The 143,241-nt window shown below is 49.0% G+C and overlaps 2 protein-coding genes across 2 annotated transcripts; both read right to left on the reverse strand.

Moving 5' to 3' along the window:
* Positions 1 to 350: 350 nt before the first annotated feature.
* POU2F3 (POU class 2 homeobox 3) lies at positions 351 to 84,508 on the reverse strand. Its single transcript, XM_065944715.1, has 14 exons — positions 84,481 to 84,508; positions 77,346 to 77,414; positions 53,741 to 53,775; positions 21,336 to 21,456; positions 20,590 to 20,594; positions 20,039 to 20,141; positions 16,984 to 17,066; positions 14,117 to 14,299; positions 13,571 to 13,712; positions 11,362 to 11,498; positions 9,209 to 9,370; positions 3,227 to 3,293; positions 1,562 to 1,697; positions 351 to 601 (listed from the first exon to the last, which is right to left on the reverse strand). Exons 1-14 carry the CDS (start codon positions 84,506 to 84,508, stop codon positions 562 to 564), a joined length of 1,311 nt encoding a protein of 436 aa, XP_065800787.1. The 3' UTR covers positions 351 to 561.
* Positions 84,509 to 98,260: 13,752 nt separating this feature from the next.
* OAF (out at first homolog) lies at positions 98,261 to 118,324 on the reverse strand. The gene is made up of 4 exons (XM_065945073.1): positions 117,487 to 118,324; positions 101,752 to 101,886; positions 100,532 to 100,712; positions 98,261 to 99,320 (listed from the first exon to the last, which is right to left on the reverse strand). The coding sequence occupies exons 1-4, from the start codon at positions 117,751 to 117,753 to the stop codon at positions 99,055 to 99,057; spliced, it is 849 nt and encodes a 282-aa protein (XP_065801145.1). The 5' UTR covers positions 117,754 to 118,324; the 3' UTR covers positions 98,261 to 99,054.
* Positions 118,325 to 143,241: the final 24,917 nt, after the last annotated feature.

Consider the following 143,241-nt stretch of genomic DNA (forward strand, 5'->3'; position numbering starts at 1 on the left):
TTATGAATGGATTTAGTTCTAGACAAGGGGGCGGGGCTAAAGAGAAAGTGGGGTGAAATGAAAACTTTGCTGAACAGAAAAAAAATCAACGCTTTGGTGGAGACATCAGATTCAAATCTTTTCACAGATTCTAGAATCAGTTCTCGGACTGTGGCTAAGTTCAGAGTCAAAACCCGTTCTCTCCCCTCTGGTAGTTTGGCACCAGGTGAATGGCTGTGCCCAGAATGAACTGGAGACGAGCTGGAGAATAATAAAAAGTCCTTTTTCAAAGGCCACTGCAGCAGGGAAACTGTCTGAAATATTTAGAGAAGGGTGCAGGCGAGGAAGGTAAAAATGACCAACTCCTAGGAGGGATGTGCGTTTCAAGAGCGCTAGGAATCAGCACACAGTTTAATCACAGTTTGGATCTCTGGAGGCCCTTGCTCTGAAGAAGACAAGAGTTTGGGTTCATCCTCTTCCGCTCTCTCTCCTGAAAGTAATCTGTCCATACAGAGAAGGCATGACTCCCTTCCTTCTGGTGGGGAATACAGGACCAGATGTCAGAGGAGAAACTTTTTGGTCTCAGTGGAGGTAGGTGGGATGACTCCATCGATACCAAGATCTAGAAGGAAGGAAGGAACGAGTCAGTCAGACAGCTTCTAACCATGAGGAAAGACGGAAATGAGCAGTGAGCACTAGCAGGAACATATGGGTTTTTTTTCCTAGGGGTGCTGAAAATGTTCTAGAATCAGATATGGCAACAATTGCACCATCCTGTGAATATACTAAAAAGCACTGACTTGTACACTTTAAATTTGTAATTTTTATGGAATGTGAATTATATCTCAGAATAATTTTTTTAAATGTCCATTAATATGTTTTCCTCTCTTCTTTTTGGTGGGAGTGGTTGAGGAGCTCCAAGCTTTGGGGGTATGCAACAGTTGGTCCTTAAGAGCTGGCTGCCTTGCCAAACAGTTTGGGTTTGGACAAATGGGTTCATTTTTTCAAATAAGCTCAGGTCTTTAATTGCTTGACTTACAAATCTATTGTTTTGTTCTGAACTGGGGAAGAAACCTCTTGAGGCATCCACTCTGGGAACACTTTTTAGAGGAGAATCTTTGAATCAAGGCTCTGGAGGCTGCTTCTGTCATTGCATCCCGAGTGGGAGCACAAGGTTAGGATGGAGCACCGCTCCCCTCTCCCAGGGCGTCAGCTACACAGGGAAGCTCAGGCTCAGGGCTGAACGCCCCCATTGCAGCTGGAACTGGCGTGAAGGGGAGTTCTCCGAAGCCCAGTGAAGGACCTGGCCCTTTCTGACAGGAGTGTTTGGAAATTTCCACCCTCCCAGTGAGGATGGAAATTTTGGCTTTGTTGACATCAGCTCTTTGCCAGGACCGGCTGAGGCTTCTCTTTTAAATCCCACTCCCAAGGGATAGAGTCCAGCCTGGCTCACCACCCCGCCCTCTCCCCGCCTCCCCTGTGACAAGCCTTCTTCCCCAAGGTGTTGACCCCCAGATGCAGCTTCTCACGTGTCCCCTGGCCCTGGCAGAGGTATCTTGGTGCACTCTTTCCTCTGCCTTACCCTGAAGAGTTAAAACTGGAGGAGGAGTTCACGGCCGCTTTGGAGTTATTTTGAGATGCAGTGGGGCTGCTGGCCTGGAGTCCTGAGCCAGGAGAAGATGGCCTGCTGTTGTTCCCAGGGGAACAGGATGACGTTACTGAGCACGAGGAGAGGCAAAAACAAGGGGGAATTAATGAGGCGGGGTCCAGGGACCTCGTGACCTTCAGGCACATATCCCCTTCTCCCTAACTCCACCCCCCCCCCCACCCATCTGCCCACCTCCTATCAGTAGCATCAACGCCCTGCCCCAGAGGGGCCCTCATCGTACACACTTCTCCTTGGCCCAGGAGAGTGGCATGGCTGGTTCCACAAGTCCAAGACTTGCCAAACACAGGAAGGATGGATGCCAAAACCATCCCATTCCAAGGGCACACCCCGGGCTGGGTATATCCAGCCTGGGACCCAGGGGCAGAATGAGAAAGAGAACCAGAAGCTTCAGGAAGGAAGAGAGGAGGAGAGAAGGAAGAATGCTCGGAGAGGAAAAGAGAAGCTGAGAGCACGGGTCAAGATGGCCAGCCTCTCTGGGGTTCCCATCTCCACATGGTACGTGGTCTTCCAGAAGGAGAACGGGAGGAGTCCCGGTCATCCAATAGAGAGCTCTGTGGCCTGTGGCAGCTTGCTTCACTTCCCTGCAATCCCTTTGTGACCTCTGTAACACGGCAAATCTGGATAAAACTGAACTCCTGCATTTGGGTTTCCCAAACAGCATTCCGTGGATAAGGTGACATAGATTTCATCCTTCAAGCTAAGATGCTTTGAAGGGTTGAAGGCAATAGTATTGATAACGACATCAACACAGGGGACCATCAGTTACTGGGACTGTCCTGGGCAAATCCAGACATATGGTCACCCTATCTAATTCTTTGCAATGCTTTGAAATACTTTTTGAAAAATAGAGTTCTATAGAAAATTGGTTTAGAAAACCTTGCCTTCTGTTCAGCTCATTTTTATGTTAAAGGCATTTGTATATAAAGTGGGCTGAGAAGTGCGGCAATTAAAACAAAAACACTTGTTCAAACTTTACCTACTCAGCATTCCCCAAACTTACTTGATCATGGAAGACTTTTCTTCCTAGAAAAAATGTTAACATCTTCTGAAACACATCTTGGGAATGTTGAGGATGAGATGATTGGATGGCATCACCGGCTCGATGGACATGAGTTTGAGCAAGGTTTGGGAGTTGGTGATGGACAGGGAAGCCTGGTGTGCTGCAGTCCATAGGGTCGCAAAGAGTCAGACATGACTGAGCGACTAAACTGAACTGACTTAGGTCAGTATCTTGCAGTTCTGTTATCCCATTATCTAAAAGAATGCTGCTGCTGCTGCTAAGTCACTTCAGTTGTGTCCTACTCTGTGCGACTCCATAGACGGCAGCCCACCAAGGCTCCCCCATCCCTGGGATTCTCCAGGCAAGAACACTGGAGTGGGTTGCCATTTCCTTCTCCAATGCATGAAAGTGAAAAGTGAAAGTGAAGTTGCTTAGTCGTGTCCGACTCTTACTGACCCCATGGACTGCAGCCTGCCAGGCTCCTCCGTCCATGGGATTTTCCAGGCAAGAGTACTGGAGTGGGGTGCCATTGCCTTCTCTGTAAAAGAATGCTAGTAGACCTTATTTTTAGACCTCACCTGTTCCAGGCATGGTGCTGTGGACTGGAGGGACAGAGATGGGGCCCAGAGATCCAGAGGGAGACACCTGAAAGGTGAGAGAAGCTTGTAAATGTTCTCTTCCGCTTCCGTCTCAATCTTCTGGAGCTTTTCCCAGGGTGCTAGGCCCTAGACTCCACAGAGACTAGGGCTCCACTTCCTGGATGGTTTCCTAATCCCAAACCGATGCCCCATGCTCTGTGTCACAGGAAAGGCTCTGGACCACGTACACCACCCAGGTCCAGATCTGCCCTGCTCCTGCCACTCGCTTCGGACCCCAGGCCTGGCCCTCCCCACAGTGCGACCCCTGGCAAGCCTGCCTGGGCACTGCCAGACCAAAGAGGCCTTGCTCAGATGCTCTAACAAGGAGAGGAGCTGCCTCCAGGATACTGCTGTGGCTGACACTGCTGGATGGCTGCTTTATTTCCAGTCCCTTCTTCCTTTTTAAAAGACCCCTGTGGGGACATCCCTTGTGGTCCAGTGGTAAAGAATCCACCTTCCGATGCAGGGGATGCAGGTTTGATCCCTGGTTGGGGAACTGAGATCCCATATGCCACGGGGCAGCTAAGCTTACATGCTGCACCTACTGAGCCCTCACACTGCCTCAAAGATCCCACATGATCAATGAAGATCCTGCATGCTGTAACTAAGACCTAATGCAACCCAATAAATAAACATTAAAAAACGAATAATGGAAATGCTTATTTTTTATTTTTAAGACCCCTGCACTTGCTTGGGCAGGAGAGCTCAGCCCTAACCATCCTGTCCCAGGCTTTGCATCTTGACGCATGAGTGGACCATCTACTCTCCAGAGGTCCCTGGAAGAGATGAACTGTGTGAGGTCTCTGAAGCTTTGCATCTCGCCCTGGAGACCTCACAGCATCATCAGCTCTGGGCTGGGAAGGGACCTAAGATACTGTAGCTTAACCTTCCCAAACAGTCCAGGAATCCCTACCCTCAGTATTACTATCCTAAATAGACATGGGGGCCCGACAGATCTGGGAGTGAGGCCTGGCTTCACCACTATCTGTGTAGCTGGAGCATGTTACTTAACCCCGCTGAAATTTGGTTTTCTCATGCGTAAAACAGCAGTAACACCTCCCTCATATTTTCTTTTAATTAAGGTTTAATGAGATAATGTCCATTAAGCTTCTATCTCAATGCCTGGCAAAGAGTACCCAGCTTGTTAAATGTTAGTTCCCTGCCTTCCTGCAGAAGTTGTCAACTCTTGTGTGTCTTGAGCTGCTGTTTACCTCTTCATTGGAGCTGAACTCAGCATACTTTTCCTCCCCCTTCATCTTCTCAAGCTGTCCTGGGACGCTCGGACCAGCCTCCACCCAGGACCTCACAGGGAGGTTCTGCTCAGGGAGCTGTGACTGGCCACCCCTGCCCTCCCCTCGTTTGGAACATCCCGTGCCGACAGGATGCAGCATGTACTCATTTCCTAATCAGTCAGCAATGGTTCTGCTGCTTTCATTGACCTGCCCTTTCACAAGGAGCCTCTTTAGTAGGCTGGGGGCCCACGAAGGGTGGAGACAGGTGTGGGGCAGCGTGGTGAGAGATGCTATCAATAATCTCCCTCCCTTTTTTCCTCCGCCCCCCGCTTGCTAACACACCCCAAGACATTTGTTGTTGTTTTTAAATAAATAATTATTTCATCACTGCAACCAGCTTCTTCTCTTCTATCTGGAGACAGGCTGTACATGTGCAAGCAGAGATAAGGCTCTCCCTTTAAGTTTTTTACATAAATAGTAGCATTCTGCCCACACTGCTCTGAGTAATTTTGCCTTTTTTGCTTTTTTCTTTTTTTTTTTTTCCTGCTTAACAGTATATCTTGGATATACTGTATTTCACAGTATTTCACACCAGAAGTAGAAGAAACTATGTCCCAGTCCCAAGGACAGTGTTCCAGTGAGACCTGAGGAGAAGACCGGATTAGAGCATTTTCTCTACCCTCTTCCTTCAGGACGCCACAAGTACTGTTGTTGACCAGTCGCTCAGTCGAGTCTGACTCTTTGCGACCCCATGGACTGTAGCGCACCAGGCTTCTCTGTCCTTCACTATCTCCTAGAGTTTGCTCAGATTCATGTCCATTGAGTCAGTGATGCCATCCAACCATCTCATCCTCAGCTACCCGCTTCTCCTCCTGCCTTCAACCTTTCCCAGCATCAGGGTCTTTTCCAATGAGTCTGCTGTTTGCATCAGGTGGTCAAATTATTGGAGCTTCAGCATCAGCCCTTCCAATGAATATTCAGGGTTGTTTTTCTTTAGCATTGGTCGCAAGTATTAGTGTGACTATTTACTTAACATCTTTCTCCCTGACTAGGCTGGAGACTTCATGAGGGGAGTGTGATGCTTGTGTGGTCCCCTGCTGGATCTTCAGCATCTGCTGCAGCATCCAGAACTTGGCGGGTGCTCAGTATCCAATGGACGATGAGAGCACATCATGCTCCTGTATGGCTCTTCCACGCTTCCCACTTCTTTTCTCCACATTGGTGTCCCCAGCTCGGATTGAACTGAGGTGATAGCTACCTCCCAACTATTCTAGACAAAGCCTAGACATTAAAGATTCCAAATCTCGCATGGCATGGTTCGGTTCCCTTCACATGGCCTAAAACGCCCTGCAGGATCTAACCTGCCCACTGCTCCAGCCTCCTCATTCACACACTGTCTCCCTCCCTGTGTTGCATTCCAACCTTCCGTGCTTCCTCTCCCTGCTCACCCCAGCCTCAGGGCCTTTGCACACACTGTTTCCTCTGCAGAGAATGTTCTTCCCAACACTTCCTCTGCCCCGCCATCCTGCTCCCCTTCCCCACCTCCAACTCAGACCTTTACCCAATTCGAGTCTACTTTCTTCTGCCATCAACTTGACCATCATTCCAAAGAGAAGCCCCCGATACCTGGACTAGGTTTGGTCCCTCAAATACCCACACAACTTCTCTGGAGGCTTCATCACAAACTGCATTTTGTTTAATGTCTGTTGTCCTTGCTAGACTCTAAGCAGAGATCACCAATAACGATCGTGTGCACTCCCACATCTCAGTGCCAAATAGATGGTGTGTGCTCAATAAGTATTTAAGAAATGAAGTGAACATCATATTGTCTCCAACTTCAAACTGTCAGTGGCTCCTCATAGCTTCTAGGGTAATTTAGCATCCATGGCCCACCATGATCCAGCTCTCATCAACCTCTCTGTCTGAGGCCTAAACCCTTAGCTCCAACCAGAACAAAAAGCTTGTGGCTCCCCAGATGCATCATGTTGTTTTAGAATTCGATGCCTCTCACAGACTACTCCTTCTACTGGCTATGCTGTTCTTTTTATGAACTCCCAAACTGTTCTCCAAACAAATGAGGGAGTCAGCCCTCCTGCATCCCATTCTGATTTGGGGGTCTTTCATTGGTGTTCCCATGGCAATCCTTCAGGGCTCCTTACAGCTGCTTCACCCACTTCATTGCAATTTCTTGCCTTTTCTGGCTCTACCTTCTCATTTTCTCCCCTTGGTCCTCTTCCTTTGCCCAGCCCTCAAATGCTGGTGTTTCCCAGGGTTGGGATTTTGACTTTCTTTTTTGCTTCTTCTGTACAAATTACACAGGTAAGACCCTTCTGACCCAGAATTCCAACCACCACCTATGTGCTTATGACTCCCCAGCTCACTTCTCTCTCCTGGCTTTTCCTTCTGAACTCCAGACCCATTATTCCAAGTGCCCAGGGACTTTCCTACCTGGGTGACCCATAAACCTTACTGTACATCATAATGATGTAAAGAACTAAAATTGGGACTTCCCTGGAGATCCGGTGGCTAAGACTCTGTGCTCCCGATGCAAGGGACCCAGGGCTTGATATCTGTTTAGGGAACTAGATTCCACATGCTGCAACTAAGACTCAGCACAGCCAGATGAAAAAAACAAAAGGAACTGAAATCATTTTTTCCTACTCCTAAGCCAGCTCCTCCCCTATGTATAATTGTTCCATCATCAGCACCAACTTCTACCCAGTCAGTCCAGCCTGAATGCAGAGAGGCATCCCAGAGTACTCTCTTCCCTTTATGGTTCTCCCTGCTCCCACCCAGTTTTCAAGTTATTAACCAAGACTTAATAAGTCTACCCTCTAATTATCTCTATAAGCTCTCCCATCCCCCTCATTCTTAACCAAATGGCTTTGCTTCAACCCTCATCATATCTTTACTGGATAACTGCAGTCACATCTAACTCATCTCTGAAACCAAACCTGGTGCCTCTCAAGCACCCTCTATGGCTGCAGTCAGAGTGATGGTTCTAAAAAGCGAATTTGATAATGCCAGTGCCCTGCTTCAAATCTGTCAACAATTCTCCAAGCCTTCACGTTCCTCAGCCCTGTCCACAATCCCTTCCATCTGGCCGCTGCTGATCTATGCAGTCTTATCTGTCAACAGTCCTCCACATGGAACCACCTGCTGCTCTGTGCGCGCGCCCTCTTCACCCTGCTTCACACCACTGCACCATGGTTCTCCTACTTTCTCCTCTGGGAACTCTGCACCCTACACACTTACTTGCCTCTTCACTCCTTCGTGTCTTTTTAGACTCAGCTTAGGTATTAATTATCTCCTTGGGGAAGCCTTCCCTAACCACCACCTCCCAAGGCTTGTTTAGCTGCTACTCCTAAATTCTCTGAGAGAAACCATCGTGTTGTTTGTCATTTGTTTATTTGTCTTTCTCCTCTGCTAGGCAGTGAGGTCCTCTGGGACAGGGGACAAATATTATTTATTTGTGTATTCCCAGCACTCAGTACAAAGAACAATACATAGTAGATGGTTGATCAATGTTTGGTGAAAGAATAAACAATAGTATACCTTTATGAAATATGCCAGGACGAGGCTGGATTTCAGCCACCCTTGAGTGCTAAAATCATGGGGACAACACCATTATCCCCACCTCCCTTCATCTTCAATCGTCATCAATCCCAGGGATGGAGAAGATATTTTCTACCCTCCAGGCCTTCCAGTCTACCTGAACTTCAAATTATTCCCAGCCCTGACTTCTCCCCTTACATTCTAGAGTCCTAGATATAACCATCTACTTGGCACTTTCTCTTGGATGCCTAGGATGTTAAGTCTACCTTAATAAAACCAGTTTTAAATTCTCTGCCCGCTCCCCCACCCTTCAAACCTGTTCCTCTACGGTCTTTATGATCTCAGAAAATGGCAACACCTTCCAATCTGTTGCTCAGGTCAGAAACATTAAGGTCATCTTGGCCTCATTTTTCATACTCCCTGCCTGAGCTAACAGCACGTATTGTTGGCTTCACGGTGGAAATACATTTAGAGTCCAACCACATCTCCCCCCACCATGCCTTCCACCCGAGCCCAAGCTTCCCCCCCTCGAAGCCTGATTGTTGTAACTCTCCCAGGTGGTATCCTGCTTTCACACAGGTTAACCTCCGAATGGCAGCCTGGGGCAGCTCTCTAGTGGTATCTTATTTCACTTAAGATGAAGGTCAGGGTCCTTTTGACGGCCTCTGAGCCCTTTCCTTGGTGAGTGGCTTCCTCCTACTTCCCTGTTATTCCTCTGACTTCATCTCCCACTCCTCACCTCCTTCCTTGCTCTGCCCTGGTGACACTGACTTCCTTGTTGCTCCTCAAACATGCCAGGTCTTCTCATTTTCTGGTCCCGCTACCTGGAACAACTCTTTCCTCCAGATATTTATATTTCATTCCCTTTCAACACTTAGATCCCTAATAAAATCTCACTTTATCAGAGAGGCCTTCTCTCACCCCTCTACTGGAACATCAGCTCCTTACAATTACATTCTATCTCCTTATTCTTCTTTACTTTATATTATATGTATTTGATATATAGTATCTCTTTGCTTATTTATTTACTCCATACTCCCCTACCCCCATCTTCCTTAGGATGGGGAAGATTCTTGGCCCTCCAGGCTTCATCCCCCCCAGTGCTTGGCAGGCAGTTTGGCTCTTGGCCACTCACCAGCCGGGAACTGTACATGGATGATTTGATGGGTGTGGCCACAGGGCAGTTGATTCGCTTCTCCTTTTGTCGTCGGTTGCAGAACCAGACCCTCACCACCTCCTTCTCCATGGACAACTGCTCTGCAATCATGGAGATCTCCTCAGAGCTGGGTTTGGGGTTCTACAGAAACCAAAGGGACAGAGTCATCAGGAGAAGGGAACAGGACCAAGAATCGAAGGTGGGGGAGAGATGTTCCAGGAAATAGGATAGAACAATAGATGGAGCAAAAGCTTTAGAATCAGACCTAAGATGGAACAGTGGTTTTAGCCCTCACTCTGTGGCCTCAGGAAACTTTCTGAACCTCTCTGAGCCTCACAGTCTTACCATCTATGAAAGGAGAGTGATAATGACTACTGTATAGGACTACTGTGGAGACTGAAGGAGAAAATGTGTGTCAACTGCAGGGCCTGACACAGGGTGGAGGCTCTTCTCTCACTTCTTCTCCAGGAGAAGTTCTGAATGAAGAAGCTGATGAGCTTGGTGGGGTAGGCTGAGTCCCCAGAACCCATGTTCCGCTCTTTCCTCATAATCTGAGGAAAACTTCTCTCAGCTGGTTTCTTCCTGCCTACCTTAGAATAGGAAACAATAAACTTAAAACATGTGGACCCATCAAGACTATAGAGAAGATAAGCATGTGTGTGTGTGTGTGTGTGTGTGTGTGTGTTAGTCCATAAGTCGTGTCTGACTCTTTGTGGCTCCACGGACTGTAGCCTGCCAGGCTCTTCTATCCATGGAATTTTCCAGGTAGGAGTACTGCAGAGGGTTACCATTTCCTTCTCCATGGGATCTTCCCAACCCAGGGACTGAACCTGCATCTCTAGGTCTCCTGCATTGGCAGGTGGCTTCTTTCCCACTGAGCCATCAGGGAAGCCCATATATTTGTATACACACTCAAATATATATATATATATATATATATATATATATCTCCATCACTCCTTTGTTTTGACCGCTTCCACCCCCAACTCAGTCTTTGATCTTAGCCCCCTTTCTCTCCTTTGTACAGCCTCCCTTACTCTTGCTGCTCTGAGAAACTTCAGCAAAAGGAAAAGCTAACTCTCATGATCCTGCCAGCAGGATGCAGCCATCAAGTCCTCAGTCACATGTATGGGGGAATCTGCTGGGGAGACAGCAGACCTGGAGGCCTGTGGCCTGTAAGGCAGAGCTAGGCCACGGAAACATCCTTGAGGGACCTGAGTGGTGTGGATGGAAGCTCTGGAGGCCGGTCCCTAAGGGACCCTGATTAAAGGCTCTTTAGGCCCCACATGTTTATCCCTCTTCTCTTCCCCAGCTCCCATGGGGCACATAACTGGTATTATTAGCTTCCACATATTGACTCCAGAATACACTTTTGCTGCAAGTTCAAAACAATGTGTGTATGTAATATGATCACAAATATTTAAGTGTATGTGAAGTGAAAGTGTTAGTTGCTCAGCCATGTCCAATTCTTTACAATTCCTTGGACTGTAGCCTGTCAGGCTCCTCTGTCCATGGAATTCTCCAGGCAACAATTCTGGAGTGGGTTGTCATCTCCTTCTCCAGGGGATCTTCCTGACCCAGGGATCGAACCCAGGTCTCCTGCATTGCAGGCAGATTCTTTACCATCTGAGCCACCAGGGAAGCAAGTGTGTGTAGAAGAAAGAAATAGAAGGACATATATAGACGACATTTGGTTGGTGGTGAATTTTTTTCTGACTTCCCTGCATTTTCCAAATTCTTTACAATGAGTATTTATTTTATGTATATTATTTGAAAAATACAAAGTAATACGAGGAAGGTAAAGAATATGTACACAAGGCTTTGCTTCCTTTATCTAACTGGATACAGATACAATCCTCTCCACTAGGATTCTGGATCCCAGTCTAAACCTCTCTGCCCGAGGGATCATGGGTACCAAATAGAGGTCAGAGCCAGCAGGGTCAGTAGGGGAGGAAGTTTCTGGAGCCCAGCCTGTTACTCAAATGCCTGGAGAAGGAACAGGTCTCTGTTTTCTGACCCTTTCCCAGGGCAGGTGTTGGGGGGCTCAGGGGTGGTGCCGAAGGACCTGTGCGTGTGTGCTCACCCTCCTGTGCAAGTCAGCCCACTCGCCCCCACCACAAGGATCTGCTCACATCTTGAAATCTCTTCTCCAGAGTCAGACGGATGTTGGTCTCAATGCTGGTCCGCTTCTTCCTCTTCCTCCCGAACACCTCGCTGAGGGCAGGGTAAGAGTTGGGGGTGCTCATGGAGGGGTCCGATGGGGAGGACTCTGTGCGGAGCGGGAGAGGAGAGGAGGCTCAGAGAGGGGAAGGCAGCCGGTGCAGGCTCTGTCTCCCTGGACTTGAGGTCCTATGACCCTTCCCCAGCAGGTCCACAGCTGCCCCCACCCACCGCTGCAGGGGAGCAGGAAGAGCCCGAGAATCCTGCTTCTCCTCACTGCTCCGGGCAAAGGTCCTCCACGCCTCCCACCGCGGTGCCTCCAGTGTTTGCGGTCATGGTTCAGGGACACCCAGACATCAGCGGCATGTGTGGGTGTGAGTGGGTGAGGGCAGGGCTCCAAGTGGCACTCACAGGTCTGTCTTTTACACGGAGGCCTGGGTGTGAATCCTGAGGGAAATGGGAACTGGGGTTTTGAGCTAAAAGCAATGGCCCTTGGCGGCCAGATGCTGGTGTGAGGCCCCTTCCTTTGCAGCGTGAGTGCTGCAGCTGAGGTGGTGTGAGGGGTCAACTGGGAGGGCCCTCAGAAGCATTCAGGCACAGACAGGGAGTCACGCCAGAAGAGATCTGCAAGGTCCTTTCCCAAAGATCCTAAGACTCTCTGGTCATCTCTCTCAGTTCAGCGCTCCAGTAAAACCTGCCCAAGGGTCTGCCTGGTGGGGACGCTTCCTTACCCCCTCCCTTGCTTCCATGTGGAGGGACTTCCAAGAGGGTCACAGCCTTGGCTGCCCATCTCCCACTCTCCTCTTTCTCCACAGTGACCACTGGGAAGTGAAGTGTTAGTCACTCAGTCCTGCCTGACTCCTTGTGACCCCATGGACTGTAGCCCGCCAGCCTCCTGTGTCCATGGGATTCTCCAGGCAAGAGTACTGGAGTGGGCTGCCATGCCCTCCTCCAGGGGATCTTCCTGGCCCGGGGATCAAACCCGGGTCTCCTGCACTGCAGGCAGATTCTTTACCATCTGAGCCCCCAGGGAAGCCCCATAGGAACCATTAAGTCACACTATCTACAGACTAGAGCCCAGTCCCCCCACTGGCTCTGCCCCTCCCTCTTCACTGAGATCAATGTTCTCTCCCTGGGACGATTTTGTGCTATCCCCACCCTGCCCCTGGGGACATCTGGCACTATCTCATGACATTTTGGATGTTACAACAGGGGGTGGGCATCTAGTGTGTAGAGACCAAGGATGCTGCTAAATAGCCTATAATTCATGGGATAGCCTCCATGAAGAAGTATTATCTGTCCCAAGATACTGCTAGTGCGTGGTTAAGAACCCTGTCCCACGCTGTTCCCTGACACCAAACTCTTCCGTTCATTATTCCAAATGTTTTGCCCTTGGCTTATACCCTGGGCCTCCTGGAATTGCCTCCATGGCCACCACACCTGACTGAATCCTGCTGCAAACCCCACTCCTGCTGAAACGCTTTCCCAACCAGTCTAGCTCTCAGTAACTTGTTGCCCTCTGAAAACCTACTCAAAAATTAGCCAGATAAAGATCTTTGGTTGTGCCTGTTGCCTCCTCCTCCCAGCCATGAGACCCTGGAGAACCCCGTTCCCTATCCCCCTGCTCTAGACCCAGTCCAGACAGTAGTCTGGGTGTGTTGGCCCTGCAGACCCCACCTTTGCCTCTGGTGAGAAGTCCTATGGTAAGGCTAGGCAGGTCTGGAGTAGGGAATAAAATAGGGCAAGTCTTTGTGGCCACAGACCTAAAGCCATGTCCTCCATGGCTTTTTCCATAATGAAGCTGACATCTTCATCTCTATTAGCCTGCCTCCAGTGTCTTATTTTTCTGTTGGTTCCAGACTCAGGAGGAGAGGAAAGGGCCCTGTGAGTAGACCACTGAAAGCCCCAGCATAGACCAGTCACCAGCCCCTTCCTGCAGACCTTCGAAGTCAGGGGTCCCCTACCTCTGGGATCTAATGCCTGATGATCTGAGGTGGAGCTGATAAAATAACAATAGACATAAAGTGCACAATAAATGTAATGCACTTGAATCATCCCCAAACCACTCCCCAACCCTGGGGTGTGGAAAAATTGTCTTCCATGAAAACCAGTCCCAGGAGCCTAAAAGGCTGGGGACCACTGCTCTAAGGCACCATCCATCGTCATGTCCCCAAGGCTTACCTGCATCGTTCAGCCACTTCTCCAGCAGCGGCTTGAGCTTGCACATGTTCTTGAAGCTCAGATTGAGGGCCTCAAATCGTGAGATAGTTGTCTGGCTGAAGTCGTTACCATACAGCTTTCCCATGGCCAGACCCACATCTCCCTGCATGTGGGGGTGGAGAGGGAGGAACTTGATTGACAGGTCCCTTCCCCCATTTGTTGACATCCCCCACCATCCTAGCTCCTGGCCACACCTTTTGAGCTCCCACCCATCACCCTGGCTCCCTTCCAGGTTTCTTCCTCTAAGATGGAGACTTGGTTACTTCTCTCCTTACACTCTGAGTGGTCTGTGCCTTGCCCCTGGCCTGGCTCTCATTCCTCACCCCCTCCACCAGCAGGGTCCCCGGCTTCCCTACCAATGGCAACTGTGCCCCATTGTTAGGGGACACAGGGGCACAATGAGTTTGCCCCAAACACCATGAGCTTGAGTTGCTCTTAAGACTACATTTAGGAAGTCCAGTCTCTACTCAGCCCAAGTTCTTCCACCTCCTCAGTCCCAAACCAAACCTGTGTGAAGCCCAGCTTAATGCGCCTCTGCTTGAAGGTCTTGGCAAACTTCTCCAGCTCCTCCAGGTCACTGGGCTCGTCAGCTCCTCCAGCGCTGGGGAGATGCTTGGGCACCGGGAGATGCTGAGATGCTTCCAAATGGGGTTCTAAAGAAGATCCTGGTAGCCCAGGGCGCCCAACTGCCTAAGAGGAGACACACACCAAGCTCACCCACAAATAGTCAACAGATGAAATGGCATTCTCTGAGCTTTTTGCACAAAAGGCCCACTTAGAGGCTAACAGGTTGGATTCCTATTATTTCAGTGTTGTGGAAGTGAAAATTGGAGTTTCTGTGAAGGAACTGGGCTTTCTGGGTGGCTCATTGGTAAAGAATCCCAATGCAGGAGATGCAGGTTTGATCCTTGGGTCGGGAAGATCCCTTAGAGAAGGAAATGGCAACCCACACCAGTATACTTGCCTGGGAAATCCCACGGACAGAGGAGCCTGGCGGGCTATAGTCCATGAGGTCGCTCAGACATGACTTAGCGACTAAACAACAACAACATGAAGGGACCAGCAGGAGTAGCTGGCGCAGAAACAGCAGGAGTGTGGGACAGGGCGGTGGCCTTTCTGGGTTTTAGTCTATGACTCATGGTTTGACTCTGGGCAGGTAACTTCCTCCTTTCAGTTTTCCACCATAAAAGGAGTTAGCAGGGTTGTCTACAAAGATCCCCAAACAAATCTCAAAATGGGAAAAGGAAAAGGTTGTTTGTCTTGTCTCTTCTTTTCCACAAAGCAAAGTGACTGAGGTGTTAAATAGGCATTAACTGAAGATAACAGAGGGCATGTGAGACTCATTATGTTAATGGAATTTCCATAAAATTCCAAACTCTTGTGACTGCCATTTTATTTTCTAAACCATCATTTTCTTTCATGAGAATATTTTGCTTTCTGCTTTTTTTTTTAAACAAAGATATTCCATTGCTATCCAAGTGCCCCTTGATCGCATTCATGGTTATCAGGAGATATCCTTTCTTTAGTTTATTTTCATAGAACAGACTCTTATACCTGGAATCCAATTTATGCCTATTGGGGTCAGGAGTAAATCCAACTTGTCCATGAAAAGGGAATGGAACCCAGGCTTGGGGTCCTAAGGGGCTTGTGTCCAGGGCAGTGGCTGCTACCCATGTGGGTGACGTGGTCTAAGTCCACTCTTTCATTTCCTTCCCAGTTTACTCTTTTCCAAGACTGGGGTTAACTTTAGTCTTTTCTTCAGACAGGCATTCAGACAGGCAGCCTTGTGATGACCAGAGAAAAGTTAAGGACTCTTTTCCCCGAGGGAGGTTCTTTTAGAGCAGAATGATTTGAAACCACTAGGCTTTGAACCTCTTCAGTGGGGGACTGAGTGGCACAGACCAGACCCTCAGGACAAAGCCTATCTCCTGCACATCCAATCAGCTGCAGAATTGCTTTGAGTCAGCTTCCCCCATTACCCTGTCAGCCCCTCCTTTCTGCCCTTACTTGTTGCTGTTGTTCAGTTACTAAGTCATGTCTGACTCTTTGACCCCATGAACTGCAGTACACCAGGCTTCCCTGTCCTTCACTGTCTCTTGGAGTTTGCTCAAACTCATGTCCATTGAGTCAGTGATGCTGTCTAACCATCGCATCCTCTACCCTTCCTGTTGCCACTGTAAGCAAGTCTCTTTACTGATGCCCCAGAATGATCTTAACAATCTTCCAAACAGTCTTTCTGTTTCTGGTCTCGCCCGGCTCTTGTGTTATAAGTCACGTGAGTTGATCTTCAGAACCCTCTAAGATTTATTCCAGATCTAAGTCTGTGGTGATGAGATTCCGCTAGCAGTAAGGAAGAGGTCTGAGAGTTTAGGACACTGGTGTCCTTGTTTCTATTAGCCACTAGGTGGCACCCTCGGCTCTTCCAGAAGTTCAGTAGACTCTAGCACTGTAAAGCCAGGGGCAATCCATGGGGATCGTAGCACAGAGTAAGGATTAGGATCTCTGCAGTCATTCCCAGCTCTTCTACACGTCGGATTCTGCAGAGCCATCTCATGCAGTGGTGCAGGGGTTAACTGAATGGGGCAGCTAAATGAGGCGAGGGGTGGCAGCTCTGATGTAACTCCAGCTGCTCTGGCCAAGCCACATTCCCTGGTGTGAGGCTGCCTCTGGCCAGAGGAAGCAGTGCCTTTTTTTCTCGCTGGCAAACAGGTGCTGTGTGGCGCCAGGGCAGCTCTGCAAAGGGCCCTCTTGCAGACCTCAGTCCTCCCAACCCAGGCACCTGTCCACTACAGAAGCCAATCTACAAAAGCAGTTATATATACATACATACATACATATATATATATCCCTGCCATGTGGCACATGAAATCTCAGTTTCCTGACCAGGGATCGAACCTGTGCTCCCTGCAGTGGAAGCGCAGGGTTCCCTGGTGGTGGTTCCCTCAAAGAGTGGTTCTTAAGAGAGGCCCAGAGATGAGAAACCCTGTCTTGCTGTTCTCCTGACATCAAGCCTGTGAATCTCTGGTCTCCTCCTTGGGATTTGAGAGCACCAGGAGGGTTGGCAGTCACCTTGGTGTCCCTGGAAAGTTAGCTGAACCCTGCAGAGGACTGATGCAGGGGCCTGATCGGGGAGGGATGGAATGCCTGTGTCCAGAGCAGGCTAGCCCAGGAGGTGGAATCTCTGGCTTCTAATTCTGGCTCCACAAGTGACACTGGGTCACTCATTTCCTCTGACTGTGACTTGAATTTCCCCCTCTATGTCAATGGAGACAATCCCTTGCTATTTCCCCTCCCCAGAGGGAGAAACCAGGGAACTTAATTCCATCAAGAGCTGAGAGGTTCCTAGAGGGGACAGGAGGAGCATGCGTGTTTACCTGGGATGCCAGGCCAGGCCCCGCCTGCGGGAGAAGGAGGGAGCTCTGTTGCTGCGGAAAGGGGAGAAGATTCGGCTGCAGACCTGGGTGAAAGGGGAAGAACAAAGCAACAAATGCATAAAATTCAGGCCAGCTGAAAGACGTGCTTTACCTGATAACCATCCCCATCCCCCACTACTTAATCCCCCCAACTACCCCAGAGCCCCGAGGTAAGGCCCCCACGGGCACTGTCAGGATTGCCACACACAGGTGGTGGCAAATCAGACATGGGGATAAACAGTGTAAACAACAGTCCCCAAACCAGTCCTTCTGCTTGCCTGCCTGCCTGCCTAAAGTGGTACAAAGGCTGAGGAGGGTCAAGGAAACCAGCTCTGGGAAACCCAAGGTGGGAAGGAAATGAAGGGGGTGACCACTCAGAATTCAAGCTGAGGTTGAGGGCTTTCGTTTTGCCTGCAGAAGTAGCTGGAATAGCTATAGAGGCCTAGCCACATCTGCAAAGATGCCAGGTCAAAGGAACGGAGCCATACAGCTCTAAAGGGCAGCAGGCAAGTGCCAGAGGCTCTTGGCAGGACCCAGACATTGTACACTTGGGAGGAAGGGCTAAGAGAGAGAAGGGAAGAGCCTAGGCCAAGCTTCTGGCAACTTCTCGCTGGTGGTATGGACTCTACCTGCTTGTTCGCACTGCCTGAGGTCTGCTTCCTCCTTCTTGCTCCAGGAAAACCGTCCATGGAGCGCTCTGCCTGGTTGGTGCTTGTGACAGTGTCCTCCCTCTGAGAAGAGTCACAGCCAGGAACTGTCACTCCCATTATGGGAATGGAGCCGTCCAACTACCAAAGCACATGACGGGGCAGGTCACCCCATGCATCAGCACAGAGCAGAACCTCGGGGTCTCTGATGTCCCTAAGCTGTTCTGGGTCACTGATGTGTAGCATCTACTGAGGCTGACCACTGTACTCTTCAGAATGAAGAAATGCTACATCAGCTTAGCGACAACAGAGGCCCCGAAGGCTTAAATTTTCCTTATTACAATACACAGGCAAGAAAAATAAAATATCATAGGCAAATCTGCAGCCACATGGATGGACCTAGAGATGGCCATACTGAGTGAATTAAGTCAGATAGAGAAGAAATATTCTGTGACATCCTTAATATATGGAATCTGAAGAGAAATGATTTACCCCAGACAAATGAACTTATTTACAAAGCAGAAAGAGACTCACTGGCTTAGAGAACAAACTTATGGTTGCCGGAGGAATAATGGGGGGACAGCTAGCGAGTTTGGGATAGACATGTGCACACCACTGTATTTAAAATGGATAGCTAACAAGGATCTACTGTGTAGCACAGAGTACTCTGCTCAGGGTTTTGTGGCAGCCTGGATGGGAGGGGAGTTCAGGGGAGAATGGAAACATGTATATGTATGGCTGAGTCCCTTCACTGTTCACTGGAAACTATCATAACATTGTTGATTGGCTATATCCCAACACAATATAAAACATTAAATAATAATAATAAAGTTAAAAATACATAAGCAAGAAAGCTCCTATAAGTAATCCTGTACCGAGAGTCAGAGGTATGAGTACTAATATTGATCTGACATTTACATTGCATTTTGAAACATACAAAGTCCTCTCACATGCATTATTTCAAATAACTCTCAGTAACCTTTTGAGGCAGAGTTTTACTATGATTCCATTTTTAGGGAGAAGAAAAAGGAACCTCAGGTCAGGTAAGGTTCTCAAGGAGACCCAGCTAGTAAGTGACTTTTTTTAACCAATGAGTTTTTCTGATTCTAAACTGTATTGCCCCTCTGTATCACACACTAGCCTCATTGGTTTTATGCCTGAGCCAGTTTCACAATACCATTTTTCAAAAAGAAATAGAATTAACTGTTAACTTTCCTTTCCTATGCCAAGAGTAGGATGTATATTGGTTAGTGAATGCAGATACTCACAGATTCACATATGTCCTCATTCATCATCATCATAACACTCTGAGATGACTTGGAAACTAAGGATACCTATCACTGGAGCAGGTGCTAAGGACAGAAGGCAAGATTGCATTTTTGTTGCATTCTGGATCTCCAAAGCCTCTCTTTGGGATTTGAACAATGGAGGGAAGCTTAGACTTCATCACTTTCAGCTCTAGTTGGTGTAGGTGGGAGAGGGCGGGGCAGTACCATGCAATGCCAAAAAAAAATGGGCTTCTGACAGACTGTTACGGAACTTTCTAGTAGGTCACTGGTGACCTCATAAGACCACCTACCATTCGAGGTTATTTTTAAAGATATCAGAAAAATCCCTCCACAGAACTCTTGGCATATCAAGCTCAAGAAATGTTAGTTATTACTGTGAATATTCTAATCTGCTTGTTCTTGGCCAAGGAGAAGTTCTCTGTGAGGAACTTCCCTGTTGGAGGAAACCCGAGAATGCTCTGCATAGCCTGTGGGTGGCGCTGCCGCCCCACACAAACGGAATTGCAGCTCCCCAAGGGCGGGCGCCTGTTTCCACATCCTGAGTCCTGGGGAGGTTTCCAAGGAACTGGGACTGCGTTTCCCAAAGAATTCCTCCTTCCTCGCTCTGCCCCGGCTCTGCCACCCTTCACCTTTGTTTCAACTGGTCATGAAATTAAGGAAGATGGGAGAGGCAAAAGGAGAAATATTCTCAACCCGAAGGGCAATACCGGGCTCCTTCCTCAGGCCCTGAGCTGGATAAGCCGCTCTTGATACCAGAGGGTGAGCCGGTCACCCACCAACCCTAACGTGGCACTAGCGGTAAAGGACCCGCTTGCCAGTGCAGGAAACATAGGAGACTCGGGTTCGACCCCTGGGTGGGGAAGAGTCCCCTGGAGAAGGAAACTGCATCCCACTCCAGTCTTCTTGCCTGGAGAATCCCATGGATTGTCCACAGTGTTGCCAAGAGTTGGACACGACTGAAGTGACTTAGCACACACACACGCACATGAGTTGGTCACCCACACCCCAAACTTGGTCCCCAGCAGGCAGGAGCAGCCCTTTACCACCCTTGTCTATATAGAAAACCCCCAGGGTTCTCACCTTGCTGCCCAGGCTGGGTCTGAGATAGCAGGAACTGGGAAACAGACTGTAGGTGTCCGGGAACCAGCACGAGCTGCTGGAGTGAGTGGAGGGAGGCCATGTCCTATGCGGGGAGACACAGACATCACCGAATTTACAAGCTGGGAGCATGGGCTCCATCCACCCGCTGCCCGTCTGTCCCAAGGGTATCCCACCGGGAGCTTGCCCTATGCCTCCGTGTGTCCCTGTATTTGGCATACAGCAGCTACCCCGTTAACGCTGCTGTTGATACACTGCCTGCCCTCAGTCAAGCCATGCCTTGCAGCCTGTTGTTACTTAACCTTGCCTCGTTATTTAGCTTCTGTGTGTGTCAGAACTGTCTCCCAGCTGGACTGATAATGCCCTGAGGACACAGACTGTGGGTATTACCCATCTCTCAGAGGTTTACCCTAGAAATGACAAGCAATCCACTTTTTTTTTCTTAATCTCATGCCATTTGATTATATTAAAAGCCATTTTTATCTTGGCCGTTTCCAGGGTCTAAACCATTCCTGGAGGAAGAGGCCCGTTACTTGCTCTTAATAAAAACGCTTTGATGAAACAGAAAGTCCGTTTCCCCTGAGGGTTCCTCCCATTAGACCCCGCAAAGAGAAATACCAGTCCCAATATACAGGGACCTGGGAGTCCTCTGTGATCTAGACCCATGGGAGTCTGTGATCCCCACAGTACTAACCTTAGGTCTGTGCACAAAGAAAAGACTTGGTAAATTCTTGCTGAAAAGAAGTGAAAGAATAAATGCACATTCTATGCTTAAATATTTCCAGGGAAGAGGCGGCTCTTTCTTCCCTGGGGGAATCCATATCAAATCAGGGACTCACCCTGAGGACACCCAGCCTTCTCAGACATTTGTCATTACTGTTTCAGGAGCCTCTTTATTCCTTCTAGCTTGACAAACTCTTGAGGAAGGAGAATGGGCTTAGTTGGGACAGAGGTGCTCTGTAACCATTGCTGTCATCGTGAGGCTCCACTGAATATGGCTGGCAAACCCCAGCCTCACAGCTTCGAGCTCCATCAATTGGCAAGACAGGCTGCTTTTCTCCCAGAGGGGTGGAGACCTCCCTCTTTGCATAAGTAGCCAGGCTTCATCTTTCTGAGGAGTGTCTGGTAACCCTAACCTCACCTCAGACACCCAAGTTTCCCTGCAGGGGATTCTTTGGCCCGATCTGGACCCGCTGAAAATCAGATCCAGGGGTGGAGCGTTTTGCAGGAGGCTTGTCTGAGACTCACTGACCCACTGAGACTTTTAGGGCTCCCCGACTTGAGCTGGCATTTACCCCAGACATTTGATTTCCGGGCATCATGGCAGGTCCTTGACTCAGGTGACATGGTCGATGAGAGAGAGTCTGCTGCAGGGAATCGCTGAGGTCCTCAGTTTTAATCTGTAAGTGGAGGCAGGGAGAAGAAGCATCAGTTCAGGACCCCGCAGGCAGACAGAAGGGGAAACTTGGAGAAGACGGAGGCAGGAGATGTTCAACAAGTCCCGAGAGTCAAAGAACTTGCTCAGCGCCTAATGGGCTGCTTGATTTTCCGGCCTATGTGAGTCCTTTAGGTCAGGGCAGCTGGTAAGGCACAGAGGTTGAGAGGCTCTCGGGGGAAATGTCCTCGAGACGGGGGATCCACTTTTTCCTGAACACCATGGCCTGTGCTGGTATGTACAGCAATATACGTTCTTCCTCACTAAAACTCAAAAAATGAAGAATCTTTGTAGTGACTTCAAACATTTCTTTCGGATTGTTAGATGATATTCTTTTTTCTTGGGGGTGGCATGTTAGAATTTCTTTTTGTAAATGATAGTGCTCCTCAATGGAATTTTTATTGTTTTATTTATTTATTTATTTACGGCTGAGCTGGGTCCCCACTGCTGTGCAGGTTTTTCTCTAGCTGTGGTGAGCAGGGGCTGCTCTCCAGATGCAGTGCACGAGCCTCTCTTGCTGTGGAGCATGGGCTTTAGAGTGCACAGGCTTCAGCAGTTGCAGTCAGTAGTTGTGGTGGGCTTATTTGCTTCACAGCATGTGGGATCTTCCCAGATCAGGGATCAAACCCGTGTCTCCTGCATTGGCAGGTGGATTCTTTACCACTGAGCCACCAGGGAAGCCCCCTAAATGGTATTTTTAAAACTCCCCACTTTATAAAGTTTAAAAAAGAAAGTGGAAAAGGTAATTCTTTACCAATCTCCCTTATATTCTGTTTTTTATTTTCCTGGTCCACAAAATCGCAAAGTCTGGGAACCAGCTTCCCTCCATCCCCCTGTGTTTTCTACACTAACCTGCCCTCGGTGAGCTGAGCTGCTTTAGCAGTCAGCTTCTTTAACCATGCGGCTTGGGTGACAGACTTCGCCTGTCTCCCTGCAGGTGGGGACATGCTCCCTCACAGTCACTGCTGAAGTTGCAGCCTGAGGGGCCTGTGGTGGTTTCCACACTCTCTCCAGCTTCCACCACCCTTCAGTGGCAGCACCAGCCACCCACCTGTGGGTTTTCCAGGTGTCCAAGGGCAGGGCAGGAAGTTCTACTTGTGCCCACCGCTCCTCCCACCCTGAGAACAACTCTTGCAGCCTTTCAAAAAGTCCATTGTGGGGGTGGAGGGTGGGTAGGGAGTAGGCAAGGGACTTTGAATTCATATAATACAGCAGGGAGCTTGGGATACAGACAGAACCTTATAGAAGACATGGTGGGGCGGGGGTGGGTATGGCTCTGCTGGAACCTCTTGTCCGTAGGAATCTTGGCTTAAACCATTTTCTTGGGCTAAGCTGGGAATATCACTGGCATCCTGGAATCTTTCATGTCTGCATTAGTTTAACACAAGTCAAAGGTGCAGACTAACAGCTCTACCTGTGCTCAACTGCTGTGGGAAAATGGTGCTTTGGATCACTAAAGAAAGAACTCCCTTTGGTTGGAGAGTTAGGAAGATCTTGTTGAGTGACACAGACCGAAGCGGGAGCCCATGTCCTAAATATGGTACTTCGTACCTAGTGGGAAGCCAATGTGTGTTAACTGAATCAAAGACACAAACAGAGTTTCTCTCCCCATCCTCCACTGGGATACAGTGAGGAAAACATCGAACAGGGAGCTAGAACCTGCTTCTAGTTCCAACTCTGACCCTAGTTTACAACATAACCTTGAGCAATCATTTCATCTCTGTGAGACTTGGTTTCCCCATTCTACATGATTTTTCTTTTGCTCCTCCAGGTTGCTGCAGTGCTCTTAGATAAAGCAGATCTAAACAGCACCAGGAAGCCCTGCTTATACCAAAAGTGATAAGAAGATGCTCCTTTTAGGGATGGTCTTTACACATCTTTCCTCTCTTTCCTCACCTAAGGAGACTATTCTGGAAACTTGGAAGCAAAGAGGAGGAAGTCAGAGTGTCAGAGAACAGCCTAGTGGGGGCAGAGAGTTAGACACTCAGAAAACTCCATGGGCACTGCCCCCCCAGGAGTGATCTCCAGAACATCCTCCATCCCTACCCCTAATGCCCTTCAGCTCTCCCCACCCACCATACTTGGCATCTCCATCTAAGAAGTTCTGGTGTCCTAGTTCTTCCCCCAGAAGTTAGAATTTTCACATCCTAGATTCCAGGGAAACATTCGTTAGCAGATTTTTGAAAGCTCAAAATAGATGATAAACTACTTATTTCAGATCACCACCAAGCTCAAGCTTTGCTCAGAGGGGAGATTTTAATTAAGCAAAGCCTCCCTTCCCCACACAACTCTTTTGCACTCCCCTCCTTCTCCCAGGCATCCCTCATCCCCAGTGGGGATAGGTGAGACAGGATGGAGGAAGGGAGACTGAGGGAGAACACTAGCACGCTGGTGGAACCGCCGCAGGTAGCTTGGCAGGGCTCCAGCTCGGAGGCAAGTGGCAGGGTTCCTTTATAGACTCATTATGCGCAATGGGGAGATAAGAAGGTGCAGCTATGACAGAGCTTGAAAACATGCGCTTTGCCTCCAACCTGAGTGCTATCTGTTAGAATCAGTGCCAGGTCTTCCTGCAACACTTAATTTCAGAAACCAGTGCCATCATAAAAGAAAATGCACCCTTTCATCTGCTTTCTGGATCAATTGCCCTCCACACTCTTTCAGGGGTGCTGCCGACCTCCCACTCCCGAAAATGAGGTTCCTGATAGCAAAACATCCCCCTGGGTGTTAGCCTGCGGGTGTTCTGACAACTTCGTGTGTTACTCATCGGAGTTTTTGCTCTATCGACACCTTATTCTTTCATTTTTCACCATTTACTAGCCCTTGGGTATGAGTTGCTGATGGTGAACCCCAAAGAAGGCAATCCTGAAGAAACCAGTTTGAAAGATAGCAAAGCAGAAGACTTCCTGTGACAAGTTCTAAAATCTCCACTTTGGTCAGTGAGGCTCAGAAAGAGCTGAACTGGACTAGAAGGAGGAGAAGACACGGCAGCAACTCTGTCTGCTTCCCACGCCTCTGCCGCCCCCCTGCACACTTCTCTGATTACTCTCGGAGAGTTCAGAGGCTAAGAAACTAAGAGATCAAGTCCCTTCCAAATCCAAAAATCCCTCTCACGGCTGTCAAATGGAAAACACTGGAGTCTTTCCAGGCAACTGGGTGTTGGCTGTGGATCGGGACGATGAGATAGAGAGACTTCTGTTAGATCCCATTGACTTATAATGTGAGAACCAGAGGCGAATTGGACGAAAACTCAATTTCCTGCATACTTGTGAAAACCCCACCAAACCCACAGCCTCCCTGAAACTGTGTAGATCATCTGCAGGGTCCCTTTGGAGCGTCTTTTCATGCCAGTAGATTAATTCTCCAGGCCCTGTTGTGATGGACTGATCCCTGGGGACATGAGCCACCACAGAGGGCTCTGCCCGGTCAAGGCCCGCTCAAGGCCATCGATCACTCTGCCCATCTATTAGACACAGTTAGTTGGTTTAGGATCTTCTCAACCCATTGTGCTGAGTTACACTGAGTCTTGGGTAGTGACCAGAGAGGTAAAGAGGTATCATGGGTGATTATCTTTCCTAATCCGAGCAAACTCCCTGACATCACCTGCTTATAGAAAGCAATAAATAGTCTCGTTCTGGGAAGAGAGAGCCCTTTATGATGAACTGGAAACCCTTGAAACATTCCTTACTTAGCTTTACCTCCCAACCAGGAAGTTTGAAGACAAGTGCTTATCTTCCTATCTCATGGAGACCAGGAGTGCTTCAGAGATGGGTGTACAGTTACACGAGAGGACACTGGCCAAACCCTGACAAGGGAATGGTCCTCTGACCCGCCCCTGGCACTCTTTCTACAAAACAGTACCACACACTTCCCGGGGATGGGAGAGAGAACAGACTATAGGTGATGGAAAAGGTGATGCTGTGGTCCACACATACACTTGAACCTCCTTATTAACCATCTGATGGGGCATGGGGGGCTGGAGTACTTAGCCTTAGCCCCCTCCCCGTGACATGTCACATGGCCCTCTCCTGGGGGAAAAACAACCCGACACTAATGAATATATCACTGGCAATGAAAACGATCAAAGCTGCAGTGCCAGTTGCATAACTCGTTTGTGGAAAGTGTTTCATAAACATTTCACAAGAAGGAGAATTTCAAAGCGTGAACATCTCCCAACCTGCCTTCAATTACAGGCAAGATTTTTTTTTTTTTTGCTGGTTATTTCTCCCTCTCCCCACCCACCCGCCCCTTCTATACTTCTCCAGAGCAGTGAGGAAGAGTTTCTGTTTTGTAATTGATCTATAAAAGGGTTGATAAACATTTTGCTAATGAACAATCCTAAAAATACATTCCAAGTGGTGGAATGGGGCAGGCAGGTAACTCAGATGAACAAGGCTGAAAGTCCCCTAAGAGATGCTGGCTGTATTTTTGCCCAAGGGACTCCCCTTTCTCCATGGCTCATGACTGCTTCCCATGAGTCCAAGGCTCCTGCCCCCTTGGGTCCCCGTGGGAAGTGCCTGGGGAGAAGAGGTGGACTGGATGAGGTCTAATCAGGTCTATGACAGGCCAGCCTACATGCACCTTCTTTAAAAAACAGTTTTCTGACTGTTTTCTTTTCAATTAGGTGTGCTGGGTCTTCATTGCGGTGTGAGGGTTTTCTCTGCTGTAGTGAGTGAGGGCTACTCTTTTTTGCAGTGCATGGACTTCCCATTGTGGTAGCTTCTCTTGTAGAGTGGGCTTCCCAAGTACCTTAGTGGTAAAGAATCTGCCTCCAGTGCAGGAGATGTGGGTTCGATCCCTGGGTTGTGAAGATCCCTGGGAGAAGGAAATAGCACCCCACTCCAGTACCCTTGCCTGGAAAATCCCATGGACGGAGGAGCCTGCTAGGCTGCAGTCCATGGGGTTGCTAAGAGTCGGACACGACTGAGCGACTTCACTTTCACTTTTCACTTTCATGCATTGGAGAAGGAAATGGCAACCCACTCCAGTATTCTTGCCTGGAGAATGCCAGGGATGGCAGAGCCTGGTGGGCTGCTGTCTATGGGGTCGCACAGAGTTGGACACGACTGAAGCGACTTAGCAGCAGCAGCAACTAAACAGTAAGAAATCTTGTAGAGCACAGGCTCTAGACGTTCAGGCTTCAAGAGCTGCAGCACATTGGCTTGGTAGTTGTGACCCACTAGCTTAGTTGCTCCAAGGCATGTGGAATCTTCCCAGATCAGGGATGGAACCCCTGTCCCCTGCATTGACAGGTGGATTCTTATCCACAGTACCACCAGAGAAGTTCCTAGATGCACCTTTGCCTATAGCTTTGGAATCTTCTCTGGGACAGCACTGAACTTATAGATGAAAGAGTGATGAAGTGAGGAGACATGGAGTCCTTTAAAAAACATACAATTTCTTAGGAGGGTGGGGCCACTTGGAGTTGTTCCTTCTTGAAAAGAAGCTTTCCATAGAGGCCTCCTTGTTTTTCCTGCTTGTACCTCTGGAAATGCAACATGCTTATCAGTCCTGCTATTTAATGCTTTGGCTTCAGTTCTTAGCACATAGTACTGCTAGTGCTGACACATATCTGAAAAAACCCCATCATTTTAAGCCCATAAAAGTTTTCTTCTCCCTCTGGCATATAGGTCCGTGCATTCAAGTTTAAAACTCTAGGAAGGGGCTGTGCTCTCTGGGAGGTCACATTCTCATGGATTATTTTCAGTTCCTAGGACTTGAACCACTTTAACCACTGTACTGCTTTCTAGCCCTCTGGAGACGCCAGCAGCATCTGCTTCCAGTGAAGAGCTGGATTAATGCTAGCTCTCTTTTTAGACCCTTTTTTTTTTTTTTTTTTTCTGCCTCTCCACTTGACTTGCAGGATCTTAGTTCCCTAACCAGGGACTAAACCTGGGTGGCGGCAGTTAAAGTGCTGAGTCCTAATCACTGGACAGCCAGGGAATTCCTAACCCTGATCTCTTTTGAATCAGTCTTCTAGTTATTCTGGCCGCCTACCTGATTGACAAGAGGCGTGGAGTGCCTCTCTGATTCTTTGACTGGGAAGGAGTGCCACAGAGAACTGTTGATTCACCCCCATAGATGGCTGTTTTGCCCCCAAAATGAGTGAAATGGCCGGAAGTAGGGGTGGGAAGGGCTGAGGCTAGAAAGGCTGAGCATGAAATCAAACTCTGAAAATCTTTTGCCAGTGGCTATTCTTGGGAACTATCTGATGTGTGAATGCTGGTTGTCATCACACTGGGTTCTTCTGCATACACTGGGCTGCCTATATGGAAGGACCTTGTGATTCATTTCAGAGCAGGGGTTGGGGGAAAAAAAGAACACATCCAGGAAACAAGCACAAGGCTCAGAATTAACCAGGAGACCTGACTTTGGGCTCCATGTCTGCCTCTAAAGACGTGCATGATCTTATATTTAGTTATTTCACTCATCTCTCTAGGCCTAGATTATGCATCCATGAAAGGAAGAAAATACACCGGATGGAATCTACTTAAGAAATTTGTCATGTATAAAAGAGAGAGTTGGAGTTGATTTGTGAGCACACAGGTATGTTTATTGAGTCACTAGACCCACTTTACAGATGAAAAGACTGAGGCTTAGAAAAGTTAAGAAACTTGCTAAAAGTTACTTACTGCTGGTAAATCTGGGATTTCAATCCACATCTATCTGATTGCATAGTTCTACATAAACCTGACTACCATATGTGATAAAACTATAGACTCTTCAAGGTAGCTTTGTGCAGATTATTGTCAAGTGTATGGCAGATATTCAACAAGTATTGATTTCTCCCCTTTCCCATCAGAACTCAAAGGAAGTGCAGATACAACCTGGTTCAAATGGTTCATTTTATAGCTCTGACTCTGAGAAATCACCTATCAGGGCAACCCAGCTAGAGATGCAGCCCAGCCAAGTCTGGAGACCAAGTCAGGGCTCCTAAGAACAGGTCTTCTAACTTTCCACCCAGTATTCAGTCCACTCCCCTACACAGTGGCATGACTCTGTCTTCTGTTTCTATCACTCTGGGGCTGTTGCCCATTCTGGCTCCTGAAGTAACTCAGTAGCAACCCTGATCTCATTGCTCTAATAAGATTTAATCTCAATCCTGATTCAGAGTTCTCCATTACTACACAGGGTAAGGTTTAGATGCAGATAAAGCACACATCTACCTGATGTATAATCTGATACACTTGGTTTGGGAACCAGCATTTTTGTATTTCCTTGACTCCAGAGGGGTTGACATTTGCTCTTATCCTCCCTCATCATGAGGAAGAGAGATGGGGCAGGGAAAGAGAAGGCTCAGCCACACCACGATATTCTCACATTAGTGTACATTGTACTCTGGGGTCCAAAGGAGACTAACAAAAGGACGAACAGATGCCCAGCTCATCCTGGACACACAGGCACATATGCACACACACAGCACCAACTCGCAGTCACAAAGTGCTACATAGATTAGTTCCAAGAGCATCAGTTCAAGAAATGGAAAAAGTAATATTTTAAACATACTTTAGGGCTTCCCTGGTGGCTCAGTGGTAAAGAACCAGTGTATGAGACACAGGTTCGATCCTTGGACCAGGAAGATCCCACAAGTCACGGACCAACTAAGTCTGTGTGCCACGATTACTGAGCCTGTGTTCTAGAGCCTGGGAACCACAACTACGTGCCACAGCCAATGAGGCACATGTGCCTAGAGCAAGTGCTCCACAGCAAGAGAAGCCACTGCAATAAAAAGCCCACACACTGCAACTAGAGGCTAGCTCCTACTCACCACAATTAGAGAAAAGTCCATGCGGCAACAAAGACCCAGCACAGCCAAAAATAAATAAATAAAATTATAATAAAAATAAACGTACTTTCAAATGTATCATTATTTATTCTTCATGGTAAGTCAATGAGGAAAATAATCTTTTCAAACCATTTTTACAGATGTAGGAACCAAGACTAGAGAAATGAATAGGCCCATCACAGAGCCAGGAAGAGCAGAGCCTGACTCTCTATTTGGATCTTTGGCCCCCAGACCCTCCCTTCTTTTGCCCATACCACTCTGTAAGGCATCCCATTCTGTTTCCACCCAGAATTTCCCACCTAAAAATGAACTTGTTGACTTCTGCCTCCTCAGTGGGCCACGCTGTTTTCACATGTGGTACACAGTTGGTGTACAGGTTTCCACGAGTGGAGCCTGGGATTTTTAGACGGATGTGGGGATGGCATAGTGATCAAAAGTAAACTTTCAACAAGTCTGAATGGGGTTCTCTTTGGCATCCCCTGGGGAACTGCCTGTGACGTGGAAGCCTGCCTCTGAAAGCCTGAGCACTGGCTTTATATGCGAGTAAAAGGCTTTCCCTGGTAACGTTCATCTTTGAGAATAGTCTTCTAAGTAAGGCTGAGGTCCTGTCTCTTGTATTCTTCTGGTGCCCTGGATAAAGTGATGTCCCTCTGTGGCCCTCTGATCCTGCGTTTGCTCCAGTAGCAGTGGAGCGTATGGTCTTCCAAGTGGCTTTAAACATAGCTTTTTCTGCTCCATAAAGCTCCCCTTCCCAGTTTAGTTCAATAAACATTTAGTATGCACCTATTGTATACCAAGAGTAACTGTGACACAAAAGTGAACAGGGACCTCCCAGATCAGTTAGGAGATGGCAAGTAAAAGTGCAGTCACCTATACAGCCTGGCTAGGAGGGGAATTTGAGGGAGAAGGGATACATGTACATGAATGGCTGAGACCTTTGCTGTCCACCTGAAGTATCACAGCATTGTTGATCAGGGCCACCCCAATATAAATTAAAAAGCTTAAAAAATAGATAAGTAATGAAGTGAAATTAAAAAAAAAATCACACACACACACACAAAATCACCTACAGTGCAATACTGAAGGCAATGGAAAGGCGGTGCTGCGGTGGTCGTGTGGGAAGGTTGTGAGTTGCTTTGTCAGGGCAGAGGACAGATAACCAGAAAAAGAGGGGCGAGATAGGAAGGCTCCAGAGAAGAGAAGTGGGAACCTCTGAGGAGCCTTGAAGAATGAACAGGGGTTCAGCAGAAGGGAAAGCAGGGCATGCCAGGAAGTGGGAGCAGCTTGTCCACAGTCACAGATGATGAAACGACTTCACGTTCAAGAGCAACGAGCAATTCAGTGCTGCCGCAGCGTGGAGTAGGAGAGGCCGGGGCAAGCAGCCAGGGCCTGATGACAGAGGCCCTGTGGATCACGCAAAGAAGCTGAGGCTGGACTCGGGGGCAAAGTGTAACTCGAGCAAAGGGCAGGGACATGCGAGATTTTCATGTAGTTCGGTTATGCTAACAGCTGTACAGGATTTGGATTTGAAGAGACAATACCTGTGAGCAGGGGAATTAATTAAAGAGCTGTTTATCACGACAGTCTAGGTAAAGAGCTGCTGAGGACATGCCTAAGGCCAAAACAGTAAGAACGGAGAGGCAGATATGGAATGGCAAGTTTTTAGGATCGGAAAATATATTTCCGCCCCTAAAGGTTTATCCTCTGTAACAAAGGACTATTTCAGGAATTCTCTGTTGAATGCCTGCAGGACACAAAGAACTAACAGAAAAAATTTTGAAAGAACAGAGTCAATCCAATTGCTAAGAACAGATGCATGGAAGGTATTTGGGGTTCCAGAAGGTACTCACTAAGTCAAATATTTCTGCAATGTCCAAATTTTCAAAGGTAACTATTCATTTTAAATTAGAAAAAAAAGATTTAAAAGATTAAAAAGAGAAAGAACTCCAAATTTCAGTGCTTGAGTTTGGAAGATTTCAGTTCCTAAGGTATTCAAGTTAGTGATAGTTTCCTCTTTTACCTGGTGAAAGAAATGTCTTGAGACATTTAGGGGCACATTCTCTAAATAAACACACATATATGCAGATAGATATGTTTGTTGTGTGTGTGTGTTTTAAATCAATAACTGGGAATCTACTTCTCCTGCCACAACTTGAGTCATCGTCTACCAAGAGGCCACACCTGGATGTGGCCTACAGCCCTCACTTATACCTTTCTAAGAAGTTCTACAGTTTACAAAGCACTTTCAAACATATTAGTTTGGTTGATTTTCAGAATATTCCCATGAGATTGAAAAGGCAAGTGATGCTATTCCTATTTTACTGTTGAGGAAAACAGGTTCATGAAAGGTAAATAATGTATCCATGGCTGGCTAGCAGGAAGGCTCTGATTTGAACTCAGGTTATCTGATTTAAAAGTCACACATCTTTCAAATTTCTAGGATTTTCTGAGGAATCTTCCCAAATAAGTGGATTTTCAGTCCCTGAAATCTATCTCTTACAGATTCAAAGACTTTATTTCAGTTTTGGATAGCTATTTGTTGGTTTCATTTTTTTTTCACCTTCCAGTATTTTAATGGGGATTGCATTAACTATAGATTAATTTGAGGGAAATAGGCAACTTTATTATAGTAGACCTTCTAAATTACAAATTTAGCCTATTATTTGAATATTCTAATTTCTCTCAGCAATGTTTTATAGTTTTCAATAGAAGTATTGCACCTCTAGGATTTGATTTTTCTGATACTGTTGTAAATGTGTTTACAGTTTCATTTTTAACTTGCTTGCTGTGGAATATAGACATACACTTGCTTTTCACGTACTGATCAGATAATCATTAACTTTATTACTTGCACTTATTAATTCTAATAACTTCCTTGTAAGATCTTTTGAATTTTCTATTTACACAATTTGGTCAATAGTTTTCTGTGAATAAAGATAGTTTTACTTTTTTTCCAAACTTTACACTTTTTATTTTTATTTTCTACCTTTACCTTATTGCTCTGGCTTAGACTTCCAAGATAATTGGATAAAAGTCATGGTAGTGGATATTTTTGTCTTCTTCTCAATGTTACATTTCATCATTAAGTATGTTAGAGGTTGGTATTTTTTTAAAAGATATCCTTTATCAGATTAAAAACTTTTTTTTTCAATTTCTAGTTACTGAGCTTTTAAAATTTTAAAACCATGAATGGGTGTTTAATTTTATCAAAAGCTTTCTTCCTTCAGTTTTTTGAGATGACTACATAATTTTTGGCTTCTGTTTGTGGTTAATTATACAACTAACATTTTATTATAAAATCAACTTTGCCTTCCTGGAATAAATCCTACTATATGACTTTCTTCTCTTCCTCTTTCCTATTGGTTTCATTTTTGAACAGAGATCTTGTATCATGTACATCTCTGCTTTCCCCTAGAGTACCTGACAAAGAGCTCACAAAAAGAAAATTCTAAGCCAGTATTACTGATGAACATAGATGCAAAAACCTTCAACAAAATATTAACAAACTGAATCCAACAATACATTAAAAGAATCATACACTGTGACCAAGTGGGATTTATTCCAGGGCTGCAAGGATGGTTCAATATTCACAAATCAAAAAATGTGATATATCACATTTAATTTATTAAAGAGTAAAAAAATCATATGATGATTTCAATACAAGCAGAAAAAGCTTTTGATGAAAGTCAGCATCTATGACAAAAACTCTCCACAAAGTGGGTAGAGAGGGAACATACCTCAACATAATAAAGGCCATATATAACATATCCATAGCTAGCATCATACTTAGTGGTAAAACACTGAAGGCATTTCCTCTAAGATTAGGGAAAAGATGAGGATGCCCGCTTTTATTCAACACAGTCTTGGAAGTCCTAGCCACAGCAACTAGAAAATGAAGAAATAAAAGATACCCAAACCAGAAAGGAAGAAGTAAAACTGTCACTGTTTGCAGATGATATGATACTATACATAGAAAATCCTAAACACATCACCAAAAAACTTCTAGAGTTTATCAATGAATTTGGTGAAGTTGCAGGATACAAAATTAATATACAGAAATCTCTTGCATTTCTAAACACTAACAATGAACTATCAGCAAGAGATATTAAAACAATCCCATTTAAAATCACATCAAAAAGAATAAAATACCTAGGAGTAAATCCAATTAAGGAGGTAAAAGACACGTACTGAAAACTGATGAAAGAAATTGAAGATGACATAAACAGATGGAAGGGTACAACATGTTATGGATTAAAATAATTAATATTGTTAAAATGATCAAGGCAGTCTATAGATTCAATGCAATTCCTATCAAAATACCAATGGCATTATTCACAGAACTAGAAGAGGTAATTTTAAAATTTGTACAGAAGCACAAAAGGCCTTGAAGAGACAAAGTAATGTTGATAAAATAAAGAGCTAAAGGTAGCATGATCCCCCTGACTTCGGACTATACTACAAAAATACAGTAATAAAAAAAAACAAAAAGCAAAACATGGTAATGGCACAGAAACAGACACATAGATCAATGGAATAGAATAGAGAACTCAGAAATAAACTCATGGATTTACTGTCAATCTACAACACTGGAGGCAAGAATATACAATGATGAAAAGGTGGTCTCTTCGATAAGAACTTCTCTGGTGGCTCAGATGGTAAAGAATCTGCCTGCAATGTGGGAGACCCAGGTTTGATCCCTGGGTTTGGCAGATCCCCTGGAGAAGGAAATGGCTACCCACTCCAGTATTCTTGCCTGGAGAATTCCATGGACAGAGGAGCCTGGCAGGCTACAATCCATGGGATCACAAACAGTCAGACACAATTGAGTGACTTACACTTTCAATAAGTGGCACTGGAAAAGCTGGGCAGCTACATGTAAAAGAATGAAATTATAATATTTTTTTCACACCATATACAAAGATAAACTTAAAATGGGTCAAAGACCTAGATGTAAGACCAAAACCCATTAAACTCCTAGAAAAATACATAGGACACTCTTTAACATACATTGTAGCAATATTTTTTTGGATCTGTCTCCTAAGGCAAAATAAAATTTTTAAAATTAAATAAACAAATGAGACCTATTTAAACTTAAAGGAAACCATTGACAAACATAAAGACAACCTACTGAATGGGAGAAAATATTTGCAAATGACATTTGCAAATGACCAATAAGGGGTCAGTATCCAAAATATATAAACAACTCATACAACTTAATGTAAAAAAATCATACAACTCGATTAAAATCTGGGAAGAAGAACTGAATAGACAGTTTTCCAAAGAAAACACACAGATGGCCAACAGACACATGAAAAGTATGCTCGACATTGCTAATCATTAGAGAAATGCAAATCAAAACCGCAGTGAGATACCACTTCATGCCTGTCAGAATGGCTATCATCAAAAAAATCATAAATAACAAATGTCGGTGAAGATGTAGAGAAAAGAAAACCCTTGTGCACTGTTGCTGTAAATGTAAATTGGTACAGCCACTGTGGAAAACAGTATGGAGATTCTTAAGAAAACTGAAAATAATACTACCGTATGATTCTGCAATTCCAGCACTAGGTATATATCCGAAGAAAATGAAAATGCTAATTCAAAAAGATACATGCTCTCCAATGTTCATAGCAGCAATTACTTACAACTGGCAGTATATGGAAGCAACCTAACTGTCCATCAACAGATGAATGGATAAAGAAGAAGTGGAATATGTATACGAATGGACTATTACTCAGCCATAAAAATAATGAAATTTTGCCATTTGCAACAACATGGATGGATCTGGAGGGTGTTATTGAAATAAGTCAGAAAGAGAAAGAAAAATACTGCATATTACCACTTTATATTTAAAATCTAAAAAATATTGAGTTGGCCAAAAAGTTCGTTCCAGTTTTACCATAACTTTTTTTGAAAAACCCAAAAGAGCTTTTTGGCCAACCCAATTAAACAAATGAATGAATATAACAAAACAGAAACAGACTCACAGATAAAGAGAACAAACCAGTGGGGAGAGAGAAGGAGGGGAGGAACAAGACAGGGGTAGAGGACTAAGAAGTACAAACTACTATGTATAAAATAAACAAGCTACAAGGATATATTTCACAGCACCCAGACTATAGCCAGTATTATATAATAAATAATAAATGAAATATAATATAGAAACATTTTGAATCACTATGTTGTCTACCTGAAACTGATATAATATTATAAATAAACTATGCCTCAATTAAAAAGGAAAACCAACACATCTTTCAAAATTCCTAAGATTTCCTGAGAAAGCCTCCTCAAATAAGTGCATTTTCAATCACTAAAATCTATTCTTTGTAGCTCCAAGTCTTTCTTTTAGTTTTGAGTAGATATTGATTGATTTCATTTTTGAATAGAGATCTTGCTAAAAAGTATTATACACATCCCTTCTTTGCCTTAAAGGGTACCTGAAAGGTAATTTAGTCAATGACCCAATCACAATTGTGAACACATTTTTAAAAGCAATCAAGCCCTCAGGGACACTGAAGTGTTTGGCCTCTGTTGGCTGTAGCACTAAAAGGCTCTGAATTGCCTTTTTTTTTTTTTTTTTTGCCACTCTGTTTTTTTCCACTTTTTTTTGCCTCCTTTCTCACAACAAGGTTTATATCCTACTGTTGGTATCCTTGCTTCTAGCAGCATCCCCCATGCCAGTTTAACTTCGCAACTTTTATTTGCTAAGGGCTAGAAAAACCAGATAGTTAAGTTTGTTACAACTGCTTCTAAAATAAGAGTTTAAGGCTCTTCAGAAACCATCTGCTCCAAGTCTTATTGGCTTTCTTCTTACTCTCAGTTGGATTCTAAATAGGTGAGGCTGCGGGCTCTCTGGATAACTGAGGCACTGCAATGGCTCTGAGTAGCTGTTTGACATGGGGTTTGCCTTTTGGTTCAAATTTTACTGAGTACATATCTATCCTGTTACCCTTATTAGCCTGGGACAGGACTCCAGGCAAAATGGTTGGCTGAACCCACACAATTGACAGTGTAAGCTAAATTCTCTAAGGCTGAGGAGCAGTTACCAAATTTATTGCCAAAAGGCAGTGAACTTAAGCCAAGGGACTTTCTGACAGTATATCTGTTTCCCTACTTATAAAATGAAAATCATCTTTGAGTCCTGCCCAGATCTCAAGGATTTAGGGATAAATATCTATAAAACCTGGGCTTCCCAGATGGCGCAGTGGTGGAGAGTCTGCCTGCCAATGCAGGAGATGCAGGAGACTCAGCTTCAATCCCCGGTCATGAAGATCCTCTAGAGAAGGAAATGGCAACCCACTCCAGTATTCTTGCTTGGAGAATCTTGTGGACAGAGGAACCTGGTGGCCTACAGTCCATAGGGTTGCAAAGAGTCGGATACCACTACATGCCTGAGCATGCACACACATCTATAAAACCTATTCTAGGAAGGACTTCCCCTGCTTTCGTCACCAAATCAATATGAAAATGATGATTTTGCACATGTATTACCTGGGATACTTATCTTGTTTGCCTGTCACTATGTGCTTATTGAATAGATAGGGGCTGCTGCTACTAAGTCGCGTCAGTCGTGTCCAACTCTGTGTGACCGCATAGATGGCAGCCCACCAGGCTCCCCCGTCCCTGGGATTCTCCAGGGAAGAATACCGGAGTGGGTTGCCATTTCCTCCTCCAATGCATGAAAGTGAAAAGTGAAAGTGAAGTCGCTCAGTCGTGTCCGACTTGTAGCGACCCCATGGACTGCAACCTACCAGGCTCTTCTGTCCATGGGATTTTCCAGGCAAGAGTACTGGAGTGGGGTGCCATTGCCTTCTCCGAATAGATAGGGAACTGACGCATAAATACTTTCAATAATCCTAGAATTTAGGAAACTAGGTCTCAGAGAAGTCAAAGTATTTCTCAAAAGCCATATAGCTAGAAAGTGGCAGAGCTGGAATTTGAATCTAAGTCTAAGCAGATTTGGGCTTCTCAGGTGACTCAGTGGTAAAGAATCCGCCTGCCAATGCAGGCAGTGCAGAAGATGCGAGTTCAATCCCTGGGTAGGGAAGATCCCCTGGAGGAAGAAATGGTAACCCACTTCAGTATTCTTGCCTGGATAACCCCATGAGGAGAGGAGCCTGGCGGGCTACAGTCCATGGAGTCCCAACGAGCTGGACATGACTAAGAGACCAACCACGCATGCACACGCTGACCAGACGCAGAATCAACTCCCTTCCAGGGTATCATGCTGGCTTAAAAAGTCACGCCAAACTAGGCGCATTTTCTTTCATACAGGGTTTTAGAAATGAGGATTGGATGAATGCTATAATTATTATATGTATACATATTTACATGTCCCTGGAGATCAAGATGGGGTTCATAAGGGCTCAGAGAGTGTTAATTAACAAATCAATGTCATCCAAGGGGAATGTCTCCAATGGCATGCCATGGGACTCTGCTCATGATCCAGTCTTGCTAAGAATGTCATCAGTATACATTAGACTATGAAGAGATACGTACCCTGCATACTTAATACATCTCTGTGTGAGGAACAGGGCTGGCTACTACTACTGTGCACAACACATCGTGGTTAAAAAAATAATCTTGAAATGGTGCAAGGAAGGGAACAAAATAATAAGATAAAACATAAGAGGAAATGTAAAAATCCTTTACTTAAAATATGAAAATTAACTGCACAAGTTGAGGCAATAGTTTATAATTTTTTCAAGAAGACTTGGGAGGTGTTAACTGACACTTAAGACCATGTAAATTGAAAGTGTGATATAATTATCTTTTAAACAATCTGTAGACTACTGTATTGCACAGGGAACTCTACTCAATATGACGTGACAACCTATATGAGAAAAGAATCTGAAAAAGAAAGAGTATATGTATATGCATAACTGAATCACTTTGCTGTACATCTGAAACTAACACAACATTGCAAATCAACTACAGTCCAGTAAAATTTAAAGAAAAAAATTTAAAAAAATTTGTAGGATAGGCTGTACTATTCTAATGCAGTAGAGTGTGGAGTGAGGATCCTCTACTTAACCATGCAAGTTCCACCTGGACAGGCCTGCCTTATCTGGGCTTGTAATGGCTGGAATCAAGGCACAACAAAGATACAGCACCTGCTCAATCAAATTTTGTTGAATGAGTAAATGGATAAATGAATAAATCATCCAAGGTTCTCTGGCCTAGCCAGATGTCATCTGAGTATTAAGTGTTGTACACTTGTGGATACTATACCTAAGGAGGGTGACTGGCAGACCAAAACCTATGCATCTAAACAAATTCACAAAGGAATACACACTGTATAATTTATACCTACCTACATATTTACATATACATGCATTTTCAAAACTCCACAATATTTATAATTTCCATTTGTTCCCATATCCACATATGTGCAGAAAGAAGGTTCTTCTAGACACATACACACCATATTGATAAGAGAAATTCTCTCTGGAAAGAGGGCCGAAGCTGAACAAGGAACAAAAGTCTTTGTGTTTATCTGTATCATTAAATATTTTTACAAGAAAGCATTCATGTACTTTATGTGTGACTGCTTTAAGTAAGGCAACTAGAAACCTACATATGACTTTGCTGGAGGAATTCTGGATGTTTACACGGAAAGGGGAAGATTGAGGGGTGAGTCGTTGTGTTGTGTCAGTCACGTCTCACTCTTTGCAACTCCTTGGACTGTAGCCCACCAGGCTCCTCCATCCATGGGATTCTCCAGGCAAGAGTACTGGAGTGGGTTGCCATTCCCTTCTTCAGGCGATCTTCCTGACCTGGATCAAACCCAGGTCTCCCACACTGCGGGCAGATTCTTTACCATCTGAGCCATGAGGGAGGCCCTGATGTAGGTGGCAGGATGAGGAGTGAGAGCTCTTCTTAAATACTGAAGGGCTGTCAACTGAAGTGGACGGATTCAGGGCCTGGAGCATGTGGAATGATGACCATGGGTGACCATCACAGAGAGTGGATGGGGTCTCAGAGGAAAGAACGTCCTAACATCACAACCTGCTGAATCCTGCAGGGAACTGCATTCTGGAAAGTGAGTCCCGAATTCCTGGGAGAGCTTTGGCCAGAGGGGTGGGGCCAGGGGCCTTCTGTCAGGGATGTTGGCAGAAGAACGTTGCTCCAGGAGGTAGCTTAAGCTGGTTTTGAGGCTTACACTGGCTTTGAGGCTCCTGACAAGTAAATCTTTATTTATTTATTTTTTTTTTGGCAGAGTTCAGAGAGTGTTCTTTTATTTTGTCAAATAAGAGCATTAAAGTAACCAGTATCACCTACACAGGTCATCACTTCATTCCATGCAATTGATATTTTAATACCCCAAAATACAAAATCTCAGACTGTTAAAATTGAATATATTTAACTGTATAAAAATTTACTGTTTTCTTCTTTTAAAATGTCACTGCAGGAACTTCCCTGGTGGTCCAGTGGCTAAGACTCTGCACTCCTAATGTGGAGGGCCTGGTTTCAACCCCTGGTCAGGGAACTAAATCCCACATGCTGCAACTAAGACCCGGAACAGCCAAATAAATAAGTAAATATTTTTTAAAAATGCTACTGCAGATGGTGAAAACTTAGTCGTAAAATGTTGTATTATGAATAAATAAGTGTATCCACAGTCAGGATAGGAGAAAGGAAGAAGAAAGCCTTGGTGCCAGACAGCAGAGATCTGTGGAACCCTTCTGGGAACAGGGGACAAGTGACCTAAGGGACGCTTTTGCCCTAAGGGTCTATGTGTCTCTGACTCAGTCTGGAGTTAGAAACCCAACCCAAATTGTCTCTACATCTGATGAAAAATCCAGTCCCAGTGCTGTCAGGGGTCACTGTGGTTGAGGTTACCCTCAACCACACTTTCTACTGAAATGGCCAGGAGAGGGCAGTCCTAGGAGCAGCTCAGTCCTGTCCTCCATTAAGGGGCATTTGTAAGGGGCCTCCTCTGTCTTGGGATATGTAGCTTGGGACTGAACTTTCAACCTCAAAGGGTTTAGAAAGCCAAGGTGGCCAGAGTCCTCTATACAGACCCCGGATGCCTAGAGGGTAGGCCCTGGCACCCAGCACCCACTGAGCAAACAGCTGAGATACCTCAGCCAACAGCTCCTGGGGCCCAGCCAGTAAAGCAGTGGAGTTGGGAAATATTTACCAGAGTGGACTGCATGGAGCCCACTGTACACGCTATATGCAGACACCCAGCAAGCTCAGCTCCCTGGGAAGAGGGGTGTGTTTCTGAGAATCGCTGGCTGAGAGAAAGACGACAGGGAGCACAACAGCACGAGGAGTGTAAGGTCCTGAAAAGCAGAGATGGGAGTCCTTGGCACCAGGACAGAGGGACGGGTGGATAGGCTCATCACAGCTATCCATCAGTCCATCAGTTCATTTTAGAAACACATACTGAATGTCTGCTCTGTGCTAGGCACTGCTTTACTGTAATCGATACAATGCAGACTCTTTCCTCAAATATTTCCCATCTTCTGGAGGGCTACCTGGAGAAGAAGACATCTGAGCTGAGTTTGAAAAGATAAATGGTAGGGTGATGGGAAAGTGAGGATGAGGGGGTGAGGGGGTTGGAGGAGTGCAGGTAGGGCTCATTCAAAACAGTTGAGGACCTCCCTGGTGGTCCAGTGGTTACGAATCCGCCTGCCAGTGCAGGGGGACACGGGTCTGATCCCTGCTGGGAAGATCCCACGAGCTGAGGAGTGAAGCCGGTGCGCTATAACTATTGAGTCTTGTCTGTGATCTGGAGCCTGGGAGCCGTGACTACGGAGCCCACGTGCCACAGATGCGGAAGCCCGGGCACCCTAGAGCCCGTGCCCCAAAGCAAGAGAAGCCACCATCGCCACGAGAAGCCCGAGCGCCACAGCGAAGAGTAGCCCCTGCTTGCCGCAACTAGAGAAAGCGGTGTGCAGAAACAAAGACTCAGTGTAGCCAAAAATAAAATAAATTTTAAAAAAAACAACAGAGTCTAGATGCTGCCACTTGCTCTGTTCCTCCCTATCTTGAGGACACTTCCTTATTTTAAAGAGGATCATTTCTGGGTGGTACTTAGAAGCCCTTAGGACCTGGGAAGAAGACGGCTTGGAGGTCTCCTGTGAAGTCAGACTCTCCCACTCCTGCTCCCTCAGAGCATCCCACCCTAAGAGTGCTGGACCCTGGCTGAATGCTCGGATTCTGGGCCAAGTCCTAAACCCCAGATCCTGCTACTCCCCACCCTGCTTTACACGAGAAGAATGTCTGTCTCTCGGAGGCTGTGGGCTCGGCCAGGCTGGGGAGTGCCCCAAAGCCAGGAGGCTGTCCTCCTCTGCACTGCCCGGCCAGCATAAGGGGAAACATCAAACTTTCAGAAAGGAAGTTGGTTCTGGTTCACTTCAGAGAGAAAGCGACTCCATGCCTTTGGGCAGCTGCATGGATTCCCGCTGGCCAGAGTGGCATTAACTCTTTCTTTCTGGCCTGGGATCTCGTACCCTGGCAGCCACACGCCCAAGAGTCCCAGCCCCAGACAGGGGGCACAAAAGCCTTCCACCACTGGCCCCAGCGGGAATCAGCATTTATGCCCAGGGACTGGGTGTTCTAATCTTTCTGGGCCTCAGTTTACCAGCTCCCCAACTGGCCTTCAAAACCCACTTCCAAGCTCTCAGATGAGTCCCATCCACTCTGATGGGGTCAAGTTTAAACATTTCCTGGTTAGGATCACACACTTTCTTTGACAAGATGTCATCGGGGAAAGCCAAATTAATACAGAACTTACTTTAAGCAAATCCTATGGATGACGTTTGCTCTAACTCATCATAAAAGGGCATTCTTTATATTCTCTGAAAACACTCAGCGTAATATTGCTTTGAGTAGCAGGGTCTTGGTGGAAACAAAGTAAATTTAGTTGATAAAACTTTAACTTACGTACAACATTTTGGGAACCACCCTCTCAGGTATGGTGAGCCATGCCTGTGTTTACCTGGCACCAACTGAGCCTGGCAAATTTTTCTTATTATTCCTCTAGGAACGGGCTGAGTCAGGCACAAGGGCACAGGTTAGGGCACCCATAAGAAGGCCTGCAGTTGGGGGAATCTGAATGAACCTATCACCTGGAAATTGGTGAACCTCGGGCCTTCAGTGCCTCCCAAGAGCAGAGCAGGGAGCAGGCTGATGTGAAACAGGGCAGCTAGAATCAACTGTGGCGACAGCAACAACAGCCAGTTTATTGAGTGCTTACTATATCCCAGACAGCTTACACTCAAGATCTCATTTAATCCTCCTCCTAACAATACTATGAGGTTGATGCTATTATTCCCCCCCCCCCATTTTACAGAGGGAGAAACTGAGGCTTGGGAAGGGTGAGTGACCCCAGCTCCTGCTGGTAGAGCCAAGATTCAAATCCAGGTCTGTGTGATCCCAGGACTGGATCTCTGACCACTACACTGTCACTTGCAAGCCTAGAACCAGACACCCTGCAGGAGTCCACGTCAGCGAAGCCTGGGGAGAAAATGTTACAAGATGCCAGCGCAGGGGAGGGGCTGCCAAGACAGAGAAACAAAACAGGATGTGAATCCTCCGGAGTTGGGAGCCAAGGGGATTTTAGTGGCCTCGCAGGGAGGAGGGAAGGGAGTCTTGCCGTTGGATCTGGAAACAAGTAGCAGAGGCTGGGGGGTGACGGGGGCGATGGGGCAGCCGATTAGTAGAATGAGCTGGACTTGGAGACAGGGGGCCAGCAATGGACAGAGCGCATATGATCAAGTAAACACTGAATGGAACAAGTCCTGGCTCTGCCACTTAGTTGAAGTCACTTTACCATTTTGAGCCTAAGTTCCCTTGTTCATTGAGAATAATGATGCTTGTTTAATAGCTGTTGAGAGAGTCAAACTGTTGGCTTAATGGCGTAGGGAACTGAACGGGGCCACAGCGCCTGAGCCCTGAGCATATCCTCCGAAGCCGCTCTTGGGCTAGACTAGGAGAGGGAAGTTTGAGGTGGAAGAGTTTATTGTCTGCCACAGCTGTGATTCTGGGAGAAGGAGAATCCTCTGGATACTAGAGCTGCCCCGACAGCCCTCCGACTGGGGGCACAGAGAAACCGGGTCCCACCCCTAGCCCTGTGGGCACACGCACAGGCAAACAGTCCTCTCCTCCCTGCTCCCTTCTCACGCACAGGAGGGGTGCCTCCTCCTCTCGGGGCAGGGGAACCCTCTGGGTGGGAACCCTGCTTCACCCCACCCCTCCCCTGGCAGCCTTCCCCGAGCCTGCAGATAGCATCTCTGCCGTGCAGGCTGGCAAGCCCTGGCCGCGAGAGGTCTGCGGTGTGAGCACCAGGGCTGGGGACCTGAGGAAAAGTACCGAGCAGACTGCAGGTGGAGGGCTCTGGATCTCTGAGTCGCAGGATCTCTCTATCTCAAAAACAGCCTGCCACAGGGTAGGGTCAGACAGGCCTACTGCACATCTGAGCTCCACCTTGGGTAAATTACTTAACTGCTCTGAGTTAAACTTACCCCAGCTGTATAATGGGAATAATCACGCTTACCTCACCTGGCTGTTGTAAGGATTAAGTAATATCAAAGAAGATAGAACTTTAGGTAAAGTGCCTGGCACATTCCATCATCCACGGTTTGAATCCTGATCCAGGAAAGTCTCTTGACCTTTCTGAGACTTTGTTTTCTCATCTGTAAATTGGGAATTCTAAAAGCTATTGCTTTGGGTTGCTGTGAGGTTCCAATGAGATACTGCTTAGGGAAGGCATGGCCTACTGCCTCTCAACTCAGGATGGTATTAATTTCTTATACCATTTGAGCCAAATTCAGTTTCTTTTTCAAGACTCCTGCTCCAAAAAGACTCCTACATGAGAGGGTGATGAACTGGCCCTTCCTTACAAGAATCTAGACCCATCAAAGGCAACTCATTCAAATCTCCAAAGAAAGCCCTCTTTTGGATCCCTGCAGAATTGGGGAGAAGTTCTGGCACTTTCCTTCTCCTCTTGGGTCCTCTCTGCTCTCCACCCCACACATGAGCGGAGAGGAACGTTCGGTCTCCCATTCCCCAGCTAGAGGGACCCATGGGCTTGTGCCATTGCTGCAGCTGGAATGAGCTGGCCCCACACCCAGTGCCCCAGAGGGGCTTCGTGGTGGTGTTGGTGGCTGTAAGGTCAACCAGGGTGTCCCGGGGCCAGGCCTCCTGAGAACTCTGGCCCTCCTGTTCCTACATGCTCCCCACTGTCCTGCTCTAAGGCTCAATCCATCTAAATACCAACGCTGCTGCCAAGGCCACGAACAGGAGACCATTGACATCTGAGCCTCAGGCCAAACAGCAGAGCATGATTGGCAAAGGAGGACAAGTTCCCACCTCTCCAAAAGCGAAGACAATCATCAGTTGCTTCCCATCCATGCTTAAGGTGGGTAAGGGGAAGCTTAGATGGAGAGATCCTGAATCTCAGAAAAAAATTTCCTTCTAGTAGCACCGGCAGCCCATCTAAACTGGTGAAAGCTCGGCAGAGCAGCCACCCAGGGAGAGAAGAGGAAGAGAAAATTATGGGTTCTCATTCATCAGAAATAATAGCAGCTAATGTTTATTGGTCAATGACTGTATGTCAGAGCCTATTCTGTGTCTTAACTGTAATTAACCCTTACAACATGCCTGGAAAGGAGGCCTGATGACAGTTCTCACCTTCAGGTGAGGACTGTGAAACACGGGGAGGTTGACCAATATGGACAATTGGCTCAGCCACTGCGTGGGACCACCTCCTCCCAGACAGGAGCGGTCGCGGAGCAGAAGAAACATGGAGTCTGGAGTTTGGCTGGTCTAGCGTTAAATTCCCTACTTCCGGATGAAGTGATGGTGGGGAAATTCCTTTACCTTCCAGTGCATCGGTTTTCTAATCTATGGCATTGGAATGATCCCAAAGACCTCACAGGAGTGCTCTAAGTAATAAAAGGAACAATAAAAATGAAGCACATTGCAATCAGTACCTGTGCACAGGGAGGGTTTATTATCATTTAATAATAATAAATATTTACTGCTAATAAATATTTCTATTGTTATATTATCTTGACTATGATGGGGGAATCACTTTGGAAAGAGGAGTCATTTTGTCTCAGAATTCTGTCCTCCATCTACTTTGTGACTCAACAGGCCCAGCTTAGCCCCTGCTGAGGCTGCACTGGTTTACATACCCCTTGTTCTGACATTTTAAGGAACTTTTCAGACCTATCTCCCTGTGGAATAGCAAGCGAGTTCTCTGAGGGCAGGTCTGTGTGTGTTATTTGGGGGTGCCTTTTCCCAGTGTTGGGGAGCCTCCATATTTCACTGCCTTGTCTTTTGGTGTGGAAGAATCATAGCCAGAGAAACACCTTACCCTCCACCTGCTGTAGAAGTGCCCTGTGTCCCTGGTGAGTCTAGGTCAGCTGTCCTCACAGGGGGTGACAGTGAACCTGAAAGTCATTCTCTGAAATCTGTGTGGTGGTTTTTCCATCTTAATAACTAGGAGGTTCTATTTGCATTTACCAAGCAGAGGACAGACATTCCAGACGTCCTGTGATACAGAAGACAGTAAGAGCCAGGAAACACTTGTTTGTGTTCTGTACAACTTACATCTGGATTTCAAATACCCACCAGACACTTGTGTCAGTAAATAGCCTGCCTATAATCACACGAGCCTAGAACCCAATTCCAGATTTTTTTTTTCCTTTTGACTGCTCCATGCGGCAGGTGGCATCTTAGTTTCCCAATCAGGGATCAAACCCAACCAGGGATTGAACCCAGGTCCCCTGCATTGGAAGATTGGAAGTGTGAGTCTTAACCACTGGACTGCTAGGGAAGCCCCAATTCCAGTTTTTAGGTGGGTATACCATACTTTTTGCACACTTTTAATATGCATTGCCTTTTTCTGGGATGCCATTTTCTGCATAAATTGAAGAAAGATTATATTTTATTTTGTTTGGAAGTTAATCAAGAGTTTGTTTAACATTTTGGAAAATCATGGCTTTTGAGCTGCCAGCATAGCATACCAATATCAGTCTGTACTTGTGTCTGTCCCATTCATATAAACATCATATTATCTCATCAAACCTTCTGGGGGAGTCTTCACGAGGATTTACTTGCTGAAATATATATTATTTAATTTTTTTTCATTCTCCTTTGAATCATTATTTAAATTAGAGCATCCTACTGATTTTTACATATGTTTTCTATAAGTTTCATTCTAGGATATTAAGGGGGTTTGATAGCACCCTTGTTACAAAGGATATTGGATCTGATAAAGCTGAGAAACACAGGTTTAGAACGAAATGGATATGTGTGACTTGGTCCCTTCTGGGACCTGCCTGTTGGCTAGGAGTGTACTTTAAAGTCTGTTCTCCACCAACTCTATGTGTGCAGGGTGGATGTATTTAATTCTGGAGCAAAGCCTTTGAAAGTCCATTATGGCAACACATCAAAACCACATCCCCCAACCAGTTAATTGAAAATAAGTTCTGGCTTATTGTTCAAATGCAATCCTTTTAAATAAATTGTACCTTTTTAAAGGATATCACCTAAAAGTAATACTGTATTGTTGTCCTTCTTCCCTTGTTTGACAAAGAAATAAGAGATATGTTTTGATGTTCACTATATATATTTTGTCCATCTAAGCTCTCTGATAGAATTAACTACTCTCTTTGTCATTACTCTGTCTTTATAATTTTGTTATTAAATGATTTTTATAGCAATGTTTCCTAGTGTAAAAGTTTCACTTTCTTTTTGGCAATAAAAGCACACGGAGTTAAAAACAAACAATCAATCGTGTCTCCCTTGCGGATCTATCTGTCTGACTCCTGCATCTGTGTTTTTCAATTGCTTTGGTACCTGGGCGGGGGGAAAAGAGGGATGTCATAGGTCAACATGCTAAAACCCAACCTTACTGCTTCTGGTTGAGCAAAATGTAGTTGGCTGGCTCCTCAATCTCTTCTCTTAGTCTGCCCATCCACCATCAACAATCCTGCCTCCACCTGGAAGTACAGGACCGGAAGCTGGATTCTGCCACAGATTAAACAAACCTCAGAGGATCAAGACTTTCACGATCCTTAATTCTCATCCTCCGAGGTCTTCCACAAGGAGGTGTCAGAGTCTCCCTCCAGCTTATTGGGCCCGCTATCCCTAGCTCTGTGCGCCCTTCCTGAGACTCCCTGAATCAGCCCCACTGGCATTAGTATAACGCAGGGGCCCCCCTTGCTCCCTCCCCTCCCCCTGCCTCCCCTCCACCCCCCCACCCCCGCATCCTCCACTATGTTTTTTTCCCAACAGCTGGGAGCTCTTGTGGGCAGGGACCTCGTTCTACCCCTCTCTGACTCCTCCTCACTACTCAGCTGGTGACAGGTTTGTGGGACTAAATGGTCAAACGTAGTCAATTAATTCCCTCCCTCACCCTCTGGTGCTCAGCTTCAGTGGGACTGGCCCTCCTTGGGGCTGCTCCCTGGGTGCCTGGGAGAAGACTCACTATGTCTTCACTGCAGACCTTCACTCCCCAGCTTGAGAGTCTGGTCCTGCCTCTATCATGGACCTCCCCACAGAAGCCTCTCCACCACTCAGAATCTTCAGAGACATTTCCTTAGGCTGAATTTTGTTGATGTTAGAGAAAGCGTCCCATGGAACTGATTAAACACTACAATTGACACATGCCGGGAGCAGTCAGAGCCCGTGGTAGCTCACAGTCAAAAAAACAGTGAAGGAAAACTCCATTTGATTCAAAACCAAATGCTCTATGGGAGCGCAGTGGGGCCCCCACTCTGGACTGGCTGGCACGGGGGTCCTGAGGGAGGCACCAGAGACTGAATGTTGTAGGAGCAGGTGAGTTGAGAAAACTGCCAGACCTGGGGCTGAGACAGAACCCCAGGTCGCTGACTCTCAGCTTTGGGGGCAGGATGCTCAGAGACAAAGACACTTGCCAACCTGCTTCGGACTCTCTTCTGGCTTCAGAGAGCTTTTGTGAAGTCTTCTAGCCAGACAGCATTCCACAGCACAGGTGGACACGCCGTGCTGATAGTTCTGATGGACACCCATGGCCCTGGAATGATGAGGGGCCCAGAAGCCATCAGCAGAGAGCAGCGCCAGGCTGCCCAGGCGTGCTGTGTCACTGCGGGCTCTCTAAGCCCTGTGAGTCAATAATACTTCCTAATGTTCTTCTGAAGTTAGCTGCTGGTCCAAAGAGCAGGAAGTGGAAGTGGAGAAACTCCGTGACTGGAAGGCTGTCCCAAAAGCTCCTGAACTCACCGATGGGGCACTTAGCCCTCCCTCCCTCCTTCCTCTTCTAGGCTAAATCCTCCATCCATGTTCTCACTTTTCTGTCTCCTCTACTGCATCTCCTATCTCTCCCCAGGCCCGCAGCCCACCAAAGTCTCCCTCATCCCCCCAGACCTTCTCTTCACACTGTCTCCATCTTTGGCCAACATCTCCATTTCTTCATCATCCCACTCCTTGGAAGGGAATTCTGTAGTCCTCATCTCCATCATTTCCTAACCCCTCCTCCCGCCCCCCTCCCCCCGCACCCTATAGCAACCTGGCATCTGTTCTCATCACGATGCCATGATGAGACCAGCACTGTTCACCTCACTGCCAGACCATGGCCACTGCTCCGTTGGGGCTCTGCAACATCTCTGTGCACTCTGACACTATCTGTTGACCCCACTTTCATGAAAATCTCTCCTTTGTGGGTGTGGTTCTCCATCCGTCCCTTTCACCAGTCCTTCTTAGTCTCATCTATGGGTACCTGTTCATCAGCCTGTCCCTGACATGTTCCCCCTCTCCAGATCTTCTCTGCATTCTTATCCCAGTCTTCACCCCCTCCCAAGGTGACCTCACTCCTACCCATCACTAGGATTAACACGGTTCAATGGTGACTCCTCAGTATGCATCCTGACCTGTCTGCTGGCTCTAGATCTGAGTTTCTCATCATGTGTTGAGCACCTATAGACCATTATCTGCCCTTCTTCCTCTTCCTATCATCTGGACAAACTGGGTGGACCTCCCGTCTTCTTGATCTCTGATCGCAGCCCCATTAATGTTCAGCACCAAGCCAGAAACAGAAGAATTGTGCCAGACCTTTCCCCTTCCTTCGCTGCCCAATTCCAATTTGTTGCCAAAATCCTCCTGATTGTATATCAGAAACATCTCCCAAATTGGAATCTCTTCATGCTTACTGACACAGGAATAGCAATTGCAAATACCTATATAGTATATATATATATATTTTAGACATTGTCAAAGAGGTACACTCACATACACACACTCACAACAGTCCTGTGAGATAGGTACCAGTATTCTCCCCAGAGAAATACAGAAGTTGAAGAACTTGTACAAGGTCACAGTGCCACGCAGTGCAAAGCCCAGGATTCAAATGCAGGCCATCTGGCTCTATGTCTGTGTGCTTAATCCCTCTCCTTGGCATTGCCCACTTCCTCCTACCTCAACAGCATCCCATTGGCCTCTCTCACATCAGTCCATTCATCTTTCCTCCCTCCTTACCCATCAGTCAGTTCAGTTCAGTTCAGTCCCTCAGTCGTGTCCGACTCTTTGCGACCCCATGAATCGCAGCACGCCAGGCCTCCCTGTCCATCACCAACTCCCAGAGCTTACTCAAACTCATGTCCATCAAGTTGGTGATGCCATCCAACCATCTCATCCTCTGTCGTCCCCTTCTCCTCCTGCCTCCAATCCCTCCCAGCAGCAGGGTCTTTTCCAATGAGTTAACTCTTTGCATGAGGTGGCCAAAGTACTGGAGTTTCAGCTTCAGCATCAGTCCTTCCAATGAACACCCAGGACCAATCTCCTTTAGGATGGACTGGTTGGATCTCCTTGAAGTCCAAGGGACTCTCAAGAGTCCTCTCCAACAGCACAGTTCAAAAGCATCAATTCTTTGGCGCTCAGCTTTCCTCACAGTCCAACTCTCACATCCATACATGACTACTGGAAAAACCATAGCCTTGACTAGACAGACCTTTGTTGGCAAAGTAATGTCTCTGCTTTTTAATATGCTGTCTAGGTTGGTCATAACTTTCCTTCCAAGGAGTAAGCGTCTTTTAATTTCATGGCTGCAGTCACCATCTGCAGTGATTTTTGGAGCCCCCCACAATAAAGTCTGACACTGTTTCCACTGTTTCCCCATCTATTTCCCATGAAGTGATGGGACCAGATGCCATGATCTTAGTTTTCTGAATGTTGAGCTTTAAGCCAACTTTTTCACTCTCCTCTTTCACTTTCATCAAGAGGCTTTTTAGTTCCTCTTCACTTTCTGCCATAAGGGTGGTGTCATCTACATGTCTGAGGTTATTGATATTTCTCCCATACCCTTCTAATACTCTTCCAATAAGTGAAACTAGTTTTGTTTGAAAAAGTCCAGTGGCTCCCTACTGTCCACAGGATAGATCCAGACTTCTTTGCTGGGCATTCAAAGTTCTACACAATCTATTCAGCCTCATCTTCCACCATCACATCCCATGTTGACCTTCACATAGTTTCCTTTTACGTTGTGAGATGTTACTTTCACAGCAACAAGAATAGTCTTGTTGCTCCTCTCTGCCAGTCAAATCCCTTACTTTTCCCTTGTCACCCGCTTTGGACACCATCTCTATGGTGACATCCTTGTGCAATGTCTCAGAGCTCAGAGCTCTTCTGTCTTAACAGAATTCACTACAGAGTCCATTGGCAATTTATCATCTTACAAATGACACCCTCTATCTAGCCCTTAGGAATGATTAAGGATTCAAAGAATGAATGGTTAGCCCCAGATCCAGCCTGCTGGGTCCTTCTGTCTCTGCCCCTTAAATTTCAAAAAGATTCTTTTCTCTGGATCACACGAAATCATAAAGACTGGAAAGATTTCATGTGACATTTTCTCCTCACTCTCTATAGCTTGAGATAAAGAAATGGACACTCTCTTCCCTGTTTCTCTTCAAAGAAAAACATGAAAGGAATGTGGAAGCATAACCAAACAGAAGATGGCATGAGAAAATTGATGGGACCGTAACATACAGACTGCAGGGGCTTTGGTGACCATGTCATGCAAACGTCTTTCTTTTACTCATGAGGACACTGAGGCCCAGAAAGGAGAAGAGGATTGTGTACAGTGACAACAGCACTGGCCCTCAGGACCTCGGACTCCCTGTCCAGGGATCTGGCCTTGTCCTGTTGCCTCCCGGCTCTGAGTGAATCTTTCCAAGGGACTGAGGGGTGGCCCTGCTTCTGGGTCAGCTCGCTATTATCTCCCAAACAGGCTCTGGCTGCTTTCCTGGGATCAGGAAGTTAACAGGCTCAGCACGAAACTTCCTGATGAGCAAACATCCCTTGTTCATGCAACCTCAAGATGGCAGGCAATGTACCCAGAGCCTGGCTGCAATCTCCCATGGCACCAACTGGCTTGGGGTCTTCCAACCGGAGCTTCACCAAAGGCAGCGGCTTAGCCTTTGCTTTCCTGCGTCTGTCAACCCTTCTTGGTATCAGACACAAAGACGACGCCTACACAACACTCTTCCCCTCCCTGCTCCCTCCACCTCCCACTTCCTCCAGGTTAGTCACGGTGAGGTCACGCTCAGCCGCTGGCTCCCAGGCCTCTCCCTAAGGACGGTGTGCATTTTCAGGGAGAGGGGACTCGAAGGACGGCGGAGGAGGGTGCTGCAAGGCATCATGGGAAAAATGAGTTTGGGAGTCAAAGAGATGTGGGTTTGAGCCCTGGCTCTGCCAGTTAACCAATGTGCCTGACCTTTGGCAAATTACTTAATCTCTCAAACCCTTCCCCAAATCAGGTGGGTTTGCCTGGGAAGCGATTTTCTTACCTGTGTGAGAATAGTGAGGATCAAATGAGATAAAGTGCCAGAAGCACCTTGCCCACAGCCTGAGAATCTGCAAATGTTGGCTTCCCTTGTCATGAAGCTCGAGGGTATCACTGTCAATTTAGGGACCTGAGAAATTCTAGTGCCCCCCTGCAGCTCCACAGGTGAGCTGGTGTGAATGTGAGGGTGTGGGTGCTGGTATCTGATGGCATCTGAAAGGCAGAATGAGAGGGAGCCAGGTGGATTCTTAGGGAGGGCGTGGATGTGTGTGTTTGTGCACAGAGGCGAGCGCCAGTCTAAGTGTGTAAAGGAGTGTGACCAGCAGAGCCTCTCTTACTCCAAAATTCCCACCCCTTTAAAGAAAAGGTCTCTTGTGGGACTTCTCTGGTGGTCCAGTGATTAAGAATCCATGTTGCAATGCAGGGGATGTGGGTTCGATCCCTGGTCGGGGAACTAAGATCCCACATAGAGCAACTAACCCTCATGCTACAACTACTGAGCCCACACGTTCTAGAGCCTGTGTAACACAAATAGAGAAACCTGTGCACTGAAAGAAAAAAAAAAGGAAAAAATCTCTTGTGTCTGTGCTTCTCAGTAATGAGAAATGCAAAAACCCTTCCCAGGGAAGGGTGGGATTGCCCTCCTCTCTGCCCTGATGAGGCTCATCCAAAAGAAGCAAACTCCAGTGAGGTCTGCCCCTGACAGAAACCAGGAAACCTTCTCCCAACTGGTGAGGAAACCTTATTCCTAAAGAAGTTCAAAGGATCAGGGGCCTCTCGGTAGGCTGCTGGGCCCAGAGGGGCTGCCCCCAGCCTTGTCCTAAACGCAAGGTTTTCCCCAGCTTCAAAAAGATCACACAGGCAGCCAAACCCACTGGGCCTGTGGAGCAGGCCACCTCCAGGCTGGGCTGGTGCCACCATGTCTTGGTATGGATGGGCTACTCCCTGCACACCTCTTCCAAGGGACTGTGAGAGGTGTACCCTGGGCCGGGATGCTCAGAAAGAACAGGAAACAGGCCACACCCCAACCCACAGAGGGCTCCTTCGGGGTCAGAGAATCCTCAGGCATATCCTCCATCCTCCTGCCCTGGAAGCACACCTGGGCAAAGTATCCCTTAGATGAGAAACTGTCTCATCTTTTTTTAATTTTAATAAATACTTATTTATTTGACTGAGCCGGACTTAGCCGGGGCACACGGGATCTTAGTTGAAGATCTTTAGTTGAAGCATGTGAGATCTTGTTCCCTGACCAGGGATGGAACCTGGGACTTCTGCATTGGGTACTCAGAGTCCTAGGCACTGTATCTTAGGAACCAGGGAAGTCCTTGTCTTATTTTTAAAGATGTTGAGAGAGATGGTTATTCTACAGCCTCCTTCCCTGGGTAGCTCTTCCAGTGTTTGATAAAACTCATTGGTTGCAAGTCCTTCCTCGCAGTTTACCTAGATGTGTCTTTAACTGAAGCCTACCCTTCTGTCTGCTTCCCAGGTGGCTTAGTGGTAAAGAATTCGCCTGCCAATTCAGGAGATGGGGGTTGCAAAAGCTCTTGAAATACCCCTACCAATCCTGAGAGCGATGAGTCTATGAATAAACACCCTTGAAATTCCCTTAATCTTCTTTGTGTCCCCACACTTGACATAGTATGAATGACCCCTAAAATTTATAGAATAAATTTTTCTTCTGAATGTCCTTACCTGCCTGTTGAAATCTAAGCCATTTCGATCATTTCCTGAAAAAGATAAAAAAAAAAAAAAAAAGAAGAAAATATTAATAGCTAGCAGGATTGGAAGAGACTGAAAGTTAAAGGGAAATAGGATATCAGGATGGGCTTCTCTTTATTTTGAAAATGTACACTTGGCCTGCCCTGTGGCCAGACTCTTTCTGTTTATTCTATTTCCTGGGACAGTCTTTGAAAATTTTTCTTCAAGAAGGTGAGTAACTCCCAAAGACAGACTGACTTGTCCAAGGTCATCTAGAATCTAACTGGGATTAGAATTTGCCATATCAGAGTGCTTCTGCCAGATGTCCTCAGACAGAAGTTCTGACACAGGCTTTCTGAAAAAGCAAGGGATGATCAGCCGTGGATCCTAAAGGAACTGCCCGAAGATAAGAAGTCCCTCCACTATCTCAGCCCTCCAGGGTTGATGGCATCTAAATCATGTCAGGTAGATTACTGTCACCCCTGTTTCTACCACCTGCTCCCCCAACTTTCATTCTTTGTTTTATTCACCTTTTTCCCTTTATAGTAAATGTTGGGTTGAAAAATTAAATGTGTGCTTAATAGAAAAAGCTTGTTGATATAGAAAAAGCAGAAAAAATCAATTTGCAAAGAGCTACAATGAATATTTTTGTATGTTTCATGATCTTTTTTATGCTTGCTTTTCCTAATTGATATGTAACACCCTGTACGGATTTTTACTCTGCTTTTCCTAGTGAGTATCATAAATCTTTCTCCTACACCATTAAGGAACATCTTTCTCCTATGCTTGCAAAGATCATTTTTAATGGCTACATAATATTCCATTTATGGACATAACAAAATTTGCTTAAACATATACCTATTGGGAGGGGGGATCGGGATGGGGAATACATGTAAATCCATGGCTGATTCATGTCAATGTATGACAAAAACCACTACAATATTGTAAAGTAATTAGCCTCCAACTAATAAAAATAAATGGGAAAAAAAAACATATACCTATTATTAGAGAAATGCTTCCATTCTTTGCTAAAATTAAGTTTCCTGTTTATATACCTCCTCGGGGCAGGAGCTGCCAAACAATCTTCCTTTGTGCCCCATGGATAACTGGCTCTATAATGTCAAGAAAATGATATTAAATGCCACACACCCAGAGCCTAGCACTGGGCTTAGTACATAACAGAAGTTCAAATTATATTGGTTGGGATTTCCCTGGTCATCCAGTGGTTAAGAATCTGCCTTACCAAGCAGGCAATGTGGGTTCAATCTCTGGTCGGGGATCCCACATGCATGGGATAACTAAGCCTGAGGCACAATAAAGATCCTACATACAGCCAATAATAAATAAATAAAATTAAAAAAATATTTTTAATATTATATTGGTTGAATAAATGAATAAATGAACATGTGAATGAATTCAGACCTTTCAATCAGAAAATTCTGCTTTCTCTCTACATAAAGTGAATTGAGTACAATTGTTCCTCAACAACAGATTTGTCACAAATGCAAAGTGTTCACATCTGGCTTCGGTTTGGTCAGCCCTTAATAAAATGGCAGAATGCAACTTAAATAAGAAAAGAAATTCTCCAGAAAGTAAGAAAGATAATCATTTTGGCATTGGGATGACAAAACTTAGTAGAGGAAAAAAGAAAACCTAAACACAATGACATTATGTAATAATGTATATTCATGTTTATCACATTCTGGTAATCCTCCACATATTTGAAACTTTGTCATTATTATTATATTTGTCATGGTGATCTGTGATCAACAATTCAACAATCTTTGATGTTACTATTATACTATGACTCGCTGAAGGCTCAGATGATGGTTATCACTTTGCACCAACAAAGTTATTTTTAATTAAAAAAAAAATTCTGCTTTCCATTGGTTCCTCAATAGCTTTGGAATGAAGTCCAAATTTCTTAGTAACAAATAATTCCCCATATGATCTGGTTTCTGCCTACCTTCTCTGCTCTGTCTTCCGCCTCTCATGATCTCACCTTCCTCCCTCCCAGGTACCCTGTGCTCCAGTCACATGGAAAGAGCCACACGTCCAAACACGCCACACCTCTCCCATTTCCATGCCTCTGTGCACTGCTCCCTTTTACAAAGTTGGTCCCCCTCCCCTCTCTACCAGCCCTATGGCACATGTCACGGAACTCCTTTTCTTGTCTGCATGCTTGTCTCCCTCTGGTCTGTGAATTCCTTGAAAACCAGAATGATGACACCACTTTAGTCCTCAAAGACCACTGTAGTTCCTAACACTGGTCAGAGGCTCAGGAAGCACCAGATAGATGAATGAATGGGGTCCAGGAGAATCCTTTGGAGCTTTAACTGAAGCCCCCTACCCTCTGCTCTGCTCTAAATGATAGATAAGCTTGGCCCTTGCCTGTATGATTCGTTGTGAGGCGTCTTCAAGAGCAGCTGGGCTGGCAAGATGACAGCAGACATTAAGGGCTATGGGATTCCGAGAAAGAGGAAATAGGTGAGACAGGAAGACATCTTTGATTAGCAGTCTGATTTTGAGATTAAATAAGCTAATCTGAGAGGGGGGCTAAAATGGGAAGGGCCCAAGGACTGAAAATAGTGTGTGTGCAGAGGCTAGACTTAAAGATAAAATTGCTTTTGTATTTAAAAAAAAATTCTTTCATGACATTGTAAATGTAGCCTTGTAAGGGGGTAATTTTAAAATATGATCAAAGAACAAATTCATTCATTCCACAAAATACACTCTATATACCAAGCACTGTTCCAGGCACTTGAAATATCATGCTGGAAAACCAGATGAAGTCCCTGGCCACACAGAGCTTCTTTTCTAGTTGAAGAGACGTAAAAGGAATAAGAAAACAAACACACAATTTCATTTAGAGAGAATTACTACGGAAAGCAATAGTAATGGTCAGGAGAAGAGTGTGCCAGAGGCTGTTCATAACCAGGGTGGTCTGGGGAGATCATTCTAGACAGAGCGATTGAGGCCTGTGTGAGGCAAGAACAGGCTTGCCTGTTGAGGAACAATGATGAGACCAGTAGGGCTGGAGGGAAGGGGATGGGTGTGGCCCAGGGCAAGATGACGTGGCTCTGGAAGGCAGGTCACGCCGAAGACTGGCTTTCATGCCAAGGACGCTGGGAAGTGATCAGAGGGTTTTGAGCAGAGGAGGGACATGAATTGACTTTAGTGCTTAAACCCACAGTGATCAGGGACTCCCCTGGTGGTCCAGTGGTTAAGACTCCGTGCTCCAAATGCGGTGGGCACAGGTTCGATCCCTGGTTGAGGAAGATCCTGTATGTCATGTGGCATGACCAAAAATAAATAAACCTGTGGTAATTAGCTGCAGGGATAAGCAAGGGGGAAGGGAGACCATGCAGTGGGTCAGGTGAGAGAGGGCCGTGCAGAGGACAGGGAGGCAGCCGGGCAGGTGGTTAGAAGGACTTGGATTTTGAATTGATACCTGACACGACTAGATATTTGAAAAATGTATTTACTTTTGGCTGCGCTGGGTTGCTGCTGTGCGCAGGCTCTCTCTAGCTGCGGCGAGCGGGGGCTATTCTAGTGGTGATGTGTGGGCTTTTCACTGCGGGAGCTTCTCTCCTGGCGCATAGGCGCTCGTTGTGGCACGTGGGCTCAGGAGTTGTGGCCCCTGGGCTTGGTTGCTCTGGGGCAGATTCTAAACCATTGGGTCACCAGGAAAGTCCTACCACATATTTTAGAGTATTTTGTGTGTGTGTCTGTTTTCCTCATGAAATTGTAAGCTCCTCTCCTGTGAGAGGCCAGGGTTATTTCTTCTTATTCATTTTTGTACTCTGAGAGCCTTTAACAGCATTTAACACATAGTAGGAGCTGAATGCAGAGAAGGCAATGGCAACCCACTCCAGTACTCTTGCCTGGAAAATCCCATGGGCAGAGGAGCCTGGTGGGCTGCCATCTATGGGGTCACACAGAGTTGGACACGACTGAAGCGACTTAGCGGCAGCAGCAGCAGGAGCTGAATGAATGCATATTTAACTGATCCAAATAACTAAGAAACTGCTACTGAAATGGATCTTCTATCCAAATCTAAGAAATCACAGGTCCCTCGATCTGCAGAAATCTGAACACATTCTATTATATAAGCTCTGGCTTTGGGAGATGGCAGTCACTTTTAGGGAAAAACAAAGCAGGACAGCCAGCCAGAAGGACCAGAGCATTATTTTTAGAGTTGGAAGGATACTGAAGTCCAGCCTCAGAGGGAAGCACCTTGTGGTGATCACACAGCCTCAGAGACTCTGATTTTCGGACTAAAGCTTGGATCTCTCAACTCCTACACTCACACAGTTTTCCCAATAAACTCACTGTGCCCAGAGTCCAACACAGACAAAACCAAGTATTAGGCTATAATCAGTAGTTTAGGCAAATAAGCAGGACAGATGCTGATGAAATTTGGAGGTGATTTAAAGCAGGAAGCAAAATCAATTCAGAAAGATGGATGATGTAATCAGGATTAGAAAATATTTTGGTTGATTCTAATAGGAGGCAAAAACCAAACCAGATAATATGTAACGGGAATAAATCTAAGCCTTATATTTAGATATTAAAAAAGGCAACTGTATACATAAAAGATAGAAGAGGCTGAATTAAGAAATGATTAAGGTAGTGAGTGTTATGTTTAAATTTAATATTATATGTTTTTCTGCCTTTAAGCCTATCTACATATGATCCAGTAATCTAACTCTGGGTATATATCCACAGGAAATGAAAACAGGATATCAAAGAGATAGCTTCACTCCCCTGTTCACTGCAGGGTTATTCACTGTAGTCAAGTTAAGGAAACAATTTCAGTTATAGCCCATCAGTGGATGAATGAGTAAAGAAAGTGCCATACATATATATATATATGTGGCATGGTGGAATATTATTCAGCCCCAAGAAAGAAGTAAATGCTGCCATTTGAAGCTACATGAACTGACCTTGAGAACATTATGCTAAGTGAAATCAGTCAGATGGAGAAAGTCAAGTACATACTGCAAGTTATCACTTATATTTGGAATTTAAAAAAAAATCAAATTCAAACTAAAAAAAAAAAGAGAGTGGAAAGTGGGTTACCAGACACTGGAGGGGTGGGGGAAATTGGGAAAAGTTGCTAGAAGGGTAAAAACTTTCAGCTATTGGAAGAATCAAGTCTGAGGATCTAATGTGTAACATGGTGTTGTTGTTATTTAGTCGCTCAGTTGTGTCTGACTCTTTGTGACCCCTTGGACTGTAGCCCACCAGGACCCTCTGACCATGGGATCTCCCATGCAAGAAAACTGGAGAGGGTTGCCATTTCCTCCTCCAGGGGATCTTCCTGACCCAGGGGTCGAATCCGTGTCTCTTGCATTTGCAGGCAGGTTCTTTACTGTTGAGCCACCAGGAAGTCTATAACATGGTAACTATGGTTGATAACACTGTACTGAACAATTAAAATTTGCTAAGAGAGGAGAATGTAAATGTTCTGTCTCATACATAAAAGGGTAAATATAGAGGTGATGGATGTGCTAATTAACTAGACTGTGGGAATTCTTTCACTATGTATACATGTACTAAATCACATGATATACACTGTAAACATCTTACAATTTTATTTAACAGTAACACTTCAATAAAGCTTTGACAAAAGACTCTGGGTTACAATGTGAAACCTCAAAGAGTTTTTTCAACAAAACCAATAATCAATCTCAAACTAAAACTATAGAAATAATCACAGTGGATAACTATAGTGATTAAAAACTCAAGCGTGCATAATTAAAGATAATTGACCATCAAAATATCTATACTTTATATTTCACATTTTCAAAGAGGCTCAGTCTCCTAAAGAAATATAACACTGGATTGGCCAAAAAGTTCATTACAGGGAAAAACCCAAATGAACTATTTTGGCCAACCCAAAAGGAGTCAGATACAACTGAGAGACTTTCACTTCACTTCACTTCAATATATCTCTCCCATCCCACCAAAAACAAAGAAAATGATTCCCATTTCTGTTTATTGGCAGACATGATTGGAAATAAACAAACTGCAGTTCCTTGTGGGGAGGGGAAGAGAGAGGAAGCTGGTGTTTTTCCTGTGAAAAAGAAACTGGAGAAAAGGAGCATTTCAGTTGACTAAAGCCAATGCTAGAGATGTGGGTTGAATCCCTGGGTGGGGAAGATCCCTTGGAGGAGGAAAAGGCAACCCGCTCCAGTATTCTCGCCTGGAAAGTTCCATGGACAGAGAAGCCTGGTGGGCTATGGTTCATGGACCACAGAGTCAGACATGACTGAGCACACGTGCAGTCCATGAAACCCATATTGGCCGGAGTGTGCTGCACGTGTGTGGTAACCTGTGTACCAGCAGACACGCAGATTTGGAGATCTCTGCTGAGAGCATCAAGCCCAGTTCAGGGTACCATTTTCTAAAAGGGACCCTGATGAACTGGCTGTAGAGCATGAGGACCAAGAGTGGGGCCTAGAAATCACATCGAATGAGGAAAGGCTATCTAGCCTAGAGAAGAGAACACTTGCCCTTAGATCAGACCTTCTTCCTAGGATGGCCACAAGAATTATATGAGAGGTTCATTTTGTTAAGTGTGGTAACAGTACTGTGGTCAAGAAGGAAAATGTCTTTTATGGCTTAGAGACACATACTGCCATATTTAGGATTGAAATGTTTATAATGTATATAGTTTGCAAGAAAATACTTCATTGACAAGAATGGCAGAAACTTGATGGCTGATGACGGTAGGCAATGAGTATATGGGGACTCATCATTTTAGTGTCTACCTTCATGTGTGTTTGAAATAAAAAGTTAAAATATTCCACCACCATCCAGCCCCCTGCCAAATGGATGAAACAAATATGGCAAGACGCTGAGTTATTAAGTCCAGGTAGTAGGTATATGGTTGTTCGTTAACCTGTTTCTTCTCTTTTCTATATATTTGAAGTTTTTCAAAACAAAACTTTTTAAAGTAATTCGATGAGGGAACATTTGAAAGCTCTACTTGGCACAGTGCTGGTACATAGTATGTGCTTAGGTAAATGTCAGAGTACTTTTCTTTCTTCCCCAAATATTGGTTTGGATATGGAGTAGGCTTACCCTGCAGGTCCTAAAACCCAGCTCCACAAAGGTCAGTGGTGGAGGCTGCCAGGAAGCAGGCTCACCTCAGGATAAGGAAGAATTGCGTCAAACGTGGAATTGTCCAGCAGTGAAACCCATGGTTTCATGTCAACAGAACTCAAGCAGAGGCTGAGATGTTATTATTTCGGAGATGTTGTAGAAGTGGTTTTTGAATTGAGGGGCTCAGATGGTAAAGGACCTGCCTGTAGTGTGGGAGAACCAGATTGAATCCCTGGGCTGGGAAGATCTCTTGGAGAAGGGCATGGCAACTCACTCCAGTATTCTTGCCTGGAGAATTCCATGGACAGAGGAGCCTGGCGGACTACAACCCATGGGGTCACAAAGAGTTGGACACGATTGAGTACATACGCATAGTCAGTGACTAAAAAAGGGTAAAAGGCATCTCGAATTGGTGGGGAACACCAGGGTTCTGGATAGAATCTCCTTAGACCAGGATGGAGTAATACTCAATAGAGTCCCAGTGAGAAAGGTCAAGGATCTGTCTATAGGAGGAACACAGGGATCAAGGCAACTTCCATCTCTGTCTCTCCTCCCTGGCATCTGGTGAGCACCAGGTCAGCAGTCCCAGCCACCTGCAAAGACCCCTGTCGGAACCGGAACCGGAGACAGGAGGAGCTGGCTAGCCCTCCACTTTCCCACCTCTGAGCCACAGTCTTGCAGGCCCACTGATTTGCATGCCTTGGCAGCACTGGGGTGTGAGTTTGCCTGGGGAGCAATTCTCTGGGTGAGGGAGGTGGAAGCACAGGAATGGAGAACTGTTCCAGCAGGATTTTTCACCCTTGCCTGGTAAACACACAGGGAGCGTTCTGCAGTGAAGCTGAAACTCTCCCCGTTTCTGGGCTGTTTGTCTTCTCACCAGCTCTGCTCCCAGGTTAACCCAGTAAGACTTCCACTGTCACTTTATGACTACATGGCAACGTGTTGGCACTTCCTGGGATAGCAATGATTAAAATAACCAGCACCTTTGGAGGCCCTCCTGGGGAGGCAGCCACCAGGGCAAACCAAGAGACTTCCCAGTGAGGTCATTCCAACCAGTCAAAACAGTTTTTCCCAGGACCCCACAGACACCATGCCTACCTTTTTTGTTACCTGAGATTCCTCCAAGGAACTGGGCACTGTGGCCTAATGGCCAGAGTTCTGTACAGAACACACACGGTAGACTGAGCTCAAGGGTTACTTCAAAGGCTATTTTCTGCTGGACTTTGGGCAAGTTGCTTGATCTCCATAGCCTTCAATCTCCCTTTCATACTAAAACCAAAAATTCTGTCTGTATTCATGCCACCTTCTTCGTGGGAGCAAAGAAACGCCCTGGCATTTCTCAGTTTCAAAGGAAACTGAGGCTGGCCCCTGAAGCCACCTGAAGAACAGGACACAGGAGGACCTTGATGGGCTGGGGGAAGAATGCTGGCTTATGGGATGGGAGATCGGAGCTGCAGTTCTCCACTGGCTGAATGTTCTCAGTTGTGGATAGCAGGTGCAAAGATGCAGTGAGGGAGACGTGCCCTGGGCAGACATCACTGATGAACCGCTGTATTCAACTTCCTTCTCCTAAACCCAGAGCATAGCGAGCACCACCGATGATCAGAAGCGGCTCTCCTGAAGAAACCCACTTGCTACCCCAGGACGGGAAGATCTTTCAGGGTCCCTCCAGCTCTGACCATCTGTGGATTTTCATGATTTAAAGCTTTTTCTCTAGAATGGCAGAGTAAACACAACTGATGTTGCAAGGGCGCAAGGGCTTCCTTGCGACATGGCCTATGAGTGTCCCAGTGACTTTCTCCACCTGTGCCACTGTACAAAGCCTTGCTCTCCAGGACATTCTCACAGATGCCAGGGGCATGAGGCCGGGTGACCATGCACAGAGGGTGCCCACTCATCCACCTTTGCTTAAAGGGAGGCCCAGCCTCCTCCGGCTTCACTTTATAATTTGTTGTCATTCTTTGATACAAAGAAGGCTCCTCCCCAAGGTCTTCTTATTCTTTAGGAAACAGAATCCTCATTTCCTCTCAGTCTGAGCTATGGGGGGACTCCTAGGTCCCCCCACACTGCGCCTGCACTTTCTGCTGGCCGCACACTGAGGCCCAAAGTGGGCAGCGTGATCAGAGGCTACTCTGAAGGAGCATGTGGGCAGATGTGTCAGGTTCCAGTAAAAAGAGACTAGGGACACGGGTCCCGGCCTGGAATGGGGTCAAAGGGCCGGGTTTCCCAGCCCAGCCTCCACTCATCATCCCTTGACCCTGGAAAACAATAAAAATCCAACTTGAAAGGAAAAACTCTGTTAAGGAAACCCAGGGCTCGGGGCACAGATCAAAGAGGTACCTTGGCTGCTATTTTTCTTTTACACTTTCTTGTGCTGAATGCGATCACGCAGACTCCCGGTACTGCACTCACCACTGACAGGTGAGGAAACTGAGTCCCAGACGGGATGAGTGATGAGCTAAAGGCCACACAGGTAATGCGTGGCAAAGCAGGAACAAAGCCCCAGCTCTGATGCCCAAACTTGCCTTCTGACCACACCTGAGGTGTTCCCTAAAGGTCTCCTCCAGACCAGCACCCCCAGCCCACTCCTCCTCCAGTCCTGAGAGGGGAAGAGGTTTAAGGTTGGTAAGAGACACTGCGTAGATGGAGTGGGGCTCTGGGCTTCACACAGGTACACAGATGTCCTTTGTGTGGCTCAGAAGGGCACGTGTGCGGCAGGAAAGCTTAGACGGAAGATGCTATCTCACATTTGTAGAACAACTCACACTTCCTTCAGCTGCCACAGATACACTCGCACCTCACAACTCATTTTACAGATAAGGAAACTGAGGCTGGGTCACGGAGCCCAACCTGGAGGGATGGAAATCCGATCTCTCAGCTCTGGAGGCAGGGCCCGTGGGCTGGCCATCGAGCATGGGTCTTGGGGACTCACGCTGAGTTTGTTCCTTTCTGGGCAGTACGCTTTCATTTCCCATCTTTAAGAGAGCCTCACCTGCCTGTGAGGTCTACGGGGCCAGGGATTCCAGAACTCCTACTTCACCAGTGAGGAAACTTGAGGCTCAGAGACAGCAAGACCTGTTAATGTCTTCTGCAACCAGACACCATGCCCTTGCTCTCACCGTGTCATGCTTCATCCTCCCCTTCTGGGGCCCCGGTTCCAAGCATTGGAGTGGCCACTTCTGAGAGATGGGTGGTGGGGAGAGACGAGGCTTTGTCCAAAGAAACAACAGAATACAAAGGACAGAGGACTCCCTCTAGGGTAGGGAAAGGCTTCTAAAGAAACAGGGATCTCAATCCCCTGCTGTGACCTTGGGAAAGTCATTCCCCTTTTTCTGACCCCAGCCTCTTTCCCCATAAAATAGGAGAATAGGACTAGACCAGAGAATTTTCAAACATTTTGGCAAGAGAACACTGTTTTCAAATAACAGGGATTAATTAATAGTTGGCATTTATTGAGCATTTACTACACCCCAAGCTTTGTATTAAACATTTTATACACAGGACAGCATTTAATCCTCATCATCACCCTATGAGTAGGTGCTCTTATTATCCCATTTCACAGGTGAGGAAAACTGAGGCTCAGAGAGGCTAATCAACCTGGCCCAAGGTTACTGGTTAGTAATTTGTCAAGTAGAAACTCAAGTCCACATCTGTCTACCAGCCAAGACTGACTACACCACAGTTTATATACTATCTATCTCCAAATGAAAACACATAATGGAGTTGCTGCAGAAACCTGAGAAGGAAGAAAGACCTTTAGATTTCCAGAACTATAAACATGTTCTAGTCTCCTTGAATCTGTAGCATCTCTAAGCACTGGGTGTGGGGAGGAGGGGTCTTGGCACTAGCTCTTTCCCTTCCTTCCAGCCATTTCTGGATTGCCTTATGTCAGTTTATTTTCAGGCCCTTCGTTGGCGCATGCTTCACATTCCCAAGCACAGGTGGCTATGACAGTGTGTGGGCCCTGAGTGAATGAATTCACAGGTAGGTCCATTCAGGAAACAGCCCATATTTCTAACAGAGGGTCCCCCAATTGGCTGTTGGGTCACTGCTCCATCGTGTGGACAATTTGTCTTTCTGATACTGACACTGGCAAATAGCATTCCTGTATTGCATTACTGTATGGCAGGCCCTGCTCTAGGGGCTTCCCTGTTAGCTCAGTTGGTGAAGAATTCATCTTCAATGCAGGAGACCCTGGTTCAATTCCTGGGTCAGGAAGATCTGCTGGAGAAGGGATAGGCTACCCATTCCAGTATTCCTGGGCTTCCCTTGTGGCTCAGCTGGTAAAGAACTGCTTGCAATGTGGAAGACCTGGGTTCGATCCCTGTGTTGCGAAGATCCCCTGGAGAAAGGAAAGGCTACCCACTCCAGTATTCTGGCCCAGAGAATTCCATGGATTGTATAGTCCATAGGGTTGCAAAAAGTCAGACACGACTGAGCAACTTTCACTCACTCAGGCTCTATTCTAAGTGCTTTACAGATGTTGGCTTATTCAATCCTCACGGTAACCCTATGAGACCCACCTCTACTATTACCCCCGTTTTACAGTCTAGGAAACTGAGCTGAGACATTAAGTAACCAGCCCAAGGTCCTATAACTAGTAAGTGGAGAAGCTGGGATTCAAATACAGGCTCTGACTCCAAAGTCACTGCATTTAAGTCCTGCACCTTGGTAAGATGGGGGACAGGGCTGCCCTTCCTAACATATTAGAGGAACTAGGGGTGCAGCAACCCACATCTTACAAATAACAACCTGTGAGCACCTAGGATCAGCATGTGCTCACAGACTTCAGCATCTTAGAGCCAGAAGTGATCTCAGAGACCCTCAAGTTCAGATCCTTCATCCAATGCACAAACTTAGGGCCTGGAGACAGAGGTGATTTTTTGGCACAGGTTCATGGCAGAGATGACTCCAGAATGCCTGTCTCCTCACATCTCCTCAGTCAGACAAGGAGGTGCAGACTGCTTCTCCAGCTTCACTGATACAAAAACTGAGATGACCAGTCTGTTGTCAGCAGAGGGTGGTAGGCCTGAGCCCAGAACTAGAACTCATGAACTCACTCAATGGTCTTTAAGAATCCAAGCATCTTTTAGGACCCTGGGAGGTAAACTGAGTCTGGGGACAGGAGGGGGATAAAGACCTAGCCGTTTCTCCTGGGAGGTCGAGGACACTAATACCCCGCCCAGCCAACCACCCTCAGCCTCCAGTAGCCTGTGGTGAGGGGGCGAGGGGATGGAGACAGGGGTGGGAGAGGCCAGCCCAGAGCAGCCGCCTCCCTTTGATATCTTGGAGCCCTGAGCAGACGTTTCCCAGCCGGCTTAACCCCTTTTGTCCGTGCTTCCCTCCTCAAGAAAACCTTAATCACCCTCATTTGAATTTCAAATAACCTCTCCCCTCTCCCCCTCCTGGCCCCAACAGGCTTTGAGGCAGGGATATGGAAATCTACCCTGCAGTATGGAAATCATTGCTCTATGCAAATCAGGCACCAGGCCCCATCGTCATGGCAACCATTGGGTTTTCTCTCCTTTGGGTGACACCTCTCTGGGCTCCCCAGCTTAGATTTTTTGTTCCTCTCCCCAGTCCAAGTAGGTAGGGTGGGGAAGCCCCCTGCCCACCAAGTAAGTGGGGTAGGCCTCACTGCAGCCACAGCAGGCAAGGGGGGCACCCCACACCAAGGTGCCCAAAGGGTCCCAGACCTGCCAGGCCACCTGCCTTCTTCTCTAGGCAGAAATCTGGACCCTGCGCACCCAAGCAAGGCCCACTGTTGTTTTTTCCCCAGGTTGGCCTAATTTAAGGATGGGCTGGGTGGTGAAAGTTCTGGAGTCTGGAGGACACAGCAATGCTCCTAGAGGGGGTGACAGGAGAAGACAATCCTGGGGGACTTCAGCCATGCATCTCCAGTGGTAGGAGATGGAAAGCAGGGCATATGTAAAATGCCATGCAAATTAACACCTATTATTTTTTGAGTCAACAGCACTACTGCTTTTTTGGGAGATGCCGGCAGCTCTGTTTCCCACGTTCCCGGCTTGGCACAAAGGCCTGCCCTCCCTGAGTCTCCCAGGGCCCTGCTGTTATCCCAGTCGTGCATGCTAAGTCGCTTCAGTCATGTCCGACTCTGTGTGACCCCATGGACTCTAGTCCGCCAGGCTCCTCTGCCCATGGGATTCTCCAGGCAAGAATACTGGAGTGGGTTGCCATTTCTTTCTCCAGGGGATCTTCCCGGAGCAGGGCTGGAACCTGGGTCTCCTGCATTGGCAGGCAGACTCTTTACCGTGTGAGCTGCTAGGGAAACCCTCAAGCCCTAAGACTTAACTCAAATTTGGTTGCTCATTTCTCTGCAGATTCCTTTTCCACTTGCTGAGCACTTTTGCACACCAGGTGTTCACAGTTCTAATTGTTTCTTGAGGAGCAAAGTAGCCCCAAGAGACCAAAAGAATCTACTCACAGCTTGAGAAGTGGGGCTGCAGTTTAGGTGCCTTAATGCAGGGATCCAACCCAGAAGCTACAGTGTTGAGTTGAGCCTCTGGACTTGTGTGTGTGTGTGTGTATGTGTGTGTGTGTGTGTGTGTGTGTGTGTGTGTGTGTGTGTGTTGTGGGGGTGTCATTTCACCCCCGACAGCAAAGGACTGCCTGGACCTACCTCTCCTGCTGGATCTCCTGATCACTGCCCCCACGACACCCACAGTGGGAGCAGGAGGGATGCTCAGAAGCTCATAAGATATAACCATTGCCCATGGGAAGACAAAGGAAATGGACATTCTTGGATACATCCTTATCCTCGAAGGCAGGGCATCTCCAAATGTGGTCCCACAACCAGGCTGGTCTGACTTGTTCATCGAGGTCTGGGACCAGATGCATCCAAACACAGAGAGTCAGAATTTAGAAATGCTCACAGCACCCCGAGCACATGATTAGTGAGCACTCTCTGTGGATGTGGTGTAGACCAGCTTGGGTACTGTTGAATGTGTACAGTGGGTATAAGCTGCATTACCAGTCCTGGATGGTGGGACTGTGGGCTGGTCTGTGACTGAAATAAAATGACTGGTCCTGCAACCCACATCATTTAAGAAGCAGTGCCCTAAGGAATGACCACTGATGAAACCAGGATGATAAAAAGCCAATACACCGACGCCCCTCCACGTGGCCACCTCACTTTACTCCCTCTTAGATTGAAGAGAAAAGGAGGTCTAAGCGCTTCAGGGCTGCTTGGGCAGGAAGGGCAATTGGGCAGGGAGCAGGGTACATCCTTCAAGGGACCCCAGAAAGGAAGAGGGACAGGTGTCAGGCAGGACTGGCCCAGCCACCTGTCATCTGAGCAGCGTGGTCCTGCTCTGTGGGGTTGGATTTGGGATTAGACGATGAGAAAGTGTCTGTGAGCTGGGCAGCACAGGTGTGAGCTGCGGGAGCAACTGTTTTATTTGCTGAGGTTCTCTGCGTGCTGGTGGCAGATACCTCCCGACACCACAGGCTGCTCTCCTGAGGTCTCCAGGACACACGGCCACAGTAGGAAGCCTGGACAGTGAATGAGTACCTCCTAATCTCCCGGCCACAGAAACTGGAAACACAGTGAGACGGAAACCACTTGTGGAAGGCCAGCACAAGAGGCAAGGGGCTTTTACAAGAGGCAAGAAGGTTGTAGGCAAGAGATAAGGGCTTCTAGACACTGAGAATTGCATCCTATAAAGATAGGTGGCCAAGAGAAATGGTGGGGCTAGCTTTTCTAAAGGATGGATGATAAATGGGAAAACAGCTCTAAGAACAACAGATTCTTTCATTTCCCAGGGACGGTTTTGAAACATCTCCAAAGGAAGAGTGAGGCATGAATGAGATTCCCTCTCAGGATCCTGGCCTCCCCAGGAATTTGTCAGCTCCCCCTGGACATCTGCAGGGGCTGTGACATCCTTTTTCTCCTCCAGAGAGGTAAGGGACCGAGTAGGTTCAGACTAAGGCATGGGACCAGAGTCCCTAGGCTTGAGTCCTAGAGCCCACCTGGCCCATTTCCTTCACTTTATTCCTGCAGCCAGCCCTCTCCTTCCCATATTGTGACAAGGAAACTCAGGTCTAGGGCACCAGCAGACTGGTCCCACACTGCTCAGTGACAGAGCTTTATCTCGTCTCCTGAATGTTTTGATAATTACCAACCTAATGATGGATTCTATTTGTACGGTGACAGACACTTTGCAAAGTGCTTTCACACCTACTCTGTCATTTAATCATAAAAGGTGTGTAAGTGAGTGTGTGTGTATTTACCCCCATGCCTCATTAGGAAGAGCTATCAAGAGGAGACTCTTCCACACCTTCCCCCAAGTCTCACCTTACCCCAGGTGCTTCCTAGACCTCGGCTATCCTCTGTGTCATTGAAAGAATAGCTTTATTGCATAAACATTTGGGTCAAAAACCATACACATCTCCAGAGTCTTCTGCCTGTTTCTGCCTGGAACTGCATCTCTTGGTTGCAATGAGCTGTAGTTCTTTATCCTCAGATTTTTTCTTGGGGACGCAGTAGGGTGGAGAGGGTGAAGTACCAGGAATAAACAAATCGAGATGGGTTTCTCGTCCTGAATCAGTTCCTCATTCTTTCTTTGGGCCTTTATGAGAATCACTAACCTCTCCAGGTTCCCCCATATAATTGTGTCCATTGCTTCTTAAAACCATGCAGAAAACTGTCAGATTTAACATAACTAATGAGAACCAGCAGTGGCCATGGGACTGGAAAAAGTCAGTTTTCATTCCAATCCCAAAGAAAGACAATGCCAAAGAATGTTCAAACCATGGCACAATTGCAGTCATCTCACACGCTAGTAAAGTAATGCTCAAAATTCTCCAAGCCAGGCTTCAACAGTATGTGAGTCGGGGAATTCCAGATGTTCAAGCTGGTTTTAGAAAAGTCAGAGGAACCAGAGATCAAATTGCCAACATCTGTTGGATCATCGAAAAAGCAAGAGAGTTCCAGAAAAACATCTACTTCTGCTTTATTGATTATGCCAAAGCCTTTGACTGTGTGGATCACAACAAACTGTGGAAAATTCTGAAAGAGATGGGAATACCAGATCACCTGACCTGCCTCTTGAGAAACCTGTATGTAGGTCAAGAAGCAACAGTTAGAACAGGACATGGAACAAAAGACTGGTTCCAGATTAGGAAAGGAGTACATCAAAGCTACATATTGTCACCCTGCTTATTTAACTTATATGCAGGGTACATCATGCAAAATCCCAGGCTGAATGAAGCATAAGCTGGAATCAAGATTTCCAGGAGAAATATCAATAACCTCAGATATGCAGATGAAATCACCCTTATGCCAGAAAGCAAAGAAGAACTAAAGAGCCTCTTGATGAAAGTGAAAGAGGAGAGTGAAAAAGTTGGCTTAAAACTCAATATTCAGAAAACTAAGATCATGGCATCTGGACCCATCACTTCATGCCAAATAGATGGGGAAACAATGGAAACAGTGAGAGACTTTTAATTTTGGGGGCTCCAAAATCACTGCAGATGGTGAGTGCAGCCATGAAATTAAAAGACGCTTACTCCTTGGCAAGAAAGCTATAATCAACCTAGACAGCACATTAAAAAGCAGAGACATTACTTTGCCAACAAAGGTCTGTCTAGTCAAACTTACAGTTTTTCCAGTATTTACATATGGATGTGAGAGCTGGGCTATAAAGACAGCGGAGCACAAAAGAATTGATGTTTTTGAACTGTGGTGTTCGAGAAGACTCCTGAGAGTCTCTTGGACAGCAAGGAGATTCAACCAGCCTATCCGAAAGGAAATCAATCCTGAATATTCGTTGGAAGGACTGATGCTGAAGCTGAAACTTCAATACTTTGGCCACCTGATGAGAAGAACTGACTCACCACAAAGACCCTGTTGCTGGGAAAGATTTGAAGGCGGGAGGAGAAGGGGTCAACAGAGGATGAGATGGTTGGATGGCATCACTGACTTGATGGACATGAGTTTGAGTAAGCTCCGGGAGCTGGTGATGGACAGGGAGGCCTGGCGTGCTGCAGTCCATGGGGTCACAAGGAGTCGGACAAGACTGAGCGACTGAACGGAACTGAACCGAATGGGAAGTTGCTGAACAGGGAATTCTACTCAGTGCTCTGTGGTGACCTAAACGGGAAGGAAATCCAAAAAGAGGGGAGATATGTATGTGCATAACTGACTCACTTTGCCGAGCAGCAGAAACCAACACAACATTGTAAAGCACCTATGCTCCAATACAAATTAATTATTAAAAAATAAAGTTCCCAGATGCAAGTGAGGAGACACTTTCTGCAAACGGACCCCACACAGCTAACTTGCCTGGCTGGTCGTTCTGGAGAATGTGACACAGTGAGCCGTTTCACCTCACAAATAAGTGACTGCAGCCGAGAAGGGCAGCAGGAAGGCATGACCCATGAAGTCCAGTCCCTGCCCCCTTTACTTCCTGTCCGCCTTCTCCTCCCCGTGGGCTCCCCTCGCGGAGTCCTTCCTCTCCAGATCTCTGAGCAGGACAGAGTGCCGAGGCATTTGCTCCGCTGTCCTCGGGGTCTGCAGTCCCCTCACCCCCCTGATGACAGCTGAGCCTGCAGACTGTGAGGAGCCGGGGCCGGTACGTTGGTAAGGCTGGATGAGAGAAGAGAGGAGACACTTCTCTCTGCGGCCAGATCCTCACCCTCCACACTTCACCAAAAGGAGTGAGTGGACCCCAGCTCTTTCTCTCTCTTTCCCAGCAAGTGCCTTTTGGCTGCAGACAGGGCTTCCGTCTCTTGGAAGAGACTGTTCCCCCACCCCCGGCAGGGGCTTGGCTCCCCTCTGGGCCCTTTGGCTGGAGCCACCCGCCATTGTTTGAGCATCTCTCTGATGGATGCTGCCACTCTCTTGTGTCATCTGTCCCCTGTTCCCCGTGAAGGTCTCTAGTCCTCCCACCACCTTCTTTAGGTGAAGAGGCACTAGAAAGAGAATCGCAACCACTGAGCCCACGAGCCGCTACTACTGAAGTCTGCATGCCCTAGAGCCTGTGCTCTGCAACAAGAGAAGCCATCAAGATCAGAAGCCCACACAACACAACTAGAGAGTAGTTTCCGCTCTCTACAACTAGGGGAAAGTCTGTGCAGCAACGAAGACCCAGCACAGCCAAAAATAAATAAGTAAATAAAATTATTTAAAACAAACAAAAAAAAAGGTCACTAGAAAGACCCAGGTTTAATTACGTCACTTGCTAGATTCAGAATCTTGGGGAAATTGGCTAACCAGCCTCAATTTCCCCATCAGCAAAGTGGGATGGTGCCATCTAGCTGCACAGAACTGTTGTAAAGACCAAATGCTTTATTCAAGGTGCTCTTGGCAGACACAAGTTGCCTCTGTTATCCACTCCACCATGAAGTCCTGGAGAAAAGCTCCTTGAAGACAGGAACGGTTTCTTCATCTTTCTGAATCTAGGGTCTGACACAAGAGGACCTGCCAGCGAAGTCAGAGGAGAGATCGGAGCCTGAACTCAGCAAGGCAGTGGAGGAGTCAGAGGAGAGTGGGCCAAGAGGGATGAAGGAAGGAGGGGATGTAGGGGCCGAGGGAGGCAATGGGGTGGACAGGCAGCTCGGGCCTGAGGAGTCCCACACACAAACGCACCATGTGGGTGTGTGAACCGATGAATGAGATTTTTGAAAAGCAGAGCTGCGTACACATCTCTAAAAATCCAGCCCTTAAAGATTATCCAGCCCCAAACCCTCCTTTGTTGTTGTTATTTAGTCGCTCAGTGGTGTCTGACTCTTTGCAACCCCGTGGACCGTACCCTGCCAGGCTCCACTGTCCACCAGATTTCCTAGGCAAGAATACTGCAGTGGGTTGTCTTTTCCTACTCCAGGGGATCTTCCCAGCCCAGGGATCAACAACCCTCCCCACCTGTGTCCTGATTCTTTACACTGAGAAGCCCCCAAATCCTCCTTAATGGGGAGGAAGATCAACATCCAGGTAGGGAACACTTGCCCAGTAATCTGCAGGGAGTTAACAGCCTGAATCAAGTAGGCCCGAGTTGATACCTGGTTAGAAACTGTGTGATCCTGGGCTAGTTAGTTTTTCATTCTGAGTCACAATTTCCTCATTGATAAAAACGTGGATTGTAAGAATGAAATGAGGTGATGTAGTTACAGCTGGCTCCATGGGCCTGGGTACGGGAAGGAGGCTCCGTAGATGTGACTGGTCTTTATCTTCTTTTTCCCAAGACCACCCCATCTGTCCTCCCCTGTGTTGGAGGCTACATCATGACCAGTGTGGTCAAAAGTCATAGGGTCAGCTGCGTGGGTGCTTGGGGCTGGTCAGTTACAGAGCCAGGGGCTTTTGAAGTGTGGGTAAGCTTATTTTCTTATCAACCACTCAAGGGAGAACAGAAAAAAAAAAAAAATTATGTCAGCTCAAGACTGAAGGAAAAGTAAAAACAGGGATTCAAAGGAGGGATTCAGAAAAGTTTAGAAGCCTAGAAACAGCTTTGGAGAAGGGAACAGCAACCCACTCCAGTATTTCTTGCCTGTGAAAATCCCATGGATAGAGCAGACTAGTGGGCTATAGTCCATAGGGTCACAAAGAGTCAGACACGACTGATAGATAAAACAGCAACAAGAGAAACAGCTTGGTCTTCTGCAGGCTGTGGAAACAGCACTGGACAAGGGATCGGGTGTTTTCTCTGATCCTTCGTGTGGCCACAAAGATACTCTGAATTTACCTCTGTCTGCCCAGACGCAGGAAAGGGAAGGATGAGCAGCCTTGCCAGGTCTCTACCAGCCAGGGAGGTCTGTGTCTGGACCCGAGAATGCTCTCCTTTGCTGGTCTGGCCAGCGTGAATGGGAAATTCACTTCCCTTTCTCAGCTCCCACCGTGTGCCCCTTGGGGATTTCACACAACACCGAGGGTGTTCTCTGGGAGCTGGGGCTTTCTAGGTCACCCTTGTTTATAGTTCCTTTAAAACCCAAAGACAAACTACCCCTTAATTCATGCACTGCCTGGAAGGGGAATCCGCCTTTCAAAAATCCAAAGGAAGCCATTAAACCAGGTTGGTAACCACTGTGACTCACCATGAGCTTTCCTTCATAAAAAATGAGTCAGAACGACTTTCCAGGAAGTTTGGTTACTTTAATTAGCTACCTCTTTTTTTCTTGCCCTTAAAAACATGCAGTAATTTGATAATCACCCAAGTATGGATGCTACCAGCTACCAAGCTGAGCCCCTAAAAGTGAAGGATCTGGGGGTAGAGGTATTCCAGACAACATGGACTAAAGGGTCTCCTTGGAGTGGAGGACCCATACAGATTTCTTCCCTGAGTGGTGGAAGAAAGGAGCAGAATCAATACCTAGGGTTGACCCTCGAGGCCTGAGTGAAGGGGTGAAGGGCACTCTAGCTACCTGCAGCCCCAAAACTCTTAGCAGCAAGGTTCATTATGTCCATTGCATCTTTTATTTATTTATTTTTTTTGGCCAGGCTCATGACATGTGGGATCTTAGTTCCCCCACCAAAGATTGAACCATGCCTCTTGCAGTGGAAATTCAGAGTCCCAACAGCTGGACCACCAGGGAAGACCCCAGAATCACAAAACCTTAAAGATGTCATTTGAGGAAATGATGGCCACAGCTGTCATGACTGTGGTAATGGCTTTAAACATACCAGCTCTCAACCTACTTTCTAAGGATGGACATTAATTGCCCCCTTTAAAAGACATGAACTGGGACTTCCCTGGTGGTCCAGTGGCTAAAACTCCATGTTCCCAATGCAGGGGGCCTGGGTTCAATCCCTGATTAGGGAACTAGATCCCACATGCTGCAACTAATCAGTAATCAACTAGTCAACTAAGTGTAGCCAAATCAAGAGACAAAAATAAATTTTAGAAAAAGGTGAAACTAAATTAACTTATCAGATCACACAACCAGTAAGCAGCAGAGCTGTTTTCTTTACCCTACATCTGTTTGATTCTAAATCCATACTCTTCAAAGGTTATCTGTTCCTGCCTCCTGGGGAAGCAAAGTGGTCTACGGTCGCATTTTGAACTGACAGTCACTGGGATGACAGTTGTATTTGAAAGATCCAGTTTATGTTCAGATTCCTTTTTTTTTTTTTTTTTTTTTTAATGTTCAGATTCTTGAATCTACAACCTAGTCTGTGCAAGCTCCTACACTCCCAGACAGGAGGCCGGAACTGTGGAGAAGGCCGGTAACAAATAAACCTTCCTAATCCCACTCAGTCGTGTCTGACTCTTCGGGACACTATGGGCTGCAGCCCGCCAGGCTCTTCTGTCCACAGAATTATCCTGGCAAGAATACTGGAGTGAGTTTCCATTCCCTTCTCCAAGGGATCTTCCTGACCTGGAATTGAACCTGTGTCTCCCGTAGCTCCTGCATTGGCAGGCGAATTCTTTACTTCCCTGGAGGCTCAGCAGTAAAGAATCTGCCTTCCATGCAGGAGACTTGGGTTCTATCTCTGGATTGGGAAGATCCCCTGGAAAAGGAAATGGGAACCCACTCCAGTAGTCTTGCCTGGGAAATCCTGTGGACAGAGAAGCCTGGCGGGCTATAGTCCATGGGGTCGTAAAAGGGTCGGACATGACTGAGCAACTAAACAACCAGTCCCTACTCAGGATCTGAACTCCCTCCATCTCTTGGCTCACTTTTCAGGGTTTTATTATAAGTCCTTCTCGCTCCCGACACAGGCACCTTGACTTGGTCCCATAACTAATAGCAGAGCTCCAGAGCTAGCCTGCTAAGTGCACTCTTCCACTCATATGGACACTTTCTTAACTGTGTCCTCATATACTTGGGACAATATACCTGGCCCAGATGAACAGAGTTGGCTCCAGCCAGCCTGCTACAGGGGGAGGGTGACCCAGCTTCTCCTGAAACAAGGTTTCTGGACTCTCCTTTTTCTAGGGAAGAGTTCAGAACAGAGACAGGCCTGATACTCTTCAGGAGAACTGCTTTGAAAGCCTTGCTCGAGTTCTGGAGATTAAAGGCAATTTTTTTCACAACTGGGAAGAACAGATGCCCCACTCCATAGATCCTATAGTAACACATACACAGCTAATAAAAAAACTGACAAATGGTTGTAATTGGCCCACTGTCTCTTAACTTAACTGTCCCCAGACACAAAGCAAAATATAAAACCTGTGCCACCACCTGTGCAGACAGTCAGTATCAATACTAAACTGCGGAGGGGGGCAGGCAGGAAAGTTTATGGTAAATATATCCTACAGATCCCTCCACAAGACCCCCAGTTTTCTTTTCCCTGATCCAGAGGCTTTAAGCTTCAAGAATGGAACTAGACTGGGACTTCCCTGGTGGTCTAGTAGTTAGGAATCTGCCTTCCAAAGCAGGGGACGTGGGTTCCATCTCTGGTCTGGAAACTAAGATCCCACATGCCACAAGGCAACTAAGCCAGCCCGCCTACCCTACAGAACCCAAGGGATTCCATGTACCACAACTAAGATCCGGTGCATCCAAATAAATAAATACCAAAGGGAAAAAAAAAAAAGAATGGAATGAGACTGCACCTGAAGACTTGGGAAAAGATTTTAGCTCTGGGGGACATCGATTCTCTTCCACTTCTAATTTTTACGCCTCTAATGATCTAGATGAAAGACTAATTGAGGTCTTGTTGGGATGCTATTAAAGTTATTTGGTGGTGTTACAATTTATACTCATCTTTCTTTAAGTTCTTTTTAATTATATGGAGCTTTCAAAGTAAGGACGTCAGAGTTAAAAGCAGGGAGCTATGAAACTTTCTTCTCAATTCTTTTCTGTTCTTTTTCTCTTATTCACAAAGCAAAATCATCTCCAGGCACTAAGCCTTCCTTTCTGGGTCTATTTACCACCCACATGAATGTAATTTGGAAGACGAACACTTGTACATGGGCCTCTTTGGTTAGATCCTTGAGTAGGATTATTGAGAAATCTGGGGTTAAAAGGCCTTAGTTCCCATCTACCAAAGACAGGTTTTGCCTTCCATCAGCCAGTAGCAGCTGGGAACACAGCCTGCTGTTTCTAGGGGTCTTGGAATGGCAAATGAAGAAGTGAATCTCAGAAGGTTCCTAGGGTTCCAGTGGTTAAGGTGCCAAGCTTCCACAGCAGAGAGTGTGGGTTTGATCCCTGGTACGGGGACTAATAATCCCATATGCTGCATGGTGCGGTCACACACACACACACAAAAAGGTGGAGAGGAGAAGGAGGAGAAGGAGAAGTGAATCGCCTCCCTCACTTGTTTGTTTCTAAGGATCTAAGGCCTTATCCTAGCCTAGTTCCAGAGACTTTGTTCTACTGTAGACCAATGTCTACTGTTCAAAGGCTCCAGGGTCATACCCCCATCTCTAGGGAACCTCTTCATTTCCTGACTCAGCCTTTGGGTCTGATTGGCTGAAAGACCAAACCAGAAAGGATATATGAAATGAATAAGAGATTCATGATTCGATGAATTCCAATAACCCTCTCCCGCCCTTGCTTTTCTGTTTCTGTCCCCAGAAGAGAAGACCCTTACCTGTGTCCACCTGGCTGAGAGCACTTCGAGCATCTGTAGAATCTGCTACGTCCCCACTCATCTTGATATCTGCAGGGAAAACACAACTGATTTTAATAACAGGTCACAATTTTTCTCGCTCTGACATATGTGGCTGTAACTAAACAGTGAAGATGAATGTGTAATTACAACAACCATCAGACTTTCAAATTCCTGATTCCTGAACATACAACTATTAGAATATTCATAAGCTTGGGGGCACATGTACTCTTCTCTCAGGCTAGCTTCCTTTCCCCCCTTTCCTGGGCTACTGTAGGGTCTCTCCCACTTTGTAGCATTCGTTGCCACTACCTTCCATCACCAGGCTCAGCTGGTTAAAAATTTAAACAAGGGGAAGGGTACAACAGAGGGTGGGTGGAGCATGGGGGAGAATGCCTCCCATTCTTCATCCTCATTTCATTTGGGATCTGGAGAATGTAAGTAATTTTTAAAGGAGCGTAAGAAATCCATCTCCCACCCTGCCCCCCACCCCCACCATAATAACTCTAACCTGGGAGGTAAGAGTACCCTTGAACCAAGGCCTGCCCTTCTCATCTTTCTCTCCCAGTCCTGCCTCTGTTCTCTGTCTGATTCTCAGAGGTCAGCCCACTGTCTAGGGAGCAAACCCTAGTATCTGTGTGGCCCTCTTTGGGAATCCTTACCTTCTCTCCTACTCCTTCAACATTTGCAGCTCTTAGTAAGAGAGGGGCGGTGAGCGGGTCAGTGCCTCACAGCGAGAGAAGGCCCACACAAGGCCCCCTGTCTCAGTCCCCAGGTGCTGCTGGTCTGGCCTGTCTGCCCTGCTTCATTTCAATAAATTAAACATTTACCCACAACAGACAGCTGCCACTACCTAAGAGGCCCCTAAGTCTCCTCCAGGGTGCACAGAGAGAAGGAAAGATGTAACTCTGAACTAACTCTCTTTCTCTAGACTCCTCTCCTTATTAAACCACTCAAATACTGAAGCCGTTAAAGACAGAAGAATATTTTATTCAAATTGGGTTGACCCCCCCCCCCACCTTACCCCCACCCTCTTCTCTGGGGCAGCATTTTAACTCTTTCAAATCTGATAAAGTCTGGGTGAGCCAGTTTGCATACCCAGCTCCCCAGCCAATGTCGGGTAAGCAGGCCATCTTCATTTGCATCAGGTAATCAGGCAGTTGGCAGTCTGGATGCCTGAGGTCTGGAGAAGATCAGGATGAGGGAGAAGGGTTGACCTCCCCCCAGGGGAAAAGTGGGAAGAAACTCATTTATTTATTTAGTTTAGGGCAATGACATGTGTGGCTCTGGCAGAGATTTAAATTGTGGTCCCAGGGGTAGCAGTGACCGCAATGCAGAAGGGGTGATTGTCACGCCAAGCAAGACAGAGATGGGGAGTCCCAAGGCTCTCCAGACCTTGGAACACCCCAGCAGCAGGGGAGGGTGTAAGCAACTTTAGGAGCCACTGTAGTTTGAGGAGTATTTTTGAGATCAGCCTAAGTGACCACTCCCAGATAAATACGTGGAGCTCGGTATAGCCCGTCTCAGACATCCACGCTGTCTTGTGTGGTTACAGACCTCGAGGGGAAACCCTGCAACCACACCCGCCACCCCTCTCAAGCATGACACTTGAGAAAGCATTTCGCTAGCCTAACCAAAGTCCTTCCTGCTGCAGTTTGAAACTTTCTGTACAATCTGTCATGCATAAATCTGCAGCGTAACTAGTGTGGGCCACCTGGACACGCCTGCAAAGGATTTCTGCTAGTCCTCACTTTCTGCTCCAGTGGGGAAACGGGCTTTACTTTGTCCTACCAATGAAGTCCCATCCTTGAGCTGGGCATTGCCTACCACAGACAGGCTCAGTCACACTCCCCCATAGGGATTCTCAACAGCGCTGAGAAAAAGCCAGAGATTGATGAGGAAGTGGGTGGAGGGGATGAGTTCTCACCCTCATTGGGCTTTTAAATCTGCTTCAGAAGTCCTGGGAATGCAGAGTACAGATTTTGACAGCAGACAAATTTAATCCCAGTGCCATCCTAACTAGCAGGGGGAACCCTGGCCACACATGTGAACCTGTTTTCTCAGCTGAAAAAAAAAAGAAAAGAAAGGAAAGACTGATACTTCCTAGAGTTATTGTGATGAGCAAGTAAGATATTGAATGAAAACAGCCTGGCACAGCACTTGGCACAAAGAAAGCATGTAATAAATGAATGAACTAACCAGATACTTAGGCTTCGATGGGGGTCCCCTTCTCCCATTACAATAAACAGCTTTGGTTTTCTGTCTCAGCACTATCATAATTTGTCCTTTACGTGGAAAGGCATCTGCATTCTCCAAATTCTGACTTCATTAGAAAAATGCTCATGGGAACAGGAAGAGTTTAAGTAGTAGTAAGGCTGGGATGATAACCAAGTATTCTGAATCAACTTATTTCAAACTTCTGACGTTTAAGAAGGGTAACTTTTTAGCTCAACTGTAATTTTATGCCTGTAACCCAGACTCTCCTCTAAAACCCATTCCCTGCACCATCTTTAAATCTATCGCAAAGCCATCTCTCTGACCTTTTAAATTAGCATTAAAAGGTAGTCCTAATCATATCAAAAAATAACTTTTGAAGGAGTCAAAGGCTCCACACCCTACCAGGACATCTACTTGTTCAATGTACCCATCATGGGAGCAACATCGTGATACTTTGCGATTGGACAGAGATGTGGGTCTGCATGGAGGGGCAGGCTGAGATGATCTGTAAAAGCCCTTAAGTGTCATAGGATGCTAAGATACTGAGAACCTGTTCCTGTTGGGTAGGAGGCTGAGGCTAATGGGCAGAATGAGCTCTTGGGTCTCAGCCTAAAAATGGGCCAACACCGAAACTCCCCGAGACGCCGTAACCCTTTGCCTGTCGGACAACACTTGCCGGAGGTGAGTGGGGGAGGCGTGGGGTGGGGCCAGGCTTCTCTGCTGTTCTTATCTCAGTTGGCACTGAGGAGGCTCCTTGCCATCACTCCCTTCCCTGGGGAGGCTCAGCTGCTCTGTGTAAGAACCCAGATACCAGACAGCCCCTCATCTGCCTCACTGGCGCCGTCATTCTCTGAAGCTGGGGCGAGGTGTTGGCTGCTGGCCTTGCCCTCCTGATGCCTTGGCATGACCCAGCAGCAGCCCCTCCTGACACATCGGTGAACCAGGATGTGTGTGTGTGAACCTGTAGGAGCAGAGTCCAAGGGGCAGCACTTCCCCAGGCTGCGGGCTGAGCGCCCACAGTGTCCTGGACCTCCTGGGCCCAGGCGACGCTGGGAAAGCAAAAGGTCCACTCTCCTCTCTCCTACGGTCCATCTTCAACTCTTCGGAAGGGACTGGAGCTCCTCCCGACTTCTCCCTCCCACACCTACTGCTGGGGGCACATCTCCCAGAGGCAATTCAAGGGGCCTATCAGTCCTACTTCTAAGCTAGCCATGTCTCCAGCTCTTGTGTGGAGGAGACAACTCTCGCCTCCACTTCAAGAGAAAGGCACACCCTCTCATGAGACCTTCCAACCCTGGGGTCCCGAGCCATAACTGGTATCTGTCTGTGAGACTTGAATCTTCTTTCCCAACCCTGATGGGGAACAGCTCACAGTGAGGAAAGGGGCAAAACAAGAGGTGCCCTGGGACTAGCCAAGTGTCCCCCTTAGGCTGAATTCCACTGTCTGCTCTGTCTCTTCTGCCTGAGGTTTTTGACTCTTTTTTTTTTCTGGCTACACTGTGCTTTGTTGCTCCACATCAAATTTCTCTAGTTTCAGAAAGTGGGTACTGCTCTCTAGTTGCTGGGTGTGCAGGCTTCTCATTGTGGAGGCTTCTCTTGTCGAGCAGCACAGGCTTTAAGGCGAGTGGGCTTCAGTGGTTGGGGTGCATGAGCTTAGTTGCCCTCAGGCATGTGGGATCTTCGAGAACCAGGTATCAAATCCCTGTCCCCTGCACTGGCAGGCAGGTTCTTAACTGCACCCCCAGGGAAGCCCTCTGTCTGACTCTCGTCTACCCCTCCACCTGTTTGAGGCCTGGGAGGGAGCAGCCCCTCTTTGGCTGGGGTGCCCTGTGTCTCGTGGCCTCATGCGTGCTCGGGTATTTGTGTCGAAGGAGAGGCAGTCTACAAAATACAAAGTGCTGAGGCCCCAGGCAGACCTGGATCACGGCTGGCACCCAGGTTATCAGAGCGAAAAGACGGGCTGGCACAGGGGCTGACATGCTCGCGAGGGAGCCGCTGAGTGGGGGGCTTCTGGGTGGTCAACACCCTACTTTGCGTGCTCCCACGCCCCCTCCAGACCCCACCCCAAAATGTTGTAGCAAATCAGTGCAGGAGGAATCCCCAAGGGCTCAGACTGGGGATTCACAGGGAGAGTGCTGCTCATAAAGTATCCACAAGATGCAGGATCACTGGGAGGGAAAAAGTAGAGTTCAAAAGAGACCAGATTTCAGGATTTTCCTGGTGGTCCAGGGGTGAAGAATCTGTCTTGCCAGCCTGAATGGGAGGGGAGGAATGGATACATGTGTATGTATGGCTGAACCCCTGCTGTCCACCTGAAACTATCACAACATTTTTATGGTCTATACTCATACATATATATAAGAATCCAGCTTGCAATGCAGGGAGCAGGGGTTTGACCCCTGGGCAGGGTACTAAAATCCCACATGCCATGGAGCAACTAAGTCTGCACATCACAACTAGAGTGTCCACGTTCTGCAATGAAAGACCCTAAGAGCCACAACTAAGGCCCGATGCAGCCAAATAAATATATAAATAACTAAAAAAGAGAGAGAGAGAGAGAGAGACCAAATTTCCACAGAGGATCCTGAACTGAGAGACCCTGGAGAGGGGCCCACGAGGAGACACTCCATAGATGGACCCTCCCTCAGAGAACCCACAGCAGGGCCCTCAATGAAAGACCCTAAAAAGACGATCTTGGAGTAAGAAGCCCACTGAGAAGACCCAGCAAAGGGAACCCTCAAATGCAGACCCAGTCAGAGAGGCTTCACAGAAAGTCCCAAACTGAGCGATCCCTTTGAGGTGCTGTCGAAGGGGAACCAGACACCACAGAGGGGCCAAGAAACCTCACAGGAAGGCTGGACAGCCCCAAGTGGAGACAGGCTGAAGAAGTGGGCTGGGGAGTGGCAGCAAGCAGATGTAGAGAGATGACTCAGGTTGCCCGGGTGGACGCAGACCCCACCTGAGGAGGCAGCGCCCCTCGGTGTCTGCCTGCAGGGGACAGGGCTGCCTGCCGGGCTTCTGATAAGCATCAGCTTGGAGCTTCCTCCCAGGCCAGGCAAGGAGGGCTCGGCCTCCTCACCTCAGCCTCACCCTCTAGGGCTCTCGGCAAGATCCTCTTCACCCTCAGGTGGCCTCCCTGCTGGGTTGCAGGGTCCCCCCTCCCCCTACTTCCCCCAGAGCAGGAGCTTCCAGAAGACAACGAGGTGGAAAACCCCCAGGAAGTCTCTGATCTTCCTGAGGTCTTGCTCCCTATGTGTGCCGAGGCCTTCTTGGTGGGAAGTGAAGGAACGAGAGCCCAGGATGGGCTCCTGGCCACGTCCAGCTCCATATTGGTGCTTCAGGATCTGGAAATGGACTTTCCCCAAACATTGGATGATACCCAGTTGGATGGTTCCTTCCGCCTCACCGAGCCCTTCCTGGCACGTCCTGGTGCCCAGCGATCCACTCAGAGTTAACACCTCACTGTCAGCTGGCTTTCTCTCAGCCGCACCAGGACTATGTCTGGGGAAACTGGGGTCCCTGGGTCTCCTCCGTGCATCCACTGCTGCTTGATTTCAGGACTGACCTCTCCAGGAAGGGTCAAACTCTCCAGCCTGCCCTGCTCCTTGGGTTGGGTCTTGAGAATTGCTTCCTCCATTCTTCCTCCAGAAAGCCAGGTAACAAAATTCCCACCAACGGCCCTGAAGTCCTTAATAAAGGCCATGCATTGGGTGCTGCCCCTTTTGAGAGGCAAAGTCGCTGGATTGAAATGGCCAGACCAGGCTCAGCTTTCTTCACCTGGAGTCCTTCTCTGCTCAGGCCCTCAGACCTCCAGAAGGCCCACTCCAACACCAAGTCCAGCCTCTGGTATTAGGAGCCCCTGTCCTCCCCCGGATGGGGAAGGAGGGATCAGCAGGGTGAATGGAGAGGGCCTTGGCTCACTCCATGCCCACAGACCTTTCATGCAGGGGAAACTGACTCCCAGAAGAGTATTTCTGTGGCCTAGGTTCCCACCCCTGGGGAGAGGAGAGCTTGGAATCTAAATCTATGGGACATAGAACAAAGAATAGGGGAACTGGGTACCCCTGAGTCTCCCCCGCCATGCACCTACTGCTGATGCTATCTCTCATCTATCTCTCAGAGAGATAGAAGGACTTCCCACAGAGCCCTGAGCAGGCTGCTCCTCCGGTAGGGTCCCATGGAGCTCCGGCCCAGCCACTGTACATGGACTCCCCAACCCCGCCGTGCACCAGCCTATAAGGCCACCTAGATCCACACAGCTGGGGAGCAGGTACACCTTCATCCATGGGGTCTGCTCCACCTTCTCTCCCAACATACCTGAGGACAGGTAGACTCCCCTCTGATATTCGCCAGACGTACTTCCCTAAGCCCTAATCAATACACGTGCGCCGAAGCAGCTGCCCTGATTGTGCCTCTGTAAATGCCCAGCTCTGTTCGCTTCTTCTAGGCACCCTTAGACGGCACAAATGTCCATTTGGTCTCCACTTCATATAAATGCCGAGGACACCAAACACCAACATGTGGATACAAGCACTTCCCTCACTTCTGCGCTCCCAGGTCCACACCCCTGGTTGAGCCAGTGAGCCACACTTCTGCAATAAGTGAACATGGCAACTTCCCCGAGCCTAAGACAGCCCAGCACGCCCAGGTCCCACACAGCTGTGGCTCTTGGGGTGCTGCGAGCCTTCAGAAGCCCTGCCACCCCCACGCTATAGCCCCCACCTGCATTCTTCCCCCAAGACCCCCAGGCATTCTAGGCGCCCTCCCGCCCTGGGACCCGCTGGCCACACCGCCCTCTCCTGGCCTCAGGGGAGCAAGACCCCCGAGAGCGGCGCCCCTGTCCTTCGCCCCTTCCCGCACGCAGGGACACCTGTCAGAGCTCGCGCTCTCCGCCCCTCACCTGGGTGCATGGGTTCCAGATTCACCATCCTGCCCCAGGCGGGGCCAAAGCCAGCGCCCCCCCAGGCCCCTCGCGTCTGCCCCAGCCGGGCCCCGGGGGAAGCCAGGGTCTCCTGCCTCCTGCCCCCGGCCGCCACCGCCGCGGGAGCCGCCGCCGGAGCCGTCGCCGCCGCCGTCGCGCGCTCGGCTGCTAGCTCTCGGCCGCCCGGGCAGCACTCGGCGCGGCGGGATTGCCACACTCCCCAGGTGAGCACGCCGCGCGGCGGGCGGCGGCCGCGGGCCACGCCCCCTGGCAGGGTCCCCGCGCCTGGCCCCGGGCCCAGGCAAAGCAGCGATTTGCATTCGGGGAGCCGGGGGCCGGCGGAGGGGGCAGTCCGTGCTGCCGGGGCGGGTCCCGACCCTGCGAAACACCTGTCTGCCCCAGACCGGCCGGCGGCCTCTCCCCACCGCGCCAGACCCGCGGCGACCCAGGCTCCCGGTCCGGCTCGCCGTATTGAGGAACCCCTGGAGGATTAACCAGCGGGGGCCTGAGCTGTCGTCTGGGCAGATGCCCCAGCCCTTCGAGGAGTTCTGGAGTGTCTGGAGAAGCCACAGAGTGTGCTGGAAAGAATCTAGAGTTGGAATTCTACCTCTCAGCCGCTTGCCGGCCGTGTAACAGAGAGTAGGCTCATCACCTCCCTGAACTCAGCTTACTCACCCATAAAATGGGACAGGTGCTAATCTTAACTGCATCTAATGATAGGAACTTAGCAGGTGCCCAAGCTCACCTAAGTCCCCATGCATCCTCATCTCCTCCTGGGACCTGGATGGGGCCCAGCTAATTATCACGTCTTCTAGGTAAAGATTCTGTCTCTTGCCTGCTCTATCAGGTTCCAGGTTGCTGTGAGGCTCTTTGAGAGGATGATGTGAAAGTTATTTACTGAGTGACCAGAGCTGTGGGAGCAGCCACCTCCCTCACGTACAGAGCTGGGTAGTGACTTGTCCAAAGGCAACCCGATACCCTAGTAATGGAAGGAGCCTGGCTGGGTAGGATCCTGGCCAGGGGTAGGTCTCTGGACTCCCACTCCATGCTCTCTCCAGCACCCATCATAGACTCATCTTCTGAGCTTCCCTACTCTTCTGCTCCACTCTTCAGGTCCCAGTAAGAGGTGCCAAGGTCAAGAGACGACCTGCCTATAGGTCTAGGAAGCTGGGTGCCCCCAGCAGAAGCAGTCCTCACCTTACCTTCCAGGCAGGTCTCCCTATCAAGCTGCTTACAGAACAGATCTTGGACTTTTCTGCCTCTATGCATTGTTTGCAGTATTTTTTCCAGTTGGTATATCCACCCACCATCCACTCCCATAATCCCCATCATAACATCCAGCATTTATTGAGCTTTCAGTGTGTGTCAGGCAGTGTGCTAACGAGCACTTTAAAGGCACTTGATCTTGTTTAGTCCTCATAACAACTACACCCTAACACCCTGGACTGTCTTATTTCCATTTTACAGGTGGGGAAAATGAGGTTTAGAGGGTTTAGCTTGCCCAAAGTTACCCAGCCAGTAAGTAACAGGGCTCCTATTTGAAAGCTCTACACTCTATTCCCTCTGTACATAATTCAGATTCCACCTCCTTTCTGAAGTTAGGAGTTACCTGATCTGTTATTAAATTACCATAACATTTCAATGTTCCTAATAGCTCTTGTGGCCAGTTCTGTGGGACTTTTCTTATTCTTCCTCCTGGTTGTTAAATGATTGTCTTCCCCACAGCACCAAACACCATGTAGGGTACATGGCAGGAGTCAGAAAGGGCTCAGTGGGTGCTGCAGTGGCCCTGCAGGGATAGGAAGTGTTTAATAAGCACTTCTTCAGGTCCATACAACCACTCTCCCCCAGTCGCACCTTCCTCTCCTCTCCCCGCCCTTGGCAAGAAGGCAGGAGACTTTCTTCCTGTTTCTTCTGGCAGAGGAAAGAGACCAGTAGCTTTTTGGAGGCCTAGTGAACCCAGGGATGTCCCCTCCCCCATCTGCCTCAGGATACTGCCAGCCTGTCCCTTCCTTCCCTTCTCTTTCCTCTCCGTTTCCTCCCCTCCTCCACTTCAGGTTTGGCCCCAAACCTGAGGCCATTGCTTATCTACAACTGCACTTCACCTACCGTCATCCTAGAAAAATGCCTGCACATAGTTTATATACCTGTGTGTGCTTGTGATTTCCATGTCTCTATTTGCATACTATTTGCATAGCCATATGCACCAGGGGTCTGATTCTCTGACCATCATTATCTGGAGCCTGTGTCTCTTTTCTATGTGCAAAGTTACATTTCTTTCCAGGGCTTTACTTTTCCAGAAGCCAGAGGAACATGTACCTAATGACTTCTAAGGGACTTCCAGCTCTAGCAGCCTAGGATTCTGGGGTCCTGGGGTTGGGAAGGGTGGAACTCCTGGGGATGGGGCCACTGGGGAAGAGATGGGGCCTTATAGGTTCATAGTTGGAAGGACAGCTGTGGGTTCCAGACCATGGGAGGGGAGATTGTGTGCGGGAAGGGAGATTGGGTGGAGGATGGGAGGGTGGGGGAGAGGTGGCATATAGGACCTCATCGTCATTCATTTACTCATTCATTCAATAAATATTGACTGAGCACTTCCTATATGCCAAGGAAGTTCTCCATGCTGGGTATATGCCTTCTTACTTAGCATACTTTTAGGAGAAGCATACAATTTTTAGGTTCCTTTTATAGATAAAGAAACTGAAGTTCAGGGGGATTAATATAGCTAGTAGATGGGAGAGTAGAAATTTAGACTAGGTCTGCCCAACTCCAAAGTTGGTACTTTTAATCCTGCTGTCCAACGTCTGAGCCTCTCTCCTCTTCTCTTCTCTTCTATGATCATATCACTCAAGGTGGCAGGAACATAGAAATAATCATATGGCGGACCTTGAGGAATCTCTCCAATGTCCACAAGTGGGGAAGACTTGCCCAGGCTTTCCAGGTGGCTCAGGGGTAAAAAATCCACTTGCCAAAGCAGGAGACACAGGAGACGCAGATTCAATCCTTTGGTTGGGAAGGTCGCTTGGAGAAGGAAATGGCCACCCACTCCAGTGTTCTTGCCTGGGAAACCCCATGGACAGAGGAGCCTGGTGGGCTACAGTCCCTGGGACCTCAAAGAGGTGGACTTAGCTATGTGACTGGGCACGCATACACACAGGACTTGCCCAAGGTCACACAGCAAGTATAGGAGGAACAGAGACCCTCTATTCTCTCTGTTCCTTCTTCACATGTTCTTCCTGGGCCTTTGAAAGTTGGGTGGGGCGAGGGGCAGTGTTGGACAATTTTTGTTCCTTCCCTTTCTGACTTGCTTGATGATCATTTCCACTAGATGAACTGGAACAGGAGTGCAAAAGACCCCCTTTGTCCCTCCCTCCTTCATGGACACTGTGAGTGCTTCTATGGAACACTCATGAGTCTCCATGAAATCAGTTCTCTGAGTTCTGAGCAGATGGCAGGTGGTAGGCCCCAACCCCTGGGGCCTAATACTCACTCCATTCCTCTGTTTAGTGTGGAAGAGAAAAAGCTGTGGGGAGAGGAGAGAGATAGGGAGTTGCCTGGAGGTTGGAAAGGAACAGAGAAAAGAAAAGGGAAAAGAAGCAAGGACAGGAAATTTCAGTGCCTTTGGACATCAAAAGCACCACATGCAAATCACATGTAAATTTTATGCAAATGACCCACCCTTCCTCCTTTACCCCCCACCCTCTCAACAGCTGGAGGGCTTTTTCAGAAAGCAGCCAAATTTTTGCTCCAAGATCCTGTTGTCCCCAAACTGTGATCAACTTGGATCCCTCCTGGGGTCCTTCTGGTCCTCCTGGGGTGACGTTTGATCCCCTCGGCTGCACCTCTAGGAAGTCACTAGCCCCCCCAGCCCCATTTCTACTTGAGCAAGCTGTCAACTTCTTTTGCTTCAAGGACAGAAGGCTCTGGGAGTTAAGTCTACCCTTCCAGACACATTTCTGGAAACAAGCTTTACCCCTGGAGAAGGTGCTTGGGGAGGGAGGTGGGACCACAGCCCTGTTCCCCACCTCAGCAAAGTGGACTCCTTGGCCGCAGGCCTCCAGCTCACTCTCATTTCCTGTCATGTCAGCTGGATTGAGTTGTCAGGACTGGGAGAAGGGTGGAGAAGCCAGGCAGCCTGGAAGGCCACCAAGTAACAAGTCTCATCTCGTTCTTTCCTTCTGCCAGATGGGCTGTAGGGCCCGGAGTATAGGGGTGGGGGGTGGGGGGTCAGCCCCCTGCCTTGGGTGAACAGAGGGAGCAAGATTCAGCTCAGGCTTCCCACAGGAGCAGATGGAAGGAAGACAGAGGCCAGGAAGAAATCCTGGGTGGGCCTCTTTTAAAATCAGACCTAGAGTCCATCTGATGGCACCATTGCCAGGAGGCGTATTGGCAGAATGGGGATGGAGGGGGTTAGTGTCGGGGTGACAGAGGGAGAGGTGCTCTGGGAACCAGAGTAAAGTAGCTTTCCTGGGAAGTGGACAGGAGAGGCCATGGTGGTCAGGACATAGCTGTTCCCTGCCCCTGATAGCCCCAGTGCTGAACCCCAACCCCAGTGCTGAGCCCCACCCCCTCACCCCCCACCCCACCCCCATCTAGGGGGAGTACACACAAGCTTGTTGCCCGCTTTGCTCTTGACGTTCTCAAATAATAGATCATAATATATGTGTTTAATTTTAAAAGAGCCTAACAACTCTGATCTCCAATGAACTCTTTTGACCTTGGGGCCAGCATCGGTCCAGTGTCTGGCTACTCTAATCACATCTTCTGCAGAGCCATGCCTCAGTGAGCCCTTGCCTCCCTCAGACCAGGTAAGCCTCCCAGTCCCCCTGCAGGCTCAGGGCAAGTCTAAACCCAGGGCGCCCTCTTGTGGTGATGGGAGTGTGATCCTGACTCGAGCCCCCACCCCACCTGCTCTTCCGAGATTCTGGAGTGGTCTCCCCACTGTCTCCTGTGGTGCCTGTCCATGTCTGCGGGACCCACAGGCAAGGGTCCCAGTTCCATACCAGTAGGAGATATTAGTGTTAGTTTCAGGCCGCTGTAGGGTCTTCTAGTCCATGCTTCCCATCAAAGGCCAGACTTTACCATGGAAAGCCCAGTTGGAATCATCCAGTCACTGCCTTGGGCTGTCAGTCCTTTTGCTGGACAGCTCTGCGGTTAAAATGGCCAACCTCCCACACTGCCCTCCGGAGCTGCTGAGCTCCATGCCTGTCCCACACCCACACACAGAGGAGCTCAGCGCGTTTGTTTGTGCATCCCTCTAGAGCTGAGAGTTGAGTACCCCCTGGAGCTATGCATTAGGCTAGGGGCTGGGAATGGAACAGAGACCAGGCATGTCTCTGACCTCAGGAAGTTCATGGCCTGGTGATGCTTGCAGACCATCCTGGGGCAAGTCCCTCATCCTGGGGCCTGAGTCTCAGGGAAATAGAGGGGACTATAGGGCCCACAGGGCTTCCCAGGTGGTGCTAGTGGTAAAGAACCACTCCCCACCCCCTCCGCCCCACCAGCCAAGACAGAAGATGTAAGGGACATGGGTTAGATCCCTGGGTCAGGAAGATCCCCTGAAGGCGGGCATGGCAACCCACTCCAGTGTTCTTGCCTGGAGAATCCCATGGACAGAGGAGCCTGGCGGGCTATGGTTCATAGGGCTGCAAAGAGTCGCACACGACTGAAGTGACTTAGCACACACATGGGGCCCACAGAGGGGCAAGCCTTACCTGAGTCTGCGGGTAGGCATCAGGAAAGTCTTCTCTGAGGCAGGGACATCTAAGCAGAAACCCCCAGCAAAGAGGAAGGAGGAGGAATGGAGTCTAAGCAGTACAAGCAAAAGGAACAGCATATGCCAGGAGGGTGCGTGGCACCCTGGGGGAGCCCACACAGTACAAGCCGGCTGGATCACAGAGTACAAGAGAGGAAAACCGCAAGAGAAGGTGATGATATTTGCACAGGGAGGACCTTGAATCGGGCCTAACTTAGGTGGAAATAACCCACTGGTTGCAGGAGTAGGTGACTTCTGCTGATTGCAACACAGCCTAGGCTTGAATGCTATGGCGCAGGGCGGGAGCAGAGGAGGAGTCTGGCAAGAAGGTTGACTGTGAAGACACAAGGAGAAATAGGGCAGAGGTGGAGCGGGCCTGGGGCCTGGGGTGGTTTTGATTTCTTCTTTAAATGGGAAAGAGCTAAAAACCTTCTCAGGGCAGATGGGCAGGAGGCAGGAAAGAGGGAGATGGAAGGGGAAAAGAGGGGAGTTTTCTAGAGAGGAAGGGGGAGCCTGGGGTTCAGAGCCATGGAGTCAGGGGAGAAGGGACTTGTCTCCACCATCAGGAGAGGCGGGAATCCTCAAAGGCAGGTGTAGAGAGGCTTCTGCTCCTGGAGTGCAGGAGAGGAGGAGGCTGTGAGTACAGGGTCTCTTCACCCCACCCGCTACCCCTGGGAGTCCATACGTTCTCCCAACAGGAGACACAAGGCAGGAACCAGGACCCAGATGGTGAGACCACCATCTCCAGGCATGCAGACGCCACCCCAGAAAAGCTCTGGGTGCTAAGGTAGCCGGTGATCTGCCTTCTCTCCCTAGCTTCACTGGAAGCCCCCCGAGGTCTAGACTTTCTCCCAGTGATCAAATAGGCCTGTGCCATCCATGTTACTTTGGCCCTCTTCCCATGCACTGTCCATTTTTTCGGAGTCTCCATCTGGGACAGCTATTGTCGTCGGATCTATGCGGGAAAACAGTCAGCCTGACTCAGAGGTCCTTTGACAAAGGAGTGCTTACTTACAGAGGTGCCAGTGGCCTCTGGTCTTTCCAGTAGTCATTTATGGTTGTGAGAGTTGCACCTTAAAGAAGGCTGAGTGCCGAAGAATTGCTGCTTTCAAAATGTGGTGCTGGTGAAGACTCTTGAGAATCCCTTGGACAGCAAGGAGATCAAACCAGTCAGTCCTAAAGGAAATCAATCCTGAATATTCATTGGAAGGACTGATGCTGAAGCTCCAAAACTTTGGCCACCTGATGTGAACAGCCGATTCATTGGAAAAAACCCTAATGCTGGGAAAGATTGAAGGCAGATGGTGAGGAGGGTGACAGAGGATGAGATGGTTGAATGGCATCATCAATTCAATGGACATGAACTTGGGCAAACTCTGTGAAATAGTGAGGGACAGGGAGGCCTGGCCTGCTGCAGTCTATGGGCTTGTTAAAGAGTTGGACACGATTTGGCGACTCAACAACAACAGTGGGGTTAAGGGACACTGAGAAGCTAGGGCTGAAGAGGACCAAGGAGGAATGGTGGTCCAGGAGCCCCAGGAGGTCTGGAGCCTTGGAGGGAGAAAGCCAGGGGCCACAGCTATGGTACCGAGGAAGCCAGGGGCAGGGAATCCAAGTCTCAAATCTCTCATCCTGCCCTGTGACCTCTGGTGCTTCTCTTGGCTGAGCCACAGGTGAGGCAGCATAGGTTAGGCTGATCCAGACGTTGGAGTCCTGGGACACACAGCAGGGCAGAGGGAGGTGGAGAATGCAGGGGCCCAGGAACAAACAGGGAACCAGCACGGCCAGTCACCTCTCTATGGTCACTTGTTCATATAGGAGAATAAACTTGTAGAATACTCTGATGCTTTTCATAGTCAAAATACAAACACTTGGTGACGATATAAAGTGATAGTAGGTGTGGTGTTGAATTTTCTGTGTCAGTTTGGCTAGGCTCTGTTGCTAGTTGTTTGGTCTAATATCATAGTAGTAGGTGTTGCTGTGAAGGTATTTTGTAGAAATGATTAATGTCTATTGTACAGTCAGTTGCCTTTCAGTAAAGGAGATGATCCTTGATAATGTGGGTGGGCCTCATCCAATCAGTTGAAAGCCTTAAGAGCAAAGGCTTTGCTCTTGGACAGCGAGAAGATCAAACCAGTCAATGCTAAAGGAAATCATTGAATATTCATTCAATATTCTGCCTCAAGACTCAAGATGGAAATTGAGTCTGAGTTTCCATCTCCTGGCCTGCCCTACAGGTTTCAAACTCAAGGGTGCCACATCAACTTTTGCCTAATCTGCCAGCTGCCAGGACTTGACTGGCCAGATCCCCAATCTCATGAGCTAAAACCAATTAGTGTGTGTGTTTGACCCTTGAACAAGATGGGTTTGAAGAGCCCGAGTACAGTTGTCTGGGGAATTTTTTCAATAGTAAATACTGTAGTACCACACGATCCACAGTTGACTGTGAGGATGCAGAGCTGCAGATACTAAGGAACCATGGGTATGGAGGGCCAACTATAAATCATACTCAGATTTTTAAAAAATATTTATTTATCCATTTATTTGACTGCATCGGGTATTAGGTTCAGCATGAGGGATCTTTGGTGGTGGCATGTGGGCTTAGATGCCCTGTGGCATGTGGGATCTTACTCCCTGACCAAGGATTGAACCTGTGTTCCCTGCATTGCAAGGTGGATTACTAACTACTGGACCACCAGGGAAGTCCCCCATACGTAGATTTTTGATTCTGTAAAGGGTCGCTGTCCGAGCCCTTGCCTTGTTCAAGGTTTAACTGTATGTTTGTTGTTGTTCAGGCGCTCAGTCATGTCTGACTCTTTGCAACCCCATGGACTGCAGCACACTAGGCTTCCCTGTCCATCACCATCTCCAGGAGTTTGCTCAAACTTGTGTCCATTGAGTCGGTGATGCCAACAAATCATCTCATCCTCTGTCGTCCCCTTCTCCTCCCACCTGCAAGCTTTCCCAGCAATAGGGTCTTTTCCAATGAGTCAGTTCTTCACATCAGGTGGCCAAAGTACTGGAGCTTCAGCTTCAGCATCAGTCCTTCCTATGAATATTCAGGACTGATTTCCTTTAGCATTGACTGGTTTGATCTTCTTGCTGTCCAAGGCACTCTCAAGAGTCCTCTCCAAAACCACAGTTCAAAGGCATCAATTCTTCGGTGCTCAGCCTTTTTTAATGTCCAACTGTCACATCCATACACAACTACTGGAAAAACCATAGCTTTGACTATATGGACCTTTGTTGGCAAAGTGATATCTCTGCTTTTTAATAGGCTGTCTAGGTGTGTCATAGCTTTTCTTCCAAGGAATACGTGTCTTTTACTTTCATGTCTGCAATCACCATCTGCAGTGATTTTGGAGCCCAAGAAAATAAAGTCTGTCCCTGTTTCCCTTATTTCCCCATATATTTGCCATGAAATGATGGGACCAGATGCCATGATCTGAGTTTTTTTAATGTTGAATTTTAAGCCAAATTTTTCATTCTCCTCCTTCACCTTCATCAAGAGGCTCTTTAGTTCCTCTTCACTCTTTGCCATTAGGATGGTGTCATCTGCATATCTGAGGTTATTGATATTTCTCCCAGCAATCTTGATTCCAGCTTGTGCTTCATCCAGCCCAGGATTTTGCATGATGTGCTCTGCATATAAGTTAAGTAAGCAGGGTGACAATATATAGCCTTGACGTACTCCTTTCCCAATTTGGAACCTGTCCATTGTTCCCTATCCATAACTGTTGTTACCTGACCTGCATACAGGTTTCTCAGGAGGCAGGTCAGGTGGTCTGGTATTCCCATCTCTTTAAGAATTTTCCACAGTTTGTTGTGATCCACACAGTCAAAGGCTTTAGTGTAGTCAATGAAGCAGAAATAGATGTTTTCCTGGAATTCTGTTGCTTTTTCTGTGATCCAATGGATGTTGGCAATTCCATCTCTGGTTCCTCTGCCTTTTCTCAATACAGCTTGTACATCTGAAGTTCTCGGTTCACGTACTGTTGAAGCCTAGCTTGAAGGATTTTAAGCATCACCTTGCTAGTATGTGAAATGAATTCAGTTGTGTGTGTGTGTATATATACCAATTGTATATATATACATGTGTGTATATATCAACTGTATGTGTGTGTATATATATATACACACACATATATCGACTGTATCACATACATATATCAACTGTATATATATGTGTGTGTATATGTGTGTGTGTTTATGTATTTATATATGTATATATGTCTGCATGTATACACACATATAATCTGTTCTGTTTCTCTGAAGAACCCTGACTGATACAGCAGCAATGTGGGGAACTGCTAGTGGTAATGTAGAATAAACTGGAACAGCGCCATCTGGAGGTGATTGCACAGTATCTACCGAATACTGGCCATAGGAACCAGTCACAGGAAGCAATTCAATTGCCCAGCTTCTCTGGTGGCTCAGAGGGAAAAAGAATCTCCTTGCAATGCAGGAGACCCGGGTTCGATCCCTGGGTCGAGAAAGCCCCCTGGAGAAGGGCATAGCAACCCACTCCAGGATCCTTGCCCGGAGAATTCTGTGGACAGGAGAGCCTGGTAGGCTACAGTCCGTGAGGTCACAGAAGAGTAAGACACAATTTAGCAACTCAGTAACAAGTCAAACGGCCAAAAATTTACAGTAGGATACCTGGCAGCCGCTACATGGTAAATGCCAGTGTTTGGGAAGATGCCCTAGAGAGGCCGTCTCTGTTAGTGAGCAGTGGAACTGGGGTCTTGGAAGGCGGTGAAGTCATCCAGAGATGGGTCTGGGCTGGTACCTACATTCCTCATGTGCATTGTTAGCCTCAAGCTTTGCTTCTGGGGAGCAGTCCCGGCCCCACTTTTGGCCAGATTCCTCTGTGGCTCCACCCACCCTGTGTAGGTGTCCTGAAGACCCTAGGCAGAGGAACAGCTTGGGGAAGAATACCTCCCCTGCTTGTCCCCTGGCAGGACTGAAGCTGGTCCTTGAAAACAGGTACAGAAAGAGGCATGTCCACTTGAAAAGGGGTATCTCCCCACCCTTCAACCCCTAACTTGACCATGGCCAAGCAAACCTGGCTCCCTGCACAACCCTCTGACCAGCACAGCTCAAGAGGCAGCAGCAACCTGTTCTGGGGGTGCTGGGGAGCAGAATAATGGGGCAGCCCGGCAAGCCCCTTTCCCTCTGCAAAGTCTGTGGGGAAGGCTCCTGCCTCTAAGGAGTTGTGACCCCTGGAACTTGCCCAACCCTGAAACACTCCAGTCTCTGCCCTATGCTCACACAGTCCCCTCTACCTTGCCAAATCCTGACCAGCCTGCGGTCTCAACCTCTTCCCGTCCCATCCCAGGAAACCTTCCCCAATCAACTCAGCCATGCATGTCCCTCCTTCTTGGAAGTCCTCAGTATCTGGCCCAGCACTTCATATTACAGCCTCTTTATACTAGAAGATACTCTGGAAGTGAAGAGGCCTTCAAGATCCCTGGCTGGGACTTGCCTGGTGATCCAGTGGCTATGACTTCACCCTCCCAATGCAAGGGACCCCAGTTTGATCCCTCATCAGGGAACTAGATCCCACAAGCTGCAGCTAAGAATTCACATGCTGCAACTAAAGAAAAAAAAAAAAAAAACCCTGCAGACCACAACTAAGACCCAGCACAGCCAAAATATGTAATAAATATTTTTTTTTTTAAAGTAAATGACTTTTAAAAAGATGCCCGGCTTAGTTGTCTTGGGTTTATAAATGAGGAACTAGTTGCTCTTCTCATGAACAGTAACAATGGCAGCTAGCACAGTGAGCATTCTCTCTGTGAAGGGCACTTAACACATATAAATTCACTGGAGTCTCAAAATTAAGCTCATTTTGTAGCTGAGAGAGCTGAGGTACAGAGAGGTAAAGTAACAAATCAAGACTGCGCAGCAAAGAAGAATCATGGCCAGCAGTAGGCCCACGAAAAGATGTTCAGCCTCGCTAATTGTTAGAGAACTGCAAATCAAAACTACCATGAGGTATCACCTCACTCCTGTCAGAATCAGTTCAGTTCAGTTGAGTCGCTCAGTTGTGTCCGACTCTTTGTGACCCCATGGACTGCAGCACGCCAGGCCTCACTGTCCATCGCCAGCTCCTGTTGTTTACTCAAACTCATGTCCATTGAGTTGGTGATGCCATCCAGTCACTTCTTCCTCTGTTGTCCCTTTCTCCTCCTGCCTTCAATCTTTCCCAGCATCAAGGTCTTTTCCAATGAGTCAGTTCTTCGCATCAGGCGGTCCAAGTATGGAAGTTTCAGCTTCAGCATCAGTCCTTCCAATGAATATTCAGGACTGATTTCCTTTAGGATGGACTGATTGGACCTCCTTGCAGTCCAAGGGACTCTCAAGAGTCTTCTCCAACACCACAGTTCAAAAGTATCAATTCTTTGGCGCTCAGCTTTATAGTCCAGCTGTCACATCCATACATGACTACTGGAAAAAACCATAGATTTGACTAGACAGACCTTTGTTGGCAAAATAACGTCTCTGATTTTTAATATGTTGTCTAGGTTGGTCATAACTTTCCTTCCAAGGAACAAGCATCTTTTAATTTCATGGCTGCAGTCACCATCTGCAGTGATTTTGGAGCTCAAGAAAATAAAGTCTGTCATTGTTTCCACTGTTTCCCCATCTATTTGCCATGAAGTGATGGGACCAGATGCCATGATCTTAGTTTTCTGAATGTTGAGCTTTAAGCCAACTTTTTCACTCTCCTTTCACTTTCTTCAAGAGAATGGGAAAGTCTAGAGATCTCTTCAAGAAAATTAGAGATACCAGTCAGAATAGCCATCATTTAAAAGTCTACAGATAACACACTGGAGAGAGTGTGGAGAAAAGGGAATCCTCCTACACTGCTGGTGGGAATGTAAACTGGTACAGCCATTATGGAAAACAATATGGAATTTCCTCAAAAATCTAAAAATATAATTGCCATATGATCCAGCAATCCCATTCCTGGCCATCTATCCAGACAAAACTCTAATTTAAAAAGATACATGTACCCCTATGTTCATAGAAGCACTGTTTACAATAGCCAAGATATGGAAACAATCTAAATGTCCACCAACAGGTGAATGGATAAAAAAAAAAGTGGTACATATATCAGGGGAATACTAGTCAGTCATAAAAAAGAATTAAAATGCCATTTGAGCAACATGAATGAACCTAGAGATGATCATACTAAGTAAATCAGAAAGACAAATACCATATAATATCACTTACATGCTGAATCTAAAATATAACACAAATGAACTTATCTACAAAACAGAAACAGACTCACAGACATAGAGAACAGACTTGTAGTTGCCAAGAGAGCAGGGATGGTGGGGAAGCATAGATTGGGAGTTTGGGATTAACAAATGCAAACTATTATATATGTATGTGTGTGTGTGTGTGTGTGTGCAACTGAATCACTTTGCTGTACAACAGAAACTAACTCAACATTGTAAATCAATTATAGTTCAATGAGTGTATGCTTCATTCATGTCCGACTCTTTGTGACTGCATGGACTGTAGCCTGCCAGGCTCCTCTGTCCATGGGATTCTCCAGGCAAGAACACTGGAGTGGGTTGCCATGCCCTCCTCCAGAGGATCTTCCCGACCCAGGGATTGAACCCAGGTCTTTTGTCACCTGCATTATTCTTTACCATTAACACCACCTGGGAAGCACTAAAATAGAAACAAACAAACAAAGAAACCTATTTCCAGGATTTGATCCCTGGAGAAGTCTGGATCAGAATTTTCATCTATCTCATGGTGTCTTTTACTGGTTACTCACCTGTGTCTGTCTCATCCTCTTAAGTGCAGAAGTTTTGTCATATCTTTCCCTAGTAATACCCACCCCCAGCTACATCCTCCCCGCCCCCCACCCAAGACTGAGCACACAGTAGGTGCTTCAGGAGTTGTCCCTAGACAGGCTGTCCCCGAGACGGGCTCCCTAGACAGGGACATGTCTCCTGACACCAGGTGGCAGCGTTGGCCAAAAATTCTCTCAGAACTCTGCGTCTAGAACCGTCAGTCGAGTAAAAATTTAAACTTTTATTTCTGGTACAAATGATAAATATTTTGCATTAAAAATCTGGAATTCAAGTTTTCCTCATACTTCATGCTCCCTCCCTGTCCCAGAACCTTACAAAAATATTTCTGTTTAGAGGGAGCCAGCCGGCACCTGCTCCCTCGGCCAAGTCCAGGTTTGCAGAAAGGCACGTACGGTCTGTGTCAGGGCTGGGGATGGTGGCCTGAGGCCAGCGGTGAGAGGAATGCGTTGAGATCCGTGGCTGGGGCTGCTCCCCCTCCGGTGCAATGATTCTCCCCCTCCTTGCTGGGCAGTGGGACGGTGCACAGGGGCCAGGTCCTTCCCAACGGTGGGGCAGGGGTTGTGTGTGCGGAGGTGGGTACGACAGGCACAGACACCTTTCAGGGTCTAAACCTTCGAAGAGTTAAATAGGAGAGTCATAGGCCGTCACATTTTGGGTGCTTGAAAGTGAACACTTCGGGGAGATGAAGGAGGGGAGGCAAGCTTGGAGAACCCCCCTTCTCCCTGGGTCCCCGAGGAAGGCACAGGGCAGGAGTGGGGGCTGCCTTCATGAGTTAACCCTTGCCACACAACACCCCTTTCACAGTCACGGATGAGGGGGCCAGAGGCTCCGGGATTAGGTGATGGGAAGGAAGAGCGATAAGGCCTTGGATGTCGGGGCTGGGGGGCACCCCTTCTGGCGGCTCGGGGAGGGCCAGTGGGTCCCGGGCAGCTGCCTCGGGGACCACCCCTCGTCCCAGCCCGGCTAGGGGTCCTCATCCCAGAGGCATAGCTGCTTCTGGGGCACGTAGAAGTCGAAGTTGTAGTTCTTCTGGCAGCTGCGGATGCCGCACTTGTAGGGTGCTGGGCGGTCGCGGCCGTGGCAGTACTTGAGCATGCAGGGGTACCAGGCCAGGCTCAGACCATAGCGGCAGAGGCAGGGCTTCCCGCGGTCCCCCACCTTCCCGCAGCGAGGCAGCAACACCTGCTCCGAGGCCTTGGGGAGAGCCTCGAACACGGAGCCATCCACACCTGGGAGAGAAGGCAGGGTCAGGGCGGGAGCCTCCCCGCATGGCCCCTTCAGGCATCCCAGTGCCCCCAGGAGCTAAGTGTTATCATCCTTGTTTTACAGATGAGAAAACTGGCCCAGAGAGGTTATTGGCCTGGCTGACGTCACACAGTAAGTAGGGATTCAGGACTGTCTGACTTCAAGGCATCCACTTACCCTTGCCAGTGCCACACCACCCTACGCCTAAAACCATTACTGTGCTGGACATGATGGCACAGAGGCGTGGGGAGGAGGGGCAGGGAAGCTTCTAAAGGAGGTGGTATCTGAGGAGGCCAGGGAGGGAAGGGCCAGCACAAACATGCTGGGGAAGCCAGGGTAGGCAGGACACAGGAACACTCGGGCGGGGTGCTGGGGGCACAGAGCAGTGAGCGAGCCCAGGCGCGGCTTAGCAACCACGGGAGGGACCAGCCCCTGGTCCCTGGGGGACGGCATGTGGCTTGCACCTCGGTCTGGGGTGCAGCCCACAGGGGAGGGGCGGGTGTTGTGGGGGGCACAGCCACAGCTCTGTCGGGCATTTCTAAACCCAGTGGTGCTCTGGGAGGAGCAGGCATTTCTCTTATGCTCAGCCAGCCAGGCAGAAGGACCAGGGACCTGGCGTTGGAATGGCGACATCTCTCTGTCCTCCCTACAGACAGGAGCCAAGGACAGGGCTGGGAAAGATGACCGGGAGATGGGCCAGGAGTGAGGTCACACAGGTCCGGAAGGCAGGGGCCACGCCAGGATGGGAGGCGTTCTCCAGGATCCTGGGGGAGAGACGCTGGGCCCCCAGAAGGTGTGAAGGGAAGGAGTGGAGCTGAACTCTGAGAGGCAGCAGCAGAGGTAGCCAGGTAGGAACGGGTGGCTCTGGGCCCCATCCAGACCCTGCTTCCTGCGCATGTTCACCACAGGTTTCACCTGTGTTCTCACTCAGGGCACAGATGGGGCAGGGGTGGGGCTGGGGAGGGTGGAGTTGTCTGGGAATTCCCTCCTCTGGGCCTAGCAGAGTCACCGTTCTGCATGTCCCTACCTGGAATCGATCCCTTTCATTGACTCCCCTCAATAAAGAGCCACGCAGGCATCACTTCCTCCAGGAAGCCCTCCCTGACTAGTCCCAGCTGGGTGGAGAATTCCCCTATCTCATTATTGCTCCCCATCATATTTGAGATGATACAGCAGTGGGCCACACCCAGCTGACCTTGCTCCAGCCAGAACCGGACGTCTTCCTGGCGGGTGTAGATGGCATCCACAGCCTCGGCGCACACGTTGCGGAGATGGGGGCTCAGCAGCGCCCCCTGGCTGAAGTTGACGGCGATGTCCATGTGCATTTGCTCTGGGCCCCGCACCTCCTCAGCCTGCCGCACTGCCCGTGGGTTTTTCTGGGTGGAAGAGAAGAGTTGTTTCCACCCGGCCTCAGACAGCGCCCTGCCCACATTTTCCCTGGTCGCTGATTGTCAGACAAGCCCAGGCTGGCTGCCTTCAGATCCTTGGGGCCACCTGTAGGGTGACAGGGGGAATCAGCCCCCCTTCAACTGGTGGAAAAACTGATACCCAGGGCACAGTCAAGCCTTTTCAGCCTGCCACTGGGCTGACCTCTGAAACCTAAGGGAGAATTCTGACATGTTGCTGGGAAGGTGGGGGTGGTGTTGGAGGTGGGCAGGGCAGGCCAGTTGTCCCAGGGTCAAGGACCGCTGGGGTCCTATACTTTCCAATATCCAGGTAACTGAGTTTCTCTGGGAAAAGCAGACAGAAGGGTGGGACTGAGGACAGGTCCTGGAGCTTAGGGAGCTTACATGAGGCTGGGGAGAGGCCCAGGGTCGGGGAAGGGACTGGGAGCAGGCAACAGGCTGAGGGGTTCCAAAGCTGCATTGAACACTTTACATGCTCCATCCCACTTAATTCTCACCATAACCCATCTCTCAGTAAGAAAATAGGGGCTTTGAGGGACTTTTCTGGAGGGCCAGTGGTTAAGACCAAGCTTCAAATGTAGGGGGTGCGGGTTCCATCCCAGGTAGGGAAACTAAAATTCTACATGCCCTGTGGCATGGCCAAAAAAAAAAGAAAATAGGGACTTGGAAGAGAGGTGACACGTCTAGAGTCACCCAGATGCTGAGTGGCGGTGCCATAGCTGAAGGCAGATCTGACTTGCCTCCATCATAAATGGGGAGGGGCTGAGGTTGGGGGCAGGAAGAATTTGAGAGATGGGGGTTCAGTGCAGACTAGGGATCTGGGGTTATGGGATCAGGTGTGGTCTGGGGCATAATCTGGGGGTTCAGGATTAGAGGCTGAGTGTGGGGCCAGGGATTAGGTGGATCAGGGTGGGGTGGGAGATTGAGGTTGGGGTGGATGGGGTCCAGGCCAGGGCTCAGCTGCAGGGGTGCGTGTGGGCTCCGGGGCAGGACTGGGGTGGGCACTCACCTGCCGGAGCTTGGCCATGGCCTCGCTGGGAATGATCTCATTGTGGTGCAGCCGGGTAACGAAGCAGAGAGCCTGGAACTGACTCTGCCCCTTCTCCAGCTCCCCCAGAATCAAGGCCCTGAAGATCTTCACATCCTGATGGGGAAGGGCAGAAGGATGGGGGCTGGTTGGAGGAGGTGGGGCCTCCTCACCAGTCCCCCCACCCCGCCCAGTGCTCAGCTCAGACCCCCCCAGAGGACACAGGCCTGGACACTGTCCTGCAATGGACACCTCCCTCCTGCTGTCCTGGGAATTTATTTTTTCCCATTTAAACCCGTGACTTAAAAGAAAGAACACACCCCAGATGTTCCAAAGCCTTCTGGAAAATTCACAGAGTGAACCGCTAGAAAGCTTTCCAAAACAAGGCTGTTTAAAAAGCACAGAACTTCACCTTAAAGGAAACCACCCCTTTTGGCACCTGGTTCATTCATAGCTGATGCTTCCCCTCTGTGGCACCCCTGTATTCCCTGATCAGGGTGAGCCAGGGCCCCTACGACCACCTGACCAGGGTGTCACAAGGGAGAGGCTGCACTTTTTACAAGCACAGATCTCAGAGTTCCTCTCGCTGACTTTCCCATTCAGTAGGTTTGGGGAGAATGCCCCCAGTGCTTCTGGTCAGCCAGGCTCCTAGCCACCCGCATCTCAGATGGAGGTGGCGGGGTCAAGATGGGGTTAAGAGCAGACACAGCAACAGCTGTTGCCAAGGGCGCCACGATGGCTCACCTTTCCCCTTCCCTCCCCACTTCCCCTTTCCCCACGGGGTTACTAATGGCATGACCAGCAGGCCAAGGGCTCCTTCCTGTCACTGACTCACTGTGTGAATCAGGGGGGCCAGAGAGGGGCAGAGGAAGAAGGGAGAGGGGCTGTGGGATGCGGTTCCCGTTCCAAATGGGCTGCTGAAACCCTGGGCGCCCTAGGTGTCCCTTGTTCTCACCCAGCTCTGTGCCTTGGCTAATGGCCCCCGATGAGACATCAGCAGGTCCCAGTCAGCAGCAGTCTAAGTGTGTGAAGATCCCCTCGGCCTGGGAGGGGCCCTGGTCACACTGATGGTTCCTCCAGGAACCCTAGTGGTCCTGTACCAGCGCAGAGGGTATAGAGCCTATATAGATGTGAATCCTTCAATGACCGTGCCCTGGGCTCATTCACCAAACATCCCGGTTCACTGAGCACTTCCTGTCAAGTTAAATGCTCTGAGAACAGGGTCTGAGGGGCCCCCTTGGACTCCGGTGTAGGCAGTGAGAGACCCAGGGTTCCCCTCCAAGTCTGCAGTGTATTAGTGGTGTCCAGGCTCATCTCCCAGTTTCTCTAAGCCTCGTTTGTAAAGTGGGGATGATGCCACTTTCACCTGAAGGGTTGTGATGAGGCCAAAACAGGCTGTTGTGAAGGGAAAGCACAGAGAATGCCCGCCCAGAGTCAAGTGCTCAGCGGCGCTGGCTGGGGCCACTGTCCCACTGCAGATGACCAGCCAGTGTTACAGGTGATCTCAAACAGGTCAGTGCTATCATCCCACAAATCCCCATGCCCTTTTGGTCCTTTTTATTTTTGTTTCTTTTAGAGTCTTTTGATGTGGACCATCTTTAAAGTCTTTATTGAACTTGTTACAATATTGCTTCAGTCTTAAGTTTTGGTTTTTGGGTCCCAAGGCATGTGGGATCTTATCTTAGCTCCCTGACCAGGGATCAAACTGGTACCCTCTGCGTTGGCAGGCAAAGTCTTAACCACTGGACCACCAGGGAAGTATCTCCCCACCACCACCCCCATGCCCTTTGGAATTCCTCTGACTCTACAAGGACTTTCCCTACTTCCCTTCACTGTAAATGGTCTCTGAAACATTGAGGGGTGGGAGTGTCCAGGGAGATTTTCCACCAAGATTGTAGAAAGGGAGACTGAGGCCCAGCTGGTGAGAAAGGTTATGTTAGGTTCTTCCTGGTCCCAGACTTGGAGGGAAGGTGAATCACAGCTCGGGTAACCTCAGCTTCCTCTCAGCAGGAAATCCGCTCTCAGGCCATGAGGCTAGGTTCTCTTTGCCCTGCCAAACCTCGGTCATCCAATCTTCCACACCCTCGGGCCGGCTGAGGGGAGACTGGAGTTGGTACATGTGTGCATTTTCCACTTGGTTTTTGCCAGGTGAGATTTCCCCTCCTGGGGCGGGGTTAGGCGGATGTCCCTGGCAGGATCCCCAGGCAGGATCCAAAGTCTGGGTATTTTCAGCCATGACCCTTGAAGAGAATGTCTTCTGGGATATTCACAGCATCTTCTCCGATACCACAGGCACATGCCATAGCCTGTGGTCTGTGGGCTGCTCTGAGCTGGCCTTCTGGCTTGGACACCGCCCATCTACCACTAGCCAGAGAAAGTATTTGAACTTCTAGACCAGACCAGGGGGTGAACGAAATCTGTCAGAATATCTTCCCTGCTTCTAGACTAAATAACAATGTCAATGACAATAGCAAAAACCTACCAAAATGGGAATTTGACTGGGGGTGAAGCAAGGGGATGAGAATTTTTTGTTGAGATAGATTTCCTCTATGTCTCTCATTTATTTTTACAAAGGACAAAGATTTATTGAAGTTTATAACTGGAAGGGACAAGTCACTGTTACCATGAGTCAAAAAGGATATACTGCCCCATTCAAATCTTCACAACAACAGGAGGTAGTAACTATGATTATTACTGTGTTTGGATTGGATAACTTGCTCAAGGTCATGAGACCAAGAGGAAATGCAGTCAAAATTTTTAACCCAGGCAGCCTGCCTCCAAAATCCAAATTCTCACAACCACAATGCACAACTGCTTCTAGATCAACTAATTCAATGTCTTTGATGCCCAGTTACAGACCAGATGGTTAGGAGTCTGCCTGCAGTGCAGAAGACTCAGGTTCGATCCCTGGGGTCAAGAGGATTCCCTGGAGAAGGAGATGGCAACCCACTTCCGTCTTCTTGGCTGGAGAGTTTCATGGACAGAGGAGCCTGGTGGGCTACAGTCCCTGGGGCTGCAAACAGTCGGACACGACTGACCAACTACCACTTTCACTTTCTAAAGAAACTAAAGCTCAGGCCCAGAGAGAGAGTGTGGTCTGCCCACAGCCACACAGCCAGTGAGTAACAGAAGAGAATGCAGGGCCCTCTTCCAGCCACGTGGTCTGCGTGTCCTCTGCAGACCTGCCCCAGGACTATGGTGGCTCCCATTCAAGGTTGTGTGTGACTAACAGTCAATAGCATCTGACGCAAACATCAGGGTAAGATGACGCAGGATCACCTTTCTAATCCCTCTGCCTGTTCTGCCCATGGCCTCTGTAAACCCTGAATTTTCCAACCTTCTTAATCTGTATCTCCAGTAAACCAAGTTCCCTGTGCTGAGCCTGGGAGGGAGACAGCAGTCCAAGCAGCTGGATCTCTGTGGCTCCATCATCATGACCAGTGTCTCTCCTACCTTCTACTCCCCACACCTCAGACTCACTCCTGGGGCCCCCTTTCCCTCCAGCACAGAGGACAGGGCAGGGGGAGAGGGCCCCCTGCTTCAGGGAACATCTGACCAGATGCTAAGCTCCCGGGTTTCCTCCTTGCCCAAGAATCCCCTAAGATGATCCACCCAGATGTGGCCTAGTGTTCAAGGCAGACAACACAGCTGGGGAAGAGCATATCACAGGCTTTTCAGGCCCAGGTCTCAGGCTAGGATGTCCAAGATGGGCAGTTTCAGGATGTCCCATGGGCTCCTAGGAACCTCCAGCCCCCCAGGAGCAGGCCACCAGGAAGGAGAGGAGGGGACGGTTACCAGGGCTGAAATTGGGCCACATAGAAGGGATGGACACAGAGATACGGCAAGTCCCCTATACGCACTTTCAAGTTGCGAACGTTCTAAGATGCCAACGTGCATCTGGTTCCACCAAGGAACCAGAACCTGTGCCATCAGTGTCAGGCGAATGAGCTTGCAGCTTGCCCTCCATCTCCTATTGCTGACGATCCTTCAGCTCCACCATCTCCCACCTCCTCTCCCTCCTCCAGTCGGTAACTCTTCTTGCCTGTTCAGTCGATGCCAGCCCCTGTAGGCCAGCTGTTGTGCTGTACTACTGTACTTTTCAAAGTACTATGTTGTAAGATTAAAAATGCTTTATTTTCTGTGTTTTTTAAAATGTATTATCTGTGTGAAAAGTATAAACCCATGACAGTACAGTACTATATAGCCAACTGTGTTGGTTGGTACCCGGGCTAACCTTGATGGACTTAATGAACAAATTGGACTTACGAATGTACTCCCAGAGGGAACTCATTTGTATGTAGGGAACTTACTGTAGTGAGCATTTGCTGAAGTCCTTGGTGGGTGGTTTAAAGGTTCTCAGAGAGCAGGATAGTTAAGAGCAAAGGCTCTGGAGTCAGTGCTGTCTGCATTCAAACCCCGGCTTTGCTGATCACGTCATGTCATCCAGGGGGATGCACCTGACCTCTCTGTATCTTAGTTTCCACATGTGTAAAGTGAGTACAACCAACAATACCTACACCTCAAGGAATTCCTGTGAGGAAAAATGAGTGAAAGGTCTCAGAACAGCATGGGCTGGACTCAGGAAAAATGAGTGAAAGGTCTCAGAACAGAATGGGCTGGACTCCTTCAGTTTTTCTCTAGAATTGTTGTAATCCCTGGCCTAGCTCCAACTGTGATCAACTCCAGACCTGCAGAGGCAAGAAAAAAGAACTTTCTTCCAGAGACACACCAGAGCCCCAGAGAAGTCAGGTGACTCTGCTGGAGCTTGCAGGTAATCAGCAAATTGGTGGGAGAGCGCTGACTAGCATCACAGGTGGCAGGGCCGGGCAGCGGGCAAGACCAAGGTCAAGGCCCCAGTCTCCAAGGGACTCATAGGGGAAGCTGATCTACAACTGAAGTCAGCGCCCATGATGAGGCCTAGGCTTGAGGCTTATTAAGCAAAGTGCTATAGGATAAACGTCGAAGTGAAAGTTGCTCAGCTGTGTCCGACTCTTTGCGACCCCATGGACTGCACAGTCCCTGGAATTCTGCTATAGGATAAAGGATGGTTGAGGAAGTGCTCCCGTCCCTTTGGGTGTGGGGCTGGGAGGGGTGGAGGGAAGGAAGACTTCAACTAGAGCAGGGGTCCTCAACCTTTTTGGCACCAGAGACAGATTTTGTGGAAGACAATTTCCCCATGAACCTGGCTGGGGGGCGGGAGGCAGGCATGGATGGATGGTTTGGGGATGATTCAAGTGCGTTACATTTATTGTTTGCTTTATTTCTAGTGTTAGATATCAGCTTCGCCTCAGATCATCAGGCACTAGATCCTGGAGGCTGAGAACCCCTGTACTAGACTGAAGGATATTTCACTGGTTCTGGACAATGAGAGGATAGGGGGTTTTCTATCCAAGAAAGAGGCAATTACAGAAAATGTGTGTGTGTGTGTGTGCTGTGTGGTCAGCCGTGTCCGACTCTTTGCGACCCCATGGACTGTAGCCCACCAGGCTCCTCTGTCCATGGGATTTCCCAGGCAAGAATACTGCAGTGGGTTGCCATTTCCTACTCCAGGGGCTCGTCTTGACCCAGGGATCGAACCCACGTCTCTTGCACCTCCTGCATTGGCAGGCAACTTCTTTACCATAAGCGCCACCTGGGAAGCCCCATTACAGAAGATGGAGAGGTACATAAGGCATCTTAATGCCCCCACCCATCCATCTTGTCACATTACTGTCTTAGGATCTGCCTAATGCCCTTCCAAGGCTTCTTTTGTCCTCACCATAAAGTGTACCCCCGAAAGGCTGGCATCCACATCTTTGCTGACAGTTCTGAGCACAGAACCAAAGAGATGGCAGTTTCCAGAATAAGCGAGGCCATGTGCCTTTCTATGAGCTGATGCCTGTCGGGGATGCCCTGTCCCATCCTGCCCAGCATCCTTCAGGACTCAGTTCACATGCATCCATCACCCCCAGCAACGCTCCAGCAGAGTTGGCCAGGTCCAATTCCTACCTTCCTCCCACTGTATCTGGAATGACCTCTTTCCTTGTCTTTCCTTCCAGACTCAACTCCTTGAGGCTGGGATAGTATATTATTTGCAGTGTATCCCCACCCACTAGAACACAACAGGTGCTCAATACATACCTGGAAATGAATAAATGAAGGATGGACTGAACAAACAAGAGCAGGCCAGGGTCCTAAGGAAAGTGATGGGAGTACAGGGAGGGGAGGGCAGTGAGAGTGGAAGGAAGAGGCTGGTGGGAGGGCAGGGACAGGGTCTGCGAGCCCAGTCAAAGAGTCTGAGCTTCATCTCGCAGACCACTGGAAGTCATCACTGGATTTTCAGCCTGGGGGTAACATGCATGAATCTCTGGCTTAGAGTTGAATCAGAAACTTGAGCTGTGCTAGGCTAGCGTGCATCTTAGTCCTTAGTCCTTGTGTAGTGTCTTCTGCCTGGACAACAAGTCCCCCAGGCCCTCCACACTGTGCCCCTAGCTCAGGACAGTGGCTCCGCCTTATCTATGCAGTGTTCTCAGTCTGACACAAAGCTGAGCGAAGGCACCCATGCTCTGGGGCCTCCATGGAAACCTCCTGCCCCCTACAAGAAAAGGGCTCTTCTTGGGCTTCCTTGTACCTGGGCTCCTGCAGACTGGCAGTCCTGCAGCTGCGATTTTGGCTTCTAGAAGGTTCAGGGGAGCTTTTTCATGCTCCAGTGAGGTTCCAGCAGGGGATGTGACCCTCAAGGTCACACAGCTGCAGGGCCAGGCCCAGGCGCCCAGATCTCCTGACTCAACCCAGTGATCTTTCTGCACTTCCCAGCTCCCCACTGAGCCCTCTCCCAGATATTCTATTCCTCTCTGCATCCACTCCCTGCCCGAGACCCTCTGTATCTCACTGGGAGAAGGCTGTTCTGGGAAAAGCAGGGGGCAGCCCTCTGCACTTATAAGAGCAGACAGCCCGTGCCAGGCCCCTGCTGCTGCCTTCTGGGGGAAAGGCTCCAGGGAAAGCTCTGTGTTGCGGACAGGAGGCGACCCCGAAGACAGAGCCTACGGGAGCGCCGATGACCCTGGTGCTGTCACACGAGTCCGACTGCCAGCTTCCAGAATGAAAGGGGGAAACAAACTTCTCTTGTTTTGACTGCTGTGGGGTTTTATGTTACGACCAAGTCGAATCGTAACTGTACACACAGACAGACACCTGCTTGCCCCATTCAGGGGCCACGTGGCCATAATCTTTCACCCAGAAGTGCCGATTCTCGAACGATCTCGCACGCTTCACCCAGCGGCACCCAGGCCCCCTATGCCCCTCCTGCTGGGACCCATACTTCCGCTGGGCCGTGGGCCCCTCCTCTCTCGCACCACTGCCCCTAGGAGCACGTTTCCTCCCTTGTGGCCTCTCCCAGGAGTCTCCATGTCACCCCCTTTCTCTTGATCACCCGCAACATCCCTCGCATGTAGTCACACACGCCCATCTTCTCCCGACAGTCTCTCCACACCCTTCTCCCGCCCTCCCTTCTCCCCCCAGAGTCTCTCTCTCTCTCTCACACACACACACACACACACACACACACAGTGTCTTCCATGCCTTCTCACACACCAGCCTCTGCACCCACCGCACACAGGCTGTTACACTCACCTACCTCCAGGACTCACACCCGCCTCTCCAACAAGCATCCTCTCCCAGTTGACCTCCTCAGCCTAGCCTGGCCAACCCTTCCCTGACCCTGCCCTCCTTCCCACCACCAGCTCCCAGCTCCCCCTGACTCCGAGCGCCCTTCCTCAGCCCCCTTTTCCAGAAAGCCCGTGGGGAGGTGCGGGGAGGCTCTCCCGGAGGCTCTCCCATCTCAGACCTCGCTGCCCACCCAGCCCTGGACCACGGGGGAACTGAAAATGAAGAGGGCCAGATGGTGGAGCTGCTGTGCTGCGCTGGGCTGCGCAGTCATGTCCAGCTCTTTGCTCCCTACCCCATGGGCTGTAGCCCGTCAGGCTCCTATGTTCATGGGGATTTTCCAGGCAAGAATACTGGAGTGGGTTGCCATGCCCTCCTCCAGGGGAATCTTCCCAATGCAGGGATCGAACCTAGGTCTTCCACATTGCAGGCAGATTCTTTATCATCTGAGCCACCAAGGAAGTCCAAGAATACTGGAGTGGGTAGCCTATTCCCTCTCCAGGGAAACTTCTTCACCCAGAAATCAAACCGGGGACTCCCACATTGCAGGTAGATTCTTCACCAGCTAACCTACCGGGAAAGCCCAAGAATACTGGAGTGGGTAGCCTATCCCTTTTCCAGGGGTACTTTTCCTCCCAGGAATCAAACCGGGGACTCCTGCATTGCAGGTAGATTCTTTACCAGCCAAGCTACCAGGAAAGCCCATGGTGGAACTGACCTTCCCTCAAAAGCCCTCTCCCAGTCCACCTCTGGGCCAGCGTGGTTACACAGCCCAGGCTGGAGGCTACGCTCCAGGTCCCCGCCGAGCACCTGCTCTTCTCTCCCTCGGACGGCGCACACTGTGTCCTGGGAGCTTCCTCTGCCATCTCGGTCTCCTTCCCGTCACACCAGAGTATGAGGTTTTGAGGCCCATCCTGAGCCAACCCAAATATTTACTGCTCGGCTTCTGCCTGGAGCCGCTTTATAGCTAGAGAGGGGCTGGCTTCCCTGTGCTGGGGAGGTGAAAGGTCAGCCTGGAGGGGCAGCCAGGGATCAGGGCCCTCCTCACCCCGCACGGCTGCCCCAGGAGTACCTGGGCTGCTCTGGCCGGACCCCTGGAGAGGCACAGAGGCGAACGGAATCAACCCAAAGCCAAGCCAAGCACACTCCCTGGCTGGTGCCTGGGGAGGCAGGCTGCCCTGTTATGAGATGCCTGCAGACCCCAAGGGCTACGCCTAGACAGAGACTTCTTGTTACAGGTCATCCATGCAACCACCCGCTGGGGGCAGTGCCCCCTGCCCTCCCCCAGGCCCCCAGTGCCCCGTCAGCCAAATCCCAAAGGTCACCACTGTCCCAACTGCTCCAGGAACAATGTGCGGCTTTATGTGGATCAGCTGCACCCCAATGTCCCGCTGACTCAGGGCTCCTGAGATGAGGCTCCACGCTTCCCACTCACTCGCATTCCCAGCCCCAGCGCCTCCCTCCCTGGCCCCCAGCCCTTCATCAGAGTCTCCCCCGCCCTCCCGAGGGGGGCCGGCCACTTCAACACTTGCCAACTGAAAGGATGGGAGTCCTAGCGATGCCTGGGTCCCCAGAACAGGAACAATCTGCGTGGCTGTGTCAGGAAGGAGGGCTGGGGCCGTGGCTGGAACAGCTAGGACTCTTCTCACCTGCCTCCGCTGGCCTCTGCTTTGCTGAGGCCTCTTACTCCTGACAACATGCCTCTAAGCCATCATACCGTATGAGGATTGTCTCTGAGCCTGGGGCTCAGAGAAGTTAAGTGACTTGTCAAGTCACACAGCTGGTCAAGGGCAGAAAAATATACAGTGAGTGCTCAGGAGAATCTGTGAGCTATTTAAATAATGGTGCCCTCACGCCCATGGTCTCTCCAGGAGCCACGAGGGGAGAGGAAAGAGGAACATCCCAGGATCAGTGAAGAGGTCAAATTCAAAATTCGTGGTGGGGGATGTGGTGAGCTTTGCGGGAGGGGTCCAGCCCAAGTCTATAAGCAGGAAAGTTTCTCCGTAGATGTGTCCCTCTGCACCGAGGCTTTTTTCAGCCTCCTTCTTCCTCTCCCCTCCCCTGTTCAGCTTTCTTCAGCCTCTGGGAAGAGGCTGGCTTATATGTCACAGCAAGCACAGGCAGTCAGAACACAGTGGAAGAATTCCTGGGTCCCCATCCTGGATCGTTAGCTACTGATCTTGTCCAAGTCACTACAGAGGCATGAGCCTCAGTTTGCACATCTGCGAAATGGATGCAATACCCGCCATATGATGTAGTGGTGAGGATCAAATGAGGCCAGGTGTGTGAATGCTACCGTCAGTGTGTGATCTGAGTGACCACTCAGTGTGTGAGACCCGGACAGCTGTGATTCTTACCTCAGAGCTGGCCTCTGTCTCACCAGCACCACCTCTGTGACCCTTGGCAAGCCTCACGGGAAGACCCTCACTTCCGTTTCTCCCCCATCATAACAGAAGGTCACTGACTTGTCCCAGGTGGCAGTCCTCATGGCGCAACCCGGGATCCTCTGCCAGGGCTCCACCTGGATACAGGCTTTCAGGGAGTGGGAGGTGCGGGCCAGGCTGCACCACGGGGCAGGGCTGCTGATCCCTAACACAGAGGGGGCTTCCTCAGACACGGCAGAGGGACTGCTGTCAGAACCCGGCCCCACAGGCACAAGCCGGGCGGTTCTCTCTGACGACTTCTCATGAACTCCCGTGGGGAAATGCCCTGGACACCGCAAAGCTCTGGGCCTCTGCTGAAAGCACATCTACTGTATTCTGTTCCCCGAAAGACACACTCTCCATCACATGTCTCCACTACAGATCACCAAACTGCAGGGACCCAACATAAGCTGGGTAGGTGGACACTGCACCCTCAGAGCCTGTCCTGTCTGACATCCCTGTGATGTGATATCCTGTTAGAATAAACAGCCGCAGGCATCAGTCTGGCTATTTGCACATTCCCTATCTTTGCTGACTCTCTCACAGCCTGCAGCCGCTCCCCCTACCCAGACGGGGAGCCCCCCAAGGCACAGATGACTGTGCTCTCTGGACTGCTCCTCCCTCTGACCCCACCCCCCAGGGCATGGGTGCCGAGGGCACGGGTCCCTTGGAGTGACCTCGAGCTGACCCGCCCTGTTATATGGACCCCCTTATCTTGGCTCTGGGCTTCCTTGGTGGCTCAAACAGGAAAGAATCTGTCTGCAATTCGGGAGACCCAGGCGCAGTCCCTGGGTTGGGAAGATCCCCTGGAGAAAGGCATGGCAACCCACTCCAGTTTTCTTGCTTAGGGAATTCCAGGGACAGAGGAACCTGGTGGGCTACAGTCCACGGGGTCGCAAAGAGTCGGACATGATTGAGCAACTAACACATACACACACACACACACCTTGGCTGCAGCCCGTGGCCCCTCTTGACCCCCACCCTCCACACATTGGATTCTTCGGCTCCTTCCTCCCTGCTCCCGTTGCAGCCAGGATTCACGCCACCCCCACCCGCCCTTTGTAGCTGCCCAGGACTTTCTCTTATCTTCCAGTCCCACCCTCCCCGTCCCGTCAGCACCAGACCACACCGCTGGAACATGAGTCATCCCCCTCCCCCAGCTTCTGGACACTCAGACTGGGGTGAGAGAGACTCAGGGGAAGGAGAACTTGGATGGGGAGAGCAACCTGGGGGACGGGGACCGAGACGGCGGTCAGAGCAAAAGCCGGGCTGGACAGTCGGGATGGTGACATGCCCAGCGAGCCTGTACATCTGGGTATAATTACACGCATAGGCTTTGGGTTATAAAGAAGAGCGCTGCCTACTGAGAGCGTATGATGAATCAGCAGTCTTGTGCTGAGGGCACAGAGAAGGAGGCCTCGGGTCTACACGCTGATTAAACACATTAGGGTTATTGTGGATAGAACGACAGGTTTCAACTAAAGGACTGAGTTGGGGCTTGACCTTCATGTCACAGCCTAACCCCGTGCCTCCTCCAAGTCCCTCCGTCCCTGGAGCAACTCTGCCAGGGCTTCCCAAACGTTGCTGCTCACTGGAATCACCAGGGGCTCTTTAGAAACCCAGCTGTCTGGTACCCACCCTCAGACATTTGGACTTAATTGGTCTGGAGTGCAGCCGAGGCCTGGGTTTTCTAAAGCTCCCCAGGCGATTCAAATGTGCAGCAAAGTCTGGGAGCCACCGAGCTGCAGCATGGTTTTTGCAAGCTGCGCCCTGACCTGATGGTCAGCAGCCTGTGGGCAGGGCTTACAGTCACGCACGATGGCGATGTGGTCGCTTCGGGGGCCTTGCGGAGTGTGTGATCCTTGCCCGGGCTCCGTGTCCCAGAGTGGGTTGATCACGGTGACAGCTTTACTGGCTTCAGGTCCAGCATGGCAGTGTGGGGAGGGCCAGGCGGGGCTGGAGCCCTGTCTCCTGGCGGAGGCAGAGGGTGGGAGGGGCGTGGAGGGGGGGCTGGGACAGGGCACGACAGGGTGACTGCTCCCTGCAGAGGGGCTGGCCAGCAATTCTGGAGTGTGACGGGTAACTTCCCATGTGCATTTCATTGGGCTGAGAGGTGCCCACAGAGCTGATAAAACATCTTTTCTGGGTGTGTCCGGTGAGCGTGTCTTGGGAAGATATTAGCATTTGAAACAGGAGCCAGAGTAGAAGGTGGCCCTCGCCAGAGTGGGTGGGCATCGTCCAATCCATTCAGGGCGTGAGAAGAACAAAAAGGGTGGAGAACGGCAAATTTGCTCTCTCTGCGTGAGCCAGACATCCATCTTCTCCCGCCCTTAGACGTCAAAGCTCCTGGTTCTCCGGCCTCTGCACTCACACTGGAACGACACAGGCCTTCCCGGACCTCCAGCTGACAGACCACAGACTTCTCCACCTCCATGATCGTGTGAGCCAACAGCCCCTTAAATAAAATCTCTTCCACAGCTCTGTGGTGGTGGTTTAGTCACTAAGTCGTATCTGACTCTTTTGCGACCCCAGTGGACTGTAGCCCACCAGGCTCCTCTGTCCAAGGGATTTCCCAGGCAAGAATAAATTGGAGTGGGTTGCCATTTCCTTCTCCCGGGGAGATCTTCCCACCCAGGGATCCAACCCGTGTCTCCTGCTCGGTAGGCCGATTCTTTACCACTGAGCCACCTGGGTGTATTTCTCTCCTATTATTTCTGTTCTTTGGGCCTGGGTGTATTTCTCTTCTATTATTTCTGTTCTGCAGGGGACCTCTAACACATGGAGCTTCAGAGAGAAGGTTCTGATGAGGGACTAAGGCTCTTCCAGGCTCAGTGCTGTCTTTCCGTGTGACTTTGGGTCTGCTGGTCAACACCGTTGCACCTGAGCTTAGCACAGAGGGTCCCTGCTGAGATGTGATGTGAGCCAGCGATAATTATGAAAGTCAGTGGCTTCTATTTCTGGAGCATTGGGTACGGCAGATGATACACAATGAGTATTTCATATACATGGCTCAGTTTAGTTCTCACAATGACCATGGGAACAGTACCATTATATCCCCATTTTACAGATGAAAAAATGAAGACTTGGAGAGATCAAGTAGCTTGCCCAGGGTTAAATTACATCTGTCTCCTTTCAGTTTGGACTGTTTCCCAAAGGTGACAAAATGGCCAGTGTTACTATCCCCAAATGAACTAGGGACTGTTCCCAAACCATTTAGTACATGGAATAAAAGAAATACCAGGTCCAGGAATTTCTCCTACAAGAAAAGTCATTACTTCTAGATAGAAGCTTCTCTTGGAAATCTGCCAGAGACCTTGAGGACTGGGCAAGCAACAAGAGAGGTGACCCACCCCAGAAAGATCCCTTATAAAAGCTGCTCTGGCCAATGCAGATCATGGACTAGGGTGGGGATAAAGGCTATTCCACTCCACTCCCAGCCTTCCCCAACTCCACCCCACCCCAGGCCAGCTGAGAAATCCAGAGTAGGAAGGGGCCTTGGAAAGCTGGTTCCCTTCGGTGATTTCCATTCCCAATTCCCTCCCTTGCTGATGAAACTGGAGATGCCAGAGGGCGGGTGTGAAACGCCAGCTTCTGGGTCAGAGGTTACCCTGTAAAGCAGTCTTTGGAAACCTGGGTGGAGGTTTGAACTGCTGTGGGGAGCTTTGAACTGCTACGGGGATTAAAATGAGGCTCTTACAATCAGCTCCAAATGGATTCTCTAACTGGGCAGTTGGCCCCTCTACCCTCAGCCCCTATCCCCAGGCCTGCACCCCACTGCCACTGGCCTCTCCCCTAGCCTTGCCCTCAGGATAGAGCAATAAAACCTTCCAAGCTGCAGCTAGAGGCTATAAAAGCTGAGCCCTACTCGTTGGCTCTCTGACCGGTGTCCTACCCACAGTCTTGGCTGCTGGAGTGGTCCCAGGAATGGGGAAGTCTCTCGAGGGTTCCAGCACCGCCACAGAACAATGGGCAGTGGGGCAGGAAGGTGGGAGACTCCCGGGCTGGCCTGAGGCTCACTCTCAAGGACAAAGGGCTTCAGTGGAAGGTTGGAGGGGACGCTTAGACTCCTATTTCCCCTATTTGGGTTTTCCAGGAAAAGAACAGACTTGACAAAATTCCCCTGGAGTTTAAGTGGGGAGGCAGGAGGTGTTCCGGCCCTGTCAGCTTTCCTCTCTCCACACACACACTCACCTGCCCCTGCCTGAACTGAGAACCTAGCTTAGGCCTGCTGAGTAAGGAAGGGATCGCACATTCCTCCCAAACGCAACACTCAAGCACACCTACTCCCACCCCACCACCCTCAACAGGTCTCCCTGCATCCCTGGTCAGTCACAGCCCAATAGTCTAGGGACAGATCAGCCGTCAAGCCCCACCTCCACCGTCCGTGGGATCACTGGCCCCCAACCTGGTATACCATCTACGGCAATGTGGCTGGGTCCCTAGGTGACTCTGCAAACTCTGCCCTGACTCCTCTCAAGCTCTGGTCTCCAAGAGGAAGGAGAGACAGGCGGTTCAGATAGCTGCCGCAGAGCCCTGGGCTTCCCTCACTGCTGGCTGTCTCATCGGCCTCCCCTCTCCCCTTCCCCAGAGCCTCCCAGGGCCTCTTTCTACAGGAGAGGGAAGTGGGGAGCATGCTTCAGTTGATCAAGAGACTCCCTTGAGTACCACACCTCACCTACCTTCTTTCCCACCAGGGTTCCCGCCCCTGGGTCACCGTTACTCGCTGTCCTTCCAGGCCCGCTTCCTGATAACCCGGAGTACCTCCATTCTCTACCCCACCTCGCAATCCAGGGGGCCAGGCCCACCTACTTGCTCCCTTCACCATACACACACACACACACACACACATCCCGAGGGGAGGCTGGTCTTTACCCCCTTCCCCAGAATCTGAGCCAGAACTGAGGGTTGGTCAGCCCTTCTGCCAAGCAGGATAAGAGGTGGCACCTCTCCCAGAGCCTGGGGACCTCACCCGGGCCCTCTCCCCAGGTCCTCCACTGCAAGTTCCCCAGACTTTCATTCCAAAGAGAAGAGGTGGCTTCTCCTTGGCCTGGAGGACACATGGGACACGTAGGTCTGCCCAGGAACCCCCTTCCCCAGCCCAGGAAAGTGAAACAAGGAGAGGTGGTACATGGACTCCACGAGGTCAGGGCTGGTAGAGCTGGCGTCACCCTCTTGCGCCTGTACAGAGGCGTGAAAGGAGGCCTGCAGAAGGAAAGGGGCTTGTCCTAGGTCACGGAGAGAACCCAGGACCTCTGGTGCCTGGCCCGGGACTTCTTCCTGGTAGAGCCTGAGGGACTTACTGCAGAAAGGGAGACGGGGTTAGTAACAATGACTCCAGTAGGGTCAGCACCTGCAGGGCGCTGGGAGGCCTGGAAGAGGAAGCGCGGAGCTAGCTGGTCAGGGGACTGGGCGCCCAGAGTGAAAAGGTGAAAGGCTGCAAGGGAGAGTCTGAAGGGCAGCTCCTGGGGAAGAATGATGGGCGCTGGGGAGCAGGGCAAAGAGGTGTGGAGAAGAGCCCGCGTGACCTTGGCTAAGTCGCGTCCCTGTCCCTCTCCGGGCCCAGTCCTCAGGCCAGCAGACGGGACCCCCTCAGGCACGCAGATTCCGCCGCGCCCCCCGCCCCGCCGCCGGGCAAGCGACGGTGCCTCACCTTCTTAAAGTCGGCGGTGAAGGAGACGAGAGTGCCGTCGGGCTTGCGCAGCTCCAGGCTGATGCTGTCGGCGTCGCTGTCCGCCTGCAGGCTCTCCTCGGTCACCTGGCCGTCAGGCAGCCGCACCCGCACCCGCAGCTCCGACGGCGCGCCAGCTCCAGTCCCCGCGCCCACGCCGCGCGGCGCCCCCAGCAGCGGCACGAGCAGCGGCAGGAGCAGCAGCGCGGGGGACGCCCGGGGGACCCCGCGGCGGCCGGGCGGGCGCATCCCCGGGAGCCGCCGCCGCCCTCGCGGTCCCGGCGCGCCGCGAGCGGGCGGGTAGCTGCGGGGCCAAACTTCGCCCGAACTTGAAGGCTAGTTCACTGCGCGGGGGCGCGGGGGCGCGGCTCCCCCTGGGGCTGGGGGCTCAGCCGCGGGGCGCCAGCGACGTGGCGCCGAGGCACGTGGGCTGCGCTCCGCCGCGCGCCCCCCGGCGGCTCCAAGGCGGACGCCGGGCTCCCGGGGCCCGTCCGCCTCCCAGTCCCGGCGCGGCGCCTCCCGCGGCCCCCGACTCCGGAGCTCCGAGACTCTGTTTTGCACTTTTCATTCAATCCCACCCCCCGTCACTTCCTTCAGAAAACAGAAACCACCAGGACCTGCCTTAAAGAGACCGCGCACCTCTCGGCCCTTAAAGGGCCCGCGGCGGCTCTCCCGGCGCTCGGCTGCGGCCGGAGCCGGGGGCGGGGCGGCCGGGGCGGACCGGCGCGCGGCGGCCTGGTGGGAACTGGGTTTCTCAACCGCGCTCACTCCCCGTCGCGCCCCGGCAGCGACCGGGCTGGCCCGGGAATTGACTCTCCTGGCAGATCCCTTCCTCCGAGCAGGGGCGGGACGGGTGACTCTTCCCCCGCACCGCCCCCCCTCCCCGTCCTTCTTTTTTGGCTGGTTCTTGTGCCACGTGGATGAAAGAATCGGGCTTGGTGTTTTAGGGGTTTTGTTTGGTCTTTTCAGTTTCTCTGACGCGGTGAATTTCTACACTGCTTCTGCAAAATCGGACCTCACCTCGCGTTCAGTCTTTTGACTGCCATAGACCAGGAGAGAAGGGCTGAGGTTTTGCCGGCGTTGACGTTCGTCAGGTGTGAAATCTTGATCAGTCAGGCCGCCTCTCTGGACATGGCCCTTGAAGTGCCCGCATTCTCTGAACCCCTGCGCAGGTTCTTTTCGGTCTGGTCGCCCTTACTTTCCCCATTCACGACTTCTCCCCAGTCCTGCCCACCTCCCCAGACCCCTGTTCTCTCTCCCACGGATAGGCTGAGCAAATTCAGGAAAACAGTAGATTGCAGACCATTCTGGAGGATGTCCAGGGACTCGAGATGCGCTTGACCATCAGAGACTCTCCCACAAGCCCACAGAAATGGGGTCCCTTGTCATGCACTCCAACAGTGAACTGGGTGAAGGCAGGAGGGATGTGGATTCCTGCTTCCTCTGATTAGCTGTGTGTTTTGGAAGCATTTAAAAAATTCTTTGGGCCTAAGTGTCCCCAGGATATAGTGGGTGTTGCTGAGACCTACGAAGTCCTGCCAGTTCCAGAAGAGAAAACACCAGGGGGATGGTCAGAACCTATTGTTCCTTGATGTTCATTTCACTTCTCTTTATTCTGTGTTCCCCTAATCTTTCCCAGATCTTGATCACAGATGTTGAATACCCTTCTCTTCAGCCTTCTTCCCATCTAGGTTTTCTCCAGCACAAGTTAGTAACGATGACAACAGGTACTTAAGCACCCAGGGACCATGAGGGTGCCAGCAGAGTTAGATGCCTTGAACTGCAGGGGGTGCCCAGAACCACTTCCTTACTACTAGCCCAGAGCTCTTCTTACTACTGAAGTCATGAAATTAAAAGACGCTTGCTCCTTAGAAGAAAAGCTGTAACCAACTTAGACAGCATATTAGAAAGTAGAGACATTACTCTGCTGACAAAGGTCCATCTAGTCAAAGTTATGTTTCTTCCAGTACTCATATATTAATGGGAGAGCTGGACCATAAAGAAAGCTGAGAGCCGAAGAATTGATGCTTTTGAACTCTGATGCTGGAGAAGACTCTTGAGAGTCCCTTGGACTGCAAGAAGATCCAACCAGTCCATCCTAAAGGAAATCAGTCCTGAATATTCATTGGAAGGACTCATGCTGAAGCTGAAACTCTAGTTTATTTTGGCCACCTGATGAGAAGAACTGACTCATTGAAAAAGACCCTGATGCTGGGAAAGATTGAAGGCAGGAGGAGAAGGGGATGACAGAGGTTGAGTTGGTTGGATGGCGTCATCGACTCTATGGACATGAGTTTGAGCAAGCTCTGGGAGTTGGTGATGGACAGGGAAACCTGGCATGCTGCAGTTCATGGGGTTGCAAAGAGTTGGACACGACTGAGCCTCTGAACTGGACCTCTTACTACACTTTGCTGCCTAAATTTAAGACTGAAAGGGATTCAAAAGATTATCTAACTGAATGTTTTTCAAATCTGTTTTATCAAAAGAACCACCTAGGTGCCTATTAAAAACACAGATACCTGGATCCCTAAATCCAGTCAACCTGACTTCTTAGGAAAAAGAACTGAAAATCTGCATTTTTAACAAATGCCCAGTGATGCTTGATCTCAGGGGTTGATAGTTGATAACCTGACAGAGGGTTAAGCTTAGCAGATCTAAAACAAACAGCATCTTTCCTGGGGAAACATCCTGGTCCCTAAGGAGTTTATCTTCCCATTAGGGAGATAAGGCGGGCTGTCAAGAGAACAGTGGATTAGCACAGAATGCCCCCTGAGGGCCTCCCACCCTGAGCTGGCAGGGCTGGAGGGATGCCCAGGGTCTCAAAACTGGCCTCCTGCCTGACAGGACACTCATCTCAATCCAGCCTTAGAATTAGGTCTTCCCACATGAGTCATTAGGGCCTCACCCACATTTCCTAACTTCCTGTTTCAGGTCCTGTCCCCCATCCATCATCAGGCTCTGCCCCCAGCCATATTCCCAGGCCCCTTCCTCTTCACCCCAGTGAGATCCCAGAAGAAGTAAGCAAAGAAGCCCTGTGTGTCTGGTTTCTTTTCTAGGTTTTTAAGACGGTCCTTTGCTGTTTTTGTTCAGTCACTAAGTTGTGTCCAACTCTTTGCGACCCCATGAACTGCAGCACGCCAGGTTCCTCTGTCCTTCACTATCTCCTGGAGTTTGCTCAAACTCATGTCCATTGAGTCGGTGATGCTACCTAACCATCTCATCCTTTGCCACCCCCTTTTCCTTTTGCTCTCAGTCTTTCCCAGCATCAGGGTCTTTTCCAGTGAGTTGGCTCTTTGAATCAGGTGGCCAAAGTATTGGAGCTTCAACTTCACCATTAGTCCTTCCAATGAATATTTAGGGTTGATTTACTTTAGGATTGACTGGTTTGATCTCCTTGCTGTCCAAGGGGCTCTCAAGAGTCTTTTCCAGCACCACAATTCAAAAGAACCTATTGTCACTATTCGAATTATGGGTTTGGAAGCAATGATAGAAACCTCATCTCTTTCTGCCACCTCTTGTGCATAATCAGCGTCCTCCTTGCGTTCAACCACAGATCACACTAGATTTTTTTTTTAAGATAGCGAATTTGAAGTCTCACTCCACTTTGCAAGCCCTACTTCTGTCCTTCGCCTTTCTTTTGATTTTACCTGACCAACTCTTCAAGACTAAGACAAAAAGCTCAAGTTTGCCGGGAAGAGTTTCCCAGGCTACTGTCCTATAACTTTCCTCTATTCTCTCCCTACTCTGAACTCCAACAATAACAATTATTATAGCAGCTACCATTCACTCTGTTCTTATTATGTCCAAGTTCTGTGCCAAGCACTTTACATGTATCATCTTATTTAATATTCATGGCAACACTCCAAAGTGTGTTCTATTCTTAGTCTCTTTTAACTGACTAGGAAACTGAGGCGTCCAGAGGTTAAGTAACATGCCCAGGGTCACACAAGTAGGAGAACCAGAAGGGACTCAAACGTGAGGCCGCCTGACCACAAAGCCCTTGCATTTAACCACAATAGCATCTGCCTGCCTATAGCCCTTGCTTTTTTCCAGCCGCATTCCGGCACACATCCTGTGCTATCTTTTCCTCTTATCTAACGGTTCTGTGTGTGGCAATCTTGTACCCCAGTGAAGTTGTCAGTTCAAACAGGCCAGTCCCATGCTGGGAACAGAAACCAGCCTTAAACCAGCTGGGCACAGAAGCCTCCATTCATCTAAATGTGAAGGCCCTTGGAGGAAGAGCTCTAATGAGCCCAATTACTCTGACTGTATATAACCAACAGCCCTCATTGTCAGAATGTTCTTTACGTCTAATCTTGAGTCCTCTGCCACACTATAAACCAGTTTCCTTCATGATCTCTAGCCCTAGGAAAGCAGTTATAAGTTGTAGTTCAAAGCAAGATATCAGCATCTCAGCCCTAGAGCTTAACCACTCAGGAGCACTGTGACTCAGTGAGCCTGTTTCTTCATTTATAAAATGCATGCCTAAGTGCTTCCATCACTGGGTCGTTTTCAAAATTAAATGGAACATTATGTACAAAACACTTCACATCATGTTTGGCAGGTAGTAGAGGCCCGAGATGGCTTCCCTGGTGGCTCAGATGGTAAGGAATCCACCTGCAACGCGGGAGACCTGGGTTCGATTCCAGGGTTGGGAAGATTCCCTGGAGAAGATAATGGCTATCCACTCCAGCATTCTTGCCTGGAGAATTCCACAGACAGAGGAGCTGGGCGGGCTACAGTCCATGGGGTGGCAAAGAGCCTGATGCGCCTGAGTGACCAGCACTCACTTTCAGAGGCCCAAGTAATGGTGGCTGTTATCACTAGCTTGGCCATTTGGTTTTCTATAAGATTTTACAGAAAACCCAACCGACTTTTCAGCCAACCCAATATTGTAAACTGTTTATTCACTCCTCTTTTCTCAACTATTGAGTCTCTGTTTGACCTACACAGGCTTCCCCCTCCCCTGACTCACTCTCTACACACACACACACACAGAGCTCCTTCTGGGACACCTTTTCTATTTATTCTCTGTAGGTCTTCCAGTTTTAGCTACGAAGACCACTGAAACTAGGAAGTGGGCAGCCCAACTGGGCAAGCACCTCCCCTTTGCTGTTTGGTCTCAGTATGCCTCGATTTGGCAGGAAGAGACATGCCACACCGTCTCCCAGTCTGTGACCAAGGAAACAGGTGTGGACAGAGTCCTGTAGAAGGCTGAAAGAGACCGAACCAGTGATCTCTACCTGGATATGGGGAAAATGAGACAGGGAGCTTGACTTAGCAATAGTGGAAGGATTTTTCTTTTAGTTTCTTTCTGTGAAATTTGGTCTTGGGCCTGTGCAGATGGAGTTGGCCACTGGTGATTTGAGCCTGAGAAGGGTGTGGAGATGGGGCGGGGGAGATCTCTTCTGCCCCTCAAGGCCACCGCAAAGCTCTCGTCGCTTCCCTGCCCAAGCACAAGCGCAAATTAGATTTACAGCATCACACAATTACTCAGTTACATAAATCCAAGGGCGTGGTTGGAAAGTGAACTGGAGAAGCAGCGGGCCAGGGTAGAGAGCAGAAAGGAAAGAGACAGGGACCGCTGGTGAGAAGCCATTCTTCCCAGGCAGAAAATTGGGCTGAGGAGAAGTTTAGATGGAATTGGACTGTACTAATGACTTTTAGGAAAGGAAAGGGAGCCTCCATGATCAGGACTGCAAGAAAAGGTACATCTCAGCTCATTGATCAGACTCATACTCTTGAAGTTCCCAAACATAACCGTCTTCTTCTCCATGATAGTTCTTTCAGGAGGCTGTTCCTGCTCTCCTAACTGGATGTTCATGCATCCACACATCCAACACACATCTGTCCATCCATCTGCCCATTCATCATCCATCTATCTATTCATCCAGACTATCCATTCATCTAGACTAGTCGTCTAGTCAGACACTCTGCTAGATGCTGCGGTCATAGCAATGGAACAAGGTAGATGCAGTGTTTCCTTATCCTGGGATGGAACCTACAGCTGCAAGGGAAGTGAGCATTAAAAAAAAGAAGTGCAGAAGCAAATATATATATATATATATATATATATATATATATATATATATGTATGCTGCACTGTGTGCAGTTTGTAGGATCTTAGTTCCCCAACCAGGGATTGAACTAGGGCCTTCATCAGTGAGATTACCGAGTCCTAATCACTGGATTGCCAGGGAATTCCAAGAAACAAATACTTAAATGACAATTGTAGTGCTTCCCTGATGGCCCAGTGGTAAAGAACCCATCTGCCAATGCAGGAGACGTGGGTTCGATCCCTGATCCGGGAGGATGCCCCATGCCACAAAGCGGCTAAGCTGATGTGCCACAACTATTGGGCTTGTGCTCTCGAGCCCGGGAGCCACAGCCACCAAAGCCCACGCACCCTAAAGCCCAAGCTCTACAACAAGAGGAGCCGCCGCAATGAGAAGCCCTCACAGTACACCTGGAGCGTAGCCTCCCACTTGCCGCAACGAGAGGAAAGCCCACACAGCAAAGAAGACCCAGCACAGCCAAATATAAATAACTAAAAATTATTTAAAAGATTATAATTGTAACTGGTAGTGTGGAGCATTGCAGGAAACTCTAGCCTAGACCCGCAGTGTCTAGGTTGATTTAGAAAGATGAATCAGGCTTGATACAAAAAGATAATGTTCTAGGCAAAGGAAATAACTTATGAACCAGCCTGAGCCTAGTGGACTTCCCAGAAATTTTGCCAAGTGCCTGAGGTGAGATGAGGGGAGGAGAGTTGCTGGAAATAATCCAGGGCCTTGCAAGCAACGTTAGGATGTGAGTATTGTTTTGTTTTCTCTTCCTAAGTACAAGGGGGCAGTCACTGAAAACTATCTTATAAGGGAATGACACGGTCAGACTTCTATTTTGAAGAGATCACTGTGGAAGAGGTCCAGGGCAGAGGTCATGATGGCTTGGACCACGGTGGCAGCGGCAGGTGAGAGAGGTGTTGGACTTCAGCTGCATGTTGGAAGGAGAATTTGGAAACAGGATTTGACGTTTCTTTGGACTTGGGGGTGAGGGAGAGGGAGGGGTCAAGGACATGTGGCTTGGGCCATTGGGCAGCACCGTGGGTTCAGATTGGGAAGCCTGGGAAAGAGGCCCTTAGGTTACTTTTCTGGTAGCTCTGCAGGTACTGTTCATCCTCTGCCTGTTGCTTTAGTGACTCCACAGCATTTGTCTTTGAACCAGAAGGTATAAGAGAATGGAAGTGAGGTCCAGTGGTTAGGGCTCCATGCTGCTACTACAGGGCGCACAGGGTCAGCTCCTAGTCAGGGAACTAGATCCCATATGCCATGAGGCAAGGCTCCCCCTGCCCCCCAAAAATAAATAAATAAGGCCTAAGGCGAGTGTTCGGTTGTGTCTGACTCTTTTCGACCCCATTGTCTATAGCATGCCAGGCTCCTCTGTCCATGGCATTCTCCAGGCAAGAATACTAAAGTGGGTTGCCATTTCCTACTCCAGAGGATCTTCCTCACCCATGGATCAAACCTAAGTCTTTTGTGTCTCCTGAATTGGCAGGCAGATTCTCTACCACTGAGCCACCTGGAAAGCTGGCCCTACTATTAGTAGCTTTGCTCAGATTAGAAGCTGTCTTTAGCCTCCTCTGTGACACCACATAGGGTTTTCCTTTCATGCCTGGGGGTAGAGGGCTCATCTTTGTATTCACCTTGAGCCCAGCATAGCACCTGGTACACAGAGGGTTTCAATAATGAGGTTTTCTATAGCCCTGTTTTCCTGGCACTGTGCTTTGTGGGTGAGCATCTTAGTCATAGTCTTTGCCCTCAAGAATCTCACTGGCCATTTGGTCCACAGAGAACAGGGCCCCCGGGGGAAGCAGGCTGGGCCACCTCATCAAAACGGAAGCCCATAGGTCATTTGCAGAAGCTAGCATGGCTCTTTATCACTGGAAACCCACAAAAGATGAAAAGAGCAGAGATGGAGGGAGAAGTAGATGTGTGTCCTGGAGAGCATCTGGTCCCCTCAAGCCCCAGCAATTCCATCACCGTGGGGCAGGCTTGGAGACCTTGGAGAAAAGGGGTCTGGTCCCTGCCCTGCAGAGCCACGTGCTCAGTTCCAGCAAAGACCTTAGGCGAAGAGCCTGCAGCAAAGGAAGGGGCCCCAGCAATGTGCTGTGCCTTGTCTTTGCTACATTTTTCATGGGTGAATATCCTTTTCCTTATGCAAAGCCCTGAGGAAATTTATTACTAAAAAAAAAAAAAACCAGATATTTTAGCCAGGCTTTTTACTGCTCTCACAAAATGAATGTACCTGTTAAGGCTTCGGATGAGAAGACCTGCTTCTTTCTCTTCAGGGAGCTGAGTGAATATGAGCATGTTGGGTGTGGACGGGGACCTTAACTGAACAGAGCCGTTAGCTTTCCCATCAGAGGTACTGCTCAGGACCTTTAGCATCTGTTTTTCAAATAGAAAAATAGCATCTGGCTTCTATTAGATCAGAGAAAGGGTGAGTCAGGTCCTAGTTGGGGGCAGAATGGGGGGGAAAGGAGTCACATCTCTTCCTTATCTAATAGAAAAAGGACCTCCTCCTCCCCCAGACTGGGGATCTCAGAACCACCATCACTGTCATTTTTTTTTAAACTTTTAATTTTGTATTTGGGTATAGCCAATTAACAGTGTTGTGATAGTTTTCAGGTAAACAATGAAGAGACTCAGCCATACGTATACATGTATCCATTCTCCCCTCAATTCCCCTCCCATCCAGGCTGCCACATAACATTGAGCAGCGTTCCATGTGCTAGACAGTATGTCCTTGTTGGTTATCTGTTTTAAATTTAGCAGTGTATACATGTCCATCCCAAACTCCCTTATTATCCCTTTCCCCTTGGCAACTGTAAGTTCCCTAAGTCTGTTCATTTGTATCATTTCTTTTTAGATCCCACATATAAAGGATGTCTTATGATATTTCTCTTTCTCTGACTTACTTTATTCAGTATGATAATCTCTAGGTCCATCCATGTTGCTGCAAATGGCATTATTTCATTTTTTAAAGGGCACAAAAATAGAAATATAGACTGATGGAACAGGATAGAAAACCCAAAAATAAACCTATGCACCTGTGGTCAATTAATCTGTAGAAGGCAAGACTACACAATGTTGGAAAGACAGTCTCTTCAACAAATGGTGTTGGGAAAACTGGACAGCTACATGTAAAAAAAAAAAAAAAAGAAATTAGACCATTCTTTAAGAACTTACACAGAAATAAACTTGAAATGGATTAAAAGACCTAAATGCAAGACTGGACACTATAAAACTCCTAGAGGAAACACAGGCAAATAACACTCTGACATAAATCACAGCGTATCTTTTTCGAGTCATTTCCCAGGGTAATGGACATAAATCCAAAAATTAACAAATGGGACCTACTTAAACTCAAAAGTTTTTGCACAACAAAGGAAACAATAAGCAAAGCAAAAAAACAATCGCCAGATTGGGAGAAAATATTTGCAAATTGTTATTGTTGTTTAGTCGCTGAGCCATGTCTGACTCTTTGCAACCCCATGGACTGTAGCATGCCAGGCTTCCTTGTCCTTCACTATCTCCCAAAGTTTGCTTAAACTCATGTCCAGTGAATCGGTGATGCCATCCAACCATCTCATCCTCTGTCACCCTCTTCTCCTCCTGCCCTCAATCTTTCCCAGCATCAGGGTCTTTACTAATAAGTCTGCTCTTCCCATCAGGCGGCCAACGTATAGAAGCTTCAACTTCAGCATCCGCCCTTCTGATGAATATTCAGGACTGATTTCCTTTACAATTGACGGGTTTGATCTCTTTGCTGTCTAAGGGACTCTCAAGAGTCTTCTCCAGCATCACAGTTCAAAAGCATTTCTTCAGTGCTCAGCCTTCTTTAAGGTTCAACTCTCACACCTGTACATGACTACTGGAGAAACCATAGCTTTGACTGTACGGAACTTTCGGACTCTTGCAGGCAAAGTGATGTCTCTGCTTTTTCATACGCTAAGTTTGTCTTAGCTTTTCTTCCAAAGAGCAAGTGCCTTTTAATTTCATGGCAGCAGTCACCGTCCGCAGGGATTTTGGAGCTCAAGAAAATAAAATCTGCCACTATTTCCACTTTTTCCCCATCTAAGGGGACCTGTGCCGTGTCGTGCTTGGTCACTCAGTCACTTTTCGACCCCAAGGACTGTAGCCCTCCAAGCTCCTCTATCCATGGGGATTCTCCAGGCAAGAATACTGGAGTGGGTTGCCATGCCCTCCTCCAAGGGAGCTTCCCAACCCAGGGATTGAACCCAGGTCTCCAGCATTGCAGGAGAATTCTTTACTAGCTGAGCCACCGGGGAAACCCCTAATGGGACCTACTTAAACTCAAAAATTTTTGCATAGCAAAGGCAACAATAAACAAAATGAAAAGACAACCCACCGGTTGGGAGAAAATATTTGCAAATGATGTGACCTTAAAGGGATTAGTCTCCAAAATTTACAAGCAGCTCATGACGCTTAACTGCATTGAAACAAACAGTATTTTTGCCTGCAAAATTCCATGGACAGAGGAGCCTGACGGGCTACAGTCCATGGGGTTGCAAAGAGTCGACGGAGCTAGCGAGTACACACACACCCATAGTGGTTTTAGGCCATTTGAGAGAAAATAAAATTTGATCAATATTTATTTCAAGTTATCTTCTGAGCTTTAGGTCTTCAATCAATTTCTCAGAGCAAGCTCTGTGTTTCCTGTTCTGCTTTTCTCAACATTATTTCTTGCATGTATTTCCATATATTAATGCAGTTCACGTCATTCTTAGTAGTTATGGAACATACTGTGTCTAAATAGTTGATAGCTCACTCTCATTATTCATCTGTTATCATTTTCTCCTATATGATCTTATAGAAAAGATTTACAAGGAGACATGAATATGACTCTAAGATGCATCAATATAATATGAATAATAACAGATCTTTTTGCAAAGATTGACACCCCGGACATAAACTTTAACTCACACCTCCAGCCTGGGGCACGTCTAGCAGCCTCTGAAACAGTGTTCCATCTCTCTATAAGTGTCTGTGAGGGGAGAGGATCCCATAATGTCCTGAGGGGATTTGTTTGCTGTTGTATAAATACAGGATTTGAGCCAACTTTCAACTAGAAACTTCTTTCGGATGTATAACACAAATCTGGACTTGAATTTAAGTGTTCTACCTTTTTCCTCAGTGTGGACAACTTCTCTGACCTGCATATAGCACCCCTGTGCAAATCAGGAGAGTTTGATCAGTAATAGGAATCACTGATACATGTTAATATTCTGCCGGAGAATGTCAAAGATTTTTCATGAATTTTCATCAAATCCTGAACAACCCTTTGAGGTAGGTACTATTATGATCTCCATTTTATAGATGAGAAAAGGAGATGATTTAATTATCTCCTAGCTTTTACAAATTATTTCTCATTTTAAATGCCTCCTGTTTGGAATTTCAAATTACTTCCCCCAAATACCCCACTTATTAAAAAATGAAGTGAAAAGTCCTGTGACTATCCATGGAGTGCTTACTGTGAGCCTGGGAACTTTGGGTTCATTTTCTTAATTCTTGGGGTATTTCTGGGAGGCAGGTATTATTACTAATTTAATATGTGAGGAGATGGATGCTCAGAGAAGTCGAAGTACCAACTCAGGGTCACACCAGAAAGGAGTGGGGCTCCACCTGGAAGCCAAGTCCAGCTCTAAGGCCTTGGGCTTTAAGCTCTACCTAAATGCCCCAGCGTCTCTCTCATCTACATAGGGACTAGCTGTCCATTTTGTTTGTAACTTTTTGCTTACTCCTGGAAATCAGGGATCTGGAAGTGGCTGTGTGTGTGTGTGTGTGTGTGTGTGTGTGTGTGGTTGCCCTGATCCCTGATGCCCTTGAACAAGCCGGCTTTCAAATGCTAGACCTTGCCTAGGTGGGGGTGGGAGGGCCTGATCAGGGCCCTCAGGGTGAAGGGAGAGGGAAAGGCATCTGGATCTCACCGTTCACTTGGAAACTCCCTCTCATTTCCTGCAACTAACAGAAGGGAAGCTGAGAAAGGGCTGTCGGTGGTGCCGGAGTAGGACAGAGCAAAAACTGTCCCTTGAGTTTGCAGTTTGAACGGGTCTCAGTCTCATAGTCTCGGTAGGATCCCGGCTCTGAAACCTTGGCTCTGCCTTTTACTGGCAGTGAGAAGCTGAGTGGGTGACACCCCTCCCCCACCCAGTGAGGCTCTGTGTCCTCACCTGTGAAAAGGGGATGTGAATTCCTGCTAGTGGGTTATACCGAGGGCTAAATGTGATGAGATGCACAGTTAGCCTGGTGCCTGCACCAAATGGCGTTTAGGAAAGCTTCTCGGGACTTCCCAGGCTCCAATGCAGGGGGCACAGGTTCAATCCCTGGTTGGGGAAAGAGGATCCTGCATGCCTTGTAGTATGGTCAAAAAAGAAAATGGTACAGTGAATTTGTACATAGACTCATCGCATTAGCTTCAAACACATGGTGGTGACAGAGAAGAGAAAAGAAAAATATTGGGAAAGGAAAAAGTTTAAAAAAAAAAAAGAAAGACTTCTTTTCTTCTCCTTCCTTTACTGCCTTTCCGGTGGCACTCCTGGGTCACTTCAGCTGCTTCCTGTCCCATGTCTGTCAGACCCCCAGCCCTGCCCCCTGCTACCCCTCAGCTCTCGGAGAGAGACGGAGAAGGGAGCAAAGAAATCACGGGGGTGCCGGTGGAGGCCTGGCTGCCTCTCCCTCTGCCCAGACACTCCTCTGGGTCCTCCCCTCACCTTTGCCCAGCTCCCTGCAGTTAAGATGACTCACAGATCAAAGGACACCTCATCAGGGATCCTTAACCACGGATAGCTTCAGGGCCCAGAACTCTGGAAACCAGAGGCAAACCTTTGTGTGTACTTCCAGTTTTTCTGGAAATAGAAACCTTAGGGATACCTGCCCTCTCTGGTTAGATATGAAGTGGGGAGAGGGACTCTGTGGGGTTTCTTCTGCGTGGCCTAGAACTTTCCTTAGCACTTGGACAGCCACTTGAAATTTCAGCAGAAGAAATCTGGTCCCAACCACAAAAGAGAGTGAGCCAGGGAGCAAGGGCTTAAGCTTCCCCTAGGGAGGGAATTCCTAGAGGAAGGCAGATCTTTGGTTTAGACCCTACTGATATTCATAGTCTCTATTCTACCCACTCACTAACTCATTCATTTTTTTAATCAATTAGCATTTATTATTGTTGGGTACTGTGCGCCTGGCTTTGCGCTCCATAATATTGGACACACAAACTTCAGACCAGTCTTCTCTAAATTGAGGTCCTACAGACCAGCCTAATTAGAATCCCCTGGACATTTGTTGAAAATACAGGTCCCTGGGACTTCCCTGCTGGTCCAGGGGTTAAAACTCTCTGCTTCCATGGCAAGGGGCACAGGTTCCTTCCCTGGTCTGGGAAGTTCTGGCCCCAAGGTGCAGCCAATTGGAAAAAAAAAAAAAAACAAACAAGAAAGAAAATTAAGAATACAGGTCCCTGGACCTCAACCATAGAAGGCATTGCCTGGGACTCGGGATTTCAGACAAACTCCCTGGGTTCATTAAATTAGCTGGGAGTCGTTGGCAGAGTGTGGCGTCTCTCACAGCCCTTGGCATTGGTATGCATGAAGTGCAGACATCATGGTTGCACTCGCAGCATTGGCTAGTCTGAGACCACGGTCCCCACCCTTTCGTAGGAGACGGTATGGTAGATGGTAGTTCTATCCCTGCTTCACCCCTGCCCTTCTCACACGCTGGGCCCTGTGAAGGGGAGAGGGGCGGGGAGCTGCCTATCCAGCCACCCACCACAGCCACTGAGGGCGGTGCAGTCTTGGACAGATTGTGAACCCCAAGGGCAGAGACATTGTCACAGCCTGCACTGCTCCATCCTGACTGGGCAAAGATCTGATAGTACCAATTAACGTCAATAAGGCTCCCTCACCGCCTGGGCCTGTCCTAAGGCTTTGTTAATTAGTACCTTGACAGTCCCTTGGGTCCCTGGGATGAGAGGTTTGGGAAGACTGGGGAAACTAACTGGTTTCATCCAAAAGGATCGTCCTACCTATATTAAGCATAAGGAGACTGGGACAGGAGTCAGCAGTGGTATGAGAAACGGAATCTAGAAATGCACCAGCAAACATTTCGGGAGCACTCACTATAAATGCTATAAATACACAGGGAGCTCTCTGATGGCCTCCCGGTTAAGATTCTGGGCTTTCATTGTCGTGGTCTGGGTTCAATCCCTGGTCGGGGAACTGAGGTCCTGCAAACCATACCATGTGGCAAATAAATAAACAAACAAAGTGAAATAAATCAGCTTCCCACCTAACAGGGCTTCCCCAAGAGCTCAGTTAGTAAAGAATCTGCCTGCAATGCAGGAGACTCCGACTCAATTCCTGAGTTGGGAAGATCCCCTGGAAAAGGGAACGGCTACCCACTCCAGTATTCTGGCCTGGAGAATTCCATAGACCACATAGCCCATGGGGTCACAAAGAGTTGGACACGTCTGAGCGACTTTCACTTTACTCACTTCCCACTTATTACCCACTTGCACCCTAGGAGATAGAAGCTATGATGCCCCCCACTTTGCAGGAGGGCACAATGAGACACAGTGTTCTGTCCAAGGTCATGCAACCAGTGCAGCAGAACCACGGCCACACCCAGGCCATCTGACTCCACAGTCTGGGCTCCCATGCATGTTCTCCAGGGCCTTCTAGTCGCACAGTCCTGGGTCCCACCCGAGCCACGGCCTCTAACTCAGGGCTCAGATGTTGCCTCTGTGCTTGGTCCCACGTGGGGCGGGCAGGGGTGATGTCCTTGCTGATGCTGCTCTTGGCTCTCACTCCCAGCTGAGCCTTTGGACCTGATCATGGATTTCCTCTTCCTGGGGAGGATCAGGCCACTGGTAGGTGCGGTGGGGTGGGGGACAGGCCCTTCCTCTCCTGGGTCAGTGGCCTCTAGGAGACTCTACACCCTGGGCCTTCTCAGGCACCGCAGCCTCCCTCTCCAAGGCCACTGGAGAGCAGACTCCTCCACCCAGGAGGGTACAGAGGAGGGCAAAGCTGGCTGCAATATTATAAACGCATGGCCAAGGTCTTGCCCCCAGGAGCCTGTCTCCAGCGTGGCTTTAGGACAACTTTGCGCCAGCTTCAAATTTCTAGAAACGGGTGGGTCTTGGGCAAACGCAGTGGCTCCGAAGTGGGTGGTAGAGTGTGAGCAGTGGAATCAGACAGCCCCAAGCCTGAACTGCACTGAAAGTCTAAGCACTTTCTAGCAGCAACTAGAGAGTAGCCCCTGCTCACCTCAACGAGAGAAGGCCTGCACACAGCAACGAAAGAAACACAGCCAAAAATAAGGTAATAATAAAAAAGGAAGTGATAATTCCCATCTCATCAGCTGTTGTGATAATTAAATGAAGCACTGTGTTCAATGCCTAGGTATTCACCTCCACACTTGGGCCCGTAGCAGAGAGATGCTGGGTGAAGGGCAAGTCCACATGTTCTCCATACATGGCAGCAGGTTTTCGAAAGGTGCTCACGCCCACTGGCAATGTCGCCTCTTATCTATTGCCTGGAGATAATGGAGACCAATTTGGGGCGACACTCTTAGACCCTCGTCAGAGGGAGCTGAGATCCGGAACTGATCCCAGGACATCTCTGGCACTCCTGCAAGGCGGTCTGCTTTCCCAGTTCCCCTTCTCCCCTCCCCTCCTCCCTCCAGGGTTGCTCCACGGCCCCTCCCTCTCTCCCCCTCCCTCCATCCACATCTGGATTCAACTAGAGAACAACAGGCTTTCTGTGAATGCCTCTACCTTCCTCTGCCCTGGGTCCTCCAGTTCGGAGCTGTGCTTCTCACAGGCATGGCAGGGGAAGAGGGGTCAGAAAAGCTGAGCGATCTTGTTTCCCTAGAGTGCACATGGCTCTTCTCCCTTCACCCCGGATTCTTAATGTTCCCTGCTGCCCCAGTTCAAGCCTGGGGCCCTAGTTCAGAGCTGGGCTGGCTGTCCCCAGGCACAAGCAGGAGACTGCAGTCCTCCACTCTCCACCCCCCATTCCAGGCCACTGCCCCTCCCTGCCAGGGGGAAGTCCTGCTGGGCTCCTGGAGGTCTGGCCATAAATTGGAATGCAGCAGTCACAGTTGAAGGCAGCTGTAACTCTCATTAAAATGACATCAACCCCACCGCAGGAGGATGCTGTAAATCCAGGGAAAGGGGGCATTTATCCAGGGAGAACCGCAGGAGCAAAGAAAAAAAACCATAAATAGAGGAGACGTCGTGTCTGGAACTAATGGTGGGGCCCTCCCTGCTCAAGGCCGTGCAGAACTGGGGATGGGGAGAGACTCTGGGGCCCAAGGAGGGGGTGGGGGTTGTGAGGTGGGTGCTCAGCCTTGCGAAGTGTGATGTGTGTATGCTTAGCCGCTCAGTCATGTCTGACTCTTTGTGACCCCACAGACTGTAGCCCACCAGGCTCCCCGTCCATGGGATTCTCCAAAGAATACTGAAATACACAGCCATTCCCTTCTCCAGGGGATCTTCCCGACCGAGGGATTGAACCCAAGTCTCTGGTGGTGCAGGCGGATTCTTCATCTTCTGAGCCACCAGGGAAGCCCTGTGATGTGTAAGGGCAGAGCCAAAGCCTCTCCCTGCAGAGATTCTCCTCTGTCCTTTCTGCCCATTCTCAGGCTGGTGCTGGGAGCAGAGTTGGCATGTGTCGCTGGCAGAACTGCTGGGGACCTATCACTGTTCATGGGCTTTCTCAGGGACAAGCGGAGCTGCTGGCATTGGCCATTAGGATTTTTTTTTTCAAGGGAGAAATCAGTTCTGGGTCAAGCTCTGGGTTTGTAGCTGGCCATCTGGGTTCTAGTTTGACTCTGCTCCTTGCTTCCAAGCTGTGGACCTTGGGAGAGTGGCTTTGCCCTGGGAAGCCTCAATTTCCCTCTAACAGAAAAACGAAATTTGTCACCCCTACCACACAGGTGTGGATGTAGATAAGCTTGTACCATGTCAGGCAGTCTGTGCTGTTTATCAAATGACTCAGTGAACCAGCAAATCCCTGTAGCCTCTGATGCTGGGTTTGGCTTTCAGGTCAGTTTCCCTCTGGCCTGAGTATGGGTTCAGCCACTAGTTTTCTGAAAGACTTTGAGAAAATGACCTAACTTTCTGAGGTTTGGGTTTTGTTTTCCTGGGAAGTGAAAGGGATTTAGGAGACTGACTCTTGGGTGGATGATGCTGCCTTGGGGGTCTGTGGAATGGCCCAGGTCTCCAGGTCCTTGTGAATGCTGGGCTGCTTTCCAGAACCTTCCCCTAGACTCCCGCCTCACCACCTACACCAGGAACCTCGGGCCCTCTCCTAGGAAACCACATCCACCTTTGCTCTCCAAGGCTGGGGGCAGTGGTGCTCGTGGCAGGCCTATTCTCAGGAAGGATCAGGGCCAACCAGGCTCTCCTGAGGCTGATGCCATCAGAGTCACATCAGTGGCGTGATGTGACTCGGCCGCCACATCAGCGACAGGTGGTAAGATCCACCTACCCAGGTTTTGTTTCAGCAGGTGGGGCCTGAGAATTTTAACAAGTTCTCAGGTGAGTTGCTGCTGCTGCGAATTAGAGTGGTCGTGCCAGAATTCAGGCTACCTTTCCTCTCTCTCTCTTTATAAAAGCTTATTTATTCATTTAAGGTTGTGCTGGGTCTCTGATGCTGTGCATGGACTTTCTCCACTCACAGAGAGCAGGGTCTACTCTTCATTGCAGTATACAGGCTTCTTGTTGCGCTGGCTTCTCTTCTTGCCGAGCATGAGCTCTAGGTGTGCGGGCTTCAGGAGTCGTGATGCACAGACTTAGTTGCCCCAGGGCATGTGGGATCATCCTCGACCAGGGATTGAACCCATGCCCTCTGCATTGGCAGGCTGACTCCCAACCACTTGCGTGTGTGCATGCTAAGTCGCTTCAGTCATGTCCGACTCTGTCTCCCCGTGGACTGTAGCCTACCAGGCTTCTCGGTCCATGGAATTCTCCAGGCAAGAATATTGGAGTGGGTTGCCATTTCCTTCTCCAGGGGCTCTTCCGGACCCAGAGATCAAACCCACATTTCTTATGTCTACTGCATTGGCAGGCAAGTTCTTTACCACTAGTGCTACCTGGGAAGCCCTCTCAGCCACTGGACCAGGGAAGTTCCCCTTTCCTCTCTTCTTGCAGACCTACAGCTGAAGCAAACTGGCAACTTAGGCAGACTGGATGCCAGTGCACAGACTTCCGGAGTCACCTGGGCCCCTCAATCACTTGAAAGGAAAAGCATTACAACCAGTCTTCTTTTTTCCTTTTTAAACTTTTTATTTTATATCGGAGTAGAAAAGATTAACAATGCTGTGATAGTTTCAGATAGACAGCAAAGTGACTCAAAATATCGATTCTTTTTTCAAACTCTGTCCCCATTTAGGTCATTACATAATACTGAACAGAGGTCTATGTGTTATGGGTTGTGTGCGGGCTAGTGGTAAAGTTCCTGCCTGCCAACGCAGGAGACATAACAGACGTGGGTTCGATCCCTGGGTGGGGAAGAGCCCCTGGAGGAGGGCGCGGCAACCTACTCCAGTATTCTTGCCTGGAGAATTCATGGACAGAGGAGCCTGGTGGGCTACAGTCCATAGGGTCTCAAAGAGTCAGACATAACTGAAGTAACTTAGCAGCAGCAGCTAAATGTTACACAGCAAGTCCTTGTCCATCATCCATTTTAAATGTAGTGGTTGGGGGGAAGTAAGGGAGGGAGAACAGTGACCGTATGTGGGAGTCTCAAGGGGGCAGCAAGCACCCTGGTGGAGGAAGACCGCAGGCTGACCGTTGGTCTCAGAGCCGAGCCACAGCAGCAAGCCCCGGCCAGTGGCAAACCTCAAATCCTCTCCCTCAGGCTGGGTGTGGTGGGGACCACAGGCTCTGCATCTGCCCCGGGGTTACAGAAAGGGGTCACCGATGCCCAAACTGGATGGCAAGACCCAGGCCTGATCCAGTCCCAGTGGAGGGCGGGGGTGCCCTGGGCTTCTCTGACTGTTCGTTGCTCTCCCTGGTCCACACATGGCCGAGAGCTCACTCTTGCCTGGACTCTGGGGCCGATCTGGTTGTAGGAAGGGGCAGAAGAGGGAGTTGCAGCAACAACCCTGTCTTATAAATTTTCCTTCGAGCCCCAGCCCCCTGGCATCTTGGAGACACAGTGGGAAGAGGACCCTTCCTGAACTTGTGTTTCTTGAGGCCTGGAACTTGATTCTTCTTGCTTATTATTATTAATGGTAGTATTTTATTTATTGATTTATTTATTTGGCTGTGCTGGGTCATAGTTGCAGCATGTGGGATCTAGCTGGGGACTAGGAACTGAACCTGGTCACCTGCATTAGGAGCACAGAGTCTTAGCCACTGGACCACCAGTGAAGTCCCTGGATTCGAGAGGGAGGCCTCAAGCTACAACCATCCTCCAGAGGGGCAACGGCCCTGGAATGGCACTTGGGGAAGAGAACAGGCACCTCGGTTCTGGTGGATTTTCTTGGCATTAACTGTCAGCTCCTGTCAGCTTTGGCATCAAGCCAGAGAGAGGCTCATTTGGGCCCATCCTTTTGCCTAGGGATTCTGAACAATTTTTTCTTTGTATATTTCATGTGAGTAGAAATAAAAATAGTTCATCCCCTCCTATTAACCAAGTCTTTCCACTGTGAACACGAGCTGCAGACAAGGCAACCCTTTGCTCGAAGGTGGGACTCCAGGTGAATGGACGTGACACCTGCCGCATTTCCCCTCCAGGCTGTGCTGTGCTCAGTGGTGTCCACCTCTGTGTGACCCCAGGGACTGTAGCCCACCGGGCTCCTCCGTCCGTGGGATTCCCCAGGCAAGAACACTGGAGTGGGTTGCCCTTTCCTCCTCCAGGGGATCTTCCCGGCCCAGGGATCGAACCCAGGTCTCCTGTGTCTCCTGCATTGGCAGGTGGATTCTTTACCACTGAGCCACCTGGGAAACCCTGAAAGCCCCCTCAGGAGTTAGAAATCTCTGGTTCCTTAAGATGCTTGACTAGTGTGGGCAGAAACTGCCCTTGCCCCGGTAATGGAAATGAGTGCCTTGAAATGAGAAGACAGCCTGGATCAGGAGCTGTGGGGTGTGGTGTGGGTGCTGGTCAGGCTTCATATAGGAAGGAGCGGCCGCCAGGCCCTACCCTGCCCAGCGCTGGGTCTTGGTTTTCTCACCTGGTAGGGAATGTCCTTTCAGCCACCAGAAGAGGTGTGTCTGTGGCTACTGGCTATTTCTTTTCCCTTTTGTTTTTTAAACCTTTGTGAGAAAAACCCCGCGGTTCCACTTGTTTTCTCTGAGTCGTCTTGTTAGCTGAGGTGTTTGCATGCCGAGAAACACACACTAATATTTTTCTTCTCAGCAAAACACTAATTATCCCACCCAGTAACCTTTCTGGCATTTTTTTTTTTTTTTTACCACTCCTAAGCTGTTTGGCGCCGAGGAATTTCTGTGTTTTCCCATCATAGCAGCAAGCCGGCTGAGTGTCTGAGAGAGAGCTGTCCCTCGTGGATGGGGGCCCTCCCCATGCTCCAGGCTGGCTGGGAACCATCTGTTTACATCTCGTGTGGTCTTCCACCAGGCTGTGAACAAACTCACTTCTGTTTTCCCACAACCAGGATGGTGCCTGGCACGTTGTATAAATCTTTGCTGCAGGAGCAGGTGAATGAACAAACATGAACTGAAAAAAGAAAGGATGGGGACTTCCCTGGTAGTCCAGTGGTTAGGAATCCACCTGCCAACAGACACAGGTTCGACCCCTGGTCCGGGAAGATTCCCCATGCCGCATGGCAACTATGCCTGTGCCACGGCTACTGAGCCCACATGCCGAGAGCCCGTGCTCTGCAATGAGAGAAGCTACCGCAATGAGCAGAGCAGCCCTTGAGCACCACAATGAAGCGCCGCCCCCGCTTGCCACAGCTAGAGAAAGCCCTCATGCAGCCATGAAGGCCAGCACAGCCAATAAATAAACATAAAATAAAAAGAAAGGATGCTCAGCCAAGGTGCCAGAGTAACAAATGGGGCTCCCCTTTGACCCCTCGCTCAGCCCCCCGTCCCCTGTCCCACCTGCAGCCATTCTCAGCTGCCAGCTGCTGGCACCTTCACTGGGAGCCTGGGATGGAGGGACCAGGGACAAAGGCGGAGCTGAGCAGTCACCCAGCAGCCGCCCCCTCTCCCAGGTCAAAGGTCAAGTCCGGCCGAGCTGTCTGGTCCAAGTTTCCCTAGCCAGTGAGAGGTGGTGCTGGGACTCAGACTCCAGGCAGGTGTTGAGAAACAAGAGCCTCTTAATTAATTCTGGGTGGTGGTGTTGTTCAGTCATGTCTGACTCTTTGGGACCCCATTGACTGCAGCACGCCAGCCCTCCCTGTCCTTCACCATCTCCTGGAGTTTGCTCAAACTCATGTCCATTGAGTCAGTGATGATATCTAACCATCTCATCCTCTGCGGCTCCTGTCTCCTTTTGCCCTTTCTGGGTGGGGGGCCTTCTAGTCTGTCCTGCTACCACCTCTGGTGCTGAAGGGAGCAGGGGGCAGCCTCATCTGCCCCCTGTGTGGGGCACAGACACCTTTCTTCTCCTGTCCCCTTTGACCTGCAAGCATCTCTCTGCAGCAAGCAGGGTGGTGATGGTTGTCTCCATGTTACAGACGAGGAAACTGGTGCAGAAAGTGGAACTGACCTGACCAAGAGAGCAGAGCAGATCAGTGTGCAGAGCCAGGGTTGGGGTTCTGCTTCTCTGACAAGCCCAGGGCCTGTGCCCCCACCCACTCTGTCTCTCCTGGGCAGGTCTGTCCTGTTGCTCTGTCCCTTCCCTCCAGGACCCTGGCTTCTGTGACTTGACCTGGCTCCAGTAGAGATGCGAGATGCCCCACTTCCGAGGGTTGTCCTGGGAGTCAAGACCAGAACCCAGGACCCCTCCTCCCAGCCCCGGCTCTGCACCCAGTCCTGGAGCTCTCAGCTGTAGGTTGGGGAGCTGGAGGCCTAGGGAGTCTTCAGGACCCAGGACAGCAGGCTGATGTGTTAAAGATGCCATGGGGTGCCCCTCCTGCACCTCCAGGCCCTCCTGGTTGATGTTTGCTGAGATAAAACCTCCCTCCACAAGGAGAATGTTTAGGGTGAAACCTCCCTGTAGCATTTGTCCTGCCCTGCTTGGGAAAGTGGGCAGGTTGCTCACAAAAGGATTTGCTCTCAGCTCCCACTGATCTTTTTGGTTCTAAAATTGAGTATAGGGGCTTCCCTGATGGCCCAGCGGCTAAGACTCCATGCTCCTACTGCAGGGGGCCTGGGTTTGATCCCTGGTCAGGGAACTAGATCCCACATGCTGAAGTGAAGAGTTTGCATGCCACGACTAAAGATCCTGAGTGCTGCAACTAAGACCCAGAAGAGCCAAATAAATAATATTAAAAAAAAAAACACAAAAAACAATCGAGTGAACTGTTTCCCAAGGAGAGTGAGACCCTGAGTACTAACTTGATCCACACTCTAAGGGTAGAAGGGGGCCCCTAAGACAGGATGAGTGACAAAACCACTCTCCTCTCAGGTCTAGTGTGCCCAAATTCCTTCAGTGTTCTAGATGAAGGCAGTGATGGAGTTGCTCCATAGAAATGTGTTTTCTCAGAGACAGAACTTTTGCATCATAACCCATCTCCACCTAGGACTATTCCTATTGGTTGGTCTGAGGGAGAAGCTAAGGAGAGAAGATTTATCTGAGTTTATCTTGTTAGTTTAAAGCTCTACTTTTGTCTGTCGCACTCCTATAATGTAAATCTAATACTATAATGGGTTTATAAAGAACCCTATAAAGCAAAAGGTCATGCACTCGAATTCTGCTACCACATGAAGTTTATCTATCAATCTGCTGCCTCTGAGACCCTGACGCCCCCCAATCAAAAGCATTTTGCACTCTCAAATAGCTGGCCCAGGTGAAACAGAACAGGACCCTATGTTCCTTCCCTGCAACGCCCCCCTTCACCCCCACCATGTCCTCAGCCTGCCTTGTGTCTATGGAAAAAGTTCAGCTAAAGAACCAGTTTAATCAGAGAAGTGGGAAAATGCAGAAACAAAGGAAACAGCCCAACAAGACTAAATAATAATAGTTTAGTCATTAAGTAAAGTCAAGGACCTTTGATTCCTTGTCCAGGGCTATAGATAATGTTCTGAGCCATATCCTGTGAGCTGTCTTGTAAATACTGAAACCCCCACCAGATGGAAGAAGTTAACTATATGATGACCAGACTGCAGCTTGGTGTCTCAGTGCCAGGGGGTATATATTAGCATGCCACAATTCTAATAAGCTGCCACAATTCTAATAACCGGCCTCAAAGAAATAGGAAAAAACCGGCTCTGGAACTGAGGACTAACTGTGCTTGAGACAATTGAGATGATGCTGGTCGAGTCATCCTATGATGAATTAGAAGATGACTGTCAGAGCTGACTGTGCTTCTGCATGTAGCTCCCTCTCTCCACCTATAAAAGCTCTTGCCCACTGACTCTCAGTAGGGGAGAGTTAGTCTTTGGATAAGAGTCTGCCCTCCCCCTCAGGTTGCCTGCCTCTGAAATAAAGCAAACTTTCCTTTCCTTCAACCTTGCTTTTTAATTGGCTTTTGAGCAGCAAGCAGCTGGATTCCATTTTTGGCAATTCAGGGGCTCATGGGTCTGTTCTTATCAGTGCCCTGCTCCAAACCTAACAGCTTCCTCAGCTTGGCCTTCGAGGCCCAGCACCATCTCCTCCTTCGAGGCCCAGCACCATCTCTTCCTGCAACACTGTGTGTTCCCCGCCCCTTGACACTGGGACACCAAGCTCTCTCCCTCCCTTTCTATCTCCCTTCCTTCACTTAGCTTCTCTGGTGCTTCAGATTGTAAAGTGTCTGCCTGTAATTTGGGAGACCTGGGAAGATCTTCCCAGTCGGGAAGATCCCCTGGAGAAAGAAATGGCAACCCACTCCAGTACTCTTGCCTGGAAAATTCCATGGATGGAGGAGTCTGGTAGGCTACAGTCCATGGAGTCACAAAGAGTTGGACACGACTGAGCAACTTCACTTTCACTTTCCTTCACTTAAAGAGCACCGGACCCCTTCCTGGGCTTCCTAGGTAGTGCTAGTGATAAAGGATCATCTGTAATGTGGGAGCTATCAGAGACATGGGTTCAATCCCTGGGTTGGGAAGATCCCCTGAAGAAGGAAATGGCAACCCACTCTAGGATTCTTGCTTGGAAAATCCATGGACAGAGGAGGTTGGCAGGTTATAGTTGATGGGGTCGCAAAGAGTCAGACAGGACTGAAGCGACTTAGCACACACACACACAGACCCCTTCCTAAGTGCAATGGATTTGCTTTCTCTTAGCTTATATTATGGGATAGACACAGATAAAAACAGATATTCAGATACACACAGTAAATTTAGATAAGTGCTATACATGCAGCAAAACAGGATGATGTGCTAGAGATGTGGGTTGGGATTGAGGCCAGATTCCTTGACCTACTCCTTCATGGGCAGAGGTAAATGCAGCCAGAGGTGGAGGCCTGCCCACAAACCACTCCCCCAGGAAGCCTGCCTGCCTTGGGGGGTTGGCAGCCTTCTCTCCTACCTCTGAACTTTATCTCCCTTCCTGGCAGGGTATCTGGTGGCTTCAGTACAGTCCACGCCCCATCTGCTGTTGAGCGGTGAGCTCCCCAAGGGTAGAGAAGGCTTCTCTTCCAGCCCTGTGCCTCCCACTTGCCCTGCCCATGCCAGGCACAGAGTAAGTGCTCCAAGAAGGTTTGCTGGGGGAAGATGCGCAAGGATGCCTCCCACCTCTGAGGGCAGAGGGCAGACAGGGTCCAGCCCAGGGTCATTGCCCAGAAGAGAGCCACTTCTGTGCCCTGGAGAGGGACGGGTTGAATGGTAGAATTCACCCCTGGTGGTGGTGGTGGGGGGTGGTGGCAGCATTTAAACCAGTCCAGGCAATTGTGGGACGGAACCAGTCAAATTCTTTTAAAACTTTAAATAGTTTGCTCTGATGAGGAGCCCAAGAACAGTGTCAGGACTGTTCCTTGGCCTGGAAAGGTCTGGAACTGTTTATGGGGCAAACTTTGATGAAGAGTGGGGGTGGGGTGGGTAGGCAAGGTCATTGTGTGTGGGAGAGGGTGTGTATGGTTTGGAGTCTGTGTGCAGTGGGGGTGTTTGTATGGCAGCTTTGATTGCGGTTTTGAAATACTGGCATAGGATATGAGGTAGGACGTGTGTGTGTGTGTGTGTGAATGTGGTGACAACGTGTGTGTCTGTGTGTGTGTGTGTGGTCGGGTGTGTAGGTGGCAGTACCTTGGTGGCTGGGGTGCCTGTGTCGGCGGGGTGCCTCCCAGCGCACGGAGGGGAGGGGATGGAGGTGCCGGTGTGAGTTCGCCCAGAGGTCAATTGAGCACTTGCCCAGGGCCCCGTGAGGGAGGGGCCAGGAGAGGAGGGGCCACGATGGGCTGGGCGCTGGGGGCCAGCACCCTGGCCACTGGAGACAACCAAAGACATCACTCTCCCAAGTGGTACCCGGGGCCCTACAGCCGAAAGCCATCAGACACCCCTGCCCCTGGGTCCCAGCCTGTCCTTTGGGGGATGCTCTTGGTTCTTCAGTTTCCCGGTGACCTGTGGGCCCTCCTTTTTGGAGCCCTGTCGTCAAGTCCCATTCCCATTCTCTAT

The sequence above is a fragment of the Muntiacus reevesi genome, chromosome 9 (assembly GCF_963930625.1).
Source record: "Muntiacus reevesi chromosome 9, mMunRee1.1, whole genome shotgun sequence".
Classification (NCBI taxonomy): Eukaryota; Metazoa; Chordata; class Mammalia; order Artiodactyla; family Cervidae; genus Muntiacus; species Muntiacus reevesi.

Excerpts from the sequence above, each read along its gene's own strand:
- OAF (XM_065945073.1), bottom strand. The coding sequence starts at position 117,753 with ATGCGCCCGCCCGGCCGCCGCGGGGTCCCCCGGGCGTCCCCCGCGCTG. Across the intron at positions 101,887-117,486 it reads TCACCGCCGACTTTAAGAAG|GATGTGAAGATCTTCAGGGC; the intron begins GTGAGGCACCGT and ends CTTCCCCATCAG. Across the intron at positions 99,321-100,531 it reads CCGGTTCTGGCTGGAGCAAG|GTGTGGATGGCTCCGTGTTC; the intron begins GTCAGCTGGGTG and ends CTTCTCTCCCAG.
- POU2F3 (XM_065944715.1), bottom strand. The coding sequence starts at position 84,508 with ATGGTGAATCTGGAACCCATGCACCCAG. Across the intron at positions 13,713-14,116 it reads TTAAGCTGGGCTTCACACAG|GGAGATGTGGGTCTGGCCAT; the intron begins GTTTGGTTTGGG and ends CCCCACATGCAG. Across the intron at positions 11,499-13,570 it reads GAAGTGGCTGAACGATGCAG|AGTCCTCCCCATCGGACCCC; the intron begins GTAAGCCTTGGG and ends CGCTCCGCACAG.